Source organism: Mytilus galloprovincialis, chromosome 7 (assembly GCF_965363235.1).
Source record: "Mytilus galloprovincialis chromosome 7, xbMytGall1.hap1.1, whole genome shotgun sequence".
NCBI classification, from domain to species: Eukaryota; Metazoa; Mollusca; class Bivalvia; order Mytilida; family Mytilidae; genus Mytilus; species Mytilus galloprovincialis.
The window spans coordinates 14,646,310-14,774,542 of NC_134844.1; the positions used below are offsets into that span (position 1 = coordinate 14,646,310).

At 31.7% G+C, this 128,233-nt stretch overlaps 3 protein-coding genes and 1 long non-coding RNA gene across 8 annotated transcripts in view; 2 read left to right on the forward strand and 2 right to left on the reverse strand.

Moving 5' to 3' along the window:
• LOC143084137 (uncharacterized) overlaps nt 1–16,136 on the forward strand; it is a 16,298-nt gene extending 162 nt beyond the window's left edge. The window contains exons 2-8 of the mRNA XM_076260545.1: nt 2,522–2,758; nt 4,321–4,650; nt 7,804–8,148; nt 9,763–10,104; nt 12,670–12,739; nt 14,237–15,015; nt 16,090–16,136. Coding sequence (XP_076116660.1) covers nt 2,536–2,758; nt 4,321–4,650; nt 7,804–8,148; nt 9,763–10,104; nt 12,670–12,739; nt 14,237–15,015; nt 16,090–16,136 — 2,136 coding nt within the window. The 5' untranslated portion in view covers nt 2,522–2,535. The remainder of the gene's footprint in view (nt 1–2,521; nt 2,759–4,320; nt 4,651–7,803; nt 8,149–9,762; nt 10,105–12,669; nt 12,740–14,236; nt 15,016–16,089) is intronic.
• A 47,320-nt stretch (nt 16,137–63,456) lies between these two features.
• Nucleotides 63,457–70,379, forward strand: LOC143082382 (uncharacterized). The gene is made up of 3 exons (XR_012980374.1): nt 63,457–63,638; nt 68,345–68,432; nt 69,383–70,379. It is a non-coding gene; the product is annotated as an uncharacterized LOC143082382 (long non-coding RNA).
• Nucleotides 70,380–80,525: 10,146 nt separating this feature from the next.
• Nucleotides 80,526–82,354, reverse strand: LOC143084139 (uncharacterized). The gene is made up of 3 exons (XM_076260546.1): nt 82,178–82,354; nt 80,794–80,932; nt 80,526–80,581 (listed from the first exon to the last, which is right to left on the reverse strand). The coding sequence occupies exons 1-3, from the start codon at nt 82,352–82,354 to the stop codon at nt 80,526–80,528; spliced, it is 372 nt and encodes a 123-aa protein (XP_076116661.1).
• Nucleotides 82,355–92,489: 10,135 nt separating this feature from the next.
• LOC143082383 (histidine N-alpha-methyltransferase-like) lies at nt 92,490–116,875 on the reverse strand. 5 transcript variants are annotated; one of them, XM_076258032.1, is made up of 8 exons: nt 116,714–116,875; nt 102,951–103,142; nt 101,939–102,077; nt 101,463–101,565; nt 98,608–98,711; nt 95,425–95,508; nt 94,786–94,962; nt 92,490–92,883 (listed from the first exon to the last, which is right to left on the reverse strand). In XM_076258032.1, the coding sequence occupies exons 2-8, from the start codon at nt 103,125–103,127 to the stop codon at nt 92,702–92,704; spliced, it is 966 nt and encodes a 321-aa protein (XP_076114147.1). In that variant the 5' UTR covers nt 103,128–103,142; nt 116,714–116,875; the 3' UTR covers nt 92,490–92,701. The 5 variants fall into 5 exon arrangements, with proteins under 5 accessions (XP_076114147.1, XP_076114146.1, XP_076114148.1 ...); XM_076258031.1 differs by lacking the exon at nt 116,714–116,875 and adding an exon at nt 115,003–115,161 and having other exon boundaries at nt 92,491–92,883; XM_076258033.1 differs by lacking the exon at nt 116,714–116,875 and adding an exon at nt 105,895–106,548 and having other exon boundaries at nt 92,491–92,883; nt 102,951–103,128.
• Nucleotides 116,876–128,233: the final 11,358 nt, after the last annotated feature.

The following is a 128,233-nucleotide window of genomic DNA, read 5'->3' on the forward strand; positions in this document are numbered from 1 at the left end:
AAAAAAAAGTGGAAAATACATAAGGAATAATAGAAACAAGATAAGGTAACCTTGTTTTCAGAAGATGGAACTTAACTTTCTCAGGGGGATACATTTTGTAAGTTCTGTTTGTAAGTATAGTTTATGGGTGTTTCTCGTTTTCCATTTTCGTTTTCGAATTTGTTAAATTGGACCTATAATTCTTTACTTCTGATACATTGTGACTTGGATTGAGAGTTGTCTCATTGGCATACAAACCACATCTTCTTATCTATACATATCGTCAATCGCGGAGTCGGTGTGGTAGAATTTATACTAATCCATACAACAACACACCAATTATCGACACCGATTCCGATTATTTATTACAATTCATTTATTGGTAAAAACAAGCTGTGCATTAAAGAGAAGGAGGAACTTCAACCATTTTATGGAAGGAGTGAGCAGCTGAGACACCAAATATATGTACTTGACACTATTCATATCTTTTAGATTATAAAAAAGTATACCCTATAATTTATATTTTTCGACAAAAGAATATTCCTATCATGGATAAGCAATTTTTATGAGGCTATACATATGTTTCACAATTCTCTGATGCATTTTAATGGCATCTGTTAAAAACAAAATCGAAATCTGCTTAGTGTCATTTACTTATGATTCAACCAACAACCTTTGGCATATAGTTTATCCAAACCTTATTATATATCATAATGCTAGAATTGGTGACCTATTCCAACGATTCATTCCTACTACCTATCACATAGTAAGCCCCAATCCCACTATTCTGAGTTTTTACGTTTTGGATATTTCACTAGGGCGACACTTTTAACAAATAGAGTTAACACATTTTTTTAATTGTAATACTTTACTTATACTCAGGCAAAACTAGGTATTACAGTACTTGTAATTTAGGCGTTACTGTTTCACGTAAACTTGATCGGTGATGAATTGTTGACTAATCGATGCATGATCGGTGATCGATGACCCATATAATCCGTCAGATACGCTATGTGAGAGTTACCGTGACAACTGTCAGCGATCTATCAGTAAATTAATTATATGCACGGATTGGATGGGTAGGTATATAATAAAAAAGAATTGTGTAAAACGAACTCCACAGTATTTACAATCGATAAACGCAGACCTGTACGAAAACATCTTTACTGGTTAATTTGTAATCAACTTGGTCATGTTGGTCGCAATAACCACATAACACATAACAAATATATAAATTACATGTTCACGCATTATATGTACTTAAACTTTTGTGTGTGATGAATGAGAATGCAATAATTTCTTTATTTTGATAGAAATAATGAACTGCCATTTCTTTCAGTATTTTTTGTTTATTAGGATTTGTTGTTTTTCATAAAATGTGAATAATTCAAGGATAAATATCCATAATCTGTTGTTTTTGTTGAATAAGAATGCAATCATTTCTTTATTTTGATAGAAATAATGAACTGCCATTTCTTTCAGTATTTTTTGTTTATTAGGATTTGTTGTTTTTCATAAAATGTGAATAATTCAAGGATAAATATCCATAATCTGTTGTTTTTGTTGAATAAGAATGCAATCATTTCTTTATTTTAATTGGTATTATTGACCACCATTTTCTTTTTATACTTTTTATAGTTTAGAATTGGTTGTTTTTTTCGGAAAAGTAAAACAATATCAGAGAAAAGATACTTAAATGTTGTTCGCATTGTTTAAAATTACCAATATTTCTTATTTTTATAAAATATAAAGCAATGTTTTTTGTAATTTGTTATTTTAATGACCTCGAGATAAGAGTTTTTTAAAAGAATTTTAAGATAATAATTCTAGTTCATTATAATTAAATGAAACGAAACTACAGTTCCGAAATTTGTATTTGTTTATCATGTGACGTAGTAGAGTTCAATCCGTCAAAAAGTGCAATCAGTCCGATCAGTCAAATATTTGTACTATAAGTCTGACGGTTTGGTGACGTGAGTTTGACGCGAACTTGACTGATCGGTTACTGATCAATGACCGTTGATTGATCGCTAAAATAGTACCGCCTAAGGTTGCAAGTACTGTACGGTTATTATTAAACCTTTATTAAATACTACACATAACTACTAGTTCACTAATAGATTACGAAAAATTAATCAAATAGCATGAACACCCAGTGTAAAAGATACTAGTATTTGTGATCTACACGCAAACTATTGTTGATAAAAAAATTCTACGTTAAAGCCGTCGTAATTAATTCTTGCCACTTTAACCCCATTTGATAGTCATCTGCATCATTTTAGCAGCAATTACTTTCCAGCTAGTCTTGGTGGCCTTCGGTTGTTATCTGCTCTATGGTCGGGTTGTTGTCTCTTTGACACATTCCCCATTTCCATTCTCAATTGTATTGATGGGAAACTAAAAGCTTTAAAATACGATATAAAACCGAAAGAAAAACAGAAGACTTAGATGGCAATTGAGCAATAACGAACATTTCTTAATTGTTGATTTTATATTTTTATTGTTAGCTGAAACTGTTCCAGCAATTTATTTATTTATTTAGATGGAGGATTGAAAATGAATAAACAGAGAACCAATAAAAAAAGACAAAGGATTATTGAATTGCTCCTAGCAAATGGCGCGCGTGTAAACATTGACGAGGATGGACAAGATTCACCTTTACTGCTTGCCATACAATATGGAGATATTGAGGCAATAAATGCTCTACTCAAAGCAAGTGCAAACCTTTCTCACAGAGGACAAAATAAGCTTAATGCATTCGAAAGATGCCTAGTGCAAGGTGATTATATTTACCTTAAGTGAAAGAAATACAAAAAATAAAATATGAAATAGGGGACTCCTTTATATCTTCATGGATATATAGGACGTTTTTAACAAACTTTAATTTTCATCAAAGAACGCGTTTGAAACAACTGATTTGTGGATTTCCTACCAAAATTAGTTATATTTTGTAGTGGAACCATACTACTTTGCACTTTATTCTGTTTATAAATTTCCAATGGGAAAATCTAGTACGTTCGATTATTATATGGAAAAGAAACTATATACAAAAAGGAAAAGGGAATATGAGGGACAGTCAATCAAACGTCTACCGAATATTTCAATAAAAACCTTAAAAAAACTTACAGCTAACCAAACAGTTTTAAGAACTAATTCAAAGACATAATCAAAGTAGCATATATATCTTAATTATGGTAATAGTTCTCAAGTTTACACTAGTGAAGAAAAGAGGTATGTAATCTATGACACATCTAACTTGTGATCAAAAATAAATTTCCCAATTTGATTCACCTGATCACTGACACATTAAGGTTTGTACCAAATTTAATTAGAATTAATAGCAAATAACTGGTTGTAAGAAACATTGGTCCGTATGAACTATTTAGCCTTGCATTTTTTCGTTTTGATACCACAAAAATATTTGAAAAGAAACAAAAATTAAGATAAATTTTAACCATTTCAAACGTCCTAATGTATTGTAAATCTTTACACAACTCTAAAACTGCTGGTTAGAAATTGAAACACCGCATGCCACACTAGTGACATCTACAAAAACCATTATTAACATATAATCTTAAAATGAAATCACTAAAGGCCGTGTTTTGTATACCCACAAGTGAAGTCTTTCTAAATAAAAATCCGAGTGGTACGTGTGAAGAGCAGAATCAACTATAAAGAAATGAAGTAAAAAACATGGATCGATTAGTCGTTGCCTCCTTAACATTTATTTGCAATTATTTCATCTTTTTCAGAACGAGAAATTATTAACAATCTATAGTCTTCTAGGTTTGATAACTGCGATAAAAGGCGAAATTAAAAATTCGTTTCGAGATGAAGGTATGATGGATTATGAATATTAACTAAACTTGGCTTTGCAACAGGCCACTTATAGACCCTGAAGTGCTGCCGCAGAGTTGCATGGTCCTCTCTTTAAAAGATTCGGGTTTAATGTGCGCATTTAACTGTAGATCTTACATCCCGCACAATAAAACGGAAGCTTAACATTGGCAAGGGGTTTTTCCTGTTTCTTTGTTTTTTTCTCTCATAGATGATGTGTTTCCCTCGGTTTTAGTTTGTAACCCGGATAGTTTTCTCTCAAACGATTTATGACTTTTGAATAGCGGTATACTACTGTTGCCTTTATTTTTACTGCCGGTGACTAGGATTACCATATTTCTGTACCTTAGTCACCCTTGGAAAAGAAACGTTTTAAAGTGAATAAATGTGTTTACTGATTGTGCACCTTACATCATCTGTAAATAATGAATGCTATATTCAAGAATTGTACGTAAGTTGCTTTTTTAATACATGTGTACAAGTTTATTCTTTTCACATACTTAGAATACAGCAGTGTCTTACAGATATTTGACATTTTACTCCAGCACCAAACACCGGAGAAAGAAAGCATTGACAGTTCCTTTTACCTATTATGGGAATATTTGAAAGAAAAGGAATCAATAAGCAAACCTCTTCTTGAAAATGTTTGTGTGAAGTTATTGTCGACAGATATAACGGTTAATTTAAGCAGGCCAACTGAGGATTCCCCGCTAATCTATTTTTGTCGGTTTCAATGTTTGGAAGTTGTCAGGATGTTACTAGCAAAAAAAGCTGATGTTAATCATATTGGAACTAGAGGGAAGACTGTCTTACACACTTTGATAGATATAAAAGGTGATGATTTAACATATTGAAAACCTGTAACTTAATGCTATATGAGGGTGAAATTTCTATTTGTTCTTATGCATATTATTTGCAACTCTGTTAACTTGCAATGTACCAGACATAATTTTAAGTAGGATTATTAAATTTTTAAGACTTTTACCAGCTGATAATAATTTGACAGTTATTTTGATAAATATTGTTGACCGTATTATAAATTGTTCTGTTTCATGATTCAGGTTTATTATTTGTTCGATCATCAGGTTTGGTTTTCGTTATAAGTCTTTTGCTTAGTAAGTAAGATTACCTTAATCACATGACTCTTCAACTTTGTACTTGTTTGGCTTTATAAATATTTTGATTTGAGCGTCAACGATGAGTCTTATGTAGACTCAACGCGCGTCTGGCGTAATAAATTATAATCCTGGTACCTTTGATAACTATGACAACGTGGTAAGTATTTTCTTTTCGGCTTTAGCAAAAATGATTTATTTGCTTCATTTTTTCCAACATTTGACCTTTTATCAATACACTGCGTATGTCCTAATGCTAATTTTGTTCGTGTCCAATACATATTTAAAAACATGTACAGAGCTGTATCATTGGCACTCATACATCATCTTCTAATTAAGATACACAATATACAGTCTCTAAGCCATAAACAAGTTAATGTATGTGTTTAAAATTAAGGATAATCAGGTGTGGTATGCTTGTCAGTGAGACAACTATCTAACAGAGAACATATACATGTTGCACAAACCAATTGTAGGGCGCAAGTTTCATATCAGGAAAGTCATCAATATAATAATGTAGGTCAAATATATACGGCTATAAACAATGAACACAACCTATACCATACAGTTAGCTGCAAAATGCCTCGACTTAAAAAGGATTAAAATACAAATGAGAAAAGTAACAAAACTAGTGATGCCAAAACATTGGACGGAAAGTAATTTGACAGACAGCAATCAACGACAACAACTAAAAGTTCCTGATTTTAAGTTGGTATAACCCTTTTTAACAAACTCCATGTTGATGTACATGGTGACGGTTTCCTGTTTGATATGAGGTATTGGTTTCCTGCATTATTGTTAACCATACAGTAACTTTTTATACGCTGACTTGATTTTTTAAATATTTTAAAAAGTAGTCGACAGATACTTTTTTTAACCAAGCATTCCATTATGTATTGACTTCATTCATAAGAATTTCGGTATATTATGGAATATATTACATACTTATTAACATAAACTAATCATTGATACCAGGATTGAAATTTTATGCGCCAGACGCGCCTTTTGTCAACACAAGACTCATCAGCGACGCTACAATAAAGAAAGATATAAAGGCCAAAATAATGTACGAAGTCGAATGACAATGAGGACCCAACATTCCTAAGTGTTTTGACAAATACAGCTAAGATAATCTATTTCTGCGGTAGAAAATATTTAGTTTTTCAAAAATTCAAAGTTGTGTTTACAGTTAATTTACGATTATGACCATATCAAATTTTGAATAATTATCAATTTTTACTAATGTTGATAAGACTGAATAACGATTACCGTTGTGCAAGTGACCTTTATAAAAATATTTATTGAAATGTTGTTGGTATTAAATCTAAATTTTTTAGAAGAATCACATAAATAGGTCAGCATATTCAGTATGGTAAAAATAAGTCAAATTATGCTTTTTATTGTTAATTCTTATATGACGTCATCTATATATCGCCGAACAGAATAACCTCAATTTAATTATATCTATTTTTTAGTGAACTGCATTTTATCGCTTAGAATTAATAAAATACAATCTAAAATTGGACAATGAAAAAGGGAAATGTGTCACAGAACAACCCGACCAAAGGCTAGAAAACAGCCGAATGACATCAATAGGTCATCAACACAGCGAGAAAATCCTATACCCGATGTCGGGCTTCAGCTGGCCCCAACTGAAAAATATGTACTAGTTCATTGAAAATGAATGTCACACTAAACTTAGCAAAATGACAATGTAAAAAAACTAACAGAGGACTACTTGCAGTTACTGACATGCCAACTGCATACCTCACTTAAACTTTGTGACAAATTATGTCTTCATCATATAAAAATCAAGAACAATTTCTCTCGTTATGGGTTTAGTATCATAACATCATAAAATATATGAGAGGAACATAATCGTTATAATGCCAACAACTGGTCTGGAATAAATGTTTATTTCCAATTACCCTATGAGTGAATCAATGTAAATACCAAAATTTTAGCCATCTTTAATTACCTGACAACAGTATCGTATCTGTATCCCTTATGAATAAGTCTGTTTCAAAGGTTGGTGAGCTTTTAAGGTGAATACCGACGTTTTTGTACTTTGTATAGAATATTATCATAAACGATTATATGTAAAATAACTGACCAGATAAGATGTGTTCATGTTGATTTCAGTTTACAAATGATGTCCTAGTACCGATGGCAAACTGATAAATGTTTTGAGTAGTTTGAGATATCAAAAATTGTGGTGTGATAATTGTTTAGTAATACATGTATTGCTTTCGTTAAAATCATTTACGTTGTTACATACACGAGCAAATCGAACAAGCTTAGATATATAAATACTAAAAGATTGTCACAAGGCACCGTCACAATTTGAAAATGGATAATTAACAATAGGAAATGAAAAATCATCACTTTCATTTTACATTTTGGTATTAAGATTCATGTTAAAGATATTGATATTAAGATCAAGGAAAGGTTGTTGTTCATTATTAGTATAAAATTTATCTAACTTCAGTTCAGCAGGATAAATCTCCTTAGTGTACATACTGAAGTCGTCATTTTGAGAGTCAATATATTATCCATACATCTAAAAGTATTATTACATTTTTGTATCATATGTTGTTTCGATTGTTTTTTATTGATTTTAGTCATTCATTGTAACTCATAACAATGCAGAAACTGGTATACAATGAGTTGTTAACAGTTAGTCCCCATTGGCATTCTGATTACTTGACGATATACGAATTACCATAGCGAAGATAAAAGCCAACCCATTGGTAAATTATAAAACATCTACGATTGCAATGAGTTATTTCTTAATTGCGACTGATTAACAAATAAATCACGATTCTACATTTTAAATATAATCGTAATGTCACTGATATTTTCTATTTTACAGACAAAGATGCATTTGATTTTCAGCAAATGGTAGAAATAATATTTAGCGCAAAACCAAAATTGGATATCGAAGATGAGTGTGACAAATCACCAATAGATAAATCTTGCTACATGTATTATGACCAATATTGTCATAATTATTTAGAACTCAGAAATATTGGTCTGTTAGTACAGCATTTATTAGACGCTGGAGCTAGTCTTTCTTCCAGCAAATTAGACAAACTTTTAAAAAAGGCTGCAGAAAATGGAGACTTTAAGACAATGGAAAGTGTTTGTCGGCATGGAGCAAATAAAGACATGATAGACAAAAATAAAAACACGATTTTACACATATGCTGGTCAAAGAGTGAGTATCGTATTTAACACCATGTGTCTAACTTTGCCAATACTTGATAATAATGCTCCTTGAACAAGGAATCATATTCCATTATTTGCCGTGTAGCAGACCTCATGTTCTTCAGTGTCTATTTCTTTAAATTCCTATATAATATAATTTAGTTAAAAACAAGAAAATGAAATGATTTATTAAGTCTTGGATACATGATATTCTTTTTGTTGTTATATTGAAATGGCGAGTAGTCTCTGATTTTTATAGTTTAGGTCTTATGTTCCGTTGTTACATTGCTGTTCAACGTCGAAGGAGTGTTGAAGTGCGTGCAAACATATGTAATCCCGCCACAATCTGTATAAGCTTGTCCAAAGTTAGTAGCCTGTAATGTAGTGGTTGATGTTTGTTGCAGTATATAACATATTTGGTGTTCGTTATTTGTTTTGTACATAAATCAGGCTGTTATGTATTGTCTCGTTTGAACTGTCTTTAATTTTGTCATTTAGTGGCCGCTTTTATGTAAATATGCGGTATGAGTTTTGCTTACTTTTAGTATTGTTAAAGTCGTACAGTGACCTACTATTCCTAACTCAACATCATTTGGTCATTCGTATTTTAATGTTACGTACCCATAATGCTCTATAATTTTTGTTACCTGCTTTAAATCTCACTTATCGATATTTTGAAGGTTTTTTTTACCAACTACATTGTAAGTTAAACCTGTCAAATGACCGTTTACTTATATTCTAAGTTAAGAACTGCTGCAGAACTAATTTGATGTTAATAGCAGATCTTGGATAGTATATTTTATTTTTACAATGTGCCTTCACTCTAGTAAAAATTAACAGCTTGAAATAATTGTAGATACGTAAACATTGTTAAACACTGTACTGGACCGATAGATAACTTCCACCAATATTTGTACTGCAGGATTGCTGTTTTATTCATGTAAACTCATTACTTTTTATTTGTAAAATGCACATATTCTGAGCGATAAAAAAATATTCTGTTAAGTTATTCTATAACACATAACACAACTATTTAGAGTTCACTCTTTTGTGAGCATTTTCAGCTGCAATGTTAACATTAGGGGAAAAGGTGGATTTTTGTTGTTAACACCACTTTCAGGACTATTGGCGAAATTGTTGCAGTAATTTGTTATAAGTGGAGGAAGCTGAGGTGCCACAGTTTTTTTACATGAAATCTTGCAATCCTAGTCAATTAAAAAAGAGGGGCGAAATATACCAGAGGTACATTCAAACTTATAGATCGAAATTAACCTGACAACACTATGGCTAAAAAAAGACCAACAGACCATGTATAGTACACAAGACACAACATAGAAAACTAAAGACTAAGCAACAAGAACTCCACCAAAACTAGGGGTGATCTCAGGTGCACCTGTATCGTGCGTGTTCCAACCAAAATCTTCAGTAAGTGTAGACATACAAGTGATACTGTAGATGAAATACTTCGACCACTTATCCACCGAACCATTGGATATATTTAAAGGAAAACATGCCTTACTTTGTGAACCTATACTGTAAGAATTCGGGTGGATATTACTTTGTCATTCTTTTAGATGAACTAATTGATTGTCTTTTTTTTAATGAACTGCTTTAATAATTTTAGCTTTAGATGGAGCTCTACAGTTTCTGGAATACTACATGCAAAAAGGTGAATTTCTTAACAGTATAAATACGGATGGTAATTCACCATTGCTAGTATTATTGAAAAACCATTCAAGAATTAATGATGAACGTCAGAAAAAAGAGGTCCAAATTGCCAATATAGCAGCATATTTAATGAAAAATACCACTTCTGAGATTCTGGATAAACATGGAAATTCACCATTGCATGTGGCTGTGGAAGCTGGTATGGTCAAAACAGTAGAGGCTCTACTCGCATCTGGTGCAATTGCTAGTAAGCAGAACCATCAAGGGCGCACAGCCCTTCATTTATGCTTAGAAAAACGTAAGTTCTTTTTAAAATTGTAATTACAATAAAAATGTATATAATCTGATAATTGTCTACATTTACTTACACTGCCTTAAAAAAGACATACATCATATTTCCTTAATTATTGTCAACCGCCGCAAAGCAGAGAAGGACATAGAAATACTAGATGTCCGTGATTGTGTGCGTGCTTCTTGTCTAGTAAGATTTAGTACGAATACAAATATTGCTAGATTTAAATGAAATGTATATGAAAAGTTATAAAATATAAATTATTTTGAACATTATATTTTAAGCGATCTCTAGGATCCATTGAAATGTAAAGAAAATTTGTATATCAGCAAATCTTCGGACGAGTATAAATCATCAATCATCTTTCAGGGGTTGTCATTTAATTTGCAAAATATTTTGAATACCAATTTAATGAAATCAAGTCCAAAATCAGACATTAAATACTTGCAATTATCTATATATATAAAACCTACTAGCAAGTGAACAAGGATTTGAACTCATTGAAACATACATGTATGATCTAATCGATCCCCATCGAGAGTTCTACTCAGATAAAAAAAAAAGGATGACCGTGTAGAAAGAGAAATGTTTATCCTCTTAAGGAAGCTAGGCTTGGTGTTTTTCTTGTATCTCGAAGTTTCTTTCAAAATATAAAGCAGAAATTCAAAACAGCTGTAGGTCTGACTATTCGCCAAAAGTTTTGGTCTTTACTTTTCTATGTTGTGTTTTTGTGTACTATTGTTTGTCTTTTGGTCTTTTTCTTTTTAAGTCATGGTGTTGCAAGTTGATTTTCGACTTGGGTTTAAATATCCTTCTGGTGTCTTTCGTCTCTCTTTTTTCTCATTTGATTATTAGGAACATCTCGTTATGAACTTTCCTAGAAGTTCAGTATTTTAGTGATGTTACTTTTATTCGATAACGGTATATTGGCATTGCACAAAATCACGTTTTTCTCTGACTGCTGATGACGTCTTTACACTAAAATCATTGGATGTTGGATGTGTACTGATTGATATTTTAGTCTAAGAAGCATGATTTTTTGTAATTTGTCATTGGCTTTGAACTAGCTGTCAGTTATTGCGAATACTCTATGATAAGTACATGCTTTGTTTTTGGGTGGGTTTTTTTGTGGGGATGTGTAAATACCCTGCCACGTCCGGCCTGTTTTCTTTTCAAGATTTACATAATTATATAGTTAATTCATAATACATGTATTGATATAAAAATTTTCAATAACAGTCTAACATTAAAAAGTTTGTTATGCTAATTGTTCTAAATTTTCTACTCGATCATACACATCCTTTTTCACTCTGGATTAGGATACCTGAATATGTAAATAAGGTTAATGATGGCACCAGCCTTCTCCTCTAGCCACATGCATCACTGTCTATACAATGATGTTGAACATGAGAGGTACCAGGAGAGGCCAATAGAGATCATTAACAGATAACATGTTGGACAGAATCACATAATAAATGTCAACCTTAGTCAAGGGGAGATAATTCAAATACAATCAAACAAAAACTAATATATCAATATATATATAACAATATAACATAGATAGTACTTTTAAGATGCACACAAATCACTGTCCAGTTGTGATGTGCATCAACATATTATTAATTCTACATGAACTATTAAAAAGCCTATTACAAAATAGAAAGATCTCTCCTCAAATGTGAACTAAGTTTTTAATTAATTCCCATTTACTATCAAATTTCTCTCTTGCTTTAGGGGATCTGTAAAAGGAGGTAGATATTTTTTCTATTCGGTAGGAATTTTTAATCATAGCTATTACACCTGTAAGAGTCGGTAATGAAGTATTAAAGCGACATGTATAAATGTAATATTTAACCAAAATAATGAGTAAGTTTAGGGAAAAATCCCAAGACTCTGACCCAAGAACAATATTTTCCACATTAGGTATTAAAGTTAAATTATTTTCAACTAGAAGAAGTGCTGCAATTTCTAACCACAAATTTCTAACTAGGATACATTCCCAGAAAAGGTGACTTATAGTTTCTTTAGTTTCATTACAGAAACTACACAAGTTAGTTTCTTTTAACCCATATTTCAGCATTTGTAGCAAGAGTTCTATGTAAAATCTTAAACTGGAACATACTAAATTTGTTGTTTTTAGTGCAACAAAAGGGTAAACTATAAATGAAATCCCAATTTTCTATATGAGTGCCTAGTTCCTTACACATTTTGTCTTCTTGTTTTGTAGGACGTTCTGTATACATTGACAAGAATTTTTTATAAAAGAATTGACATGACTTTTTATTGTTTTTTATAAATTCAAATTTATCGTTTCTGCTTTTTACTGACCGGAGGAGTAAAGCCTTTTACAATGATTTATATAGTGTTTTCCTATGCTAGGGTTTGGCGCCAACAAATTAGTTAAACCCCGCCACATTCTGTATGTGCCTGTCCCAAGTCAGTAGCATGTAGTTCAGTGGTTGTCGTTTGTTGCTGTTTATCATATTCTATTCGTTCGTTCATTTTTCTTTACATAAATCAGGCCGTTGGTTTTTACATTTGAATTAATATAGCGTCTCGTCTTTTTTTCAGCAAAATCCAACATAGTAGAAATTGTATCAAAACTTGCAGAAAGTGGAAAGGCATCAATCAATCTTGAATTGTCGGGACACAATATCACACACCTATACCCCCTCCAAAAAAAAAAAAAAATTTGACCCCCAAAAAATTACCCTCATTTCAAGTAAAAGAGCCCTAAATTTTCATAAAAAAAGCAAAAAAACACCCAAAAACACCAAAATTTTCTTACTCCCAAAAAAATTTTTTTTTTACTTTGGAAAAAAAACGTTATTAAAAACACCCAAAAACAACAAAAAAATTCCAAAAAAAAAAAAATAAAAAAACCGGGATAACTGGCAGAGAAAGAATTCTGTGGGATTTAAGAGAAAAAAAAATCAATTTTTACTTTAAAAAATGAAACAACCTACAGCTCCTGATTTATATCCAGAATTACCTATAGAAGATGGACAAAATTATAGACTACAAAAAATAACAGAAATAGAAAAAACATTAATAAATGAGAGAGATAAACGTAAATCACTATACAAAAAATATAAACGCGGAGTTAATGTTACTGATGGTGTTGATACAAGTTTAATTTCGACATCTGTTGTTTTAGCTGGTATAGGAATAGCTTTTCCTATCTTACTTCCCATACAAATTGCAGCTGTTGTATGTGGAAGTTTAGGAGGTCTAGTTAAATTAATTAGAAGAAAGTTGACAGCAAAATCAAAAAAACATTATGAAATTAAAACAATGGCAGAATGCAAGTTAAACAGCATAAAAGATTTAATATCAAAATCTTTAACTGACGGACAGATAAGTGCAGATGAATTTAAACTTATTTTAGATGAATTAGAAAAATTTAATGAGATGAAAAAAAATTAAAAAAATGTAATTTTAAAAAGTTTACCAGATGATGAAAGAAAAAAACTAATTGAGGAAACAGAAAATAGAGTAAAAAACGAATTAAAAAAAAATGGAAAATCTTTGATTTTCTTTAATAAAATAATTTTAGTTGATAACGGAAATCCACCAAACTATGAATCAATTTTTAATTAAATAAATGGATGAAGAAACAAAAGAAAAATTAGTAAAAAATGTAAAAATAATGTTAAATAAAAAATTTAATTATTTTTATCTTAAGTTGTTTTTAACAGGTTCCTTTTATTGTTTATTATCTAATATTTTAGATGAATAAAATGGCTGAAGGAGGTTATGAGTTTGATAATCCTGAGTTTAAAAATAATGATTATGATGATGATTATGAAGAAGAAGAAACGTCTTTTCAAGATGATGAAGAGTTTCAAAATAATATAAATAAGGAATTTAAAAAATCAAGAGATTTATCAGAAAATGATGCTAAAATTCGTAAAAAAGAAACTACAAAAAAAATGATTAAACAATTTTATAAAAAAAATGGTGAAACTATACGTAATGAAGAGGGTTTTTTTGTTGGGGAAGAAAATGATGGAAAAATAATGTTATATGTAAAAGATGAAAAAGGTAATAATATTGCATTAACGTATTACCAAAAAGAAAAAATAAAATTTTATAAATTTAGCACTCTTAAAAGTTATTACGGTGTTAATTTTGTCAGGGATGTTTTAGGTGTAGATGATTACAAAATATCTGATAATTTAAGAGAAGGTAGAGCAGGGTTTCAGAGAATGTTAAATGAACTCGATAATATAGAAATTCCATTACAAGAAATATCTACACAACAAGAAGGACAAGAATTATTAGAAATAGCAAGTAATGAAGAAACACATGTGAAAGAAATAGAAACTTCATTTATTGAACAAGGAACATCTTTCATAAATGAAGAAACACAAACATATATGACAAAAAGAGAGATGGATGGTATAATCAGTGCAATGACATCAGTAAAAGAAGAGATTGCAAATGAATTAGCAAAACTGAATGAAACAAATAAAAACTTAGCAAAAGAAAATGCCAAATTAAAACAAGCTAAAGAAGACAATTTAAAATTTCAAATAAAAAGAATAAGTAGTCGAATGAGAGAGTTGGAATCTGAGAGAAGTGCAAGAATAGAAGTAATTAATATTAATAAAGAGAAACTACGTAGTCAAGTGAACAGATTTAAACAAACAATACATAAAATGTTAAACGAAGACAAAACATTAGGTGAAAGAATAAGAACATTATTCAGAGAACAAGGAATAACAATAGTTAGTGTTTTAACTGCTTTTGGAATGATTATTGGTGTTATTGTTGAGGCATTTACTGGTTCTCCTTCTCCTTCTCCTTCTCCTCCATCAAAAGGTGGTGGTGTACAAGATTGGATGAAAAAACAATTAAAAAATCTTGGAAAATTATTATCTTTTCTTGCAGGAAAATTAGCAGCTGCATTACCAGGTATTATAGGTTCTATTGTTTCTTGGTTATTGTCTGCAACAAAAGACGTAGTAAATTGGTTTGCAAACAACTTATGGGCATTGCTTATTTTAGTTGTTAGTTTATTGTTTACTGCTGCTAGAGATTATTTGAAAAAATAAAGTGCTGTAAATCCTATTACAATACTTACAAATATTATTGCTTGTTTATTATCTTCATGATCTTCATGTTCAATTTTTTTTATTGGATCTATTTTTGGTTCTTTAGGCTTTTCAGGTTTTATAGGTTCTTGTGGTTTTACAGGTTCTTTTGGTTTAAAATCAACATGACCAAAATTTTTATTATTTAAATCATCATTTAAACCGAGTGTTTGATTTTCTGTTGCAATTATAATTTTATTATTATAACCAACAATAGTTCCAATTTGTAAAACCATATCACTGGGAGACATATATAAACCAAGTCCATAAGCATAATCAACTTTACTTCTTGCGTATTTTAAAACATTTTGATAATTTGATATCTGAGTGGGTAAATCAATAGGACTATTAATAACATCTTGTACATTTGCTAAGAATTGTTTTTGTGCATCAAATCCTGTTCCTACTTTTAAAATTTCTGTTTTTGTTTGAGATTGTGCACCTAATAAAGCCCATACGTAAATTTTAATACTTTCATTAATACGTTCAATACCTGCTCGTGTAAAACCTTCTGATTTATCTAAAATAAATGTTGTCCAAGCCATACTTATATCTTTTTCATGATAAATTGTATCATGAATATTAAAGAATGGACCATCCTTTTTATGATTTTGTCTATATTCACCACTTGGTTTATAATATTGCTCAAAACTTCCTAATCCTTGACATGATGATTCTAGTTTTTGTCTCCAATCTGTATTTGGAGAAATATTAAATTCATCACATAATTTCTGATATGCAGCTTTGTCATATGGGTTCTTGTAATAACAGAAAGAAGAATCTGTTGGTAAAGGTGATTTAAGTTCTTTTAAAATTCTGGCAATGCAATAATATAAATGAAACATATAAAAAGACTTTGTAAGATTTGAAGTATTTTGTATATGATCATTATAAGAAACACCACATCCTGTACTTGCACACCATACTGCAAAGTTTAATTGACATTGCCACCAATCAAATGAAGAATGAATCCATGTATTCCATGGTTCGTTAGTGTGTATTGATGGGTTTTGATAGTTTTGAAATAAATCAGGAAAAGATGTTTTAAAGTTCTCTTTTTGATTTACAAATATCGTTTGATTTACAAGATTTGTTTTTAATTGATGATCTTTTTCAGAATATTTAATACCTGGATTATATGAAACATTAGGATTATATTTAAATTCTTTTGTTATCATTTTTTTATATTAAAAATGTTTCATACTATTTCAAATATTGATAATACAATAAACTTAGAACAATACATAAATAACAGAAATGGTAATAAACGTATTGGTTTGAAATTTATAAGATACAGTATATGTTGGTATAATGTTTATCATGGGTTTATAAAGAAAACCGGAGAGACACAGCAAAGGATTATGAATGGTTATTATAGTTTTCAACAAATAGTGGATGAATTTCAAAAAGAAAATATTGTATTATCCGTAAATGAAGCAAATGGTATCGCTTCATTAAACACTACTACTGAGTTAAGGATAAGTAAGGGTTTGGGAAATATGTTAGGATTTAATAATAAACGTAAATTCGAACCTAATGAATTACATTATGGAAACAAATTTGTGGATTTTGCTATCCATAAATCATTATATATCCACTTGGAACAAGTTAGCACTTCTAATAATTATCTTGATGGTAAGCCAAGTACATTATTGGCTGTTATTCCAGTTGAAAATAAAGAGTTTGGTGAAGTTATAACAGCGAGATTTGAGCATCCGGAATATAAGTGTTTAGTAAATGATGTTATAACAGAATTGAAATTAGAAATAAGAGATGAAAATAATAACAAGATAATTAATCATTTACCAATTAATTGTGTTTTAGAAGTTATATAATTTATTTAATAAAATGAGCATACTTGGTGTCAAAAAAAAAACGTAGAAAAAGAAATATTAAATATGAAGAGTGAGCTTCAAACAATGGATACTAAGGATAACGATTTACATCGGAGTGTCGCTGCCCTAACCATCAGAGTTTTAAATGTTGAAAATATAGTTAGTAATATTGAAAATAAACCAGACAGAAAAATAATAAGTATATATGCTGGAATTGATGGTCCAATACATGGAAATAAAAAATTTAATTTTGGTGATGGTGGTGGTTATTATGTAATGAACTTTCCAGGACAAATATTGGGTATTAGTTTAGTAAGTTTAAGAACAAACACAGATATTATAGCCATTAAGATGATTGTTAATGATAAGTCAACTAGTTACATAATGAGTTTGGATAATGGTGTCACACACGGTTTTAATAACTTTTATACACCTTTTGAAGTTAAGGCTGGAGATTTAATAAGTTTTATTAGTATGACTAATAATTATACATGTATCAATACTCAAGTAACAGCGGTAATTGAATTATTTTTATAACAAATTTAATCCTTAAAAATGTCGGCATACGGAAACAAATTAAATCCTTACAGAAAAATAAGAGAACCTCGTGGTGTGAAAGGTATTCGTCAAAGTGTATCAATAACAAATAATCCTTCAACTATTGATCAAAATCAACAGCTATTAGTAAGATTCCCCAATCTAAGCAATAATGATGTTATTGTTCCTGGAACAACCAGATTAGCATTTGAAATAGAACTTACATCTACAGACGACAATGCAACTATATATCAAAACATAGGAAGAGCAATAGTTAAAAAAACAACAATTCGTATAAGTGGAAATGAAATTATGTCAATTGATGATAGTGATATTTATCATTGTTATGTTGATTTATGGAAATCTACATCTGAACGTTTAAATATGGCATACCAAGGTATTGGTGAAACAAACATGTTAAAACACAGAGTTGGCGCAGATGATAAAGCATCAGACATAGGCGATGAAGCAATTGCAACTGCATATGGTGCAAGATTTTGTATCCCACTTGATTTTGAACTATTAGAAACTCATATGCCTTTTTATCAAGCAGGTCTTGGTGATAGACTTGAATATGAACTTACATTTAATAATTATAGCAATGTTATTAAATCAACAGATACATCTGCAAGTTATACAATCAAAAACATTTGTTTAGAATTTGATATGGTTACTGATGCAGAATTAGCAAGACAGATAAGACAACAAGTTGATGGTAAGATGGTTATTTTGTACGATAGAATACTAAGACATAGAAAAATAACCAAAAACAAATCTGATACATTGTGGAATATTAATTTAAATGTTCCAGCTAGAAGTATGAAAGGAATTCTAATGTTGTTCGAAGATCCTGAAAGAACAAGTACCGAAACTTATTATAATCCTAACATAACAAAAGTAGAAATGACAATAGAAGGTGTTCCAAATCAACTATACAGTCAAGGAATGAAAGCATATCAACAATGGGATGAAATAAATAAATTCTTTGCTTTAAATTCAAAAAGAAATAAAACAACAGAAGAAGTTTTAAAGGATTTAAATTTATCCTATACAACATTAGAAAAATATCTTACAACTAATTATGCATTATGGTTAGATCTACGTTCAACAGATGACAATTCGTTACACGGTTCAGGTAGAAGAATTGAAAATGCTTCTGAAGGTATTACTATCCAAATAACTAAAACAGCAGGAGCAAATAAATTAATAAATGTTTATCTGTTTGTTATACAAGATGCACAAATTAATTTTGAAGATGGAAGATTTAAAGAAGTTAATTACTAGTAAGCGAGCGAAGCGAACGGTTCCCCTTAAAAAATGGAAGAGATACACTCCGATTCCCTTTATGAATTACCAAAATATCCCCATTGTGCTATTATATGTGGACAAACAGGATGTGGAAAAACAGAGTTTGTTCTTGATTTATTAGAAGGAGAATATAGTGGAGTTTTCAAATATATAATCATTCTTTGTCCAACCATCCAATGGAACAAAATATACAAAAATCGTGAATGGATTGATGATGTTAGAAAACCAAAAACAAAAAATCTAATAATTGTTAATCCTATTGTTGAAGTGAGAGAAGCGAACGGTTCCCTTTATGAAGAAGAGAAGCTACAAGAACTACTAAGAATGTTCTTTAAAAAATATGCTGGTCATCCAACATTATATATCATTGATGACTGCAGTGCAACAAAAGAACTAACAAAGAAAAAAGATATGCTGTCCGAGCTTGCATTTTCAGGAAGACATGCGGAACAATCAGTGTGGGTCATTTCACAGAGATACAACTCTGTTTTAAAAGATTTAAGAGAACAAACAAAATGGTTATGCATGTTCTACACAAAAGATAGAGATAGTTTTGATAATTGCCTAAGAGAAAATGATCTTATTCCTACTTTGGAAGAAAGACAAAGAATAAAGGAAGAACTTAAAAAAAAGAAACATCGTAAATTAATATTAAAGACAGATCAACCTACTGATTATTGGTTACTTAATTAATTTTTTTAGCAATTCTCAAGTAATGCTTAAGTAATGCTTAAGTAATGCTTAAGTAATGCTTAAGTAATTCTTAAGTAATTTACAAAATAAGCAATAAAAAAAAGCAATGCTGTTGGAAATACTAACAATTGCAACAAACACTGCAGTCTTATCATTGGTTGGATATGTTGTATTTAATTTTTTTAAAGTTAAAAATAAATTATATCCGTTTTTTGAAACGTATAAAATGAATGCTGAAGAATTATTAAGCGAGCAAATTGTGGAAAACATAAATATTGATGATGAAGCGAGCGAAGTGAACGGTTCCCTTCAAGAAAAAAAACGCGAAAGATTATCAGCTGTTGTTGCTGGTGGGAGTAGTAAACAATATCTGGGTAAAGAAATACAACTGTCAGATATTGATAAAATGACAACAAAACAAATAAACAAACTATACTGTAAATATGAAGCAAGATTGGGAGCTAGTATGACCAAGACATTAGGAAACTCTTTTATAAATTTATATGTCATGGTTGTATCAAAGTATTTCAAAGTTGTTAATCCACCAATTTTGATACAAGACTTAGAGGAAGATCCTTTTATCAATAATGCTTTCACTAATACATGTTGTGAACTGTACTATAGATATGGAATGTATCTTGCTCCTTTTACTGCAATATTAACAACAGCAAGACATATCGAACCACTCGCTTCGCTCGATTTCCGAAAAAAGATGAAAATAATGACATAAAAAATGATGAATGAAAATCCTGAACAAATAGAAGTATTTAAAAATCCCAAACCAAAAGACCCAAAAAGAGTAGCTGCTGGTAAGAAAGGTGCAGAAGTAAGAATAAAAAATGCAGAATTGAGAAAAAAAGAAGTGGAAAAATTAAAAAAAGAAAATTCAAAAATCAAACAAATAACAAAAGATTCTGATATAGAAACAGATTATGAATCAAACGAACATATCCCTTCTGTCAAGAAACACTCCAGTTCCCTAGTTGATTACAAATTTGTACTTTTTCCTATAAGTATTGTTGGATTGGGATTGTTTTTTTACAACCAAAGTAAGAAACCAGAAAGAATGATTAGAGAAATAACAAAACCAAAAAAACAAAAGAAAGAAATTGATCCTTTTGAATTTAATTAAATTTAGTGCATTAAAATGACAACTCAAAAAGACGGAAAACAAATAGCAAATATGTTATATCATGCTGGAGTGGAAACATTGTTAACAGTTGGATATGCAGAAATAGGTAAAAAGGTATTAATGAGGCCAGCACCAAAAGTGGATTTTAACATGAATGATGTTGTAATGTTATCCATTGATATATTACTTGCAATGACAACAAAAGATATGTTGATTAAGCAAGGTATTATACCTGCTGATATTATGAAGTAATTTTTGTTTTTTATAAAATGGCAAGTGCTTTAGCAATGATGCTTGGTGGGGCAATAACAAATGCTTTTGCATTTTCAGGGAGTAATTATTTATTTTCACATATGGGTAGTTATGCAAATGAAGAAAAAATAAGACATGATAAAGCTATAGAAAAATTAGAAAAAGCACAAGCAGAATGGAATAAAAAAAGAATACAAAGATTAGATTTTATAAATGAACAATTACAAAAGGAACATCATGCGGTTCAGACTTTTGATGATGTTGACCAGGCAATGAAACTATACTATCGTGTCACGAATAAAAAATTAACTTCATTATCACCTAAACCTACATTAAGTGATTTTTATACTCCATCAGAAGACCAGAAAAATAGAGAAATTGCATTTGTTGTTGGTGGTATGGCATTAACTGGTTTTATTGTTTGGAAATTAAAATAAAAAATAAATACAATTTACGTTTGTATGAAAAATTGGAAAAATAAGAAAAAATTGATAAAAATTAAAGTCCCTAATTTCTGTACTTTTCCTGGTAAAAACAGCAAAATTGCAGAAAAAAGTATGTACTATTCCTGTACTTTTTCTGTTTTTAGGGGTATAGAGAAATAATAAAATAAAATAAAAAATTAAATTTCAGGACATGGTTTTTCAAAAACATATTCATAAACTTTATCTGGTCTAATAAAAGCATCCCAACCAGGAGGAAACTTAGATAACTTTTTACCATCAAACTTTTCCATTACTTCCATTTGTTTTGGAGTCAAAGGACATTCTCCATCATCTCTTAAACAACATATCTGATAATCTGATAACATTATTCTTCCTAATATAACTTTAGCGTCAGGATCATCTTTCTCAGTATAAGCTTCAATCATTTTTTAGTCTTTTATTTTTTAAAATAAAAATTTAAATTATATATTTTTTAATGTCCATAAGGAAAACTTCTAATTAGATTTTCATTTTCACAATATACCATTCTTTTATCAAACATATAATCATAAGCTTTAACTTGTTTAACTGTTTTAAGTTGATGATCTTTTCCTATTTTTATATTATTATATTTAACAGTTTCATATTTTTCATTTTCATCAGTAACTATTTTTATTTTTTTATCTAATGTAATCTTTTTTTCTACTTCAGCATTTAATCTAAAACCTTTACAACAGCTAACTAGTTTTTCTGTATCTAACTTCATAGAATAATCTTTTGGACCAGCAGATATAAATTGTTTTATATGATTAGCGTTATGTTTTGAAACAATTTCATCTGTTAAATCTCCTAATTTATTTCCCATCATACTTTCTATCTTTTTACAAGCTTCAGAACCATCATCATTATAAATACAAGAATCTGTATCCATGTATAAAACTCTTTCTTGTAGAATATCCAATAGTTCGTATAATTTTAATCTAGCATGTGCTGTTGTAAACAAAGCTATATAAACATTTACACTTGGATTAGGTTTAGAGTATTCTTCTTTATTTTTATATTCTGTTAAAACAATATCTTCATCTAATATCATAGTACTTATATCTTTATATTTTTCATTAAATACTATTTTAGTTATATGTTCTAAAGTAAAACAATATTCTTTTTGTGTAAAATTATCTCTCATACCAAAATGTCCCCATAAATTATTTAAACATATTTTAGCTATAAATCTTAATCCTGAATTGTACTTAACTTTGTCAATATCTAGATCATAAGCAGTATTATCTATAATGTATTGTATTTTTGTTTTACATTCTTTATCGTTTTTACAATCATTTTTACAATATTTAGGATCACATTTACATCCTGAAGCTTCTTGTTTATATTTCATAAACGTATCTACATAAAGTTTAAATATATCTGTAGATGTTTTTTCAAAATGTTCTAGTTCATATATTTTTTGTAATTTATAACCTTTTTCTATTGCTTTATCTATTTCTATTGTAGACCATGTACCTACTATAACTCTTTCCTCATCAGAATGTATACATTTTTCATTTTTAATATTTTTACATTCTTTACATCTTTTTATTTCATGTATTTTATCATGTTTATTTAAAGTAGGATCATCTATGTGTTTACATTTAAAAGATATTTTATTCATACATGTTCTACATAATCCAAAAAGTAATTTATGTGTATTATCACTAGTTAATTGTTTATAAGGTAAAACAGGGTGATACAATCCTTTAGGTGGTAATATTTTACATTTCATTATTCCGAAATAATTCTTTTTTATATAATCATCTACAGAAATATCTGTATATGTAATAGGATGTCCTATAGGATATTTACAATATTTATTTACTGATGGATACAGAGAACAAAAATCTACATATCTACCTTTTAAATCAGAAAGATTATTGTATAATTGAATAGTTTCTGTTCTTCCTCCATAAAATGCATCTCTTTTATCAATAGGTTTTAAATGTGGATCAACTTCAGGATATTTTTGTTGATCAAACTCACATTCCCATATTGTATGAATTTTTACATTTGGTTTTAGATAATCTTCAATAGTTTTAAGTCTTTCTTTAGTTTGGTCATATAACTCTTTCATAGTTTTTTTATTTCTATCTTTTTTACATATTTCTTCAGGACTATAACATTTTGTACATCCATGCCAATAACATCCAAAAAATTCATAAACATTACGCATTTTATTTTCTCTATCATAATAATAACCATCGACTTTATAACATTTATTATTAATGAATAATTTCTTTTCACCTCCTCTTTTAGCATGTTGAATCATTATATTATATTCTAAAGAAATATACTCTAACCATTGTATTGATTTTTGTGAATGTACTTCTTTAATTGTTATCTTTTTGTGAATTCCAATTGTTTCATTTGTCAACATTAATGTTTTAAATATTTTTGTACAACATTGAGCAATTGTAATATATTGAAATGGATCGATACAATTATTGGTTATATTTAAAAATAATTTTTTATACAATGTACAACCTTTTGACAAAATTAAAACATCCAATAGACAATAATAAAATATTTCTTTATAGAATTTAAATTCTTTTTCTTTAACTTTATTATACCATTCATCAAATAATTCTTTATTTTTAATTGTCATAGTATTATAACCATAATATTCTTTATCAGGATAAATTCCCTTATATTTTTGATTCTCTGTTGTATTAAAATAATGTGGAAAATAACCTTTGTTACCCACAAATCCAAATGTTTTTGGGAAAGCAGCTAATCCACATAATGTAAAATTTATAGAATCTATGAATCTTAAATTTATTCCTTTAATAAATATAGCTGTTAATTTTAGTCCAGAAGAAATTATGTTATGTTCAATTTTATTTTTTACAATGTATCCTAAAATCGGTTGCATATCATAACCTTTTCCATAATGTGAAATAAAAGTGTAGTCTTTAAATTTATCTCTTATGAAATATTTACAAAAGTTGTCTATTACAGAATTTGTTTCATATTTAATTTTTTCTACATCACTAAAACAATCATCTATGTCTAATTCTAACAAGTTTAAATCATCAATATTGAAATCACATTTAAATACTTTAACATAGTTATTTTTAAAACAATAAATATTTTCTAAATCGTAAGCTATACAAAAATTCATTATATGTATTCCTGTTTCTTGATTTGCTTCAAAATCAAAATATATATATTTATTATTTTTTACTTGTTTTGGTACTGATGGTTTCATATAACATAAGTGTTCTTCATTACTTTCCGTGTATTTTTCATAACATATTAAACATATTTTTTCACCACATTTGTGATTTTTACCTGTATATGTTTTGTTACATTTATCACAAATATGTTGTTTTCTGATAGTTGTTACTGTGTTATCTTTGCATGTATGTTGTTCAGTATAACCAATTAAACATACTTTACAAAACCTACGTTAAGCTAAAAATCGTGTTATATTTGTTATAGTGTCAAAGTGTTCATCATGATAATATAAATATATTTGTTCATTATATTCTTCATTACCATTATATACAATATATTCTGTACTATTTGATGTAAAAACAATTATCCTAATATTAAGATAATTTTCAAAATCTTTTAAATCTTCCAAATCATTTCCTTCTTTTTTTATTTCTACTTCTGATTGTTCATGTAAATCTTCAGCAACTCTTTTTTGTAATGGTCTACCCTCTTTAATGTGTTTTAATTGTGAGTTTGTAAAATTTTCTAACAACTTGTTTGAAGCTAAAGAAGTTACAATTGCCCTTGATAAACATATTGTATCATCATTTTTTATTTTGATAATACTTCTTTTATTTATGACATCTAATATTTTTAAAGCTTTACCTTTTCCTCTTTTATTGGGTATAATAGTAACTTCAAAAATAACTTCTTCTAAATTTAATTCTTCAGCACTATTTAATAATCTTTCCATTTGATCCATGAATAACTTTTTAACTGTATTATATGTTCTTATAGGCCAGCTTTTATGTTTAGTAATTATGATTTCATGAATAGGTACTATTTTAATTCTTCCATTAGGGTAATCTTTTATGGAATAGTCTACCATGTGATCAAAAGCATTTGTAAATGTTTCTTGTTTTTCATCCTTTAGACTAATTTTATAATTAAATACATAAACACTTGCTTTATGTTTATATTCTTTTGTCAAAACAAGTTTATATGAATCTCCTCGCTTGGATAAAATTTTATCCTTTTTTGCCTCCATTTTTTAAGAAATCAATTTTGGTTATATTTAAAATGGTGCTTCCAAATCTAACAAATAAATTAGCAGATGAACTACATCATAGAGTTATAAAATCTTTTCCTAAAAGACGTGTTTATGTTAATTCAATACATCAAACATGGGCAGTTGATTTGATAGATATACAACAATATTCAAAACAAAATAAACACTATAAATATTTATTAGCAGTTATAGATATTTTTAGTAAATATGGTTGGTTGATTCCATTGAAAAATAAAACAGGAGTAGCAGTAAGTGAAGCATTTAAAAAATTATTTAAAGAAAGAAAACCAATGTATATTTGGTCAGATAAAGGATCTGAATTTTATAATCGACAAGTAAAAGAATTGTTAAAAGATAATAACATAAAGTTATATTCAACTGATAATGAAGAAAAATCCAGTGTAGTGGAACGCTGGATAGGAACAATGAAACAACATATGTATAAATACTTTACTGCTAATGAAACTTTTAAATATTATGATATACTAGATAAATTAGTTAAAAATTATAATAATACAGTACATTCTTCAATTAAAATGACACCTGTTCAAGCAAGTAAATTAAAAAATGAATTAACAGTGTATAAAAATTTATATCCAGAAAAGGAAGAGAAAATTAAAAAACCTAAATTTAAAGCAGGTACTAGAGTAAGAATAACAAAAAAGAAGGGTAAATTTGAAAAGGGTTATACTACTCGTTGGACTAAAGAAATATTTGTAATTGAAAAAGTTTTAAATACAATTCCTTTTTTTTATAAAATAATTGATTTAAAAGGCGAAGAAATAACAGGTGCTTTCTATGAACAAGAATTACAAATGACTAAGTTTTAAATCTTTATTATAACACTCATTTGTAAAAACTTAAACACAAGATAAAGTATTTGCAAAATTACACATTATCATCCATGTACATATAACAGTCACTCAAGTATGTAGAAATACAAAATCCATTATCAGTTAATAGTCAACACATAATCCTTAGCAACGGCGCTCTAGCTGGAGCGCGGGGTTGAAAGGTCACTGAGAAGATTGTGTTTCAACCTGTATTATTGGTTGATTTTGAGTGAGCCAATACCGCCTAATCTCCTCACTATATAAAAACATTGTTTTCAATTCTTTTCTCATGGAATAGACTTCAATGAAAGGTAGTCCAACAGTAGAAAACCTTCTTGAGAGGAAGAAATACTGGCCGACATGAAAAACCACAACACACTAAAAAGCACACACGTTTTCTCATCACTGATAATTTAAAACGAAAAGAACGCACCAGTCTTCTATATGTTTACATGTGATGACAACATTGTCTAGGCAACATGTAAACATACTCTTGACAACCATGTAAATATTTCCAATGATCGATTTAGTCTATTTAAAAGTCATGTCCTATTAAATAGCAAATGTAAAAAGCAATTTAAGTTGTAGTCGTATTGATCCGTTTTATTACTAGACTATATTGATAAAATTAATTAAAATTCAAGGTTGGGGCACACTGGGGAAATTATTTTTCTCTTAAATCCCACAGAATTCTTTCTCTGCCAGTTATCCCGGTTTTTTTATTTTTTTTTTTTGGAATTTTTTTGTTGTTTTTGGGTGTTTTTAATAACGTTTTTTTTCCAAAGTAAAAAAAAATTTTTTTGGGGAGTAAGAAAATTTTGGTGTTTTTGGGTGTTTTTTTGCTTTTTTTATGAAAATTTAGGGCTCTTTTACTTGAAATGAGGGTAATTTTTTGGGGGTCAAATTTTTTTTTTTGGAGGGGGTATAGGTGTGTGATATTGTGTGTCGGGTTGTACTCCCCTTTTTTTGACAACAAATCTTTATAGAGAGGACTACACGTGTAAATATGAGTTGCTGAAACTACAGTCGCAAGTAGTTGAAATATTGATGGAACATGGCGCTGATCCAAACAGTCATAACAGCAGTTTAGTTCCGTTGTTATCTGCTGTACAAGCTGGAGATGTTGACACTTATCTGTTTCGTTAGAAAAGGGAGCTCTGGTAAATGTCACTAATGACGAAGGGAAATCAACACTCCATATTCTTTTCAGCGAAAGGTCAAGCATCTCCGAAGGTTTGTAATACTCATGCAAAGAATATAATTACATCTTATCGGGCCATTGGTACTTTATTTGTGTACATTCGATATAATGCAAAATTTCTAATACCATGTTTTAGTAAAAAAAAATTGAAAACAATACGTTTAATAATTTCATGCGTCCGAAGCGCTCTTCTGAAATTACCTTCAGCAGGAACGCTCAAATCCAAACGTTTGAAATCCGAGGATATAGTCAATCACCTTGTATTCACGTATTGTTATACCAGATTCAGTATCCGCAACGAGCGCAACAGGACATTAAAGGTGCCAAGTAATTTTATTATTCAATTTACCAAAAAAAGTCAGGTTGTATATCAGGCTCATAAAAGTTATACTATCACAGGAGAACGTACAAAAGGAAACTATTAAATATAATTCCCTCGTTTTTACAAAACAAAATCCTAAACATTTGAGTATTGTTTAAGAAAGTTACCGTGTGTGCAAAGAAAAAAATATAAGTTTTTTTGTAAATTGATAATCATCTCTGTTTGCAATTGTTTTCATAGGCTCTACAATAGAAATCGGAATGATTCTTCTTCAAGCAGAGGCTGATCCATCTGTAGGAAATTGTTTACAGTCAGTTTTAAAAAACTACAAGTTGCGTGAAAATGTGGAATTATTCCTCGAGCTTCTTAAAACGGGGGCTAACCCGAATATGTATTCTGGAAGTAGTTTCAATCTTATTGAAGTTACCAAGGAGGGAAATAAACAACTAGTTGAGGAACTATTGAGATATCGTGCGGACGTCAATTTTGTAGACAGCTATGGAAAAAGTGCTCTCCATCATGCATGTGACATAGGTAAATTTCCTTTATCTCAAATAAGATAAACAGGGTAAACAAACGATAAAGGAAGAGAAAGAACAAATTCGCCAACTAGTGAAACAAATATTGTTGAAAAACATGGTTTCAGTCATCAAGACAGATACACACTAATCTTATTCTTTTATAAAATCATACTGCTTGCTATTTTTATTGAAAAGCATTATTTTTTGTAACAGCATTTAATGAATTTCTTCTTAAGAACATTCAAACTTGAAATCCGAGGCATACATATATCTTTATCATTTGTTAATTATAACAACGAAAAAGAAGAGATGTAGTTGTATGTTAATATGTCATCACCAAACGACGAATATAACCAATGAAAATCTCTTGTGAATATTCTTTCATCTAGTGAGGGAGGAAACGGAATACGATTGCAAAAGTATAGCTATGACTGCGATTGTTACCTATCATTATAGAAGACATGTGCATTTAAACATAAATTGTTTATAACACAGGTCATCGGCTCGTTTTACAAAATTGCTTACGACTAAACGTGATTGTAAGTTGTACTGAAATGGTAATGACATACGAATAATTTTCCTCCTTAGATTTTTTGTGAAATGAGTCACAGAGCATTTTAAGATAGGGATAACAACTGTTGTTTTTTATCAGCAAAAAACTGTTATCCCACGCGGGAGAGAGTAAAAATTAATAACTTATTTGCTATGGTCAGAGATATTCAAATGTCTCTTTAGATATACATTACAAACAGGAAAAAACAAGCAGGGTTTTATAATTTTGTAAACAAAAAACGAACTTACAGCGATAAAAGTTTATATATAAGAATAATATCTGGTCCGGTGAAGCTGTCTTGTTTAAAAGTCTGGCCACGCTTAACTGTCCACAGGTCTGATCTGGTCAATCTAACATGTCCTAAGGTCTGGTTTGTTAAAGCTGAACCAGTCTGCACCAGTCCTTACAAGTCGGACCAATTAATGTCTTGTCTGATCAGAACAAAGATAACTGGCAGGTCTGCTGAAATTCTCTAAAATTAACATGAAGATCAGATATAAGGACTGCTCTGGTCTAACTTTTTGTACAGGATATATATTCCCTTTCAATATGCATGTGTTTTATCATTTGTCTTTCCAGAGTTATATGAACACATTTCACTTATCACACATAAACTCCAGAGTGATTGAGGTTTCCAAAACCGTTCTAAATTAGGAATAAATCATGCATATCACTTACTAGCTCTAGTTTAATTGAATTATTACACCATTAATTTATCCTGTTGCTTGGGTTTATTACAGCAGGATTGCTTTTTTATCTAAATATTGAATGGTCTGTTATTAAAAAAGTTTTTGGATTTTTAATCGGGTGTATTCAAGACATTTCATACACCACTGAATAAATTTATATAAGGAGAACTTATATTCTGTCTCTTTAGACGAATCCTTAATATTCCATTTTATACTTGTAACATTTATATTAATCACAAAACGGGAGTTTCATGCCTTCTCGGCGTTGTTTGTTGCGGAAGTCAGTTGAAGATTTAGAGTAATCACTGAGTAGTTTCTGAAACCTTCTCTACAGTTCGTCAGGGTTGTTTATTTGTATTTCATATACTTTGTTTTTATTTTTTAGAGGCACCAAGTGAGAAAAATGATATAATTCATTTGCTGATAACGAATGGGGCATACCTTAATCTAATTTCTACAAACCTCAAACGACCTTTAGATTGTTTGATATATAGCATGGTTGATGATGTCCAGGAGCTTGAAATTTGTCATGATGAAATTCACAAACACCATTATCTGAAGATAGATTTGTCTTCGTTTAATCATCTTATCCGATGTGGTTCCCATTTAGCTCCAATTGAGAATGACTATACAGAAAACAATTTTGGTGAATATTGGTAAGATATCTCAATTGATGTAGACTTAATCAAAGTGTATTAACCTAAATTTTTAAGATTTCAATCAGGAGACGAAATTTATTATTTACTTATACTAAGTCAATACCACTGTTGATGATATGGTCGACCGTGCAAGGGCTTTATAGCCAGTCAAGGTCGTTAAAACTTCGATTTGTTGTTGTTAGTGATATGTTAGTCTTGCTACTGAGATGACTTATAACATACTTATTTACAATTTACTGTTTACGAATTCAGACACAATGGTTATAACTCTATAAGACAAAGTTGACCTTAGATTAATTGAACAGTTCTTTTTGGGACCGTAGTAGTCTAATCGTATCTTTATGTATTTATACATCCTGCTTTAAATGTTTATATATTTAAGTGTTTCTAATGAAGCGAAATGCTTCAGTAGCAAGTATGTTATGTACTCCTGTTTTCATTTAAAGGAAAGCGGTTTCAATATTAGTCTTATTTACAAGAATGCATATATGTCAGCTGGAAAGTTCAAATTATGGTCCTGCATGAAAACTGACGATATCGTTGACTGTATAGGTTAATTATACATATAGTGGGGATGTATAAATAATATGACACTAATTTTGTCTTTTTGCATTCTAGCATGAGTCCAGATTTTTCTAGTAAAACATCGTCGTTTATGTTACTTATCAAAAACGGATTATTCGCTGCTGCCATTTCTTTAGTACGATGTGGATGGAACATTGAAAAGGAGAAATGGATTGACTGTTTTGATATAAGCAAACTGAATGTGTCAATGGTACAAGTGAAATTTGAAAAATGGAAAAGAATAGATGTTGAAAAAACAAAAGAAGATTTCTCGAATTTTCTGGAAACTTTCAAAAAAAGTACAGAACCACTGTCAATACTGTGCAGAAATAGCATTAGAAAACAAATGGTGTTTTCATCAGGGGGATCAGAAATTGAAACTAAAATACAGGCACTTCAACTACCAAAGACAATTAGATCATTTCTCAATTTAACTGAATGTATGCCAGACGAGGAGATTATTATGTTGGATAAAACAAGATCATTCGATTCAGCGTTATATGAATATTCTGATCCAACCGACCTGCATGCTGATGATTATTTTTATGATGAATTTGTTGATGATTTTTTATGGTGAGAATAATATATGTCAATAGAAGACATTGCTGAGCTAATTTAGTTTATAACATTTTCAAATAGACTAACATGAAAGACATTTTGTGTTCGATTACTAATTGTATTAAAATAACATTTTCTTTGTAAGTGAATAAATAATGTTGTTCTTTCCATGATTTTCTGCATAATGTGTTATAAAAGTTATGAGATTATTTATGTTGTTTTATGAGAACTTTTCTTTTGTTTCTTTTTGTTTTTATATATTGTTCCATGATGTTGTAGGTGTTTTAAATTTGGTTGTCCCTGCGGTATCACCTGTCTCCCTTTTTGGGCTGTATATATCCTCTCATGACAACATAGTTGCCTAATAAACATTTATCGTTAGATTGCAGTGTTATGATCACCAATAACACTCCTTAAAACTAGATGTGTCAAAGCGACACGAATGCCCCGTCCCAAAAAGTTGAAAAATCTGCAATGTCAATATAAACACATGTAGACACAAACATGATGGTAGTCTCACATATCAAACATCAGCTCAAAATCTGGAGGCGTATAGAAAAAAAATCTGTATAACTATGATTTTCAATAATTTATCAAAGTTCAAAGCCAGTATTTGCATCAAAAATTAGCGGAGCAGAACTAAACTTTAACTTGACCTGTAACTCATCATGGTTAACTCACATACCAAAAATCAGCGCAATATCTGAAGGCGTTCAGAAAAAAAGACCGTATAACTGTGATTTTCAACAAATTCTCAAAGTCCAAAGCCTGTAATTTCCGCAAAAATTAGTGGAGCGGAACTAATTTTCAACTTGATCTGTAACTCATCATGGTTAACTCACATACCAAAAATCAGCTCAATATCTGAAGGCGTTTAGAAAAAAACTTTGTATAATGGTTTGTTGCGGAATTACGGAATTACGGAATTACGGAATTACGGAATTTCGGACAAGGGTAAAACTATATGGCACCGACAACTTCGTTGCGAGGCCATACAAACAGACGTGTTCCTCAGTCAGGACTCGATCGCTACAAATCAGTAAAAGTCTGAAACGGCCTATGTACAGTGGAGATCACTTCTAACCTCTCATTAAATCTGTCAGGAGAACTGTTCTAGAACAGTACGTAGAACTGTCAGCCTGACACCTTTTAGTCAGTTCTAGGTTAGAACTGTTTTAGCTAGAACTGATTTGGTCAGTTCTACCTAGAACTGATTTGGACAGTTCTACCTAGAACTGATCCTGACAGTTCTACCCTAGAACTGATCCTGACAGTTCTAGCTAGAACTGACCAGATATTTGGTCAGTTCTACTTCTAGAACAGTTCTACGGTTAGAATTGATTTCTAATTCTACGGCTAGAATTGATTTTTATAAATTCTACGGCTAAAATTGATATATAAATTCTACGGCCTAAATTGATTTTTATAAATTTTACGGCCAGAATTGATTTATAAATTCTACGGCTAGAGTTGATTTGTAAGTTTTAAGAACACTTTGCCTTAATATACAGGGTTGGGTAAAAAAGCGATTTAAATTATATAGAGTTTTGCTATTTTGCCGGTTTTATTTCAGATTTATAATCGGCAAGACTTAGGCAGCAACCATTTGATTTTCGGGGGGGGGGGGCTATGTTGTTTTTTGGAAAAAAAAGGTTTGTTTCCAGTTTTTGGTGAAAAAATAGTTTGTTTTGGATCCTGAGAAAAAAAATTTGTTTGTTTCATCCTCAGCTGCCACTATATGTAATGCTAAAGTTGAAAGAAAAAAATTGTTTTCGGTTTGTCGCTAAAAAAATAGATTGTTCTTTGCCGAAGTCGGAAAAAAAAGTTTGTACAGAAAACAACCCATAGCCCCCTCCCCCAGAAAATCAAATGGTTGCTGCCTTAGAGAACATGTTTAACCTGTTAACCCCGCCATATTCTGCATGTATGTGCCTGTTCCAAGTCAGGAGCATGTAATTCAGTGATTTTCTTTTGTTGATGTGTTACATAAATTTTTGTTTTTCTCTCAATTTTTGTACATAAATTAGGCCGTTAGTATTAGAGGGGGGGCATTATTATTTGAATTGTTTTACATTTGTTATTCCGGATGTCAGGATGGCTCATTATCACATAACAAAATTATCGGACCTCAATAACCAATATAATATCTGTTTACGAGTAGTTTTCATACCTCGGACGACCTGTTTAACAAAAATCTTTTGACCGCATCAATCTAAACTGCCTTTATTTGCTTTTTCTTTCTGCAAATCTATATAGCTGCACAGTACTTCAGTTTTAATTTTAGGTCTAGAGGGACTGTAATATACTTGTAAGTAACAGCAATTTTGAAAAAAAAATGTAATTGTTCACATCAATTTATAGTGCCAGCATGCAGGGGCAGCTAGATCCAGGCTGGGGGTCCAACTATATGCTCCCATTCATATGCATTGATGTTAAAAAAAAGTGGGGTTCCAACCCCTGGACCCCTTCCCCTTGATCCTCCAATGAGCATGTCCTTGTTTTATTCAAAATATTGAATCATAAACAAATATCAGTAGTTTTTATACTTCAGACTGAGTCGTGTAATAAAATCTTTTGACTGCATCAACCAAAACTTACCATATTTGCTTTTTATTATGTAAATCTATATAGCTGCACAGCAATTCAGTTATAATTTTAGTTCGAGAGGGACTGTAGTATATAAATAACTGCAATATTGGAAATCAATGACCACAAATTTTTTTTCTCGCATTAATTGAGGGTGCCAGCATTTCCTATTTTTATTCAAAATATCGCATCAGAAACAAATATCAGTAGTTTTCATACCTCAGACTGACTCATGTTACAAAATTATTTGTCTGTATCAATCAAAACTGACCATATTTGACAGCATCAACCAAAACTGACCATATTTGACCACATCAACCAAAACTGACCATATTTGCTCTTTTTTATACAACTCTTATAGTCGCATAGTAAATCTGTAATATTTTTATGTAAGGATGGAGTGTATAATCATTATAATACAAATGATCTATATTATAGGGTTATTGCATGAATATTTGGGAATATTGTTCCGAGTAGAATTTTATATTGCACGTGCTTATATTTTTATATCAGGATGGATTGTTCAATATAAACATGATAAAGGAAAGCAACATTGGAAAACAAAATTATGCTCGCATCAGTTTAAAGTGCCAGCATGTCCTCTTTTTAATCCAAATTTTGAATCGTAAACTAATTTCAGTAGTTTTGATATCTCAGACTGACTCATGGATATAACAAAATTATTTGTCTGCATCAACCAAAACCATGAAAACTGACCATATTTGACCGCATCAACCAAAACTGACCATATGTGACAGCATCAACCAAAACTGACCATATTTACACTTTATAATGTAAATCTTAATATCTATATATATACATAGCCACATAGTAAATCACTTATACATGTAGTTACATATCACGATGGATTGTATAATTCAAATGACAGCAATATTGTAACACATTGGCTAAAAAAAATTTTCACATCAATTTAGAGTACCAGCAATTTTCTGCAAGTCCTCTTTTTATTCAAAATATTGAATTGTAAACAAATTCCAGTAGTTTCGATATACATGTATCAGACTGAGTCGTTTTAACAAAATTATTTGACCATATCAACCAAAACTGAACTTATTTACACTTATCATGTAAATATATATGGCCTCATTGTAAACCAATAATATTTCTATGTCAGGACGGATCGTATGATAAAAATGACACCAACTTTGGAACACAATACACCTATATTGATAATCCTGGCTGACCCGGCCTCTTGAACTTTTGAAGCATACAACAATCACTTTTCCATTGTGGCGTCAGATATTTTGTTTTATGATGTCAAATTTTTACGGGAACCTGTGCGATATCGAGTAATGGCAGACAAATAGCGGTAAGGTGTATTTATACCATATCTAAAAATTTAGCGCACCCTTATTTTCTCTCTGTATCCATAATAATGAACCGTCACTAAAGTGACTTTTTAAGTCAGTTAGTTTGTGATGGGTTTTTTTTAAACAAAACTATTTTACGGCATCATCCAACACTCACATGACTGATTCATATACTTTATTTTAAAATAAAAAGTACATGTATGGGAAGTTCTCTTCTTGGAATAGTATACTGTTAATATAATTTGAAGACAAATGGAAGAAGGCAAAGAAAAATGCATGATTTTGTTTGTAGCCAAACGTCCAGTGGCAAATGCTTCATTCATGTTCAGATGAGTATATTTTTCTGAGTTTCAGACTCCCAGATATCATTTATAATAGTTATGGATAAGTCTGGCTAAATTGACGAGATGGTGCAAATGTATATAGTTTTTTTACGTTATAATACAACACCTTTATCATTAATATCCCATAATTCATCCACTGTACAATTTTCGTATGAACATTTGTCAAAACAGAATCTTAAATGAATGTAAATCCAAGGCAAACAAGGTAAATTACGATTAAAATTCCATGAATTAAATGCAGAGATATATTTATGACATGTATGAAGAGACTGTTAAAAACGGGGAACGAAGAAACGTAAACAATGATGTTTCCTATGCAATCTTATAAAAATATTTCTCCGATGAGTTGGATAACCTCCTATTCACTTCGATATTTGTACATGTAACGTATGATCAGAAAGAAATATAGAAAATCTGCTATTATATAGCAAAGTAATTGGAAGTGATTTATTTCTTCTAAATTCTGAAGTGCCCTTACTGCAGTGACGTCAGTTTAGAACTGTTCTACAGTCCTGACTGATTTAGTCAGTTCTGCTGACAGTTCTACGGTTAGAACTGATTTGGACAGTTCTACCTAGAACTGATTTAGACAGTTCTACCCTAGAACTGATCCTGACAGTTCTACCTAGAACTGATTTAGTCAGTTCTACCTAGAACTGATTCTGACAGTTCTACTTAGAACAGTTCTAGGGTAGAACTGTTCTAGGTAGAACTGTTCTAGGACAGGTTAGAACAGTTCTATGACAGTTCTCCTGACAGTTCTAATGAGAGGTTAGAAGTGATCTCCACTGTATGTACTCGACTGTACTGATTTTTACTTAACCTGTCTGATTTGGTCTGAAATTTACATGAATTTCACGCCTGTAGTATGAACCATACTTGACAGTTTGAACTTGTTCTGAACCTTTACCAAACCAGAACATAACATTTTTTTACGCGTCCTCGTCTTTATCAATCTAGACCTATTTATAATCTATCTATTGTATTTCATTAATTTATTAACTGTTTCTTACCACAGCTATGCAGTTCCCCTGGCTAGAAATTTAACAACAATATAGATAAATAAAAAATGTTTGTAATATAGGATTGAATCCAACATTTCGCAAAAAACATAATATAATATAATCATCGATACCATATTCATCAACGCTTATACATATTTACTAGTATATATTGACGTGTGCACACTACGGCTTTCTAGAATGTGCATGGCCGAAAACGGGAGCTTGTGATGGATTCAACAACAAAAACCGATAACAAATCAAACATATTTCCAATAAATTTGCTAAAAAGTATACGAACCGGACGAAAGACTGACTGGAGCGTTCTGTAAACTTAAATTCCTGAAAGTATAGCATCAACAAATAGTTGGTGGGAAATAGCAACAACCAAAGAAAAAGAATTATTTAGTAAAATCAATAAAACATAAGTTAAAGAACCGGGGAAAAAATTCAACACCTTAAGGTATACGCCAAAATGTCAATATCAATAACGTACACTGGGAAAATCGTCCAAAACAGTTAGAGCGTTTTAAAATTGAATTATGAAAATACAATTGATTTCAGTTTCAATTATATTGGAACAGTCGAGATTGACAATTAATTTATTTATATATAAAGCCGACGAGGAAGAGCATTAAGTGATCTTGGCGCTAGACACAATGCGGTCAAAGTGTCAAATTATTTGTCAACTATTTATATTTTTAGAAAAGGCCATACAGATTCAGATGTATCAATTTACATATCCAATTATGTAAAAAAAACTTTCAGTGAAACGAAAACAGGAAACAGTATTTGAAAAAAGATACAAACTGAGCAACACGATACCCATAAAAACTTTGGTGATCTCGGGGAGTACAGAGGAGTAAGCATATTCTGCTCCGCATGTGAAAGTTACAGAATTGACATCACGATAAAAACGAACGAGATGTGCAATAAATCAATGTTTCTGATATAGTCATCTTAGTCTTTAAACATCTTTGTTTATGATTTCAATGTCGTCATAGAAATGAGAAGACTTGCGTGCGTCTGTTGTTCCTGAATAGTCATACTGTAAAACAAACAAAAACATTAAGTTATGAATATGTTTGTGAGCATTTACGTGTAAACTAAGGTTTGTATTCTAACTGCTGAATATGGGCTATGTTCATTATTGGAGGCCGTACGGTGACCTTTTGCCGGTAATTTTGGTGTCATTAAGTCTGTTGTGGAGAGTAGTCTCATTTGCAATCATACCACATCTTCTTTTTTATATTAGTTATTCTCTTTCTTAAATAAAACTGTTTAATTTCCAACTTTAGCCATGTATAAGGAAACAAAAATGTAAAGGTTCCAATGGCTTTATCAAGTAGTAACTTCTAAGTGTCAAATTAGACACATAAGATAGATATATAAGATCAAATGAATCAGTAGGACACAAAGATTGGTGACACTAGCAGATCAGGGCATTGTTTGTCGGAAACGGTCTATTTTATCTTAACATCACCAGAAAAGATTCACCATTTAGTTATCAAATCATTATCAGTCTTTCGGCCAATTTATGAACTATTCACCCAAATAAATGCTGTTCGGGCAATTGCGTACAGTCTATTCAGTACTGTTCAGTAATGCTATGTACCTTTTCAGACAATTCGGTAATATGTTGATATGCATAATGACAAACTTCTGCCCAGTCTAAATTCGCTGTATTTGCATACACCTGTCCTGAGACAGAAATATGATGTGCAGCAGTTTTCGTTTGTTGATGTGGTTCATACGTTTTGTTTTTTGTTTCTCGTTTTTTATATAGATTAGACTATTGGTCAAACCCGTTTAATGGGTTTACACTATTCATTTTTGGACCCGTTTTAGCTTGCTGTTCGGTGTGAGTCAAGGTTCTGTGTTGAAGACCGTAATTTGTCTCCCAAATGTTCACTTTTGTAAACTGTGACATGGATGGAGAGTTTTCTCATTGGCACTTATACATAAACCACATCTTTATACCTATTAACATAGAATTAACATATCTGAAATGACTGTAATCATATTGTCTGAATAGTACTGAAGTTACCGCAGCAGATAAGTCTAAAAATAGATGGAAAGACTGAAAAGGACATTATAGTTTATTGTTCAGTATCTAAACACTGTTCAGGTCTAAATGACTATGTCATAACAAAATTGGTTTACTTTTGCAATTTCTAAGTTTATTTGATGAGACTGTCATCAAAGTGAGAGGGTTAGCGCTATAAAACCAGGTTTAATCCACCATTTTCTACATTAGAAAATGTTTGTACCAAGTCAGGAATATGACAGTTCTTGTCCATTCGTTTTTGATGCGTTTTGTTATTTGAATTTGCCATGTGATTATGGACTTTCCGAATTGATTTTCCTCTAAGTTCAGTATTTTTGTGATTTTACTTTTTAGTACTGGCTTCTAGTTTTCCAACATTAGACATGCATTTATATTGCTTACCAAAACGATAATTTAAGATTTAGTTTACTAGTTATCATTACAAGCTTCCAATTCTACAAGTTTATCCAACCATGTTTTTAAAAATGACTAGTTCAGCTCAACATCATAATTACAGTTTACACATAAGTATAAAAAGTTTGCGTCATAAGTGCTTTTCGGGATAAACCTTCACAATTTATATACGATACCTAACAAAATATAAATAGCATTCACTCATAAAGTTGTATTTGCTATAAAACATTAAAAAATCAACGTTATTATTAACTTACGATTGCATTGTATATGCTAAGAGTTTTGTACACGTGATCTGAATCTCTATTTTCATTACACTTTCCTTCCACTGAAAACAAAAATAACAAAATATATACAAAGATCAAATGAGTAGAAAAGGGTAAAGTGTTCCAAATCAGAACAAGTATACTAAATATGTGCAAATATAACTCGTGCATATGAACATTAACATCAAATTAACTACTTCAACAATAGCTTTCGTATGTTTTTTTTTAGGTCTTTGACTTAAACGAAAATCTTTTTGATATATTAAAGTCACAAGAAACCTCAAATTAAAAAAAAAATAATGCATATGTTTTTTTTTAACTCAATGCAGTTTTCATTTTAAAACTTATGAACATATAAAATTCTTTAATTTGTTAATATTTAGAAGAAGTTTACTTTCTGTTAATTGATTCCTGCCAGGAAGCATTTCCCCGACATATTTTCCGTATGCAAAGTGACCTCAGTGTGACCCATCTCGTAAAAATCCGGTGATAGCAATACGCATGGATGTCCATAAAATGAACTATAATTATCAGATTGTACATGTTAAACACGTGCTCAGCTTTTTGTTGATTGTTGACAAACAGGTGACAATCGTTAAAACTTGGGCTTCAAAACACAAACTTTGATTACCAGCCATATTTTCATAACAACACTGACCGATTGAAAAAAAAATTGACGATTATACGAAATTTATGCGAATAAAAATGATAAAATCGTGCACAGAAGACTAAGTTTATAATGTTTGTATGCATTGGTACAAGAATTGGAATAACATTATTTTTCACCGGTCATTCGTTTCATATAACTTTAACATAAGAAGAGTAATGTAGCAGGCTACTCAAACGTGTCTTTATTACTTTTGTGTAATGAACCGGTGCAATAGTTGCTCATTTCGGTGACATTGGTCTCTTTAGGAGAGTTGTCTAATTAGCAATCTTACCACATCTTCTTTTTTGTATACTAAACCTTATCCGACTCGATCATTTTTTTCAAGTCCATGTAACCTTTCTTCTCTCACCTATCAAATATGATGACCACAAGATAAATAGTTAGTGCTTGTCAGTATAACATTAAAAGATATTTGACTATATCAAAATAAAAACCACAACTTACAAACTGTCCCTTGGCCCGATCCGTATGTATACTGTGTCTTTGCTATCTTACACAGACTGAAAATACAAACCCTATAATTAACTTGTGTTTTATATTATTTCGGTCCTGTCTAACTAGCATACACTCTTATCAGGTTGTATTTGATTAACCGTGGTATGTTAGCGACAACTGATATGATTGAGATCAATATTTGCGTGAAAACCTGTAGACTTTGTTACCAAAAATACAAAATTGCAATCCATGACTTAGATAAAATCAGATTTAGTAAAATTCAAAAATGAACACATTTAAAAAAAAATACAAAATGCTACAAATTTTGTTTTTCCATAATCAAAAGATACAGGATAAACAACAACAAAAATAGAAGATGGAACGACGAACAACAAAACAAGCAACACAAAAACAATACCCAACAGTTCACGTAAATCTTCATTAAAAAATAGCGCTTCATGTACGTGCGAGTTTAATATTGGAACAAAGGACAAAGAAGGATAATAATAACTGATTTGTAAACCACTTGTATATATTATATATCTATATGTTTCCACCCTTGTACTGTTCTGAAGTGTGCGAATAATTGAACACATAGATAGTGTGCAAGAAGATGCGATATGAGTGAAAATGAAATACATCCAAGTCACAATTTGTAAAAGATGTTTTTATTTTAAGGTGCAGTTATATGTTGATATCCTATTTTATAATCATGAAAGACTTGTTTTACTTCTATTCTGAACAAAAATAGATGTAACATACCTTTTTATGAAGCAAATGCACGCAAGAAGAAAAAGACTTAGCCCTGCAACAGTTCCAATAATGACGGGAAGTAAATCTATACTTGTCTCCTCCTTAGGCTCTGAAAAAACATTGGTAGCAAGTGTGATATCTTTTATTTCATCCTTGGTCTCTAGTTTTTCGAATTGATCGTACATTTTTCAATGGTGAAAATGTACCCAAAAGAATGCTTTGAATGCACCAAAACTGTTTTTTTTTTAAGTTCCAATAATTTTCCATTTTTCGTGTACATAGCTACTATAATGTTACTTCATTTAATTCCATATAGTCTAAAACTTTCATCGAAAATCTAGCTAATTTTTACGGGAGATAAATCAACATTTAACAACCTTCCATGACTTCGAATAATAAGTTACAAAAGAAAAGACGTTTTCATAAAGTAAAGTGACTTGTTTATAGTTCTAGCTTGTTATATTGATATATACGATCAACCTGAGTCTCGGGTCCAATATAGCTAACCTTGAATTTTAAACAGGGCCATTACAGAAACAGTCAGTTATATTATCTAGGAACATTATAATATAAGACGAATGATTCTTCAGAAAATGTAAATTTCTACAAGCTTGAATGCGATTCAAGTCCAGCTTGAAGGTTTGATTCAGTTCGAAACACGTTGAATTTATCCCCATATTATATGATAGTCTTTACATTCTTCATTACTAAAGTTGATGGTCTATATTAAAAGGTTAGACAAGGGACTTTTGTACATTTTAGATAAGATTGTTGTCTTTTTTGGTGATAAACTCATTATTTTCTTAGTAAGCTTTGCTTTTTCAAAAGTTTTGGCCTCGGGCATCTCATAAAATTCATTTATTGTCGCAAGGCACATCTGATGCAGAAACATGGATACCAATGATGTAATAATTAAGACTTATTCTGCTTATGACTTTGACAAAAATCTCTGCAGACCTTTTGCTTCAAAATTGTCAAAAAAAATTAGTATGGCAAAAATCATTAAATTTTCCTAGATAGCATTTCTATTAATCAGTCACGCTTAAAATTACGACTAAACACCTATATTTAGATTTGACTGACAATTAAAACCGCAAAAAAAAAGGGAAAAAAAGATGTAGTATGAATATAAATTTAAATGCAAAGACAATAAAAAATAAGAAAAATGTGAATACATTAAGGCGGTCAAAATTCAGCTGTATCAGAAAAACAAATGATACTAGTCAAAGCAAAGAGTAATAATAACCTAGGTGCAGGAGGGCAATATCTAAGTCTTTCGAGACTGCATAAGTCTTTGCAGCGCAAACATTCATAGGCACGAAATTAATACATTTTTTTCCTGCTAATTACACACCAGATCGTACTGGTTACCGAAATCTGGATTCACGAAACCAGCTATTTCATGTCTTAGAAACAATTTATATTTGCCTTTATTTTTAGGAATTATATTGTTTTAAACAGTAATACTTTCCACAGTATTTCTAGTTTGACCTCAAAGTTTACCCAGGCCCGATTTGGTGTTGGTACATCTAAACAAGTCTATCTGAAGTAATGCACAAAGGATTCCGTCCAAACCTGTGATAAGGGCTTACTTTGACTTGCAGCTAGGTGACAGTCCTTTTTTATCCGTATTAAAGGCCTCACTGTGATTTTGAGATAAAGAACAGTAATAAAAGCGCTGCTCTTATGATTGTATTTTATTCTCTTTATGCTGTGCATGTATTGATTTTGCGCCATATATTGATCCTTTGTGTCTTATTTAATTTGCAATGATATGTTGCATCGCCACCTGATATGACCTATCAATGGCTGCTAACAAGTGCAGCACGACATATTTCATTAATTGAAAAGGAAACTGTTTACCCTTCTGATCAAGCATTAGTGTTCGAGTTTTCTTCTTTTTCTTTTTTTTAAATAAAGTTTTATTGCACTTTTGCTGTTAACAATCTACTCAATCTACAGCTTCCATTAAGTATCCCTTAAACTAGTTATTGAATATTTAGGGGGAAATATTTATAAAGTATATCTCTAAAGTTAGTTTTTATTACGTACATTAGAGCAGTTCTATAGAGTACAATTTCATACCGGAATACGGTACGTTTCTTAACCTAAACTGTATTTGATTTATTTATTAAAGCTTCGACGTTTCAGTTGGGTTTGCGTTGCTTAATTTCTATTTTTATGTGAAGTGGTTATTAACCAGCCCCTTACCCCTTTGTTGGTTCTAACATAATATAATTGTTTTATTGATGTCTTTAAGCATTTCATAAATATCTTCTTATCACCAGTTTCTTCATAAAAATCATACCTTTTATCAAAAGCTTAATATAAGCGCTGCAGCCTACACCAATGACGTTTCCCACACAACACACGTATATACCAGTGTCATTCAGCTGGACGTTGTATATCGTCAAGTCAGGGTAAGTAGTGTTGCTCTTGCTGTACTTTTCTCTTTGAAAATCAAGATTAATTCTGGTACCATTTTTGAGCCAGTACAGAAATGTTGCTTGCGGGTTTGAATCATATGAACAGTTCAATTGTATATCATTACCGACCGTACCTTGATAGTCGGTTTCATCTCTGCTTACAAGAGGGACAACTGAAAACATATGAGAAGAAAATGAAAGTTTCATTAAGCATTGTGATAAAAAGATAACAACTCAATTGTATAAACCTTTTTTATTTAGAATGTATATATTTTGTACAATATCATTTTAAAAAAAATGTATTTTTAATCAATGTACTTAGTGATAAGCACGAAACCACTGTGCAACCGAAACGGTAATGGAATTTCACTTCTCCCTCTCCAAAATCCTAGATTATGCTCTGTATAATGACTTCTATAAATGTATTAATTTTAAAATAACAATGTTTATTCTCTAAATTGCTTTACTATTTACAGGTAGAACTTTTCTCAAGAAAATAAGGTTTCATCGTCGTTGCAATATAAATCGTGTTCATATATTTTTTTAATATTTCATTGTAAATTCTATCCAAACAACACATACATAAATTTAATACTTAATTGAAGTCAGAATCGTTATTTTTCATTACATAATATAGGTATGAACATTGCCACTATAAGTATGAATTACATAAAGTTATGTATATTGTATTGTGGAGACGACTTTATAAGTACAATGTATGTTTTATTTGTGTTTGATCCGTTTTGGTGTCAGCAAATAAAATATGTTTAAACTAATGAAGTACACGCATAAGTTGGATTCAATACTATAACAATGGTACTACCTCCTATACTAACAAATATATCTCCTACACCTTTACTGAAATCATGACTTGCAGCACACATATACAACCCTTCATCGGCCCTACGTAAATTGGTTATCGTTAGTATCGGATGAAATATTGTTCCTGATCTTCTAAATTTAATACCATTGGTAAAATCAATTACAACACTTGTATTTTGATATGCTCTCTTCCAAATTATATTTCGTATGTTTGGTTTTGATGTTATCAAACCTTCTAGATTCACCGTGCTACCTATCCCAGCTATGTTATTCCCAGACATTCGAATGAATGGTTTACCTGTAAAACACATGTGAGTTTAACAAGCTAGCAGTCGAAGGTACTCTGTGAGTTTTTAAACACCGAATAACCAACAGTCAATGTTTTTGAAGTCATATGAAACGAATGAGTTGTGAAAAATAATGTTTATCCAATTCTTGAACCAATACATGTATATATCGTAAACTTAGTCCTCTGTGCACGATTTTATCATTTTTTACTCAAATATATCGTACAATCGTCAATTTTTTTTCTCTCTGTCTGTTATGATTTAACAAATATGGCTGCTCATTAAGTGCCGTGTTATGAAGCCGAAGTTTACCGATTGTCACCTAATAGTAAACAAATAACAAAAAGCATGGGTATTGAGCATGTGTTTAACATGTATAATCAGATAATTGCTTATTTTAATGACAGATCCATGCGAATTGCGATCACCGGATTTTTACGAGGAGGGTCATGCTCAGGTCACTATGCATACGGAAAATATGTCGGTGAATTGCTTCCTGGAAGCAAGCAATCAAATATAAGTAAACTTCTTCTAAATGTGGAAAAATTAAAGAATTTTCCTCTGAAAAAAGTATATGTACATAAGTTGTTTAATGAAAACTATCCATTTAGTTATTAAAAAAAAACATATGCATATTTGTTTTTAATTTGAGGTTTCTTATGACTTTAATTTGGAAAATGGAAAATCCCTACATGGTAATGACATTTTCAGGATATATTTTCGACAAGAAGTAAAACTGAACAGAATTTAAATTGTCACTCGAGTTATTGTGAAACTACCTTGATAGCATTTAGATTTTTTGTTGTATTGTTACATTTTTTAAATGTTTCTTATGCATTTAGATATCGATCGACTGCATATAAATTTCCGAATATTAATATGTGCTGCATTTATAATTCTACTGACACAATCGTTTTAAAATAGAAAGATCCGCAAAAAACGCATAATTCCACATGCATCAACTTAATGGTTGAATGAACTTAAGGGAAAAAACGACATTTGGTAACGTAATAAAACGGATAGGAGGAGAGAAAAATATTTCATATCAACCACTAACATTCAAACGCGGAAATAAAATAATTTGTAAAGCAGAATCAACATGTGCTCGACACGTCTGATTTTTATATGACCGGAAAAATTTTGCGTTCGTATATTGGTATAACGTTGTCGTCGTCGGCGTCGTCATCGTCGTCAGCGTCGTCCGAAGACGGATGGTTTCCGGATAATAACTTTAGTATAAGTAAATAGAAATCCGTAAAATTTTAACACAATGTTTATAACCACAAACGGAAGCTTGGGATTGATTTTGAGGGTTATGGTCCCGAATGTTTAGGAATTAGGGGTCCAAAGGGCCCAAAACAAGCATTTATCTAGTGGCAGGACAATAAGTTGTGTGTAAGTATTTCAATTGTTCTGAAATTGTACAACAATGTTTAATTCCATAAGTAGAAGGTTGTGATATATTTTAAGGGTTATGGGGCAAACAGTCTAGGAATAAAGGGCCAAAAAAGGGCCAAAAACAAGCATTTTTGTACTTCAAGACAATACATTGGAGTTATCTTTCTTTGTCCAGAATGGTTGTTGAATCACCTAAAACCAATGTTTTATGAAATATTCTTTGAAAATTGAAGTTATCTTTCTTTGTCCAAAATAGAAGTTGAATCAACTTAAATCAATGCTATATACAAAATACAATGCAATATTCACTTTTACTATCAACTGATGAATTAAAATCTTTACCATTCAGTGATTACAAGAACTTTGATTACCATTCTAGGGTTATGCCCCTTTATTAATCGAAAAATTGAAGATTTTTTTCGTTTCTTTTCTCTTAGCTTAAGTTTGTCTCAACTAAATTTAATGAAATGTGTATACTTATTACTTTTAAACTTAGTTTAAGCTCAATTTTTGGCAGCTTCGCTTTTACAGTTCTCGAGTTATGTCCCATTATAACGTTATATGCTAGCGGGGGCATCATCTATGTCCCTTTGGACACATTCCCTAATTATTTTTTTTTTAAGTTACTATTAATTGAGATTTCAGAAATAAAAAGAAAATTTCCTAAACATTTTTTATTCAAAAGCAAAAGAAAAAATTAAGTACATTAGACCACATTTATTCTGTGTCATAAACCTAATATGATATGTCAACTATTTAATCACAATCCAAATTCAGAGCTGACTCCAGCTTGAATGTTGTGTGCATACTTGCCCCAACCGTTCAGGGTTCGACCTCTGCGGTCGTATAAAGCTGCGCCCTGTGCAGCATCTGGTTTTAATATATCTTGAATACAAGATGCAAGTTTGTACAAAATATAATTTGTAAAAGGTTTTTGTACTACCAAGTTAAAACAAATTTGACACATATCATTTTGCACCAGATAAAAGTTGATCTTCAAAAATTTATCAGCTTAATGTATTAAGTTCAATTTATTTATACTTAAGCCTAACATTTTGTGCCATTCTCCGTGTCCCGAAACTGGAAATAAGGACACCTAGATGGTTTAAATTCTATTACGATTATTTCCCATTTTACCAAAATAATATCCTTAAAAATTCTTTCTGTGTTCATATTATATTTTTTGTATCAATGCTCAGTATTAAAACTGTGAATGGAAATGGGGAACGTGTCAAAAAGAAAATTAAACTGAATCATGTAGTTGACAGAAATATGCAAAACAAAAGACGGTGTACTTGTATATCATCCATTTGTGTTAAGCGGTTCATAAAAAAAAAGATTGTACAAAAATTATGTACATTTTTTAATATATTATTAAAATTTGTACACAACATCTATAATGAATTGATTTTGTTTATGTTGTAATTACATAAACTACGATGGTCTTTGTCTGCTTATATCAACGCCATTAAATATAAAGTTGATATCTTATGTTTGGTACGATGTTCTATAGAGCTGTTTCTCGTTTTTTTTTCCATACTTGATGCTTGCAAGGAATTTATTGAAAAGAGTATTCTAATAGTAAAAGTGGTGTAAAGTTTCTGAATTATCTAATGAAGCAACCATAATTTCGTTGACCGTTCTGAAATATAGATCTGTATCTAATATGACAAAAAAATGTCCAATTTGTCTTAGCTTTCTTGCTATCCTCCTTTTTTCGTTTCCTACATTTTGACCAATTAACCGCATGAATGTATTAATATGAAAATAAATATACTTACTCCACGTAAACAGAAAAATATCGACATAGGAAGATCCAACTTCATTGTAAACAAAACACCGATATGTACCATCATCAGAAGCTGTAATGTTATTTATACTTAGAGAAGGTGTTTTTATGTTACCATCGGTGTATCTACTGCCAAAAAGTGTTTGGCCATTTCTTGACCAAATAACAGCTTTCAATGGAGGCACAGCTGTGACAATGTTGACCATCATTTCTGCGTTATTCCCAATTTGTACATTGACTACTGTTTCATTGGCAATTATTATTGGAATATCTGTAATTAATATAGCATTCAAAAAGAAAGAATGTGAATATTCAGTTATTAGAATATAATTGGAATGCATTGAATATTAAAATATGGAAACATAGAATGTTTACCAATTAGACAATTATCAAATGGCAGAAGATGATAATAGTTACAGGTTATTATACGACCTTCAACGATGAACAAAATCCATTACGTATATTAAGCAATAAAAAAAATACTCAATACAATACAAAACTGTATTTACAGTTGAACTGTAAGTCAGTATCAATTTAACGGTTCTTACCAGTGGTTTCACTAGTTGTTGAGTATAAACTACAACAGAGGACATATAATATCATAGATAATCCCATCACATCAGATAATTTTTGTCTGAAAGAGAAAAAAACACGACTTTTCATTAAAGAAACACAAATATGGCAGAATTATAAATATATCAAAAGTATGTTCAACGTCTTTCTAAATCATTAATGAGATATGTGTAATCTGCTGAAATTGCGTACATATATACATGTAAAACTGTTTAAAATTGTAGTTTTGTGTTTTAGAATAATTCCATTTTTTGAAAGGTAGCCGAACTACATGTAGCAAATAAATAATTACCTATTGATCAAAGGAGGTATCACTGCTTTGGTTTTAATTTCACTACTAACTTAAACGAGTTGTTTTGTATGTATTTCCTCCTTACTAATTAACAGATTTACTTTCGGTCACAAGATCAGTAACAATTTTACTTTGTGTGAAAAAGCGACAACTTGAAATATTTCCTTTTTTCTTTTATTTTTATTAAGTGATCCATTCAATCAAGACCTAATGAACGCATGACTAATTATATTCAGCTACAACATGTACAAACAAATTGACACACACTTCCTAATATTATTAGAAAAAAGGAAAAAAACAATATTCATACACTTTTCATTCAATATTCAAATATAGATATAAAAACAAGGAGATGTGGTTTGATTTCCAAAAAAACACCAATTGCACCAAATAGATATAGGAAGATGTGGTGTGAGTGCCAATGACACAACTCTTCATCCAAATAACAATTTTATAAAAGTATACCGTTATAGGTCAATGTAAGGCCTTCAACACGGAGCATTGGCTCACACCGAACAACAAGCTATAAAGGGCCCCAAAATTACTAGTGTTAACCCATTCAAACGGGAAAACCAACGGTCTAATCTATATAAAAACGAGAAACACGTATAAATTACATAAACAAACGACAACTACTGTACATCAGATTCCTGACTTAGGACAGGTGCAAATATTTGCGGCGGGATTAAACGTTTTGATGGTACCAAACCTACTCCCTTTTTCTGCAACAATAGCATAACATCACAACATAGAAAAATACACGATAAAATATATATCAATTGGAAAGCTTAACTCAATCAAAAAACGTAAATTAACACACTATGAACGAATAAATTTGATCTGCGATATCTAAATGCAAATGCACAGTTAACAAAATATTAGGGACAAACATTCAAGGCCAAAAAGCAAACAAACAAGTTCAAAAAAGCCATGACAAGACACCACCGCGAAATATTTAACCCTTCGAAAATAATCACTTTTGAAAGAAAAAAACGGTTTTAATAATATTTACAGGTAAATGAAAAAATTGTCGTTTTAGGTATACTAATTATGTGTATAAAATTCTTCCAATAATTAGGAATACCAAAAAATTTCTGTGAAGTGAATGTTAGCAATTCTGATTATCATATGGCCCTTTAGTAGCTAGAAAAAAACAAACCGAAATAAATATGAAATAATTCTTCTGAGGGAACCAATAACAGTCTCCGGGACAAGTTTGCAATTCCGCTGAGTGCAAAAGTTGTCACCTTAATTTTTGGAGTTAAGTCAAAATAAAGTTGATAACTTGGTTGGTATTAGTTCCCTGATATTTGTCCTAAATTTTTTTGGATCTAGCACCACTGTTGAAAAAGTTATGCCCCTTTTTTCAACAATTTCCTCAGAGGAAAAGTACTTTTCCTCAAGGGAAATCAAATTTCCCTGAAGGAAAAAGATTTTTCCTTAAGGGAAATTGTTTTTTCCTCAAGGGAAAAAGATTTCCCTTAGGGAATTTGCTGCATAATTATTTCCTTTGAGGAAATTCTATTTCCTTAGAGGAAATTCTTTTTCCTTAAAGGAAATTCTTTTTCCTTAAAGGAAATTCTTTTTCCTTTGAGGAAATTTGCAGCTTCAAATTTTCCTTGGAGGAAATACTTTTTCCTGTGAGGAAATTTGTAGCTTCAAATTTTCCTTGGAGGAAATACTTTTTCCTGTGAGGAAATTTTTGACAAACACTTTTCCTTGGAGGAAAATTCAAGACAACAATTTTCCTCTAAGGAAATCATTGATCTTCAAATTTCCTCTAGGGAAATTTCTGAACATCAAATTTCCCTTAAGGAAATGTTTTTCCTCTATGGAAATTTCAAAACAGTACAAACAGTATTAATATATTTTCTCCTAGACTGAATTATTGATACAAAAGATAATTAAAACTTTAATACTGTAATAAATATTTTCATGGTGAGTATTAAACATACAAAAACAAAAGGCTGACTGTTTAGCATGTTTAAGACAATACAATAATAAGCAAAACGCTATGAATATCATACCATTTGTGATGTTATTAATATTGTGCTCATATTTGCATATTAAATCAAATAAACACTTTTCATGTCAAATTAACTTGTCTTCTGTTTCAGCTGCTGTGTATTCGACCCCCTACATAACTGTTCAGTGCATAAATAATTCAATCCACAAGACATCTTCCTTCAATTGGTTCAATAAATTTTGGCAACATATGTTCTTCAAACATCTTCTTTGTATATATGATATGATGGAGCCATGTACATGAATGGATAAAGCAGGTGTTTATTTCGACAACAAACATGACAAAGATACTATTTTTTTTCTTAATTTCTCCATAATCCATCAGTTAATATGAATGTAGGTTGTTACATTTTACACAATTGTGTTCTTTGATAGTACTCCATTTTGTTTATAGCAATTTTGTAGGATTTTTTCTATTTCTTTTTCCAGAAAAACACACAGTTGAGTTCATTTCACATTAATAATCCAATTAGCACATTATGTAGAAAAGTATTAACAATTAAGTTTCCTCTTCAGTATAGACCTGCAGGACCTGTTGATGATCATAAAAACCAAGATATCTGACCTATAAATACACAAAATAAAAAAAAAATGTTATAAATGGAGACAAAAACAGCAATATAAATAAGCTTATTTTATCATGTTTTAATGAACATTTTGAGATACTTTCATTTGATATTCTTACTTGTCATGCTTATGAGTTCTCTTATTTCAGTGCTTTGTGTCCAAGATTTAATATTCGTTGTTTAGTGCCTTGCAGTGATATTTAAAGTTGAGCCACTTGCAATAGTTGTTATAGAATGTTCATATGTTGTGTTAATATTTGAACCACTGTCCTATATTATGGTCAGGTTGAGTGCTCACAGACATGAGGCCTAAATTAATATATTGTTTTTTTCCCTAATCCCTATTCTGACAAGCCAGGTGTGGGTAGTTAGGTAGGTAAATAATTATATTTTTCCCAAAAGCCTGAATATTATCGGATGATCCGGCAAGCCCGAAAATCAGAAATGAATAAAATAATATTTGGCTTAGTTTTGACAATAAAATTTTATGAGTAGGGCCATTTTTGCAGGGTCGGTCAGGATTGGAGAAACAAACAATATTTTATATTAGGCATGATTTTTTTTTATTAATTGTTATTGACTTTGAACATGTTGAACTAAATTGGATTGTTTAAATCTTTATATGTTGAGATCTTTAATGGATGACCTATAAAGGAAGTGTTTTCTCATTATTGAAGGCAGGCCCATGATTGGCCTTTAATTTCTTGCATCCGCTTCATTGAACTCTGGTGGATAAGTCACTCATTTACCATACCACATTTTCTTATTTTAATATGAGTCATCATTCAAAGGCAATTTCTTTTATTACTGTAATTCAGAAATTATCGAAACTTTTTAGTAATGCGAATAATGTGACTGGGTGAGTATCGCAAAAACAGAAACATATATATATATATATATATATCATGTAACTATATAGATCTTTATGCAGATTTTTTTTGTAATCACAATAAGTTGTCCATTCCCTGAAAAATCTGAATTTACAGTATATAGAAGTGGTCTTACCATTTAGGCCTTGTTGTATTCTGTTTATCTTGTTTTGCGCTCATTTCTATTGTAACTGTTTATATTTTTCATTATTTTTCTATATTTCTTGTCCTATAAAACATAAAAAGGGTAAAAACTATTATAAAACATCAGTTTGTGTTTTTCTTTATATTCAGTTATATTTAAAAAGAATGGAATATTTGTGCTATTTCATTTCACAAACTTTTTGCCAGTCATGACTTTCAAAGACTTTTACCCTGGTCAATAGTTTAAAAAACAAATATTCCCATACTTTTTCTTTGTGTTCGTACTAATTTTTCATTTGACAACAAAGACATGATTCAACTATTCTTCTAAAATTTGTTTCGCCTGACTACGTTAAACTCTGAAATATTGTTAACAGTATAATCTGTATGTGTCTCACTTGTCAAAATTTCAAATTAATATATAAATAACCAATAAAAATGCTATGCATGGCTCAGCTTGATACAAACGTACAGGTTGAACCCAGAACAGTTGGGGCAAGTATGGACACAACATTCAAGCTCGATAAACTCTGAATTTTAAATTTGGATTGTGATTCAATAGTTGATGCAGCATAGGTTTCTGACACAGAAATTAAGAATGAATGCGGTCCAAGTACTTAAAAAATTTAAATTAACAATTAACCTCTAAAATGGTCCAATATTCAAAATCTCAATACATGGTTAGATGCAGCATATCAACATGATCAAAGAACCCCAATAATTCATTTTTTGGTGAAATCAAATAAAGTTAAATTTTGGACCTTTTAGAACTCAATGTGGACCAATTTGATAACGGGCCAAAATATCAAAAATCTTAATGAATGGTTAGATTCAGCATATCAAAGAGCCTCATATAATCAATTTTTGTTGAAATCAAACAAAGTAAAATTTTGGACCCCGATTTGGACCAACTTGAAATTTGGGCCCATAATAAAAAAATCTAAGTATATATTCAGATTCAGCATATTAATCTGAACACCAAGAATTTAAATATTGTTAAAATCAAAATAAGTTTAATTTTGGACCCTTTGGACCTTAAGGTAGACCAATTTAAACAGGACCAAAAAACTAGGAATCTAAATACACAGTTAGATTTGGCATATCAAAGAACTCCAATAATTCAATTTTCTATAAAATCAAACAAAGTTTACTATTGGCCCCTAATTCATGTAATTCCTAAACTCTGAACAAAAACTCTGGTCACAAACCTTGTGTTTGAATTTCATAGATTTCTATTACTTGTACTAAAGTAATTAAGCGAAAACTAAATGTCCTGGGACAACGACGACTACATGATAAAATTGAGAATGGAAAAAGGGAATGTGTCAAAGAGACAACAACCTGACCATAGATTCGAGGGTTGGAATCCTTTTCTTTTACCGAGCAATGCATTTGAATGGGAGATATAGTTGGAACCCCTCTTTGCTCTTGGTTGGGACCCCCCTTTTAAAATGGCTTGATCCGCCCCTGAGAAGCATTATAGAAAAATCTATAAGCTTTAACTCAAAATAAGGATAATTTTATTTTTAAAGGGCAGGCACAGATCCAGAGAGGGGTTCAAGGAATTGGAACCCCCCTTTTTTTCGGATTATCAATGCATTTGAATAGGGACATGTAATTGGACCCCCCCTTCCCCTTTTGTCCTGGGTTAGAATCCCACCCCCACCCCTTTTTAAAATGACTGGATCCGCCCCTTAAGGGTCTATAATTAAGTTTGACAACATCAGACATACTGTGGATTCATTATTATTCGTGGGATACCAATTTTCGTTGATTTCGTTGGCACAGAAGAACCACGAAAATAAATCTTCAACGAATAACAAATTTCAAATAGGCTTGTATGCAGACTTAAGCAAAACCACGAATTTAAATATCCACGAACATGTAAGTTTTCAAAAATCCACGAAAATTGATACCCACGAAAATAAATGAATCAACAGTACTACTTTATCAAAAAAAAAATGCCACATTTCATCCAATTTAATTTCATCCCTTACTTGCTACATGTATTTCATCCATAATATTTAAAGAAATAAATTTGGGAGGAGTATGATTTTAATTTGCAAGTTATTAACTATCCAAACTAGAGACCTAATAGAGTAGATATATACTTGACTAATTTAAATCAAACTTGGGGTGACTGGGAACAAAGATTTAAGGGAATAGATGACAGTTTACCTACAATGACCTAGTTTCATAGCAATAGCATACATTAATAAAGACTACATGGTCATTCTTATGTTTAAACGTGGTTTAAACTTTGGGTGTTCATTGTTTAATGTTTAACATGTTTAAAGCTAACAGTTTCAACTACATACATGTATCAAGATTTGATCCTACATTATTTAAATATTGAAAAAATAGCTTTTTAAATTTGGATCTATATATAATTGTGAATGTCACATGGATGTATTTTAATGTAAAGCATCTGAAAAATCATTAGCCGTCTCATATTTATTTCAGTTCTTCAAAAGGCAAATTTATGTGAGCTTATGCTGAATAAGGAGAAATCCCTGCCCCCCTTTTTGTGTGAAAAATTTTGTTGATTATATGGAATCACAGAAACATGACTAAGGCAAGCATCCCCCATCTGAACCCCCCCCCCCCCAATGAAAAGTTCTGGATCCCCCCGTCAACTTTTCACTCAGGTCATTCCAACGGAACCGAACGTCCTATCACCTTGTATCTAGGATATATAGGAACCTTAAAAATATGTGAATAGGTCGGGAAAAACTCTCTTTTGACACTTAGGTATGCTTAGACACCCCTTATTTAATGGAGACATGTAGTTGGAACCCCCTATATTATGGCTGGATCCGCCCATGATTTTACATGTAAATCAAGCCCCGGGTATTTGTTGGCATAACGGTAACCACGAAAGGGGGGGCTAATTAAAAAGCACGAGGAATGATAAATATACAATTCAACAGGGGTAGAGTGCATCGAGGAATGGGAATTAAAATTGTCTCTTCACGATGATCGAAAAAAGTATCTTGCACGTTATTTTCATCATCTTGTCTGAAACACTCTGAATAATGAGCTTCAAGGCGAAAACAAGGACGCAACGTCAGATATTGCTACCATTTAGTGTAACAGAAAAATGACGTTAAATTGGAAACGCGCACTATCTAATTCTTCCTGCTGTCCTTTTTGGGTAAATGCAAAGTATAACACACAAGTATCAATTAATGCCGTGAGAATCCAATCCAATATGATTTTATAATTAACATATGATATTCAATTTTACTGCTAGTAATTATGTGTTTTTGGAGAAATATTGCTGCATTATATATTCAACCCGATTATGATTTTTTTCAAGCAGTGACATACAATAGCTTATACATGTAGCTATGATACTGAAGTTTTCTTACGTTTTGATCGTCTTATAGATGTGTATTTTTGTAATGTGTGCATCATTTCGTTTTGTTGAAACCAGGACATTTATATTTAGTGGAGGAAGGAACATGCGAATGCAGTTCATGCCGTCCCTAGCATTTTACGCTTGTGGCGACGTCAAATTACGATAACGGACAAACTTGCAAGACATTTTCATTAATCCGTATTTTTTAAAGAAAACCCTGTAATCTTAATGCTATTTGGTGTAACATCTTCAACTTTAAAAGTTCTTTTTATTGGTATAGTTATCAAAGCCGATAAAAAATCTTCACGAAATCAAATCTCTGTTTTTTTGGCCGTAAAAGTTTTGTGAAGGCATGAAAGTTTAACTCGGACATTTCCGCAAGACATTGCAAATCTATTGTTTTGAATTGAATATATAGCTCAATTTATTTTTCAATTCGAATTTTGGTAGGTTACACTTAGTACAAAACGATCGTGCTTATAATTTAATGAATTATTTGTCAAAATTTTATTTATGAACTGAAATGTTTCAAGTTTCCAAATTAAAATTAGGATGGGACATTTCCGTACATCATATTCTTTTGAAAATATGTATGCAAATTTTAAAAGGAGACAGCCATGTTAACCAATACTGAAATATATCACGTCATAGAATGTTCATGCAAAATTTCGAAGAGTTGCGTGAACATTTCGCGAATTTTTCGAGTTTTATGTTTCGAGTTTGTTACATGGGACAACGCTAAGTAAACATTTTTCGGATAATCTGTGTCTTCCTATGCCTATGAATATTATATGTTTATTCTTTATCTATCATAATGTGAAAATTTAAGAATTAATCTTTATTTTCATGTATAATTTGAAATATTTATTTCAGCATTTCTATAAAAATTTTCCCGTCAATATTTACTTAACGCTATTTTTCGTGGTAGTAGCAATATCTAACGTTGCGTCTGGGCATGTGAAATACTAATAACATACACTTCTTTTTTTATACGTTGTATGGACAAACCCATAAATCCCTCAACAAAAATTGCTTGATTCATGTCATATCAAATAAATTACAGCGCGGAAAGGTAACTTTAATTTAATATCAAATCTAAATTTTTGTTATATTTTTCAATAAATTTATAAATCTTAATTAGGCATGCGTTGCGTGAGTTCCATTTCTCGAGACCTACACAGATTTCTATAAAACAAATCAAAAATTATAAATACAGTTTTTCAATTCTTTCCGGCATAGATAAAAAAAATATGTATATAATCAAGGATTTGTATAGTAAGAAAATCCTTGATATAATCTATATACGATTTGGTTGAATTATTTCACTTCATTATAATGATAAATCCTTAAGTTCTTAAATTTTTAATTAAAATGAATTTATCATTTTGATATCTAACGATAAACTTTTTAAATTGAAGTGACATGGTCAGTAACCTAATTAGCTGCATGGCTGATTACTATCTTACAGGTGACCCAGTAATTTTCCATATAACAGTAGCGTGTACCCTCGGGGTTATATCGGGGTGTGTATAACTTATTTTCTGGGGAACATCCTGTCCACGTGTAGTACTTAGCATATATTGCAACAGATGACATTAAACAAATTACTTTGTAGCATCGGAGGCAATTTCATGTTCGACCACACAAAATATTTCACAAAAAAGATATGATAAAATCAAAAGAAAAAGATAAAGAAATATTAACAAATAAAGGTGGAATTGAGTAAACGGGGATTCGTGTTTTTATGAGCTTATTTTCAGTGGACAACAACAAATGGAAGTTTTTAACGACCTTGTGTGACCTATAGTTGTTAATGTTTGTGTCATTTTGGTCTTTTGTGGATAGTTGTCTCATTGGCAATCATACCACATCTTTTTGACTGGCTATATACATGATATAATATATATAGCACTTGCACGGTCGGTCCAGTGGACATATTTCATACTAGATAACTTATACAGTAATTATTTTTATATATATGAAAATTATTGTCCGATCTGATACACGTACCTATAATGTACAGAATTTTGAACAGCTTCAAATATATGGGGTCCGTAGAAACACCGCAAAGGACCTCCTTAGTGCACTAAGAACAAAAATGTGCACTAAGGACCTGATGGAATGATACAACTGTCACAAAGGATATGGCATATAGAAATAGACTTTGTAAAAGGAGAAGGTCCGGTAAGACACCTTTTTGGCCCCAAAATATAGCAGTTTTACAAAATTGTTAAAAGTAAACTTTTAGTTATTTTTTGGACAGTAGAATGCTTCTGCTACATAAATATGGGCTGTTTTTGACAATACATGGCACATATATCGGGTACAAGCACCATAAAGTCATGCTAAATTGCAAAAACCATCTGAAAAGTGACATTTTCCGGCATGTTTGGTGGATTTTTATATATTTAATTGAGCTTTTAATGACAAAATCAGTGAAAATCTTCCACATACACTAATAGAATCAAATAAAATAGACACTTAAGTGTTTCAAAAGTGGTCAAAATCTTTCGTCAGATGAACCTGAAATTTGAGGCCAAAATCGGTCCTTACCGGACCTACTCCTTTGAAATTCATAATTTTAAATTATATTTGTTCTAATGTTTTCTCGACACGTGCCTCAAAAAGTTGATTGTCACCTTTAGTATAATCGATAGCAATTCATGTTCGCTCAACCTTGGCCCGTGATCTACTAGTATGCTGATTAAACATGTATATGGTATTTTAAATTGTTCTCTATTTTTTTTTTTTCATTTGTTTGTTTTTGCCGTCTTTATTCTGTCTGCTATATTTTTTACTTCTAAATTAATAGCGAATTTTCAACTCTTTTCAGTTTGGGAATTTTTCATCCTTTTAATTTTAAAAAGACAAATAATTGTGAACACTTCACGGAAAAGTGAGGATTGATATTTGGTTGCTTAACGTCCAGTTGCCAATACTTCATTCATTTTTCTAATGTTAAGAACTATGCCATTTATCAATATTTCGATTTGAGCGTTACTGATGAGTCTTGTGTAGACGAAACGCGCGTCTGGCGTACTAAATTATAATCCTGGTACTTTTGATAACTATCACAGCAATGTTTTTAAACATGTTTAGGAAAGGAACATATTTCTGATTCGATGTTTATTTAAGAATTGAATGCTCTTTTTTGTAAATTTATTGGGGTGTAAAAGCGTTGACCGAAGTACATTTTGTATGAAGCGCGCAAGCGCTTCATACTAAAAATGTGCGCACGGTCAACGCTTTTACAACCCTATAAAATTACAAAAAAAAGCATTCAATACTTATAATTACATTTTTACCTATAGGATCATGAAAACACGCCTTTTATCAAGTTTTTATTTCATTTACCTGTGCACTTTATTGTGGGACCTCGTGTCATCATGAATGAAAAGTTGCATTGTGTAATGCAATTGATTAAGGAATATCTCGAGATTGCTAGTTAGCCAATCAGAATAACGTATCTTAATGAAACATACATCTAATGTAATTATATACAAATGCATTACAAGTATAAATATGTATAGGTTGATGTTTAGTCCCTTCGATGTTTTAGACTGTAAATAAATTATGACCAATTTATTTCTGACATCTTCTTCATTTTTAACTTTTGTGGATAGGTGTTTCATTGACAGCCGTACCACATCTCCTTTCGCTTATTTTTGTTGTAAATATTTTTTAATTCACTTTCCTTGTCTTTTTAAAATATATTTATTCCATTATTTTTATTTGATGCCGAAAATAAGAATACGAAGTTATTTGTTAAATGCTATAAATAAGCGAAGTAAAACAACCGTTAATAATTATGTATATGAGCATTACAGGGGCGGATTTAGGCGGGGGCGTGGCGGGCGTGCGCCCCCCCCCCCACCCCTACAATTTGCAAAGCATGGGTTGTCCGGACGTAATAAAGTAAGTATCCGACGAAAGCTAATGTCGTCGCATTCAATCTGTCGTAACATTCAAACAAGTATTACTATATAAAATAGTAATTTAACAGAATCATTTAACGTAATTACTAATCAACTGACCTTTTGTTTATTTAAGTTCTATAAACATGTTACACTTCAAAGGAAGGTGTCAAAAGCGGTACTGCGTTTGATGACAAATATCATAGGCTTTTAGCAGTTAGAATAAAAAAATTGTGACATTCTAGTTGCAGTTTTAATAAACAATTTCTTTGATAATCGAAGTTCAAAAACATCCCTACATCACTTTACCACGAAGAAGGTGGGAGCCCTACCCGCTATTTGGGTAACCGGTTGGTAATTTCATCATACCAAGAAAGCAGTGTAAGTTAGATTCTTTCTTTAGGAAAGATAAAGATTATGGTTCAAGCGAGAGGTTAGTTTGTTAATTTGACTCATTATTTAATATCTATGTGACAATACATGATTTCTCACTTGCAACATGTAAATTTTGCCGAAGCATGCATAAACGGTCAAGGCCCAAACCCGTAGGTACTACCGTATTACATTGGATCCCAAGAAAATAAGCACAATGAATTGTTTAAGGATCTCATTTTGATTTTAGTGGTTAGCGGCCATTTTTGTTTGTTTTACGGTATGTAAAAAGTCTAGCACGACCTCCGAAAATAGAACAAAAATAAAAACACGTATCATGAATTGACAAATAAATTGTACCAGTAATCATTTTCGTTTTCAATACCTTATATTGGTCAGATGAGCTATCGTCATTTGCTTCGTCTCACTTTTTTTATATGGAGAATCAGTTTGTGTACTCAGAATTGTTTCTATTCTACTTTTGTTCAGTCCCGTTTTCTGGTAAATATATAGAGGTAGTCAATGAACAGAAACTAATAGATTTTTTGTTAATTATGGTTAATGTAGATTGTCATTTAAATTATGCGGTTTTAGATTGAAACTTTAATTTCTCGCTCATTTTACCACAAATGTTTCTCGCCACACTTTGCTTGGCAAGATATCTATCTACATTGCACCTACTCTAGAAGAATATTTCAATAACTTACTTTGATAATTTTAACCTCAAAAAAATTTTCGAAATTTTATTCTGCGCCCCCTAACGTCAAATCCTGTATTCGCCCCTGCATTATATCTATTTATAAAATATTTTAAATACAAGCAGACATACCATTTATGACACCAATTTCATTTATTTCCAAATCTTAAAATCATACATTTCCGTTCTTTAGCGTTTCTTAATAATGGCAGAACGGGCTTAAGAGTCATATGATTAAGTTAACTAAATAATTTAGTTCTCCCACATCATTAGCGGATTTAGGGGGTTAAAGCGAGCCCACCCCCGGTTGAAAATCTTAAAATATTTTTTGTATTAACCATTTCTTGTTTTAATGTTATCTTTACTATAATTTGAATATCTAGCACTGAATAGAGTGACACCTGGTCGCTACACTTCTTTAAATATACACAAGTCATAATAACATTGGCCAGAGGGTAACTTGATAATAAGAGGACCAAAGGATTTAATTAAGACAATCCAAGGCTGCTATCTCTACATTTTATTATATATATCTTTATTAGCCTCCCTTAGAGTGATACAACAATTGCAAAACGGGTAGATACGATCTGTAATCAAATAATTAAACTTATAAAATTAATACTTAAAATTTTATTTAGAGTAACCATATGCCGGATGAACAAAAAGTGTGCCATTTCTTGAAAAACATATGGTTTGGTATAACATGAAAACTTCTCTAGTGTTTTAAACATTTCTCACATAACCCCTCCCCCAAACCCCCACTTCAAGCTCTGGATCCGCGCCTGCCCATAGTGCTTATTACATTATAAAATAAAATGGTATTCATCTTCAATTGTTGAAATAAAGATGAATTGTTAAAAAAAAAGCATTGACACCAGTTTAAAGTTATCGTTCATAGAAGACAGTTATGATTTATTCTATAATTCTCTTTTTAAAACGTAAAATAATTTTACCTCTTGGAGTTTTTCTATATATTACTTCTGTAATCGGACTTTGAAAAACCCCATGGACACCACATACTCTCAAATGTCTTTCAAGGAATAATGATAGTATGTAAACTCTTGTGTTGTTAGTAAGGAAATGAAATATCAAAAGCATTTGTTTCTCAATTTTAATCTCAAAATAGGGTTCTTTAAATAAAAAAAAAGCTTGCATAGCAATTTCCTTAAAAACTAAATATATATATTAACAAAGGCAAAGTTTTAAAACACAAAATTTATTTTTTATTTTTCTTTCATAAACTTGAATTTATACCACGCTAAACCGTTAGGTTAACAACCATTGATTAATCAATAAGTAACGATCAAAAGACAATTGTTTATTGGATTAGGTTGATTGAACATGATGATTCGGGAATCTGCAATAAACCGTTGGTCACGTGGCGAGTGGCAGGCGTTGATTAAAAAGTCATTTAACTTCAAAATTACAAAATCTATTGATACCTTACTTTATAGATTTGAGGTATTTAATCATATCCTCTTATATTCATGTTCGCTGTGATCTTAAAACATCGTTTTAGTGTCCTTAATGCAAAAACTTTCTTCTTAGTGCACTAAGAAGTCTTTTGCGGTATTTCTACACACCGAAATATATGGCCTTATTATTGGTAATATACCATATTAGTGTCACTAATGGCTTAACGTGTTACCAAATTAAAAAGAAGAAATAGACTCAAAACCGCATTTTTAACTTTAGATTTTTTTTTTCAATCCCAAAATAGAGAAGAGGTCCGGTATATACAGACTTATTAAAAAGTCCAGATGAGAAGTTTAACTTGCTTTTCTATTCCCGGCACTTTTAAGTCCTTTTAACTGTTTCTTGACGCATGCAAAAAGAAAAATGCAGTACCTGGTTACAGTTGCGCATTGACAAATTATAATCTTTCGATTAAATGATCTTAAATCTATATGGTCTTAATTTTAAAAGTTATAAAATCTAAATGTGAAGTGATCTAAAATGTTAATGAGTATTTTCGCTGTGAAATGAATCTAAGGTCGTCTAAAAGTATATACATGTGTATTTGACCCGACTACTGACTACATAGTAAACTATTCATTATGTACCTATAAGGGGGGTCTGAGCGGGACTCGGTATTGTCGAGGCGTATTTTTTGTAAACGTGACACATGAAAGTCAAATTATGAGGGAGGGTAGGAGGGGTACTGATCCCGAAATCCCGAGCTTAAAAACACGAAATCCCGATATCCCGGGCTTAAAAACACGAAATCCAGAGGTCCCGAAATTCGAAAAAAGAATTATCTTATCCCGAAAGGGTCAATCCCGAAATCCAGAGCTTAAAAACACCCGATCCCGCAGTCCCGATAAAGGTCCTATCCTCCCTCAAATTATTGTGCCGTGAAAACGCGAAATGAAGTTTAGCGGGACATGGGAAATTACAAAAATAGCAGAATTGTTCACTTACATGCATAGTGTAAGCGGGATGGCATCATGCGAGAATCTAAAAAAATAAGTAGTAACCAAGGATTTGTATAGTGAATACAAATCCTTGTAGTAACTAAGCGGGATCCGTGAACAAAACCCCCAATGAGACCCCCATTAGTTGTGGCTTATTTTGGTCTTTTTAGTTAGTTTCTTTCCCCTACATTACTTGACCGTTTTTGTAAAACAACAGCACTCGAGGTCTGACAGTATTTTACCAAGAAATGCACAAAATATTCAAAAAGAAGGCCTAGAAAATTTAAATATTGGTATGCACACATACTCCCCTATCAGCACAGACAATTATATTTTTGTAAAGGCGCCAAACTCGTTTCTAATATTTATAATAGAACCGAAAAGAAAATGGAAATGGAAATGGGGAATGTATCAAAGAGATAACAACATGACCAAAGAGCAGATAACAGCCATAGGTCACCAATGGGTCTTCATTGCAACGAGAAAATCCCGGAACCTGAGACTGGGGTGGATCTAGTCATATAAAGGAGGGGTTCCTCTACCAGGACAATTTTTTTTTTTGGGGGGGGGGGGGTGTCCAACTTCATGTCCCCATTCAAATGCATTGATCGTCCAATAAAGAAAGGGGGTTCCAACATGTCCAACCCTCAGCCCCCCCCCCCCCCCCCTGGATCCGTGCCTGTGAGGCATGCTTTAGCTTGCCATTAAACAAAAATGTATACTAGTTGAGTGATAATGGACGTCATACTAAACTCTTCAATATAAAAAAAAGAAACTAAAATAAAAATCATACAAAGGTCACAAAGGCCATAACTTCTGGCTCCTGGATTAGGAAAAGTGCAAAATGCAGTGAGGATAAAAGCCTTTACTGTAAATTCCTGAAATTACAATTATATATAAAATCATCTCACATCTTTGTGCATTTCTTGAAATTGGTCATATTAATAAATGCATGCAATATTTTCAGAAAATTTCAATATATAGGCTTTTAAAAGTCAATCTTGTGCATGATTATCAATGATTATACTCGCACAATTAACACATGTGGTTCTCAAAACTCAGAGGTGTCTATGCTATTTATGACAACATTTTAATCAAGTATAAATTTACAAAATGTGTTTAGAACTATATGATTTTTAGGTTTTTAAGCATAGATATAGTAGGTCAGGATCTGCGAACTCTCACTGACTGAATGAGCACATGAATTCAACACTAGTTTATTGGTGATGTTGGTGTTGCTTAGTGTTTCGTTTTGTTTTTCTTTTCTGCATCTTATGTTTTGCCTTGGCATTGTGACAGTTTCTCTTTCACTGCCTTTGTTTTTTTTTTGTTATGTTAAATAACAAGTCACAAGAGAGAAAAAACAATAAAAATATGTGAAAAAATGGCTTAGTTCAGTATATATTAAGGAAAGAGATAACAAATAGCTAAATAAGAAAAAAGAAAATTCCTTTTCTACAGTCAATTGTCTGATAATCTAGAAGATAGCCTGATTTGGTCTAATTCTCCTGAATTCTAGCAGGTACTTTATTCCAACTTTTTTAATTCAAACAAACCATGTCTTAGATAGTCTTGGAATTAGAATACATTAATCATAAAATTTTCATAATACTTTGGTGAATTATCTATTGATATAATCATGATAATTAAGCTCCTTTTTAATTTTTAGGGATTTTAAATTTTTTATTTAAAGTTAGGGATTTTATTCATAAAAGGGGGGATTTTTCCAGTACGTATACTATTAATAATGCTTTGAGCAATTTTCATGAAACTTGGTGAATTATTTTTGTATAACATAAACATGATAATTTTCCTTTTAATTTAAAAAAAAATCTGATTTATGTCATTGTACTATCATGACTTCGGATAAGGATAGTCTCAAGAATGCTTTCACAAATTTTTATGAAACTTTGGTGAATTGTTTTTATATCTTGACAAACTCCCTTTTTAGCTCACCTGACCTGAAAGGTCAAGTGAGCTTTTCTCATCACTTGGCGTCTGTCGTCCGTCGTCCGTAAACTTTTACAAAAATCTTCTCCTCTGAAACTACTGGGCCAAATTCTACCAAACTTGGCCACAATCATCCTTGGGATATCTAGATTAAAAAATGTGTGGCGTGACCCGTCAAACCAACCAAGATGGCCGCCATGGCTAAAAATAGAACATAGGGGTAAAATGCAGTTTTTGGCTTATAACTCAAAAACCAAAGCATTTAGAGCAAATCTGACTTGGGTAAAATTGTTTATCAGGTGAAGATCTATCTGCCCTGAAATTTTCAGACGAATCGGACAACCTGTTGTTGGGTTGCTGCCCCTGAAATGGTTATTTTAAGGAAATTTTGCAGTTTTTGGTTATTATCTTGAATACTATTATAGATAGAGATAAACTGTAAACAGCAATAATGTTCAGCAGAGTAAGACCTACAAATAAGTCAACAAGACCAAAATTGCCAGTCGACCCCTTAAGGAGTTATTGCCCTTTATAGTCAATTTTTAACAACTTTTCATCATTTTTTGTAACTTTTCTAAAAATCTTCTTCTCTAAAACTACTTTGACAAATTTAATCAAACTTGGCGACAATTATCATTGTGGTTTATAGTTTAAAAAATGTGTCCGATGACCCAGCCTACCAAACAAAATGGCCGACATGGCTAAAATTAGAACATAGTGGTAAAATGCAGTTTTTGCTTTATATCTTTGAAACCAAGACATTTAGGGCAAATCTTTCAAGATTTTAATGTCCATCAGAATAAGATATATCCCCTCACAAATTTTCAGTTGAATCGGACAACCTGTTGTTGGGTTGCTGCCCTTAAATTGGTTATTTTAAGAAAATTTTGCAGTTTTTGGTTATTATCTTGAATACTATTATAGATAGAGATAAACTGTAAACAGCAATAATGTTCAACAAAGTAAGATCTACAAATAAGTCAGCATGATCAAAATTGTTAGAGGACCCCCTAAGGAGTTATTGCCCTTTAGAGTCAATATTAAACAACTTTTCCTCATTTTTGTAACTTGTATAAAAATCTTTTCTAAAACTACTTGGCCAAATTTAACCAAACTTGGCCACAATCATAATACTAGGGTATCTATTTTTGTCGAGCCTTCGACTTTAGTCGAAAAAGCGAGACTAAGCGATCCTACATTCCGTCGTCGTCGGCGGCGTCAACAAATATTCACTCTGTGGTTAAAGTTTTTGAAATTTTAATAACTTTCTTAAACTATACTGGATTTCTACCAAACTTTGACAGAAGCTTGTTTATGATCATAAGATAGTATCCAGAAGTAAATTTTGTAAAAATAAAATTCCATTTTTTCCGTATTTTACTATAAATGGACTTAGTTTTTTCTGCGGGGAAACATTACATTCACTCTGTGGTTAAAGTTTTTAGAATTTTAATAACTTTCTTAAACTCTCCTGGGTTTGTACCAAACTTGGACAGAAGCTTGTTTATGATCATAAGATAGTATCCAGAAGTAAATTTTGTAAATAAATAAATCCATTTTTTCCATATTTTACTTTTAAATGGACTTAGATTTTCTGCGGGGAACCATTACATTCACTCTGTGTTTAAAGTTTTTAAAATTTTAATAACTTTCTTAAACTATCCTGGATTTGTACCAAACTTGGACAGAAGCTTATTTATGATCATAAGATTGTATCCAGAAGTAAAGTTTGTAAAAAGATTACTCCGTTTTTTCTGTAATTTACTTTTAAATGGACTTAGATTTTCTTACAATCATAAAATAGTAACAAGAGGAATATTTTATTGATTTTTTTCCTCATTGTTGTTGAGTCTGCGATTTACAGCAAAAATAGGCGAGACACTGGGTTCCGCGGAACCCTTACAAATTTTTAAAAAGAGTGTCTAATGACCCCGCCTACCAACAAAGATGGCCGACATCAGTAAACACATTAACAGGTGAGCGACACAGGCTCTTGAGAGCCTCTAGTTATTATTATGACCCAAAGTGGAGGGGGCATAATGTTTAACACTTGTCAGATCGTTTGTCCGTCTGTCCCAAAGTTGTTTTTTATTCTCTTACAGTACTTTAGTTTGCCTCAACCAAATTCAATTAAACTTTTACAAAAGCTTGTTATCACAATTCTCAGATCAAGTTTGAATTTTGGTGATGTCAGTGTTACTGTACTAGAGTATCAGAGTTTTGCCCCTTTAGAAATGGGGAAAATATGCTGAATTTTTGGTTTCCTGTTCTCTAAAATTTAGTTTGTCTCAACCAAATGTTATGAAATCAATACACAATGCTTATCATCACAAAATACAGATTAAGTTTGAATTTTGGTAGTGTCTCTTTTACTAAATTCTATAGTTATGTTCTTTAAAAATGGAAAAAATTGTTTCGGCCTTCTAACTTAAGTTTTCCTCAACCAAATTTTATTAGACTTTAAAAAAATACTTTTTATCATAATTTTAATCAGATCAATTTCAAATTTTGGTAGTAAAACTTTTACCGTTCTTCAGTTATGTTCCTTTAAAACTTTGAATAATATGCAAGCTGGAGTATCATTCCCTATTTATCATGTATATTTTTTATAAGATGCAGAGTTAAGGAACTTTAGTTGTTGCAAAGTTATTTTAAAATTGTCCATTTTCAAAAACTTTGAAAGGTTTTTAGACATGTTAGAAATTTATGTATTTGTTAAAAAAATCGCAGCCTTAAACTTATAGTCACTTGAGATATATATCTATAAATGGAGCCAAATTATATACATGTTTTATGTCAATAAATACCACTGTTTGTGCATGTTTTGTTTTTTTTGGAGGGCAGGGGTCTTATTTGCACAGTGCTCATAGTTTTTTAGTCGATCATTAAAATTCATTTAAAGCTTAAAGACCAGCTATAAGGGCAAGAAGCTTATCAAGCACTCACTGTTTAGATTTTTATTAAACACACATTAATATACATGATGTACATTAAACAGAAAAAAATATTGATGGAAGATGTCATTCAACTTTTACTCTTTTAGGTATAGGACAAGAACTATAGAAGATACAGAGAAATTATATACAGCAGAAATGATAGGCAATGTAAAATTTGCAGAAGCCAACTAAACCTAAATGGTAAGGCACCTTTTAAGATAAAAAAGTTATTGAACTTGAAAGATGATTACTAGTATCATGATTACTATAAAAATTAAAAGATGTGGTATATTAAGGTGGTACCTAACACTACAGGGAGATAAACCTTTTAATTACGTTGTGTTGTTAAGGGAATATTAAGCTTCTCAATGATCAAAATAAGTGTTTGTCAAACTGCTATATAACCAGTGTAATTTTTCTGATAAAACAGTTGGTTCAAATTTTTTGAAATTTTAATATTTTTGTAAAAGGGTCAAAGTAAATACTTTGTCAAAATTTTAAGAAAATTAAACGACCCAAATTAATTTTAGCTAAAGTGTTGGGTACCACCTTTAATATGAAAACTATCATGGCTTTGAGAAAGCAATTGTAGGCCTGTTACAACCTTCAATAATGAGAAAATCCATACCCTATACTATAGTCAAAGTAGGCAGCTATAAAAGACCTAAAGATGAAACATTGAAACAATCCAAACTGTAAAACTTATCATGGTAATTGCCTAGTTTATAACAAAATAAATTACAAAAAATAAATATGACCGGTATGAAACAACAACAACAACAACCACTAAATTTTAGTGTCAGACTAAACTGACAAAAGCTACAGGCTCTGAACTTTGGACAGGCACAATAGGAATATGGCAAGGTTATATAAAAATAAGATGTGGTATGATTGCCAATAAGACAACTCTCCACCAGACAACCAATGATGTAAATTTCCTGCAAACACGGACTTGACTTCTGTAAATCAACTAATTTTTTCGTGAATACTTTATTTGGCATTTTATACTTTCTAGTCTACATCGCAGTTATTTATTTTTCTCGAGTTCAAGTTTACTTAATGTATTTTAATAAGGAAAGATACACATGAAAAACATTTATTGCTGTTTCTCCATTTATAACATTTTATTTGTTTATTTTGTGTATTTATAGGTGATCAGACATCTTGGTTTTCATGATCAATAGGTCATTACTGAAGAGGAAACTTAAAGTTGAAATTTATTTACATAGTGCATAATTGGATTAATTTGAAATGGAATGTGTGCTTTCCTGCAAAAAAGAAATAGGAAATTTCAACATTATCACATGATAATGACCATAAACAAAATGGAGTTCTATCATAGATACACAAAAACACTATTGCATAAAAGCAACAACATATCTTAATCAAAAGAAAGGAGAATGCTGAACAAATACTATTTTGTTGTTGAAAAAAGGAACACAAGTTTTATCCACTCATTTACATCGCTCCCTCATATCAAATATACAGAAGAAGATCATTGAAGAACAATTTGCAAAAATGATTTCTCTTAGAATTGAAGGGAATTGTTTAGTGAATGGAATAATGTATTCACTGAATTCTTACGTAGTGGATTGAATAACTGTATACAAGCTGAAACAGAAGAAATTCTAATTTAAAATAACACGAAAAGTGTTTATTTTATTATTTAATCTGCAAATATATAAACAAATTCTTTAGAACACCACAAATGGTATGACATTCAAATTGGTTGCTTATTAATGTATCGCATTGAAACAATTACAAAGAAAATAGAAGCATTTGCTCCAAAAAAAAATATAAATCAAAGTTAAATTTATATAAAAAGTATAAACAATACCTAGATCTAAACAGTCAGACTGTATTATTTTCAATGTCATTAAAAGTCAAACATTTATTAAAGTTTTAAATATCATTTGCATCAATTATACAGTCTTGTAATAATTATATTCATACTGTTTGTATACATGGTGTAGTGAAGAAATGTTTAACAAGTAAAAATAAGGGAAAACATTTCCTTAAGGGAAATTTGATGTTCAGAAATTTCCTTAGAGGAAATTTGAAGAACAATGATTTCCCTAGAGGAAATTTGTTGTCTTGAATTTTCCTCCAAGGAAAAGTGTTTGTCAAAAATTTCCTCACAGGAAAAAGTATTTCCTCCAAGGAAAATTTGAAACTACAAATTTCCTCACAGGAAAAAGAATTTCCTCCAAGGAAAATTTGAAGCTGCAAATTTCCTCAAAGGAAAAAGAATTTCCTCTAAGGAAAAAGAATTTCCTCTAAGGAAAAAGAATTTCCTTTAAGGAAATAGAATTTCCTCAAAGGAAATTATTATGCAGCAAATTCCCTAAGGGAAATCTTTTTCCCTTGAGGAAAAAACAATTTCCCTTGAGGAAAAATCTTTTTCCTTCAGGGAAATTTGATTTCCCTTGAGGAAAAGTACTTTTCCTCTGAGGAAATTGTTGAAAAAAGGGGCATAACTTTTTCAACAGTGGTGCTAGATCCAAAAAAATTTAGGACAAATATCAGAGAACCAATACCAACCAAGTTATCAACTTTGATTTGACTTAACTCCAAAAATTAAGGTGACAACTTTTGCACTCAGCGGAATTGCAAACTTGTCCCGGAGACTGTTCAATGCCCTTTTTCTCAAACAAAACAATTTACGAAAAAACAAATATGACAGACAAAAAACCAACGACAACCACTTAACAACAGGCCTCTCAAGTGGGACAGGCACTTAAAGAATGGGGCGGAGTTAAATATGTTACTGGGATAGTGGTGAGGCTGAATAACTCAAAAGAAAATCGAAAAAATTCAAATTTAGTCAAGGCTAGATGTTGAAGACCGTACTTATACCTATAATGTTTTACTTTTAAAAATTGTGACTTGGATGGAGAGTTGTCTCCTTGGAACTCATATCACATCTTTTTATATCTATTAGCTGATTTGTGTAAATTATTTGATGATTTCTATATTTATTTCAAAATTTGTACAAAACTAATGTGTACATTTAATTTTCTATTGAAACCATTTCACCCATTCATAACATTAAAACTCAATAATGCTTTCGTCATATTGGGACTGATTAGTAAACGCTAAATGTAGCTTTTACTTAATCTGGTTTATTCATTATTTTAAGTTTAAATGTATAAATACACTACATGTGTTTGCTGGTTTCCAGTGTACTAAAATATAATTTCAGTCGGTCGACTTCTGAAATAGAATGAAATTACTTTCTTCTTAATTTCCTATCCATAGGTGACGTTAAGGTTATGTGTTTTATGCTATTTGAAGGTTAAATCATTCGACACGACAGGGTTTAATCGAAATCTATAACACGCCTTCTTTGTTGTCTGAATTGATATGTGGCTTTTTTTCCAAGCAGGTAAAAAAAATATCAGTGACATATTTTTGTTTAAACTAGTTCGTGTGGTTTGTATGGTTCGACGCGGCAGTATCATTATATGAAACAATGCATATGGTTCAGTTTCTCTTGTGGACATGAATATACTGTGTTCTCTTTATTGGTTGCTTGCTGTTACACACACTGTCTATCGATAAGTAGATTTTCCTTTCTTTTCTAGTTCAAAGACAATATTTTCAAAGACAGCTGGCATAATATATTAAATTGTAACAGACATTTTCATTCTGCCAATCGACATTCTGCATGATCCTTCCAACAACAGAACAAAATATATATGCCAAAGGATGTCGGGCTATATATACAATTAAAAAAGTCATGAAATTAAGAGTTCGATCAGTCATTTGTCGACGACAGTTTGGCGATCCGTATATGTCATATTTTTACAATTATTGTCATTTTGTGTAGAACTATCTTATTAACACCCAATATCTCCTTTCATTAGTATCTTTATCAGTCTTGAAATTTTTTTTTATTAATTGTGATCAACGAAAAGAAGGTTTTTTGGGGGTTTTGTTGTGCATTAACTGATTTTGTGTCATGGATAGATACTCCATATCTTTTGTTTTTCTATTATAGAAAAAAAAACTGACGACTGAGCAACACGAATCCAACCAGAAACCAGGGCTGATCTCAGATGCCCCTGAGGTAATTTTTTCTTATAAATTTCTATAAGTTGTATTTATAAACAGTTTGTATGAGAAAACTTAACGAGGTTTCAGTAAAGGTTCATTTAGATTATGATATTTGGAACATTTCTACCCTGTTTGATTTTCTCTTTGATATTTGGTATATTTCCGCCCTGTTCGATTTTCTCTTTAATATTTGGAACATGTCTACCCTGTTCGATTTTTATTATATCTGGCCAAGTTTGGATCAAAAGAGTAGGTCCGGTAAAGGCCGATTTTGGCCTCAAAATTCAGGTTCATCTGATGAAATATTTTGGACACTTTTTAAACACTGAAGTGTATACTTCAGTCGATTCAATTAGTTTATGTGAAAGATTTTTACTGATTTATTCCTTTAAACTGCTCAAATTTAGGCTGAAATATGATAAATCTATTAAATATGCCATAATATGTCACTTTTCAGATGTTTTTGTCACAAATGCGCATCCGTACGCGTGTTCATTCTCAAATTTATATATGCAATGTATTATCATCAAATACAACTTACATTTAAATATTAAGAATGAACACAAATGCGGCCACTTCCATTTCAGACGGAAACCGTCTAAAAATTAACCAAAATGCTAAAATTTCGAAGATTTCAGTAATTTAGCATGACTTAATGATGCGAGTACCCGATACATGTGCATTGTATTGTCAAAACAGCCCATATTTATGTAACAGAAGTTTTCTACTTTCCATTGAATAGCTAAAAGTTTACATTTGCAAAACTACTATAGTTTGGGGCCAAAAAGGGGTCTTGCTGGGCCTGCTCCTTTTCCACATTGTTTCAAAGGAGGAGTTTTTTCTATGTAACAGCTGACGACGGACGGCGGTTGAAGGTAGAAAACAAAAGAGGATAAAAAGCACAGAAAAACATAATAAAACACAGAACAAGTTTTAAAGCAGAAAAACAATTGTATTATTAATGACCAGCGTCGTATAATTGACCAACAGGTTAATGTATTCACATCTTGCAACATATTTATGTTTATTAATTATAACTATTGCGAGCAAAGAGTACAAAGAGTAAACAAATAAGATAACTAATGCAAATCAATATACGTTTAGTTATAATTTATTTCCGGTTCACTTTTATCACTGCCACATGCTCATTCATCCAGTATTTCTCCATTCCCAGTGACGCTTTGTTCAAGATATATTCGAATTGTTCAATAGTATATTTGCTGATAATCCCGCCTTTTTCGTGGAGATACAATCGTTCTCCTTTTTTTAAATTTCAGGGTTAAATCTAATGCTCCTATAATATAAATAAAATTAACTCAATAGAAATATTGAAATTAGAGAGGTATGTTTAAGGTTTATGTACCCTTCTGTAGCCATTTTTGTACGACCTTTTCAAACGTCAATTGTATCAAAACTACAGATATCATGAATAATAGAGATAGGCCATTTTGTACATATTCCAAGGGGAAACTTGATGCAAAGCATTATTTTTTACTGTTCCATTGCATTTAATAGAAAAAGAGGACTTTGTGACAAATAAATCAAGATTTTTATGGAAAATCCACAGCCTTTATCCTTGTACTCTCATATTTGGTAATTTGATGACTGATAGATATAGGATTATTGCATGCAGTGCTAGCATTGATTTCCTTAAAACAAGTTTATAAATGTAGTTATTGGTTAAGACAAGTATAAATATGGCCAAAATCAAGAACACCTTTTAGGGTGCGTTCGACTTTAGTGACTCAGCACGAGGTGTTTTGGAATTTACATGTTACTTAGAACTTTTTGTAAAAAATAAACACTAGCACATCATAAAAAATCAAGTGAGTAATTTATGTTTCAAATTTTATAACAAAAATCTCTGTATTTAAGGCTGTGGACTTTCTATAAAAATCTTGATTTATTTGCAACAAAGTCCTCTTTTTCTATCAAATGCAATGAAACAGTAAAAAATAATGCTTTGCATCAAGTTTCCCCTTGGAACATGTACTGAATGGCCTATCTCTATTATTTATTATATCTTTAGTTTTGATACAATTGAGGTTTGAAAAATTCGTACAAAAATGGCTACAGAAGGGTACATAAACCTTAATGCTCATAGCTCCTTGAACTGCTATAAACCTGTTGTTCAGTGTTTCTCGTTTCTCGTCTTTTATATAGATTAGACCGTTGTTTTTTGTGGTTTTTTTTTTTTTTTTTTGTGTTGGAATGGTTTTACACTAGTCATTTTTGAGGCCCTTTATAGCTTGCTGTTCAGTGTGAGCCAAGGCTCCGTGTTGAAGGCCGTATTTTAACCTATAATTGTTTGAGAGTTGTCTCATTGGCACTCATACCACATCTTCTTATATCTATATAATAGAATAATTCACCAACCTTTAAAAAAGCAATTTAAACTTTTGATACAAATGTAATTGTATAATATATATATATATATATATATATGTATATGATACAGTTAAGACACTTTACTGCAGACACCACAGATATGTTACTATATAATTTCTGATGTTAAAGCATACATATCATCGACATATTTGACACATTTGACACAAATATATATAATCATCTAAAGATCTCAACATGTGGCAATTTGGGCAGTTTTTGAAGTTTTGCTTAAAAAGAAAGAAGTTGTAAGACCTTAAACACACCTTCGTTCTCATCCCATAGGGAATTTGTGTTTTGTTTTTCTGTGTAGCGTACGTATGCTTTTTACACCAGGTTAATATGTCATCCGTGTGTTCAATGTTGTCATATGCTGAAAGGTTTTACAAAATAACCTTATCTTATTATCTAGAAATATAAGGATTTTTTACTAAAGCTATGCAATTGTGTTAAATCCTACTACAAAAATAAAGTGCATTCATATAATAGATTAAAGCATAGATTGTATAAAATGGTTAAACATTTAGCAAGGTTCGTGGTATATAATAAATAAACTCATCATAGATCCAGCATTTAAATTCTGCAAGCGATGTTGCGTCTAAAATAGACTCATCAGTGACGCTCAAATTAAAAAAGTAAAATAAGGTCAAACAAAGTACGAATTAAAAGAGCATTGAAGACCCGAAATTTCTAAACGTTTTGGCAAATACAGCTAGGGTAATCTATTATGCGGTAGAAAATTTTTAGTATTTCAAAAATTTCTAAGTTTCGTAATACTTTATAATGGCGATCAATTGAAGACACTGAATTTGAACGAACCAGTGACACACGACAATGATGTTTAGTTCCTTTTTTACGAGGTTTAACTTGAAAGTGAGCAACTTATTTCATAAGTTCAGGGAAAAATTGTAAATTATCGAAAATGTTACATAGAAGATGAAAATAAAAGGTTTGATATCTATATATGTAAGTATGAGCATAACAAAAGTTTGTGTACTATCAAACAAATGGACACTTATATTTACCTTCAGCATCAAGGTAAGCAAGCTCTATACTCTCTTTATGAGATATGATAAAGTTTGTGTACTATCAAACGTATGGAGACTTCTATTAACCTTCAGGATCAAGGTAAGCAAGCTCTATACTCTCTTTATGAGATATGATAAAGTTTGTGTACTATCAAACGTATGGAGACTTCTATTAACCTTCAGGATCAAGGTAAGCAAGCTCTAAAGTCTCTTTATGAGATATGATAAAGTTTGTGTACTATCAAACGTATGGAGACTTCTATTAACCTTCAGGATCAAGGTAAACAAGCTCTATACTCTCTTTATGAGATATGATAAAGTTTGTGTACTATCAAACGTATGGAGACTTCTATTAACCTTCAGGATCAAGGTAAGCAAGCTCTATACTCTCTTTATGAGATATGATAAAGTTTGTGTACTATCAAACGTATGGAGACTTCTATTAACCTTCAGGATCAAGGTAAGCAAGCTCTAAAGTCTCTTTATGAGATATGATAAAGTTTGTGTACTATCAAACGTATGGAGACTTATATTTACCTTCAGGATTAAGGTAAGCAAGCTCTATACTCTCTTTATGAGATATGATAAAGTTTGTGTACTATCAAACGTATGGAGACTTCTATTAACCTTCAGGATCAAGGTAAGCAAGCTCTATACTCTCTTTATGAGATATGATAAAGTTTGTGTACTATCAAACGTATGGAGACTTCTATTAACCTTCAGGATCAAGGTAAGCAAGCTCTAAAGTCTCTTTATGAGATATGATAAAGTTTGTGTACTATCAAACGTATGGAGACTTCTATTAACCTTCAGGATCAAGGTAAGCAAGCTCTAAAGTCTCTTTATGAGATATGATAAAGTTTGTGTACTATCAAACGTATGGAGACTTCTATTAACCTTCAGGATCAAGGTAAGCAAGCTCTATACTCTCTTTATGAGATATGATAAAGTTTGTGTACTATCAAACGTATGGAGACTTCTATTAACCTTCAGGATCAAGGTAAGCAAGCTCTAAAGTCTCTTTATGAGATATGATAAAGTTTGTGTACTATCAAACGTATGGAGACTTCTATTAACCTTCAGGATCAAGGTAAGCAAACTCTATACTCTCTTTATGAGATATGATAAAGTTTGTGTACTATCAAACGTATGGAGACTTCTATTAACCTTCAGGATCAAGGTAAGCAAGCTCTAAAGTCTCTTTATGAGATATGATAAAGTTTGTGTACTATCAAACGTATGGAGACTTCTATTAACCTTCAGGATCAAGGTAAGCAAGCTCTATACTCTCTTTATGAGATATGATAAAGTTTGTGTACTATCAAACGTATGGAGACTTCTATTAACCTTCAGGATCAAGGTAAGCAAGCTCTATACTCTCTTTATGAGATATGATAAAGTTTGTGTACTATCAAACGTATGGAGACTTCTATTAACCTTCAGGATCAAGGTAAGCAAGCTCTAAAGTCTCTTTATGAGATATGATAAAGTTTGTGTACTATCAAACGTATGGAGACTTCTATTAACCTTCAGGATCAAGGTAAGCAAGCTCTAAAGTCTCTTTATGAGATATGATAAAGTTTGTGTACTATCAAACGTATGGAGACTTCTATTAACCTTCAGGATCAAGGTAAGCAAGCTCTAAAGTCTCTTTATGAGATATGATAAAGTTTGTGTACTATCAAACGTATGGAGACTTCTATTAACCTTCAGGATCAAGGTAAGCAAGCTCTAAAGTCTCTTTATGAGATATGATAAAGTTTGTGTACTATCAAACGTATGGAGACTTCTATTAACCTTCAGGATCAAGGTAAGCAAGCTCTATACTCTCTTTATGAGATATGATAAAGTTTGTGTACTATCAAACGTATGGAGACTTCTATTAACCTTCAGGATCAAGGTAAGCAAGCTCTATACTCTCTTTACGAGATATAATAAAGGGTGTGTACTATCAAACGTATGGAGACTTATATTTACCTTCAGGATCAAGGTAAGCAAGCTCTATACTTTGTTTACGAGATATGATAAAGTTTGTGTACTATCAAACGTATGGAGACTTATATTTACCTAAAATCCTGAATCTTTGTTAAAAATTAATTATTTCCAAAGAATTGTTGTAAATATTAAGAGCATATTTATTTAAAGAAGATTTTTATAATGTATTTACAAAAATCCGCTTGTGTTTATCTGTTTAAATAAAAAAGTGTTAGATGTGTCTCTCCAAAGGATAGAAATGTCAAAAAGCCGAAAGTTTAGTAAATGCCTAAAATTTTACCCCTTTTATCTTTTAAAGTAGCACATGAAGCTATATTTTTTATTACATATTTGAATTGCTTAGGTGAAAAATTGCTTGTATGCAAATTTTCGTACAAAATTCATCGTGGGATCGAAACTGTATCGTATGCTCTTAAGGACACGGTTTGTAAATGTGAACAGTCTTTCGGTTGACAATGCAATTTTCGACATTCTGGCTAGATCAACTCGATGCTGTTGTTTTATGGAGGTTAAAGCAACGCGTAGATCATCATCAGCAGCAACATTATATACATCAGCAGCAAATGATTTTATTATCAAATATAAGACGAATGACCTGATTCCGTTATATGTTACAAATGTATGTATAAGGAACCCCAAACACAATTAGTGCCTAATCACTTGAAATAACTTATCAACATATTTTATTGCAGTAACATGACGGGATTTGCATGTGGAACATGATCTGTTTACCTTTTCGGAGCACTTTAAATAACACCTTTTATTATTGATGGAGTTCGTTTTTCTCAGTCTTTCAACATAAACATGTGAGTAACTTGATTGTTAGAACTTCAAAGACCTGTAAATATGAGATCTAGAATTGAATGCTTTATTTTATTTATTTGAGATGGCAGCAAGTGACGATCACACTTTGACATTTTGTACTCATTTCACATCTATCGGTCTGTTCAGTTTCGTAATAGTCACGTATATCTGCATCTTCGCTAGCCAAGGATTACGATCCAGTGGAGAGGAGGGTACTGGATCGTAACCCTTGGCTAGCGAAGATGGTTTATCTGAAACTGGTTTTTGCACATTGCAATAAAGAAATAAACAAATCTACAATTGACAAATATTATCTTCTACTGTTTGGACGATTTAGCAACTGCCTATAGATATATGAAGATGTGGTATGAGTGCCCATGAGACAACTCTCCATCCAAGTAACAATTTATAAAAGTAAACCATTATAGGTCAAGGTACGGCCTTCAACACGAAGCCTTGGCTCACACAGAACAGCAAGCTATAAAGGGCCCCAAAAATTACTAGTGTAAAACCATTCAAACGGGAAAACCAACGGTCTAATCTATATAAAAACGAGAAACGAGAAACACGTATATATATGAACTACATAAACAGACGACAACTACTGTACATCAGATTCCTGACTTAGGACAGATGCAAACATTTGCATCGGGATTAAACGTTTTAATGGTACCAAACCTTCTCCCTTTTCTGAAACAATAGTATAACATCACAACATAGAAAAATAACACATCTCAGGGAGTAGAGACATATCTTCATATCTAAAACTTCACGACAAATATTTTTGAGGATTTTTTTTTTTTTTTACAATTTTCACATATCTGAACCTTGCATGGTGTTTCGTATTTCCAATAGATAATCTAACTGCTTTCCATACGATAGATTCTGCAAACTTCCAAACCATACAATTATTTTTCTATCTGTTATTGTTCTGTTAATGAAAATGATGGGTTGAAAATACCTATCAACCAAATACAACTAAATACATTGGTATCATTCAAAATGGTTTTGGAAATATATATACAAAAATTGTAACTCTGTCTAAAAAAATGACTGTAATGAAACGTATTATTCAAAGAAAAAAAATTCAATAACAAACGATGAATTTTTACTCTTGTTTTTTTAATAATTAAAAAAAACCAAAATATTTTTTATTATCCTTCTGATACTTTTTTAAAGATAGATGAATAGTCGGTACCTGTAAAAGTTTTCAATGGCAGCAATATTATTCTTATATCATTTGCATAGTTATGAATCCTTTACAATCATGGTTACATGCGCTCCGGTCAGGGTTTTTGTGGAAGGCTATATTTAGTAGACCGCGTTTACCGCACTTCTTTCGTAAATAATACAAACAGCACGGCGGCTTGAGTATAAATATATCCATTCGCATTCTGTATTGTCTGCATTGTCTTTGGGTGATAATCAGCGTATCAGAAAACGATAGATAAATGTAGAAAGAGGACTACCATGATGTTATAACAGCCAAACGACAGTCTTCAGTTGACAAATTTCCTATTTAAATAAATATACCATATAAGATGATAGTTCAAACTTTATTCAACTATTTTTTTCATTCGTAGATTTTCCACTGAGACATTAAAGCAGATAGGGATGTTACATGTTTAAACCAATTAAGATTGTCTCCCTACTGAACACAGACCAAAACTACCCGGTTTACGAACTCATTTTCTTACACATAAAACAAGATCATATAAAATACGTATCTCTGATAGACAAAATATTATTTTTTTCAGCACTCTTTTCAGTGCTATTCATAGACATTTTTATAAGTATATAATATACAGATGACTTACTTTATTTTTCTCAGTGCTACCATGTATTCCTCTCCGATTGGTTGGATTTTTCGTTTATTACCATAAATCATTTTCAGGTTGTCAGCGGTTTTGTTGAGAAATTCTATGAAATATAGTTTCATAATGTAAAGAATCTTGTGTACATTACATTGAATGTAAGAATAAAAGAAAAAAAAGTACATGGTACACAGACAATCCGAGCAGTCATATTAAATATTTATTTCTTCAGCTATAAAATTATAAGTCAAACAAGTGTACCTTTGTGCTGTGGAATAAATCACAAGAAAAATAAATGTAAAGGCAGTTGTGATACTTTGATTCTAAGTATCTGGCCTAAAATGGAGTAACAATATTGATCAAGAAATGTTTCAGCATAAAAAATAGCCTTCTTTTTAAATATTTCTCAATTTTGGAATCCCGAAAATAAAAGAAGATACATATGCTTTTTTATATGAGAAATGCAATTTGTATACCAACCTGTAGAAGTATCTACTGGGACGTAAATTAGAGAGTCATGCTTCTCTAAAAGTTTATCTAAGATCAAATTTGTCCTGCTGGCATTTCCACTACCAAGGTCAACAAGCATTCTCGAATCCTTTAAGTATTCCACTAATTCCTTCAAAATACAACTAAACTAAATAATGAAAATTCTTTTCGAAGAAATAATTATATTTTTCTAATCCCTACACAATTTAATCATCTTCAAACTAGATATGTTTTATCAATTTGAAATGTGCCCTCTGTTTTCTTTTCACTCACATGACAAGATTTAATGTTGGAACGTTGATGAATTCAACATGATGGAATTTAAATGAAAGAAATTTTAATTTATGAAACATTTAAAACATTTAAAACAGAATCCAATTATTGCAAATATTATTCAGCCCTACGCCTTACATGTGATGACGGAACTGGTAAGGATAGGATGGCAATCTTCAAAATTATTTTTGCAAGGCAATAGTCTTTTTCCTTTGGATTACATGAGTTTGTTTTTTACAAATTGTTTATATTACTTCGTAACATCACCGTCTCATGTGCTTAGGAGTGATGAGCGCGTATAAACCTGTTAAAACCTGCTACATTTAATGAATGGCTATTATTTATTTTGAATTTATTGAACCATAAAATTATTTTTTGACTCTTCACATTGAATAATCCGCGAAGCAGATTATGTAAAATGTGAAGAGTCAAAAATTCATTTTACGGTTCAATTAATTCAAAATAAATCATTGCCATTCATCATAAATAAATTTTATCAAAAATAAGGCTCAAAGAACTTTTTATATTTTCTATATTAACAATAACACCGTACACACATGTTGACGTATGAATACACAACGTCAGAGTGGGCGTGTCGCCATACAAATTGACAACATTGAAAATAAAAGTAATACTTTTAACCAATCAGACATACAGTAAATGCATCAGATTTATTCATTTGTTGCTGTCTCCAATACTTGTGTTTCATGTAATATTTTAGTTTTATTTTAGTATCACAATTGTTTCAAATTTTCTTTTCTCAGACCTCCGATATCTTATGTATTTGTTTTGCTTACTGTTGAAGACCGTACAATGCCCAATCGTGTTCATATATGTGTTCGTAAGTCTGTAACAAGTTCTGTATCATGGGATGATAGTGTCGTTAGAATTATACTGCATTATCCTTTCTTGTCTAGATTTGTCTTGTAGAACAACTATTTCTTGTAGAACAACTATTTCTTGTAGAACAACTATGTTTACAATAACTAAGAATGTTTAATTAGGAATTAATATTATCTATAATAACTTCCATATATCGTATATCTATATTTCTATTCAAACAATGTGTGTTTTACCCAAAAACAAACATATGAGTACGAACTGTTAAAATGTCGCTCAGAATTTTCATTTCAAAACGATGAAAGTAGTACCATTTGCACTGCTCCATACAAATATCATTTAACCGAGATCCTTCTTCGTCATAACGGTACCATGCTGGGATATGCATTGGATTTGCTGAAAGTCCTTTAAGTAGTTCTGCCTTATTCAGGCTATCCATGCTTCAATTTAACTACTTTAATAATAACTAGAGGCTCTAAAGAGCCTGTGTCGCTCACCTTGGTCTATGTGAATATTAAACAAAGGACGCAGATGGATTCATGACAAAATTGTGTTTTGGTGATGGTGATGTGTTTGTAAATCTTACTTTACTGAACATTCTTGCTGCTTACAATTATCTCTATCTATAATGAACTTGGCCCAGTAGTTTCAGAGGAGAAGATTTTTGTAAAAGATAACTTAAGGTTTACGAAAAATGGTTCAAAATTGACTATAAAGGGCAATAACTCCTAAAGGGGTCAACTGACCATTTCAGTTATGTTGACTTATTTGTAAATCTTACTTTACTGAACATTATTGCTGTTTACAGTTTATCTCTATCTATAATAATATTCAAGATAATAACCAAAAACAGCAAAATTTCCTTAAAATTACCAATTCAAGGGCAGCAACCCAACAACAGGTTGTCCGATTCATCTGAAAATTTCAGGGCAGATAGATCTTGACCTGATAATCAATTTTACTTCTGTCAGATTTGCTCTGAATGCTTTGGTTTTTGAGTTAAAAGCCAAAAACTGAATTTTACCCCTATGTTCTATTTTTAACTGTGGCGGCCATCTTGGTTGGTTGGCCGGGTCACGCCACACATTTTTTAAACTAGATACCCCAATGATGATTGTGGCCAAGTTTGGTTTATTTTGGCCCAGTAGTTTCAGAGGGGAAGATTTTTGTAAAAGATAACTAAGATTTACGAAAAATGGTTAAAAGTTGACTGTAAAGGGCAATAACTCCTAAAGGGGTCAACTGACCATTTCGGTCATGTTGACTTATTTGTAAATCTTAATTTGCTGAACATTATTGCTGTTTACAGTTTATCTCTATCTATAATAATATTCAAGATAATAACCAAAAACAGCAAAATTTCCTTAAAATTACCAATTCAGGGGCAGCAACCCATCAACGGGTTGTTCGATTCATCTGAAAATTGCAGGGCAGATAGATCTTGACCTGATAAACAATTTTACCCCGTGTCAGATTTGCTCTAAATGGTTTGGTTTTTGAGTTATAAGTCAAAAACTGCATTTTACCCCTATGTTCTATTTTTAGCCATGGCGGCCATCTTGGTTGGTTGGCCGGGTCACGCCACACATTTTTTAAACTAGATACCCCAATGATGATTGTGGCCAAGTTTGGTTTAATTTGGCCCAGTAGTTTCAGAGGAGAAGATTTTTGTAAAAGTTAACGACGACGGACGCCGGACGCCAAGTGATGGGAAAAGCTCACTTGGCCCTTCGGGCCAGGTGAGCTAAAAATAAACATCTTGTTCAACTGGTCTACAGTGCATATGTATATCTGAAATAATTTTATTCCTTCATAAACATGCACTTTACAATAATTGTATTTCTGATGTATCTAATTTGTTTTTCTTCTTCTTGTTTCCACTACATTGTTATATGTTTCGTTTGTTTTCCATCTAGTTTATTAATAAGATTATTTGAGTGTTACACAAATGAAATGTTCATATTTGATTAAGGAAACGGATTTATATAAGTTAACATCTTGTTTCAGGATCCTATTAATAAATCATTTGTATTATTATGTTAATGCCAAATTGTTTACATTATTACACTTGATTTTGATAAACAAAATATGTAAACTTTAATGATAATTAAAAATGTTGAAGAAAAACAATGCTTGCATACATGTATATCATACATCTAGAAAATATGTTTTATGTTAACGAGATATTAAATTTTAATGGCATTTTTGGTATGAACATATACACTAATAGTGCATTGTCTTGACATATCAACGATATAAGGATGAGTCTTAGAAACGGGGAAATGCGAGGCTGTGCCGAGCTATTTCCCCGTTTCGGGCCGAATCCTTGTATCGTTGATATGTCAAGTCAATGCACTATAATTGTCTTTATATTGCAATATTAAAAAACATTTTCAATTGTTGTTAAATGCGTTAAGGTTATTTATTTGATTTAATTATTGGGGGAAATCCCGTTTAAAAGGGCCTAATTGCATGCTCGCGGAGAAATATACAACACAATAAAATGTACATTTACGTTGAAACCCACACTCGATGGTGAACGAAATCGTTTGAGAATGGACTAAAATATCAACCATAAGCATAAAATATAATGATTTATAGGTTGCAAACAAAAAATATAAACAAATGAATTATATTTTTTTCCAATAATTGCAAAAGAAACAAGGTTGAGTCGTTCCACGCATCGTTGTATGCATTGGAAACAAGAACAGGTTGAAGAGGTCATATGAATAATTAATATTATTTCGGCAACTTCTATTTAAATATTCATGAGGAAAAATGATATCGGGTCAGTGACTGTATATGACATAGAAATATACAGTTAACGCATTTTGACTGCTCAAATAGAACGAGTGCAGTATAAAATTATTAAATTGTGTTGTTTGACTTATTCAAACCATTGAAATAGTAAATCACTGTATTTATTTCTAATCATATATATGATTAATGTTTGGTATTTAAAGACATTTTATACGAGCTTTGTAATTTTAATGTTATCGAAATGATTGTACAATGCATGCGTATACCAAACTTACCCCTGTATTAAAATTTTTTATATTTATTCATATTATGAATCTATAACGTATTATCGACAAATAAAATTTCCTTCAGTGCATGATTGATGATCGCAAGCTAATTGAGTTTCAAGTTTTATTGCCAAAGTCTACCGGATCGTGACATTGATAAACAATCAACACAGAGCACGTGAAAATCGTGACAAATAAGTGAATTGAAAGAGCTAAGATATTTTTTTATGTTTTCCATGCGTTCCCACTTGTCAATTCAACTTTTCCTAAACAGTTTAAATAAAGGCAATAATTTAAAGGACTTGTATGAAATGTGTTCTGTGAGAATCAGTTATTACTTTTTACCTTCCAGTGCACCTTCTTTGAATATAACACATATAAAATGTGCTTATTTGAATTAGGAAACAAATCAATAGGGTCAACAGCTTGTTTCCGGAACCTATAAATCACTCAATCGTATTAATATGTTAATCTCAAATTATGTTTATTATTTAACTTGAATCTTATAGATAAGATAATATTTATGTTTACCCTAATGATAATTGAAAATGTATAAAAAGATTATGCTTGCATACTTGTATATCATAAATCTAGCAAATTTTATTGAACGACCTCATAAAGCAGGACTACCGGAAATGTTCGAATAAGGATATTGGTGCTCCGTGATACGGTTCACTAGGCGTTGTGAAGATATCTGAGGGCTGTTGTTCAACAAGTCTTTAATGTCACGATCCGGTAAACTTCGTAAATAAACTCAAAATTTAATTAGCTTGTGATCAAATATCACTGAATGAAGTCGGAAAACGGACAGAAAGTCACAGGACAAAGAGTCAAAGGATAGAAAATCACAACTTTCATAGAACGAAATGTCACAGATCAAAATTTATTTGTATGTATTTGTTTGATTTATAATAGGAAGTTCTTGGCACGATTTCTTTTTCATTACATATATTCATTTTATTGTTTAGGAAGGTGTTCATAAACCTTGACTAATGAATATTTATCAATTTTTGTCGATACTACGTTGTGTCAAAGAACGTCTGGTCATTTTTCTTAGACCAAAATCTTAAAGTGTTCTTTTATTTGCCGTTGGCCTTGGTGAATATCACATCTCTGGGGTTGAACAAATTATTGTATCAACCTTATCAATTGTCAATAATTGTATATAATTAACCTTTACTGTTTTGTCGTGGCTAGGTAATTATACATCCTGCCATTGTGTTATAATTCTTTGGTCATTTTCAGTAATCTTGTCTTTCATTTTCGGTTATGTGCTTTGTCTATATGGCATTTTGTTTTTCTATGTTGACATATTTGTTTGTTTTATGTTGATTAAGATTATAACACACTGTGTACTACTGTATCCATATTTTTAACATTTTTGCCTATTACGTCTGTTTGCTTTATTCACACATTGTTGTCAATATAATGGAATTTAAAGCGACTGTAATTCAAGTCAGAGGTTAAGCTGTTTATTAAACCAGGTTTTATCCAGCAAATTCTACATAAGATCTAGTCAGGAATATGACAGTTGTTTTCCATTTGCTTGGTGTGTTTGAGCGTTTGATTTTGCCATTTGATAATTAAGGTCTTTCCTTTTACTAAAGGGAAAGACCTTACTGTATTTCTTCTGATTATTATTATTATTATTAAGGTCTTTCCTTTTACTAAAGGGAAAGACCTTACTGTATTTCTTCTGATTATTATTATTATTATTATTATTCTTCTTGTTCCGCCAAACTTTGACAAAATTTCCCTCCGTAACCGTAAAACGTGTCGCTTTCATGTTCACACTTTGTATCGGTGTCATGAATACCTATCCGGAACTCACCCTGTGAGTCGAAATATTTTGTCGGTTCGGAGTAATCCCTCCGAAACCCAAAAACCTTGTTATCGTTCCAACACCGTAACCGTAATAGGTAGAAAAAAAATGATGGGTGAAATTTGTTCAGGACCAGACCCCGGTTCTTCGTTACATTTGGATCGAAAAGATTCAACGACTCATTGGTAGGGTTATGCCCCTATGAAAATTAACCGGTGTCGGTTGGCCACCAAAACTCAGAAACCGTAAGTCGTAGACACATAGGATCTTCACCAATCATCATCATTTCATGTATCTTTAAAAAATACCTCAAGGTCAAATTTGTATGTTGACCTTGACCTTTGACCTAACACCTTGTTATGGGATAATCTCAGAAACCATTATACTTACAGAAGTTTTAAATGGTGGAAAATGTTTGGGTCATTATGGCGCAACTTTGTTACATTTTGACCAAAGAGATTTAACCATTTTTTAAGGGGCATAACCCCTGTTTTAGGTTTCTGGAAAGACAAAATCAGCTTTTACTATATAACCAAAGATCCTAGACCCATGGGGTCTTCAGCAATGACATTGGGGACTAATGACCTTGACAAAGGTCAAAAGGTCAAAGGTCAAGGTCATGTCCCAGATAGCGAATTTAGTGTTTTTAACCTCATATAATGGATTTTAAGTGTGTTTTCAAGCTTTGTACGGTTGACCTTGACCTTTTCAATAGATTCTACATCTATAAGAACATGTATTTTACATTACAAAAGGAAAGACCTCTCAATTGTTCAAGAACAATTGACAGTTTAATTATTATTCTTCTTGTTCCGCCAAACTTTGACAAAATTTCCCTCCGTAACCGTAAGACGTGTCGCTTTCATGTTCACACTTTGTATCGGTGTCATGAATACCTATCCGGAACTCACCCTGTGAGTCGAAATATTTTGTCGGTTCGGAGTAATCCCTCCGAAACCCAAAAACCTTGTTATCGTTCCAACAACGTAACCGTAATAGGTAGAAAAAAAACAAAGGGTGAAATTTGTTCAGGACCAGACCCTGGTTCTTCGTTACATTTGGATCGAAAAGATTCAACGACTCATTGGCAGGGTTATGCCCCTATAAAAATTACCCGGTGTCGGTTGACCACCATAACTCAGAAACCGTAAGTCGTAGACACCTAGGATCTTCACCAATCATCATCAATTTATGTATCTTTGAAAAATACCTCAAGGTCAAATTTGTATGTTGACCTTGACCTTTGACCTTAAAACTTTTAAGTCGATATCTCAAAAACGATTGTACTTACAGAAATAGTAAATAGTGAAAAACGCGTTGAGGTGGATGAGGCGCAACTTTTTGACATTTGACCGAAGAGATTTGACCTTTCTATAAGGGGCATAACCCTTGTTTTAGATTTCTGAAAAGGCAAAATCAGCTTTTACTGTATAACCAAAGGTCCTAGACCCATGGGGTCTTCAGCAATGACATTGGGGACTAATGACCTTGACAAAGGTCAAAAGGTCAAAGGTCAAGGTCATGTCCCATATAGCAAATTATATGTTTTTTTTACCTTATTTAAAAGATATTCAGTGTGTTTTAAAGCTTTTCAATACATTCTACGTCTATTGGAACATGTATTTTACATTACAAAAGGAAAGACCTCTCAATTGTTCAAGAACAATTGACATTTTAATTAAGGTCTTTCCTTTTACTAAAGGGAAAGACCTTACTGTATTTCTTCTGATTATTATTAAGGTCTTTCCTTTTACTAAAGGGAAAGACCTTACTGTATTTCTTCTGATTATTATTATTATTCTTCTTGTTCCGCCAAACTTTGACAAAATTTCCCTCCGTAACCGTAAGACGTGTCGCTTTCATGTTCACACTTTGTATCGGTGTCATGAATACCTATCCGGAACTCACCCTGTGAGTCGAAATATTTTGTCGGTTCGGAGTAATCCCTCCGAAACCCAAAAACCTTGTTATCGTTCCAACACTGTAACCGTAATAGGTAGAAAAAAAATGAAGGGTGAAATTTGTTCAGGACCAGACCCCGGTTCTTCGTTATATTTGGATCGAAAAGATTCAACGACTCATTGGTAGGGTTATGCCCCTATGAAAATTAACCGGTGTCGGTTGGCCACCAAAACTCAGAAACCGTAAGTCGTAGACACATAGGATCTTCACCAATCATCATCATTTCATGTATTTTTAAAAAATACCTCAAGGTCAAATTTGTATGTTGACCTTGACCTTTGACCTAACACCTTGTTATGGGATAATCTCAGAAACCATTATACTTACAGAAGTTTTAAATGGTTGAAAATGTTTGGGTCATTATGGCGCAACTTTGTTACATTTTGACCAAAGAGATTTGACCTTTCTATAAGGGGCATAACCCCTGTTTTAGGTTTTTGAAAAGACAAAATCAGCTTTTACTATATAACCAAAGGTCCTAGACCCTTGGGGTCTTCAGTAATGGCATTGGGGACCAATGACCTTGACAAAGGTCAAAAGGTCAAAGGTCAAGGTCATGTCCCAGATAGCGAATTTAGTGTTTTTAACCTTATTTAAAGGATTTTTAGTGTGTTTTCGAGCTTTTTAAGGTTGACCTTGACCTTTTCAATACATTCTACGTCTGTTGGAACATGTATTTTACATTAAAAAAGGAAAGACCTCTCAATTGTTCAAGAACAATTGACAGTTTAATTATTATTCTTTTTGTTCCGCCAAACTTTGACGAAGTTTCCCTCCGTAACCGTAAGACGTGTCGCTTTCATGTTCACACTTTGTATCGGTGTCATGAATACCTATCTGGAACTCACCCTGTTAGTCGAAATATTTTGTCGGTTCGGAGTAATCCCTCCGAAACCCAAAAACCTTGTTATCGTTCCAACACCGTAACCGTAATAGGTAGAAAAAAAACAAAGGGTGAAATTTGTTCAGGACCAGACACCGGTTCTTCGTTACATTTGGATCGAAAAGATTCAACGACTCATTGGTAGGGTTATGCCCCTATGAAAATTAACCGGTGTCGGTTGACCACCAAAACTCAGAAACCGTAAGTTGTAGACACCTAGGATCTTCACCATTCATCATCAATTCATGTATCTTTGTAAAATACCTTAAGGTCAAATGTGTATGTTGACCTTGACCTTTGACCTAACACCTTGTTATGGGATAATCTCAGAAACCATTATACTTACAGTAGTTTTAGATAGTGGAAAATGTTTGGGTCATTATGGCGCAACTTTGTTACATTTTGACCAAAGAGATTTGACCTTTCTATAAGGGGCATAACCCCTGTTTTAGGTTTCTGAAAAGACAAAATCAGCTTTTACTATATAACCAAAGGTCCATGACCCTTGGGGTCTTCAGTAATGGCATTGGGGACTAATGACCTTGACAAAGGTCAAAAGGTCAAAGGTCAAGGTCATGTCCCAGATAGCGAATTTAGTGTGTTTAACCTTATATAAAGGATTTTTAGTGTGTTTTCAAGCTTTTTAAGTTTGACCTTGACCTTTGACCTTTCACTTTTTATTGGATATCTTAAAAACTATTATACTTACAGAAATAGTAAATAGTGCAAAATGTTCAGGACATTAGGGACTATTGACCTTGATAAAGGCCAAAAGGTCAAAGGTCAAGGTCATGTCCCAAATAGCGGATAATGTGTTTTTGACCTTATTTAAAGGGTTTTTAGTGTGTTTTAAAGCTTTTCAATACACTCTACGTCTATTGGAACATGTATTGTACATTTCAAAAGGAAAGACCTCTCAATTGTTCAAGAACAATTGACAGTTTAATTGACTTTGCGTTTCGAATTTTCCTTGGAGTTTGGTATTTTTTATTTTACTTTTTGTTTACATTCTATGATCACGGTATTCCCCTAGCATTTTCGCTATATGCGGTTGCCGAACTTCTAACGATAGGTCACTGCATACTGGAACATATACAAGAAATTTACAAGTTCACGCACACTTGTGTTATAGTAAAACTTACCCATTCAAGTACATAAAACATACTTTTTTTTCATTTTCTTTTTAAGTTTCATATAACTGCAACAGGTGTTTCGCTCATTGTAAATGTAAATAATGGCCTTTTATACTTTTTTAGTTTTCAAATATGACATTTTTTATACTAGAGTTTTGGTGCAATATTTGATTGAAAAATTTTATTTTCAAACGTCGTTATATTCTTATATAGAAGCAAATTTATTATTTGATAAATTAGAATTGTCTGTTTGAGGAGTTTTAAAAAAGTGCAAAAAGTAAAAGTGTTGAAAGGGAAACAAGTGCAAGTGAATGCGGAATTTAAAGCATTCTATTGACTGTATACATTTCATCCGTGCCCAAGACCAGAATTTATTTTATTTACTGATGTTTTTTATTCTGAAATGATGGAGTCGGTCGGTTGTCCAAGAAGAAGAAGGGGCAGAAGAATAAACACAAATTGCATTGAATAAGTGAAATTTTGTTTCTAAAACTAGTTTGAACATGCAACATGTGTCTGTTCCAGGTCGGAAATCATGTCAGTGTTTGTTTTCGGAATTCTCTTTATGTTTTATGTGCAATAAAGACTGAGAAACACGAACCTAATGAGTAACTGTTATAAGTTGTATTAATAAACATTTTGTACAAAGGAAACCAAACGAGGATATCAAGATATCAGCAAATGATAGATCTTGTTAAATCAACTCAATTTCAATAAAAATAGGAAATTGAATAGACCATTTGTACATTTATAATATTACAGTTTGGAATCTTTCATTTTATTTTTGTCTATTGATCTGTACTTATTACAATTTATGTCATCTTCTATTGTAACTTATCTCCTTATTTGATATAGGATCTTTCTTTACATTTGTTTTCTTTTGTTCTGTATATTATGGTATATATATCCTAAGTTGAGAGTGCCAGTTTTCTCTTCGGTTAATCCCTTTGCTTTTCTGATGGTTTTTTTTTTTCTCTAAGGTTTAAAATTTTTATTTCTGATATAGATTCACGACCATTCATGCTCAATTATTTCATTCAAACGATAATTTAATCAGTTCTAAAGCATATGAAGTCGGGATCAGTTCTTACCTCTTTTGAGAGAATAATGTGTCATAGATCTGTTCTAGGGTAAAAATGTCAGAAACTTCAAGGGCAATACCTCATATAAGGAGTCGACTGACGATTTCGACCGTGCAAATATATTTGTAGATCTTTAAGCCTGCAGGCAAGATTTGCCAAATTCAGTTTTTATGGATCTATAATAAATGATAGTTTGAATGGTAATTATTCATAGACCATCGGTGACCTATAGTTGTTAATTTCTGTGTCATTTGGTCTCTTGTGAAGAGTTGTCTCATTAGCAATCATACCACATCTTCTTTTTTATAAAATCTCAAAAAATTGGATATTATGGTAATTTAAGGGATATAGTGCTTTAAGGGGTCGTCTACTAGGATTGGTCGAAATGGACAGTATAGGTTCGTGTAGATTTTGATATTGAACATGTTTGCCCTGTTAGATTTTCTCTTTCTAGAATATTTGGGGAAGTTTGGCTCCAGCTTGCCAAGTGGTTTCAGAGGAGGAAATTTTTGTAAACTTGAACAGACGACGGACGGCAGGCGATGGTAGTAAACTAAAAAGAAAAACAACATTGAAAAACAGAATAAAACCCAGAAAAAGTTTTAAAGCAGAAAAACAATTGTATAAATAGAGAGACTTAAAGACAGCCAAAACGATATAAATGGTTTGGGATTTTAACTATTAATACCAGCTTCGTATAATTGACCAAATGTTTTATGTATTCACATCTAATAACTAATATTCTGTTTACTAATTACACTGCACAACAATAGGAGTCATACACATCTTATAACTAATATTCTTGTTACAAGTTACAATGCACACAAAGAGTAAAAAAAAAGATAACTAATGCAAACCAATAAACAGTCATTGATAATTTATAATCGGTTCACTACTAGCACTAGCACGTGCTCATTCATCCAGTATTTCTCCATTCCTAGTGATGCTTTATTCAAAATATATTCTAATTGATCAATAGTATATTTGCAGCTTATCCCGCCCTCTTCGTGGAGATACAATCTTTCTCCTTTTTGAAACTTCCGGTTTAAATTTAATTTTCCTACAATATTAATAAAATGAACTCAATCGAAATATTCAAATGAGAGAGGTATGCTAAGAGCTCATAGCTCCTGAAACTGCTGAAATAAAACAATTTATCGGCCTTCAAATAAGAACTTTAAACTTTTGATGCAAATGTAATTGGATGATAATATTTAAACACTATAATTCAGACATCACAAATATGTCACTAAATAATTTCTGATGTTAAAGATATATAACATCGACATATATGACACAGAATTACCTTTTTGTATTTTGGCAAAATTTATAGGTCATTGTCTCCCTATTAGACTATTAGATTCTTTACTAAATATAAGTATACTTCAAATGTTTTGAACATGCTTTCGATATGGAGCTCACTTCAAAATTATCCCTTTCTCGTGAGATCAAATCCCGTTGAATGATTAATATAGTTGCGTAAGTGCAAACAAGCAGTTTTTGCATTATTTGTAATTTCAGAGATACAAATTATACTTTTATCTTATTGTACAGTCAATTGACCCTTTATAAATGAATGCTTTATTTATGTAAAATGATATCCGTGTCAAGAATCTTGGGACAAGTTTGGGCTTTCTTGAATCCTGATTATCTTCTTTTTTTTTCTTTTGTACTAAGTGTTTGTGATACAATGTATGCAAAGTTTCAAGTAGCAACTTTGATATACACGTTACTGTAGAATTCAAGCTGTGTTCCCATAAATATAAAACACCTGTATCCTCTATGGAGCACTCGTTACACTATTCAATCATTTAAAATATAGCTGTTAGAAAGACGAAAACATCTTTGTCTACAAAAACATTACTGTTTGATTTTGAGACAAAATAGCTGTTGCTTCCTTTATAAGATGTTATGATAGAGATTGTCATTTCACTTAAAAATAAACTTTGAATATCTAATAATTTACAAATGAAAAGAAATGGACTTATATTTTCCACGCACAAAAACGTCATAGAACATTGGTCCAAAAAATATTGCCAACGGCTCTAGGTTCTAGCTGCCTTTGTATACGCATCGATTTCTTTTTAATTAATCTATATTTCACATGAATATAGATTAAGTTACTCAGAAAGATATTTTGTGAATGAATTTGCCGGAACTGCTGACCCTTACCGAGCACACGATCTCACAACCGGTTTTTAGTGGGGTTTGTATTGCTTAATGCTTTTTTTTTCTGTGAAGTGGACGTATGTTTTTTTACCCCAGGTTGAAAGTCGTTTGTGTGTACAATGTTGTCATATGCTTACAGGTTTTGCAAAAAAACGTTGTTCTTCTTAAATAGAAATATAAGGATTTTTACTAACGCTTTGCAATTGTGTTATTTCCTACTACAAAAACAAAATGCATTCATATAAAAGGTTGAAGCATAGACAAAATCGTTAATATTTTAACAAGGCTCATGGTATATACCAATACATTATAATAGCGATCAGTTGACGATACTGAATTGCCAACAGTAAATAATTACATTCGGCCAGAAATTTACAATCATTGCACGTTCTGATATATCTACTAAATCTTGTCAAATTAACCAGAGCAGATTTTGACCCAACCTAAGTGATAATTCGCTAGAATCAGCAATGCAGTGGTTGTCGTTGGTTGCTGTCTGTCACATTTTTTGTTTTCTAATTGTTCTGTCATAAATGAGGCCGTATGTTTGTTTGTTTGATTTTTTTCACATTTTATCATATTTGGGTCTTTTATAGCTGACTTTACGGTATCGGTCAAGCTCTTTTTTCAAAATATATGGTGATTATAATACACATCATTTAGACAAAACATTCAAGCATAAATAAGGACAAGAGCATGTCAAAAATAGCCTAAGACATGTACTAAAAACGATTGAAAACAAAATTCGTACAGACATGCACAAAAACTTAAGTCATATTTATTTTATACAAACCTATGTGAACATCACAATTCTCGATTGCCTCTATCCACACATTCACGTAGCTACAATTATTTGACATTGAATTCACAACCAATTCATTCTTAATTTTGAACTTTGATATATCAATATTAGCATGCATTTCCCTGTTCAAACGATGGATGGAATTCAGATGAAAATTTTCGCAGTATCCTACAAAAAGAATATTAATCGCAATTTATTTTGAGAAGATAACCAAAGACTAATACAAAAGTACATTTTACGATATAACAACTTTTTATACAGTTATTTTGTTCTAATATGACAGATTTCATACTAGTAGTAGATTGTAGTATGTTGTCATTATAAACTGGGCAGTGTTGCCAGTCAAATAGGGGAAATATTCAACAAATCAGTGGCATGCAGCAAAGCTGTATTGTTCCTTTTTAACGAGATTTAAATTAAAAGTGAGCAACTTATTTTATAAGTTCAGGGGAAAATTGTACTATATCAAAAATGTTACATGGAAAATAAAAATCAAAGATTTGACATTTATATATGTAAGTTTAAACATAATGGTACGTTACGTTAAAGGTAAGTAAAAAAATCGAAAGAGGTTGGAAATGAGATGTGGTACGTTTGTGTACTGTCACACGCATGGAGACTTATATTTACCTTCCGGATCTAAGTAAGCAAGCTCTATCGTCTGCTTACAAGAAGTGTCTGTGACATCTAATGTAATCAATAATCTGTCTTCGACTGCAACAAAATGCAAACAATTAATAAATAAGTTGTTTGGTATACGTGAATGAAACACAATTCCAATATTACCAAGTACGGATTTAGGCGAGGTGCAAACGGCAGCCGCCCTCTCCCCTCCCCCCTCCCCTTCCCCTTCTTAAAAAAGAAAAAGAATATATATTAAAGGTAGAAATACAGCCAATTTTGTGTCAAAATAATGTCCTCTAATTCCTAATTCTCAGGAGCACCCCCTCTAACATCAAATCCTGGATCTGCGGCTGAATACGAATAACAAATGATAAATAGAGAACTAAACTGAGTGCAGGTGTTTATATATTATGTCAACCTCAAAATTGTCCATAGTATGAATTAAAACAGTTGTGACTAAATTAAACAGAAATTATTAAATATTTGCCATGAAAAAGAAATTTTCAAAATAACAAAACAAAAATGTATTATAAGACCCCACTGGCGAGGTAAATTATGCAGGGCAGGTACATGCACACATGCCCGCTTCCGGGTGCAGGATTATTTCGCTGCGTTGAAAACCCATTTGTTATCCTAAGCTGTATTCTGCTCTTTGGTCGGGTTGTTGTCTCTTTGACACATTCCCTGTTTCCATTCTCAATTACATATATATGTATGTGTCTCTAGGGTAAATATATGTTAACAAATATTGATGAAAATGTTACACCAAGATTAATTTAGAAAACGGTGGTTTGTTATTGGTTGCAAGACGAATGACCTGATTCCGTTATATGTTACCAATTTATTTAAGGAACCCCAAACAAATCACAGCCTAATCACTTGAAATAATTTATGAACGTATTGTATAGGAGTAACACGACGGTTGTCGCATGTGGAACAGGATCTGCTTACCCTTTCGGAGGACCTGATAGAACACCTTTTTTGTGGTGTTGCTTAGTCTTAAGCTTCCTATGCTGTGTTTAATGTGCTGTTATTTGTCTTTTGTTCGTTTTTTGTTTTTTGCAATGGCATAGTCAGTTAGTATTCGCCTTATTTTATAAGCTGTATTAACCTAATTAATCAATATAAAAATAAGGAGATGTGGTTTGATTGCCAATGAGACAACTATCCACTGTTCAAATGACTTGGATACAAGCAATATTAGTCACCACACGGCCTGTTAAAATGAAAAAAAAACCTATACCGTATAGGCAGCTATAAAAGGCCCCGACATGAAAAATGTGAAACAGTCCTAACGAGAAAACAGCCTTATTTATAAAAACACAATTTACGAAAAAAAATATTTCGGAAATAAGTCAACAACAACCACTGAATAACAGGCACTCGACTCGGGTTATGCAGATAAAAGAGTGATGGTGTTAAAATAACGCTTACAGCTTTTACATTAATGCTAGCAAGACAAATCTTTGTCTGGCTTGCTTGCTTTATTTGTATCAGTGTTTGCTCAAGCATGGTAATTAAGATAGGCGGTGCTTCAGCTTGTATACATCATACTTAGATTGTATTGGACGTTATGTCTGAGGTTAAGGACACTTAATTTTAAAACATCACATGACAAATATTCTCACATGTTTTCTCACCCGTAAAAATACAATAATTTGTCAATGAAAGAAAAATATAAACTTTTTTCTTGTATGAGGCTGAGAAAATGGCCTTCAACATTTATTGACCTAATATTGTTTTTATAACATATCAATCTATTAGTTCAGTCAGTTATTTCCATGTCTGTCCTTCGACTATGCAACTCAAGAAAATATTCAAAAAAATGGGAAACAATTGTATCTAAAAGAGAAAATCGAGTGCACCTTTTTTATGTTAGGGTGTGTTTGAGATGAATATTTTGTCTTGAAAATGTACAAAACAAGAGTATTTGATACATCATCTCGCTTCAGACTCTATCATTTCATATAGCAAAACTACAGGTTGACTTTATAACATAAAAAATCACAGTACTAAAAGATGAAATATAGGGATCAAGTGAAATATCTATCCAATGGATCACAAAATCAGAGTAGGTGTGGTCGAATAGCTATTTTACTAAAAGTGCTTGACGACATTCTTTAAGTTGGATCTCTGAAAAAAAATTGTCTTCCGTTTCTACGATTGTGAAAATGAACTGGCGTAATAGAAAGATAATTTCGACGAAGTAGAAACCTGTCTGTATTGTATATTTACAGGTAAGGAAACATGTGAGAATATGTATCATGTGATGTTTTAAAATCTAGTGTCCTTAACCTCCAACATAACGTCCAATAAATTTTAAGTATGATGTATACAAGCTGAAGCCCCGCCTATCTTAATTACCATGCTTGAGCAAACATTAATACAAACAAAGCAAGCAAGCCAAACAAAGATTTGCCTTGCTAGCATTAATGTAAAAGCTGTAACCCTCATGCTAACCTGGGACTCTATTGTCAAATTGTTCATGTGCTTGTAACAAAAGTTTAATGTTTTCTTATCATAGCAAGTATGAGAACGGCTATAAGTCGCATTCGGTTTGTCACATTTGATGACAAGAGATGACTTGATTGTGAATACGACAATTAGAACATATTCTTTGTCATTTTTAACACAAATGTTTCTATACGGTCTACCGTATCATGATGGCGTCCTTAAAATTCGAAGGGATTGTTTCAACTTTACCATTTAAAACCCTTGATACAATAGCTTCATCGGAGCAGTGCATAAAGAAGTAAGTAACTTGTTTGTTTTAATTTCAAAGACCTATTAATATAAGATCTAAAATTGAATGCTGTATTTTGAACATTTATTCGAGATGAAAGCAAGTGACGATCACACTTTTACATTTGTGTACTCATTTCACGTTTATCTGTCTGTTTAATTCGGAATGTTCACGTTCACCTTAATCTGGTTTTTGCATTTTGCAATAAAGAATTCATTTATTCTATTGAACAAAAAAAATCGTTACATGACAAATATCTTCTACTTTTGATATATTAAGCAAATGTCTCCAACACAATTGCAAGTGGACACATTTCAGTGGTAGATAAAGGCAACAGTAGTATACCGCTGTTCAAACTCATAAATCAATGGACAAAAAACATATGCTCATTTCTAAAACTTATATCTACGACATAGAATTGTGAGGTTTTTTACACATGTCTGTACCTTGCATGGTGTTTCGTATTTCCAATAGATAATCTAACTGCTTTTCTAACGATAAACTCTGCAAACTTCCAAACCATACAATTATTTTTCTATCTGTCATTGTTCTGTGAATGAAAATAGTGCGGTGAAAATTCCTTACAACTAAATACATTTATGTTATGTTAATTGGAATTCGAACATCAACCAACACATTGAAAAGATAAAATAAAATTCTAACTCTGTCTGAAACAGTTGTCTATAATAAAACGTATTATTTCAAGACAAATTAAATTTTCAATAACAAAGAGAAACAAGATTTCTTTTTTTTTTAAATCGATGTATTTTTTTATTCTTAATAATTTAAAAAAAAATGTATTATACTTTTGATATATTTATTTACAATAATAAAGTAAATTTAGATACCATCCCTCCCCGCACACTGAAAAAGATGAACGGTCGATTTGTAAAATTTTCATTGGCAGAATTGTTATTGTTATATTATTTGCAAAATTGTGAATTTTTTATATAATTACCATCATTGGTTACAAGCGCTTTGGTCATAGTTTTTGTAGAGGATTATTTTTGGTAGACCGCGTTCTTCGGACATTTTTGGTCAACAATACGGCGTCTTGAGTATATATCTAATCACGATTTTACATTGTCTGCATTGTCTCTGTGTTAAAACAATGAATTACAAAAATTTGGAAAGATGGCTTCTGTGAGGTCATGAGAGCCAAGCGACGGTCTCCATTTGATAAACTTACTTTCTTTAATCAAAGTACTGAAATACTGATCATCTGATGACCGCAAGTTCTGGAGGATGATCACAGGCACTTATCTCAGAAAAAAAATCATATCTCTATACCTGAAAGTTAGGATAAGGTACATCGATATGTATTTTTTTCTGAGACAAGTATCTGTGTGGATGATTAATAAATGACAGGGAATTCAACCTCACTGTAATAATTATTATATTGTTGTGATATAATCATTTGTAATCAGTATAATTTGGCTTGTTGTTATATTATATTACTATGTGTATAACAGTTATATATATAACAGATCATCTTAATAACTCTATAGGCAAACTTTCATCTATGTATACCATCATTCTATTTTACTATTCTAATGATAGTGCAGTGCAAGTGCATTGTTGAGACCCTGCTGTAATAATTCGTTTTTCTTATAGGTTGGATTTGAGTAAGCATTCATATTTCTATACTTTAATCAGCTCTTTAAAACCTTCTGCATTTTTTTGGACATATAACATATATTGACTATGCAAGTTATTGGAAAAAATGGTTTGTTTAAAATGTGTTGATCCATGTATATTAGATTAATTGTTTTTATTGTAGGTTTCAGTTTATGATTAGGATGTGGTATAAGGGTTGGGTAATGTATATGTATTTTTGCTTTAATCCTCTAACAAGGCAAATCATTGGTCCATCCTACGTTATTTTGGTGGCAATATACTACTGTTATTATTTCTTTATTATTGGATTTGTTGAAGATGTGACAAAATAAAATTTGTACCCAGTCTTTTTTTAATTTATTGAATTTCATATCTACATCGGGATATATTTTTTAATTGAGTTTTATAGTTTGTTCTGATTTTGTACTATAACACCACTTTCTCATGTAAGGGGAGGATTTGGCGCCATCAAAACATGTTAAACACAACCATGTTATGAACATGTCTGTCACAAGTATGGAGCCTGTAAAACAGGGATTGTTTTTCGTTGCTGTATAACTTGTTTTTTGTTTATTTTGTACATTAATGTTGCCATTTGTTTTCTTGTTTTTATTGGTTTACATTTGTCATTACATATTGCCGTTTATACATAACTATGGGATGTGTTTTGTTCATTGTTGAAGGCTGTATGGTGACCTATTGTTAACTTTTTCGTCATTTTGTTTCTTGTGGAGAGGTGTCTTCTCATACCACCTTTTCTATAGACTCCAAATATTTTACACAATACATGTAGTAAAATACTTTAACTAAATAATATACACAGCAGTAAGCATTTCATTATTGTATTCAACATATTTTCTATGCTTTCCATATTTTAATCTTAATGCATAGCATACAGTTCTATAGTCTCCTAAACTTCTAAAAACAGTAAAAATATCATGACTTAAAATCATACATTGGGCTGAACATTACATATCTTTAAAATAACAGTCAATAAATGTAATAACTAGAATATATATATACATTAGGACTGAGCTTTGCATATTTCATGCATTTAACAAACTTGTCTTTATTTCCAAACTGTAGTGCATAGCATACAGTTCTATATATAGACTTCATAATATGGTTCACCTCTCAATTTCTTTCAATCCCGCTGTTGTTGCAAAACATCCTCGAGATATTCTTCCGCATGCGTTAACACAAATTTTCGGTATTAATGATTTGTTAATGAAATATATATTTCTCACGACAAAACATTTTCATATCATTTATCTATGTTCTTAAAAATTATTTTCATGAATACTTATTGATGAAATTAATATATAACAAGCGATAAGGAATGTTTTTTTGGACTCGATAATTTCCTGGTATTTATACGATTTACATGAAGTGGATGGTGCCCCAGAATAACACTCTCAAGGTCATCCGCTGTAAAAATAGGTCAAACTTTATTCAACTATTTGTCTCATCGTAGATTTTTAACTAAAACATTAGAGCAAATAAAGATGCAACATGTATAAACCAATTAAGATTGTTTCCTAACACTAAACAGACAGAATCTAACCAGGTTCTTTTTTCATTATCATATAAAAATAAGTATCTCTGGAAGACCAATTTTAATCAATACTCTTTTCAGTGCTATCCATAGACATTTTTATAAGTATAGAATATACAGAAAACTTACTTTATTTTTCTTAGTGCTACCAAGTATTCCTCTCCGATCGGCTTGATTTCTAATTTATTTCCATAAATTGTTTTCAGGTTGGCAGCGGTTTTGTTGAGAAATTCTATGAAATATTGATTCATAATGTTAATTGTATATAATCTGACGTACATTAAATTGAATATAAGAAAATTATCTTCAATTAAAAGCAATATGATAAATCCGTTTTATCCCAATTTTATTTTAGAATTATACATCAAAGAAGTGTACCTTTGACTTTGTGCTGTTGAATAAATCACAAGACAAATAAATGTAAAGGCATTTGTGATACTTTGATTCTAAGTACATGGCCTAAAATGGAGTAGCAATATTGATCAAGAAATGTTTCAGCATAAAAAAAATAGCCTTTCTTTTTAAATATTTCTCAAGTTTGGAATCCCTCAAATAAAGGAGAAGAATATGCTTTTTATATAAAATATGCTAATTAGTATACCAACCTGTAGAAATATCTACTGGGACGTAAGTTAGAGAGTCATGTGTCTTTAAAAGATTATCTAAGATCAACATCGTCTTGGTTGCATTTCCACTACCAAGGTCAACAACCATTCTCGAATCTTTCAAATATTCTATTAATTCCTTCAAAATACAACTAAACTAAATAATGAAATTATTATGTTTTTTTCTTATTTCTACTTCGTATTTTATATCCCTTACACAATTTTATCATATACCAACTAGATAGGTTTTATAAATTTGAAATTTGGCCTCTGTTTTCTTTTCACTCACATGACAAGATTCAATGTTGGGAGGTTGATGAATTCAACGTGATGGAATTTGAATGCAAGAATTTTTTAATTGATGAAACATTTTTCAACATTTGAAAAAAAATCCTATTTATGCAAATTTTATTTAGCCTTACGCCATACATGTGATGACGGAACTGGTAGGGATAGGATGGCGATCTACAAAATTATTTTTGCAGGGCAATGTTCGGTTTAAATAAGGCTGTTTTTTTTACAAATTGTTATATTATTTTATAACATCACTGTCTCATGTGGTTAGGAGTGATGAACGCCCGTATACCTGTTAAACCCTGTCACATTGGTTGCTGTCTGTAATATTTGTTCATCGTTCATCGTTTATTGTCCAATTATAATTCAGACCATTTGTTTTAGTATCTATATTGTTTCAAATTGTCTTTTCCCAGACCTTTGATATCTTATGTATTCGTTTTACTTACTGATGAAGACCGTACAATGCTCAATCCTCACGTCTGTGTTCTTGAGTCTCTCACAAGTTCTGCATCATCGGATGCATTAGAATTATACTACATCATCCTTTCTTGTCTTGATTTGTTTTTGTAGAACAACTATGTTTACAGATCTTTACAATAACTAAGAATGTTTAGTTAGGAATCAATGTTATTATATAATAACTTCCATATATTATATATCTAATTCTATTCAAACAACGTGTTTTTTTACCCAACAAAATCATATGAGTACGTACTGTTGAAATGTCATTCAGAATTTTCATTTCAAAACGATGAAAGTAGTACCATTTGCACTGCTCCATACACATATCATTTAACCTAGAACCTTCTTCGTCATAACGGTACCATGCTGGGATATGCACTGGATTTCCTGCAAGTCCTTTAAGTAGTTCTGCCTTAATCATGTTGTCCATGCTTCAATTTAACTACTTCAATAATAATTCAATAAACATCTAAACAGGTCTAAGTGAATATTTATATCTAAAATAATTGTTTCCGTTCAGAAACATGCACTTTACTATAATTGTATTTCTGATCTGATTAAAAATCATTTTTTTCTTCTTGTGTCCACAACATTGTTTTATAATATGTTTGTTTTCCGTCTAGTTTAAGATATTTAATTTTATACTTACTTAATTTCTACTACTTAAGTATTACGCATATGAAATGTTGTTATTTGAATTAGGAAACGGATTAACAGTCAGGAGTCTACTTCATCAAAATTATCTCCCCATTACGCCAGTTCATTTTCACAATAGTAGAAATGGAAGCCATTGTAGGGATGACGCGCTACCAATATTGCTCTTGGAAACCGATAAATTTATCCACATTGCACCATTACGATCCTTATATGTTAGTTGTATTTTAAAAGACAAATGTATCAACTAGCTAATGAGCATCAGTTAATAATCTTGTCTGCATTGATTCAACTTAAAACTATTGTCTGATCGGTTGTCAGGTGGAATTTTCAAAAATTCATAAACATTTAAAAAAATTCTAATTAAATATTTCGTGGAAGGGCAGACTAGATTTTTTTAGTGTATGAAGACTATAAACCCTAGTAATCACACACACAAAATTAGAATTTTTCGAAGATATGCATTTTCATCATCCAACTTGAAAGACTGTCGTCAAGAACTTTCAGTAAAAAAAATAGCTTTTCGAACACACCTTCTCTGTTTTTGTGACTCATTAGATAGGTATTTCACTTGACCCATATATTTCATCTTTTAGTACTGTGATTCTTTTGTGTTATAAAGTCAACCTGTAGCTTTAATATATAAAAATGATAGAATCTGAAGCGAGACGATGTATGAAATATTCTTACTTTGTACGATATCAAGACAAAATACTCAACTCAAACACGCCCTAACATAAAAAGGTGCATTCGATTTTCTCTTTTTGTTACCCATTTTTTGGAATTTTTTCTTCAGTCACATAATGGAAGGGCAGACACGAAAATTACTGAACTAATAGATTGATATGTTTTCCGTCCGTGGTAATTTTTCCATAAAAATCGGAGGTTATGCATTTTCTTCATCCAACTTGAAAGATACCCATGTCGTCGACTTGATATCTAATTGTTCTGCTTAACTATGTACTAGATAAATTGAAAACTTATGCAAATGGTGTTTTTAAAATAAAACACCTCGTAATTGAGAAGAAAACTGCAATTTTGTTTGTTTCTATTAACTTTTAAAAATTTGGTCACTATAGTAAACAATACAGTAAACATTTATCGCCTTCTCTAACAAAGAGCTTCGATTCTTTTGTTCTATTTCAACCTGGTTTCCGACTGTAATATAAGTTAACATCTTGTTTCCGAATCCTATTAATAATTCAGTTGTATTAATATGTTAATGCCAAATTGTGTACATTATTTAAATTGAATTTAATAAATAAAGCTTGCATGCATTTATATCATAAATCTAGCAAGTTGTATTGGACTTTGTCAGAACAGCAGGACAACCGGAAATGTCCGAAAAGGATATTGGTGCTCAGTGATACGGTTCACTAGACTTTGTGAATATATCTGGGACTTGTTGTTCAACTCGTCTTTGTTTTATTTAAACGAGTCATTAAATTTTAATGGCATTTTTGGTATGTACAATGATTAAATTGTGTTGTTAGACTTATTCAAACCATTGCACTAGTCAATCAATGTATTCATTTCTAATCATATATATGATTAATTTCTGGTTTTTACAGACATATGAAACGAGTTTCTTGTAATTTAATTGTTATCGAAATGACAGAAAGTCACAATTTTGATAGGATGAAAAGTCACAGTCAAGACAAAATTTATTTGTATGTATTTGTTTGAATATATTAGAGGAAGTTCTTGATACAATTTCTTGTTTACTACATATATTCATTTTATAGTTTAGGATAGTGTTCATAAGCATTGATAAAGATTTATCATTTTTTGTCGATAATACGTTATGTCAAAAAACATCTTGTCCTTTTTCTAAAAACAGTTCATCAGAGGATACCAAGGCCTTGTTGATAAATATTCCGTATCAACTTCTCAAAGAATATATGATGATCTTGAAATATAGATTCTATGTACTGACGATGTTTAGCATCTTAATTACGCTTTAAAGCGTTCCTTTATTTGCCGTTGGCATTGGTAAGTATCACATTTCAGGGGTTGATAAATCATTGTACCAACCTCATCAAAGGTCAGTAATTGTATATTATTAACCTTTACTGTTTAGTCCATTTTTGATAATATCTTTTTAGCGTGGCTCGGTACTTATACATCCCGCAATTGTGTTATAATGCTATGGTCATTTTCAGTAATCTTGTCTTTCATTTTCGCTTATGTGCTTTGTCTATATGGCATTTTTTTCTTTGCTAACATATTTGTTTGTTTTTATAGTGATAAAAACATAAGATGATAACACGATGTTTACTCCTGTACCCCTGTTTTTGACATTTTGGCCTATTATGTTTGTTTGCTTTTTTTTATTGTTGTCAATATTATGGAATTTTGTGCGACTGCCATACAAGTGAGAGGTTAAGCTAGCTATAAAACCAGGTTTAATAACCTATTTCAAGTCAGGAATATGAGAGTTGTTTTCCATTCGTTTGATGTGTTTGAGCTTTTGATTTTGCCATTTGATAAGTGACTTTCCGTTTTGAATTTTCCTTGGTGTTCGTATTTTTTCTTAATTTTACCTTTTGTTTTCATTATTTCATCACGGTTTTTCCCTCGCACTTGCGCTGTGTGGTTGTCGAACTTCTTACGAGAGGTCTCGTAGTTACGGTCACTGCATTCGGGAAAATATCAGCGATACTAGTGTACGGGAAGACAATAATTCAATTGCAGTACATTTATGAAGGTTTTGATTATACTAAGTAAAGGCAACAGTAGTATACCGCTGTTCAACGATGAATTTTCTTTTACAAGAAAGTTCACGCACTCTTGTTAAAACATATTCAACTTTTTTTTTAAATTTGAAGTTTCATATAACTTTAACAGGTGTTTCCCACATGGTAAATGTAAAAAAGGGCCTATTAATTCTCTTTTTTCTTTTTTCTTTTCAAATATGACCTTTTGTTTTTAAAGTAGAGTTATGGTGCAATATATGATTGAAAAATGATAATTTTAAACATCTTTATATTCTTATATAGAAACAAATGTATTTTTCGATAAATTAGAATTGTCTGTTTGAGGAGATTAAAACGCAAAAGTGCTTGAAAGGGAAAATAATGTCAGTAAATGGGGAAATTTATGCGTTATTTTGACCATATACATTTCATCCGTGACAAGGAACAGAGATTTTTTTATTTATAGATTTTTTCATTCTGAAATGATCGGTCGGTCGGTCGTCGACGGTCGGTCGGTCGTCGACGAAGAAGAAATACAAAAAAAGTAATTGCATTGAATGTCTGAAATTTTGATTCTAAAAGTGGTTAACAAAATTGTTCAAACTAGTTTGAACATGCAACATGTGTCTGTTCCAAGTCTGATATCCTGTCAGTGTTTGTTTTCGGACTTCTCTTTATTTTTTTTGGTTCATTATGGAATTTGATATTGATGAAAAATCATTGGTCACCGGTCTAAAGTACCACGACAAAAAATATTTTGACTCGATAGTCCAGTACGATGACGGACCAGTTACAGCCATAGAAACGGTAGGATTTCTGTTGATCTAGCTCTTATTCTATATTTGATTGTGAACTGTTATATTTTCTTCATCCGTTTTAGAAGTAAAACTACACGGCAAAAAAATAAATCGAGTGAAACTTTTACCGACTTTGTTTTTTATTTATCATTAAATTGTGCACATTGTATTAAAATTAAACGTACGAAAAGAAAGATATGTACATGGAGATTGCAAGATTAGTCACTGTTTGCACCTCAAATATTTGTATTTCTATTCATGGAACGATAGACATTAGTCATGTCGAAATGAAAGGACCTGGTTTTGAATATATATGTCAACATCCCAGTTTTATCTTTCTTTCCTTAAGTTCTTGCTCTATTTAATGAGAATACTTTTTGAAAAATCAATGAAAGGTTCACTCTATCTTTTTGCCGTGTATCTTTACTTTTTTCTCCATTAATCTAGAACGGATGTAGGAAATATAACATATCATAAATCGAAAATTGTTATATTTATATTTATACTTTACAATTTCATACAAATAAGAAAAAGATAAACAAAAATCTTACGGTGTCTATATATAGCTATGTCTGTAGGTCGTCCATCATCGTACTGGTTATTATATACTACATTTTTTGCCGAAGTACTTCGTACACAGTGTTGGTAGTCTCTGTTATCATGTGTATCATGCATTTGAATTTGAAGACAGCTAGTCGAAACAAAGTTTTTATTATCTCTCCGTAGAAACACAAGTGTTTGAAGCCTTTCGTCCTGAATACGCATGTAATATGAGCCACTTGACATTAGCGAATACTGAAATATCAATGACTGAAACACATGAGATTTGTTTCATTGAAGAACACAATGAAGCATATTAAAACAGGCTGCTGTTTACAATGAATGCACCCGTTACATGCATATGCGCTTATTCTAAGAATCAAATTATAAATATTATGTTTATCATTGGAAAGTTCACTTCTTAACTTCAGATGTGTATTTTCAACAGTGTATATCTGGTAAACATGCAGTAAGTTGGGAGTCAGCACAGCCAACTACTAACGTATGAACGGCCATCGTAGTGACTATGAATATAAGCCTGACCTTCCTGTCAGTCAACATTTGAGAACCCCTGTCCTCACTAAAGCAGATCTAAATCGACTGACTATTTCCATCATTTACCACATCGTTGCTTAGTCTAGGGAGGAAAGTATCATGCGGGAAAGATTTAAGATTCGCAAATTTAAAACGTTGGTACCATATGGGATTAATAAAAAGGCGTAGTTCAAATCGCGCAATGCCAACCATTTCGGATGCAAATCTACGCAGCCTCTGTTGCTAATACCAAATCTGCATTTTAGAATTATACAAGCGTGGTTTGGTTTTTAATTGAATGACGTTCAAAACTTTTATACTAGGAGGCTTCAGACCACAATTAATTTCCTTTGTTCGTGGTAGAATATAGTTCCCAATTATTATATGGGGTATTTCTTCCTGAGTATTCTGACTACTGTTTACTTTGAAATGTTTACTCTTTAAATGGTCCTATCAGTTGAATTTACATTGAAATAAGTGAAACATGTGGAAAAAGTGAAAGTAGTGATTTGGCCAAAATGAAAGTAGGGTAGAAATTAGTCTTCGTCATTTATTCAAAACTCAAATCCTACCATTCGCATGTTAACAGGGCTCTCAAAAGAAAAAGTATTGATGGATTGTCCTTGTACAAGCATGTTTTATTAGAATAATAATGGTCTATAAGCAGATAAATTTATTTCATGTTTGAAGCAATGCGAATTTTTTAATTCAATTTGACTTTTACAAAAAAATGCGCATTGTAACCAATGGGAAGAATAATTGTGTTCTGATGCCAGGAAAACCAGCATATATTGATCAGATTTATTTTACATATAATGATGAGGGATATCGGTCAACCGAAACATTAATTTATTGATACTTTTATTAAAAATTAAAAAAAAACAATTGTTGTTGTGTTCACAATGCGAATATATATATGGTAGATTATAAATTTGTTTTACAATAAATGTGTCACGTGAAACACAAGTTGAATCACAGTCTTAGTAATTGCTCCTTGGTGCAACAGCTTTTAAAACTTATTTTCAAAACACTGTTAATATAAGTTATGCCTCCAAGTAAAAAACGGAATGCGACGAAACGGAAATCCCGTTTTCAGCCTTATTATACCGAAATTGTTGTTACAAAAACTAATTCTGAGAAAACAAAAACCGAAATGGTGGACGAACTGTCTAAAATTGGTTTCAAAGTGCCTACGAATCTAACTTTAAACGTGGTTCAATCTCTGTATACAGAAAACATTGTAAACAAAAGTGATGATCGCTTAGAAACCATCGAAAATACTTTAAGTGCAACAGACAGTTTTTCATCTGATAATCAAACTGCTTCAACAGAGACTCAAAACCGTGAAAGCATTGAACATACTTCTGCTACGGAAAATGTCAACACTAATATATTGGTGGTTGCTTTTAACACTATGTCACAATGTGTAAACGGCATTCAGAAATCCGTCGATACCCTGATGACAGAGAAGTTGTACGATAATAGTAAACCATATAATCTACATCAATGTTACAATTCCAGCAATACGGCACCGTCGTTACAAAACACACCGGATGCGTTACATCATGGATTAAATAGAACAGGAGTTCGTTCTGATGATTTTCCCAATGTAGACATAGTTTATACAGGATTACAGAAACAAATAATGCAGGGTTAGGACATTAACATAGCTCCTCTCCTTATTTCTAGTTTCGAGAGTCCCCAGTCACATACCATTTTGGCAGACGGTATGGAAATTAACGTGGGGAATAAGCCAGACCCACGCTTAAATCGACAGCTACCAATTCAGGAATTCATAAAGGCTTTCGGAAAATTCAAGCGTGTAATGACTTCTGCTTTTACAGTTAGGAGATTTGAATTAGACGCATATGAGGAGGATATCATCGAGATCAGTAACTTTTACGGTAATAAGTTCTACGATTACCATAAATTGTTTTCTGCTAAAGCCTCGACCCTACTTCAAGAGAAACAAATTAAAGTCGATTGGAGCAAAAGGGATCGCGACCTGATGATCTTGATAGGTGCGGGCGTTGAAATAAATATGTGCAAGCTTTTTCACATTGTTGACCATGACACGAAGTTCTGTCCTTTGCAATTATCAGACCCCACATCTAACCAAAAATACCGGAAATTCTGATATTCGTGGTAGGAAGCGTTTTTATCACAACGGGATAGAAATATGCAATAACTTCAATAGCTTGTCTGGCTGTAATAAAGACGGTCGATGCCTTTTCTTACACATGTGCTCCAATTGTCGTAACTATGATCATAGTGTAACCACCTGTCATCGTCAATCTACGCATAAAGATAGCGAGAAAAATAGAAAGAATCACGCTTTTAAAAACACAGCTGCTAAGACTAGTACTCCTGCACCAAAGCCAAGCTTCGGTTCCGAAAAATGACTGTCAAATATTAACTTCCCCCTACATGCTACTACTCCTATTAATGTAGAAGTATTACAAAAGGAACTTAGTGACACAGTGACAAATCTTTTGTTTATTATTTATGCAATGGTTAAAAATATGGTTTTGACACTAAAGTGTCTGTAACTAGTTTACTAACCCTTGAATGTTGTAATAATTTGTCTGCACGATCGCAACCGAACGTAGTAAATGAGTTGTGAAGGAAGGAGTGTGAAAATGGTTTTATGTACGGGCCTTTTGATACACCTCATTTTCAAGTTACCGTGTCAATCCGTTGGGAGTTGCGGAAGGAAAATATTTAAAGAAAAAAACAAGTTATATTGGATTTATCGGCACCTCATCAAAGTGATATTCATTTTAGCATCAATGAATTAATTGACAAAGACACCTGCTCTATGTCGTACGTCAAGATCGACAACAGTATAGATATAATCCTAAAATACGGGAGACATTCCTGGTTATGTAAATACGATATTTCCAATGCATTCAAAAATTGGCCTATTTTACCTTCACAATGGCCTTTGTTTTGCATTAAATTGGAAGATAAATATTATTTCTATGTGCAATTAACTTTCGGCTGCCGATCTAGTCCTATCATATTCGATAATTTATCACAAGCAATATTGCTACAAACAACTACAAGGTCAATAACATTTTACACCTGTTAGATGATTTCTTAACTATAAATCCGCCACACGCTGACGGAGAGCGATCTCTGGCATTAATGATGATGATTTTTAAACGCTTAAATGTTCCAATAGCAATGCATAAAACTGTTGGCCCTGTAACTTGTCTTGACTATCTTGGCATCATTCTCGATTCAGACAAATGGAAGCCAGTCTCCGCAGGAGAAGGCTGATCGAATTTATGTGATGCATGTTCAGAAGAAGAGAAGGATTGATGGCTGTTTGGCGTCCAGCAACAAATAAAGTGCACATTCGGGACGAGAACATGATGGTGTGACATGAATATGGTCACTGTTTTGTACTGGACCTGCACACTGGGCGCTGGTTCACAATATGCTGGTCCACATGAGGACCCGTGCACATTCTCTTACTGCTAAGTACTGTGTGTTGAGCGGTGAAAACAGCAAATACACGTTTTCAAGTCTTGTGGTTTGGCTCTGCCGGATATTGAGCTGGCAGCCTCGTGGACTCGAGCCGGATATGGGACAACCAAGGCCGTTGTGTAGGAAAGAGGTGTGGCGTGTAATATTGTTTGGAATACCATTGAGGAATATTATCAAACACTTTTGTACAGATATGTGCTTGTGCCTGCTGGCGGGTGTTTACCATAGCTTGATGGTAGCAGGTATTCGAAAAAATATTGAATAATTTCAGACAAGATACAACGATTCAGAACCCTGGCACCAGATGCAGACCCTATTCCGGAACCGTGTCCCAAAATCACAGATGTAATATGGTGTTAAAACAAACTGTCGAAAAACTATGGACAACATCGATATCGAAAAGGACCAAGGATGCGTATGATATTGGTTTCATGCATTTCAAGAGATATTTACTGTTAAAAATGTGACATTTACAAATAACTTGGCCCCAGTTTCAGAAGAAATCCTCATATATTTTGTTGCTCATTGTCAAACAGTTCTGAAACTTCATTATTCTACTAAACTTTATCTATGTGGAATCAGGTACAATTATTTGAAGGAAAATTGTAGTGATCCATTAGAATTATATAACGGCAAACCATTGCCAAGGCTTACATTGATCTTAAATTCTGTTAAACGATCTCAAAATCGAAACAAAAGAATAAGGCTACCAATCACTATTTATATTCTTGAACAAATTATAAAGAGATTACGAAAGGGAGTTTTTTTCAAAGTTCATTGACCTCATGATTGAAACAGCTAGCGTGCTTTCTTTCTTTGGCTTTCTCCGATGCGGAGAAATAACTGTTATCAAATCCGAACATTTTGAACCTGCAATTAATTTATGTATATCAGACATTTCATTCACAGACAATGTTGCTAACCTGCACCTGCACCTAACCTGCTAAACAGTTCTAAACTGATCCATTCCGTAAGGGTATATATATTCAGTTACACAAAATTAATAGTCATATTTGTCCTTATCGTGTGTTAAAAAGATATTTAGAAATCAGGAAAACGTTTATATCGTCTTATCAAAACAGTGACCCTCTTTTTGTATCAATTGGCAATTTAGCTATGGAAAGATATTTCTTTATAACTAAAATCAGACATGTTCTAGAGTTATGCGGTTATAATCCTAAAAACTTTTCAGGTCATTCATTTAGAATAGGTGCTGGCACCGCAGTTGGTGAAGCTAACATAAAAGATCACATGATTAAAACGATAGGTCGTTGGTCTTCAGATTACTATGTGCGTTATATTCGAACTCAACCAATTTCTTTAAAGCATGCACAACAGCAGCTTGCTGAATCTATTAATCATTGATTATAGTATAGTCAACTTCGAATTTATTGACAGTAGAACTGCATGCTTCCTTAATATGTATATTTTGTTTCTTTTATTTACCTTATTATTGTGTAATTCGTTTACTCTTTGAAGGTGATCCCGGGGGATTCCTTATTCTAAATACTTGGGAGTCACTCAGACTCATCTGATTTCTAATCATTATTTCGTCAGAGTTTCTTGGCACCTTTTCAAATATTTCACTTATCATTCATATTTTTCATTCATTTTACAAGCATTTTTCATTTAACATCTCCAACCTCAACTCAACACCTTAAAGCATTGTAGCCCACCGTCACGCGGGGGCTGGTCCACTGCCACGCATTGGCCGTCAGATGAAGCTTCGATTTGTCATTCTTTTGTCAGTTGTGTTGTTCAAGTTGAGCGTAGTGGCTTGTCAGCTGGTGTTCTTTCCACGAAAGAATCGCTTCCTGACAAAGTCCTGGAGCAAAATTATTTGTCAGATAGTTGAGTGATTTCACAAGGCCAAACAATTTGATATGTTTTATATGTTTAGTACAGGAAATACTTTTTCATTTTATTTAGTGTAATTTTCATAATAAATATATTACATTAAAACCTTTTCGTTTAGTAGCCGTGACAAAGTTATTATTGATTCTACAATATACTGACACTACACTAAGATAACATTCACCAAACAGGAACCTTTAACACATTTGACCTCAGATTTTTAACAGATGTTAAAGTTTAAAACACAGAAGCTAATGAGCATATCGACACACAATAATTTCACAGTTTGATGTCCTGGGAAGATACTCGTACTAACTTATTGATTGATAAGGCCACAGACCACAATTAATTCCTCTATCAGATCTTTATAACGTTTTCCATCATTAAAAAAATTGCACCATGCACTTTTGTCAGATTTTGTGTGTGTGTAATGTATAGTCCTAGTCCAAATATATATCTAAAATTCAGAAAGATTGAAGCAATCACTTTTACAAATTTAGCCAATACACATCCATACCCCTATTGACAAGTCAAGAGATGTTCCGAAAACTGTAAATATTACCTTTTTGCACTTGGCCTAATCACTCATTCCATATCAAAATCAGTTTAAATACAACATCCAAAAATTTATTTCACCTCTCTTCTTTCATTTCCACCCAAAAAAATCTAAGAAATGACTGAGGAAGGAAAAGAAAAAAAAATAAGGAAAAATACACTCTAATTAAAAGAACTGGACCCCTGTTGTGTTCACTTATCGCTACACTGATGCGGTGCGAAGCTATAGATAGAACGGCGGACCAGTTTATCATTAATTGTGGTCTTGGGCCATAATGGAAATAAAATGATTATTACAGAGTCTGCAATGTCAAATTCCTCACAAATCATATTGTGCTATTACACGTGTATAGCAAACTGCATATCATGAGACGTATGGTTTAAGCGACATTGAAACCAGCATCACAGTTGGATACAACATTTAATATACTAAATTGTACATGATTTCACTTCGACTTTTGAACTATAATTAGATACACAGATTATCATGTGGGGAACTCGTGTCATTTTCGGATATAAAGTTATATATTGGTTAATTGGATTGGATGCTTACATGGTTGATCGGTTGTTGGTGTAGTTCAGTGGCAAATATTACATGCAAATACACGACGGAAAAAACTTAAAACATATTTAGAAACAGAATGTCGACTGTCAGTTTTACACAAATACACACAGGAAAAACGAGTATATAAATTATATAAATTAGTTTCAATTGGACAACTATTCTGGCACAATAAATGCATTTCTGCAGTGTTAATGACTCTTTCAAATGTTATTTATTTATACTTTTGAAGTATTAAGATTTTGTTAAAATGAACGGCATACTTTTCGATTTATTTTAAAACTGATCACGTTGTGAAACACAAAAAACTAGAAAGAATATGTCTTAAAATAAAAATAATCAAACAAAATAATCAAACAAATATCTTACTTTAACACCTATTGTAGAATCATGATACGCATACTAATATGTGAAAACTGTTGTTTCTTATTTGTGTTTGTAACTTTGTGTTGTTTATTATATTTGTAAAAGAATATTATATTACAATGATATTATATTATGCTCCTTGTGAGCCCATTTTTTTTCATCTTCTTCTTCTATACAAGTAAACTTTCATTTACAATGTATTAGACATGTTCCGAAACTAGACATGTTATGAAATTAATTAATACAGACACTTACTGTATGCTTATGTTGACAGGTATAAATTTTTAAAAAGAGGCATGTCCGTAAATTATCCTTGAAAAATTGTTTACTAGTATTTTAATATATTTCACAAAACTTTCCATACAGATTTCATTGATATTCAACGCAAAATAATTATCTGAGATTCCCGAAACGATCTTATGATATATAAGTTCTTTCTTTTAACTTGCTATACCGTGAACATAATGAAATGGAGTAGACTTTTAAATGGAAGTTCTATTTACTAAACTTTAACCCGACATAATTATTTAAACACGCCCACACAAAACCAGGGGCTCCATTAAAAGATAAAGACACAACGACAAACACAATTTTCTAATTTACTAATTCAAAGATATAAAACCAGAAAGAACTCGTCAAGTATACATGTATACAAACATTTTGTTATAATAAAAAATAATTTTGACTTAGTCTATATTCTTAGTTTTTGTGCAATATCCACCTGTGTAGTTATTATTTCCGGAGTATCATCACAAACTAACATTTTGTTGACTTAAGAGTTTTTATAACGAAGAAACATTAGCCGTATATAAAAGTGTGACGTTCTTTGTCTTAATTACGAACTATCCTAGCTGTTTGTTTGCTGCCAGTTTCTAGATTTAGTGCCATCCTAGTTTTTCATTTGCGGACCAGTTTTCTAATCTACCATGCCAAGAGGGAATTCAAAGAAAGGGACTCCAGCTAGAGGGCAGGGGGTCAAACGGCAAAGAATGGCCGACCCTAAGGAGAAGGAACAACCTAAAGCTAGTGTAGTTAATCCAAGATCATCTGTGGTCCCGTTTCCGGAACCTAGCACCAAATGCATCTCTGACACCAACTCCAATTCCGAACCAAGTATGGATTCTATAACAGAGGAATCAGCTAGACTTTTTTCCGATTCGTTAGCCGGAAATACATGGAAAAGCTATTCAAGAGCGAGATCTGTTCTTGATTCATTCCAACTACTATATACACTGGATAAAGTATGGCCAGTTCCTGTTGAACAGTTAGTACAATTCATCGCTTATTTATCATTGAAGCATTTTTCTCCAGCTACAGTTCGATTATATATAAGTGGCATTTCTTTTTCTCACAAGGAACGTAATTTAGAGGATACTACTAAGAATTTTGTGGTATCAAAAATGCTTGAAGGTTTACACAGAAATCACCCACAGAAAGACAATAGGGCCCCGGTAACATTACCATTATTACGACAGATTACAGACGCTCTCCCTAGTATTTGTTCATCTACTTATGAATCTTTATTATTTAAATCTTCATTTATTTTGGCATTTTTCGCTATGTTACGTGTAAGTGAATTTACGACAAAAAATAAATCTGATTCTAGTACCGAGGTACTGCAATTGTCGGATGTGGTAGTGTCAGATTGTCAATTAAAAATTAACATTAAGAAAAGTAAAAAAGTACATACCAGGGGCAGATCCAGCCTTTTTTAAAAGGTGTTTCAGCCAAAGATTTAAAAAATGTATGGGAGGGGGATCCAACTGTTTGTGCTCATTCAAAAGCATTTTCAACATAGTTTTAGTTTTTACGTGAATTTAAAAAATGTTTTCAAGAAGTTAAAGCTTTCTTTCACTGCAATTTAATAATTGTCTGCTCTTGTTCAATTTATTTTGTCATCTTACCATGTAAATAAGTACATGACTTGTATAGTAAAACACCGCTTTATATCAATAAACATACTTACACCAGCAGCTACCTAGCTTCTTTTCATTCTAAAGTCAAGGGTCTGTTGAAATCCCATTTTTACAATGATATTAGTGAGTAGATTTACAAAACTACGTTAATGAGCTACATCTAGTCAGCGAAAACATGTCAATTACACTAATTACAGGATTACTCAAGTTGTAAATATGTGCTAAATTGGATATTGTATAGAAAGGTATATAATATGAAACTAAGAGCTCGGGGCAAGCCCCTCGCTCTAAGTTTCATATTATATACCTTTCTATACAATAACCGACACCAGTTACAGTAAATATTTTTATTGTGTATTGATAATATTTTTTAAAAGGTTTATATATAGATTCATTAGTGAGTTTTATTTCACATTCTAAATGAGCCGTAGGGCGTATTAAAACCTGAACGCATTAGAAAGGAATATCCCACTTTAGTGTTGTCGGTAAAATAGGATACTAAATTTTGCAAATCTTTATAAAAAATAATATTTTTTTGACGGTATATAAATCAGATAATGCATATTTGAAGGCTTTTCTTGTCGTAGAACACACCTCGGGGTGTCAGGATTGCTCAAAGAAAGACCTCCCCACGGTCGGTCTTTCATTTGACCAATCCTGACACCCCTCGGTGTGTTCTACGACAAGAAAACCCTTAAAATATGCATTATCTATAACTTATTCATGTAAGATCTTGAAATATTTGTTTAACTAGATTATTAAAGGATTGTGTACAATATTCGAATCGTGTACCTGCCCTTTTTAAGGGCATGTAAAAGTAGTTGATAAAACCCCTTATTTTTTTTACAACACACCACTATCACAAATTTTGAAAGTGTATCTTTGATTGTTTCGAAGAGATTCCAATTAATTTATTTTATAAAAATGAAGCATGGTCCTATTAAGTAGCTCGGGATCACATAATATTTGTTTATATATCTGCAGATGCGGATACGTCAACGTATACGATACGGTTGATACGTTTGTAAATGACCGACCTCTAATAATCGCCATGGTATACTTTTAAAATTTTTAAATTGAGTGAATTTCAAAGTTTTATTGATAACAGAGTTCCCTAAAAAGTTATTAACTAGTGTTCAGACGACAAGTATTATCAGAACGAAAACAAAAGCAAAAAGTGATGAAAAAAACGTATTGATTCATTGATTGATTTGCGTTAAATAAACACCATTAGCTTTATGCTGCAATACTTTGTATGTTAAGCACAATCGGATATATGAATAAAAGGAAAGATTAGGACAACTATCATTTTCGTTTTTATATTTCTATATTATTATTTGATTATTTTTCTATTTATTTAGATCTTTAAAGTTCTGCATATGTATCTATATAAAAAGAAAAGAAATATTTGTATATCATTTGATTTGCATTTAACCTAATATTACTTTATTAATTTCAAGTTGGGGGGATTGCAAATAATAATATGATAGAAATGGTACAGATTCAGTTTTTAAAGCGATAAAACAAGACTTTCAATCTTTTGGTCGATTTTGTTTTCTTAATAATAAAAAATTGTGTGGTATGATGTATCAAATATTGAGTTATTGACATTAACGGAAGTTATGTTTATTAAGTCTTTCCACTTTTCTGTGGAAAGACTTATTGTATTTGTTCTGATTATTATTAGGTCTTTCCACTTTTCTGTGGAAAGACCTATTGTATTTCTTCTGATTATTATTATTTTTTTTTTTTTTTTTTTTTTCTTCCGCCTAATTTTGATATTGCGACAAATGTTTGTTTCGCAATATGTCGCTTAGATATTTCTCATATTGTATCGTACAGTTTATGCGCTTTTACATTTAACCCTGCTAAGCCGACCACTTTTCTTTGTAAGAGTTATCTCCCTATTCACTGTTTATCATCAGAGTGCATCTCCTTTGTAACAAAAAAAGATAGCGACAAAATTCTTTTTACAAATTGTTCGTTACATCCTAAGGAAAATTTGGCTTATTTGGATCGAAGCGATTCGATGAAATTTTATAGGAGTTATCTACCTTTACAAAATTATTTTCTCAATATGTGTTATTAACTAATAAACCGTCAATCGTAAAACCCTGGAATGTATTTATTTGAGATCCCTAGGCCCTTTATTAGAAAATGGGGTCAAGGTCAAAGGTCAAGGTCAAGTTCTAAATTCGGAATTTTCCATGTTTTTGCATCTTCTCCAACCCTTGAAAAGGTACATATTAAAGAACAAGTGCAAAATGATTGCTATATAGTTATGAAGATATGTTACATTTGGTCTGATACAATTAAATAGCATCTAATAGGAGTTAGTGCCCCTGAAATGTCTTGATATGAGGTTATTTGATTATAACTTCAACTAAGTGCATTTTAATGGCATTTGACCTTGTGCAAAAGGTTGGATGACAAATGACCTTGAAAAATGACTACCGGAAGTGACCTTTAGAAAACCGGAAGTAACCTTTTTTTGCAATTTTTTCGTATAAAAGTACTCAGAATCCATATATTTTGTCATATAGATACATAAACTGATTACTGAAGACTAAAAATGACTTCCAACAAACCGGAAGTGACCATGTATCTCCCATTCTAAATACAAAAGTATATAGAAACTATATATTTTTGGAATCAGTGTGAAAGAAGCTATCATATTAGACCGGAAGTCACATTCATTTCACCGGAAGTAGCATATTATCTCCTTTATATCACTTAAAATATGATTAAACCATTATTTATCGTATCAGTATGAACAACTATCTTCTTATCAAAATTTCTTTGATATGGAAAGACCTTCAATTGTTCTCTGAACAATTGGTTTTTAATTATTATTATTATTATTATTATTATTATTATTATTATTATTAAGTCTTTCCACTTTTCTGTGGAAAGACTTATTGTATTTCTTCTGATTATTATTATTATTATTATTATTATTTTTTTTTTTTTTTTCCGCCAAATTTTGTTCTTGCGATAAATGTTTGTTTCGCAATATGTCGCTTAGATATTTTTCATATTGTATCGTATAGTTTATGCGCTTTTAAATTTCACCCTGCTAAGACAAACCATTTTCTTTGTAAGAGTTATCTCCCTATTCACTGTTTATCATCAGAGTGTATCTCCTTCGTAACAAAAAAAGATAGCGACAAAATTCTTTTTACAAATTGTTCGTTACATCCTCAGTAATTTTTGGCGTATTTGGATCGAAGCGATTCGATGAAATTTTATAGGAGTTATCTACCTTTACGGAATAAATTTGTCGGTATGTTTTTTTAACTCATAAACCGTTAACCGTATAACCCTGGAATGTTTTTATTTGAGTCCCCTGGGTCCTAACTTAGAAAATTAGGTCAAGGTCAAAGGTCAAGGTCATATTTTAGATTTTTATAAGTTTTTCATTTCCCTATAATTCTTGAACGGTTATAGATACAAAAAAATTAAGCAGTGAAAAATGCTTGGTACTTTAAGGGGCAACTTTTTTCCATTATGACTATATTAATTTTACCATCATATAAGGGACATTACTCCCATCGATGGTTTTTAAAAAGCCATTTTTAGGCAAAACTCTTAAACAAAAGGTCCTTGACCCATAGGGTCTTTTGCAATGACCTTGTGGAGCAATGACCTTGACGAAGGTCACAAGGTCAAAGGTCAAGGTCATCAAATTATGTGGTTTTGGCACTATTTAAACAGTTTTATGAGTGTTTGAATTTCAACCAACCAACCAACCAACCAATCAATCAATCAATCAATCAATCAATCAATCAATCAATCAATCAATCAATCAATGTTTCCGTTTCATGTGTTTGATACGGGATTCAAGGTTTCTTTTTTTCCGCTTGTTTTAATTGAGCCTATCAAACGTGTTTAACCAACATGTTTAACCAACGTGTTTAACCAACGTGTTTAACCAACCAACCAACCAACCAACCAACCAACCAACCAACCAATCAATCAATCAATCAATCAATGCATGTTTCCGTTTCATGTGTTAAATACGGGATCCAAGATGTTTTTTTTCGCTCGTTTAAATTGAGCCTATCTAACGTGTTTAACCAGCCAACGTGTTTAACCAACGTGTTTAACCAACATGTTTAACCAACGTGTTTAACCAACCAACCAACCAACCAACCAACCAACCAATCAATCAATCAATGCATGTTTCCGTTTCATGTGTTAAATACGGGATCCAAGATGTTTTTTTTCGCTTGTTTAAATTGAGCCTATCTAACGTGTTTAACCAGCGAACGTGTTTAACCAACATGTTTAACCAACATGTTTAACCAACGTGTTTAACCAACCAACCAACCAACCAACCAACCAACCAATCAACCAATCAATGCATGTTTCCGTTTCATGTGTTAAATACGGGATCCAAGATGGTTTTTTTTCGCTTGTTAAAATTGAGCCTATCAAACGTGTTTAAACTACGTGTTTAACCAGCATGTTTAACCAACGTGTTTAATCAACCAACCAACCAACCAACCAATAAATCAATGCACGTTTCCGTTTCATGTGTTAAATACGGGATCCAAGATGGTTTTTTTTCGCTTGTTTAAATTGAGCCTATCAAACGTGTTTAACCAGCCAACGTGTTTAACCAACGTGTTTAACCAACATGTTTAACCAACGTGTTTAACCAACCAACCAACCAACCAATCAACCAATCAATGCATGTTTCCGTTTCATGTGTTAAATACGGGATCCAAGATGTTTTTTTTCGCTTGTTTAAATTGAGCCTCTCCAACGTGTTTAACCAGCCAACGTGTTTAACCAACGTGTTCAATCAACATGTTTAACTAACGTGTTTAACCAACCAACCAACCAATCAATCACTTAATGTATGTTTCCGTGTCATGCGTTTAATACGGGATGCAAGGTCTCTTGAGGTCTTTTCCCCTTGTTCTAAGTGACCCTATCAAACGTGTTTAATCAACCAACCAACAAACCAACCAACCAACCAATCAATCAACCAACTAATCAATCAATCAATATGTATGACTGTTTATTTATGACAGTTTATTGAAGGAACAAACTCTCAATTATTCAAGAAAATTTTTATTTTATTATTGTTCTTACGTCTCTTCTGAAAAAAAATCCACATATTCTCTGAAACTACAAGTCCAATCGACCTGAAAATTTGCAGTCAGCAGGGCATACATGTACTGAAGGTTCATAAAAAAACTTTTTGCAGATATCTCTCAAGACTTTTCCTAGAAAAAAGAAATGGCAATGCCGTAAAAATCGCTTGCTAGGTCCGTAAATCTCAGTAAAAACCTACAATAAAATGTCCGCTCCGAGATTGAAATACTAATCTGTGTTACAAACAGGTGCTGAAAAATGGACATTATCAAAAAATAATCATTAAATGTGTTTTAAAGTTACACCGGATCGATTAAATCCAAAACATGCACTGCTGGTGAACTGTGATCAAAATGTCAATTTCCTACAATGACAAAAGAAATTACATTGTGTACATTCCATCTCTAGACTTGTTGTCTGTTCAAGGTCCCGACCTAAAAAGAAATTAAAAGACAAAGTTTTTCTTAATATAAACCCGCGTCACGTGATGTCTCCTCAATCTTGCGCGCGCGCTGTATCTAAAATAAAAGAAAAACTTTCCAAACTAAACATGACACTTCTCCGGTAACATAATAATATAGACCCCATACCAAAGCAAACAAACAAACAAATAAACAAATACCCCCCCCCCTTTTTCCAAATCAATCAATAAAAAAAAAATCAATTATCCATTCATCAGAGGGGAAAGACTGCCTAACAATTGTTTTCAAAACAATTGCTTTATATTTATTATTATTTTTTTTTTCCGCCAACTTTTGTTCTTGCGATAAATGTTTGTTTCGCAATATGTCGCTTAGATATTTTTCATATTGTATCATATAGTTTATGCGCTTTTAAATTTCACCCTGCTAAGACAAACCATTTTCTTTGTAAGAGTTATCTCCCTATTCACTGTTTATCATCAGAGTGTATCTCCTTCGTAACAAAAAAAGATATCGACAAAATTCTTTTTACAAATTGTTCGTTACATCCTCAGTAATTTTTGGCGTATTTGGATCGAAGCGATTCGATGAAATTTTATAGGAGTTATCTACCTTTACGGAATAAATTTGTTCGTATGTTTTTTTAACTCATAAACCGTTAACCGTATAACCCTGGAATGTTTTTATTTGAGTCCCCTGGGTCCTTACTTAGAAAATGAGGTCAAGGTCAAAGGTCAAGGTCAAGTTCTCAATAGTGACTTTTGCTTGTTTTTGCATTTTCTCCGACACTTTGAGAGATACATATAAAAGAACAAGTGCAAAATGTCTGCTTTATTGTAATGAAGATATGCTACATTTAGTCTTATACAATTAAATGGCATCTTATAGGAGTTGGTGCCCCTGGAATGTCTTGATATGAGGTTATTTGATTATAACTTCAATTAAGTTCATTATAAAGACATTTGACCTTATACAAAAGGTTAAGTGACAAATGACCTTGAAAAATGGCTACCGGAAGTGACCTTTAGAAAACCGGAAAAAGCTTTTTTTGCAATTTTTTCACATAAAAGTACCCAGAATCCATATATTTTGTCATATAGATACATGAACAGATTACTGAAGACTAAAAATGACTTCCAACAAACCGGAAGTGGCCAATTATCTCCTATTCTACATACAAAAGTATATAGAAACTATATATTTTTGGAATCAGTGTGAAAGAGGCTATCATATGAGACCGAATGTGACATTCATTTGACCGGAAGTAGCATATTATCTCCCTTATATCACTCAAAAAGATAATTAAACCATCATTTATCGCATCAGTATGAAGAAACTACCTTCTTATCCAAATTTCTTTGGTGTGGAAAGACTTTCAATTGTTCTCTGAACAATTGGTTTTTAATTCTAAATGGATCGGTTGTACACGTCACTTTTAGATAATGATGGTTTAAGCTATGTATGGAAGATTCAAAACCCTTTGACAGTTTTAGATACAACCATTTTTTGGGGAAACTTTTGAGTGATCAGTTTATTCAGAAACGGAATAGCGAGATAGAAGGTTCATATAGCGATCAATTTTACATTTCAAAAAGAATTTATGTTATGAAAACTAATAGAATAAGAAAAAAGTATTTTAAATAATGATGTTCGGCTATGAAATTTCTTACGTAAACTAGTAGATGGATAAACATTAATAAGGGTTAGTGATATTGCTCGTAATGTAATAACAGTTCATTTGTCAACACCAAGATATCAAAATAGATATAATATATTATGTTTCAGAAAATCAAAATATGATCAAATGAAAGGAATGATAATACAATCATAAAAATTGCCAAAGTTTACCGGACTTTGATAAACAATAAAATTAAAGCACGTTGAAAACGTGACAAATAAGGGAATTGAAATAGGCATGACATTTGGTTTTTTTTTTAATATTTTCCACGAGTAAAATTGAGAATGGAAATGGGGAATATGTCAAAGAGACAACAACCCGACCAAAGAGCAGACAACAGCCGAAGGGTCTTCAACGCAGCGAGAAAATCCTGCACCCAGTGGTAGGCCTCAGCTGGCCCCTATATAAAATGTGTGTACTAGTTCAGAAAAACCGGACGACATACTAAACTCCAAAACATATAAATGAACTAAAATTTAAAAAAAAAACATACAAGACTAACAAAGGCCAGAGGCTCCTGACTTGGAACAGGTGCAAAAATGCTGCGGGGTTAAACTTGTTTTGTGAGATCTCAACCATTCCCCTATACCTCTAGCCAATGTAGAATTAAGAAACACACATCAATATGCACAGTAAAACTCAGTTTAAAAGAAGTCCGAGTCCGATGTCAGAATAAGTAACAAAAGAAACTAAGCAAAATGACAATGATGCATAAATTAACAACGGACTACTAGCAGTTACTGACATGCCAGCTCCAGACCTCAATTAAACTGAAAATCAAGCACAATCCCTTCCGTTAGAGGTTTAGTATCATAAAAAAAATTATGAGAAGAACACTACCCGTATCATGCCAACAACTGGTTTAGAATAAATCAGTTTATTTCCGATGCAAAGACCCTATGAGTGAATCAATATTAATACCAACATATGCCATTCTTAATGACCTGACAACCGTATCGTAACTGTATCCCTTCTGAATAAGTCTGTTTATAGGTTTGGTGAGCTTTTGAGATGAATGCAGACATTTTTGTGCTTTGTAAAGAATATTACCATAAAAGATTGCATGTTGATCTATATTTACGAATGGTGTCCTTGTACCGATGAAAACATTAAGTAAATGTTTTGACTAGTTTGTAATATCAAAAACCCTGGTGTAATAATTTTTCAGAAAGACAGAGATTTCTTTCTTTAAAATCAAATACGTTGTTACATACACGAGCAAATCGAACAAGTTGAGATATATAAACACCATCAGATGGTGACAAGGGAACGTCACTATCTAAAAATAGTTCCCATTTGTTAATCAAACTTTTCCAAATTTGTTGTATTAAATTTGTTCTTTAAGAATCAGTCATTCCTATTTACCTTCCAGAGCACGTTTGTTACATTTTAGCTGTCATCACGGTTTTCCCATTGCACTTGCGCTGTGTGTTGGTCGAAAATATAAGGAAAGGCCTCGTAGTTAAGGTCACTGCCTATCAAATGATTATACATCGAGAACACAGGAAATATATGTTCACAAATCAAAACGACTTATACCTATTTGTTTCAATAGTCATATGTAAAATTCAGACGACAGTAGTTCACCGATGTTCAAATCTCGTAAACTGATTAAGAGCAGACAAATCAAGGTAAACAACAAAAACTGAGAAAATCGCACGAAATCTAAAAGGAGGAGGACCGAGAGTGTCTCCTGCTAGGCATGCATCACCGACCATGCGAATCCACACTCAGTCTAAATGCAACAATCAGGAATAAGACTAAATCGGTGAATGTATAGATCAGACGTCTGTACTGATATCTCAAGATCCATTTCCTTAGTAAGTTGAGACACCAATACATCTTAGCGGTCAACTAAATTCGTGATGGTAACCGTACTATTTATGTAGGGTTGATTTCAGTAGTTCTTCTTCAAAACTCAGTTGCAGCAGGTTTTGTGTCAAATGCACATCCCTATGAACGAAGTCCACATAATGTGTACATGCACGATCGTATTGTATTCACTCAACAACTGAGTTATGTAAATCCATTACGGCGGTGCCGAGGGTATTTTATATATACTGTTGACAATAGGAAAGTTGAAATTATCACGTTTGTAATTAATTCAGGTTTGACAATCTTGTCAATTTGGATTTCGAGATGTCTTTTTTGTGTATTTTATTTTTGAAGGTCTCAATGACATGTAACCAACTTCTACTTTTCTTCATTTTATTCATAATAGAATGTGGTGTGAATTAAGAAATAACTCATGGAAGCCATAGATATGTTGGAAATGTACACATGGCCTTTTCGTTATATTCGCATTTTATCCTGGACGAATATCACAGCCCAGGCCATGTGTAAATTTACATTTATATTGCATTAATCCTTTTTGTTATGCATCAGAATAAGAATAAAGGTTCTGCATTTGTTGGGGGGTTCACGATGTTGTTCACAAAGCGAAACAAGCACGCCATAATAGAATGAAGCTTTAACTTGCGTACATATCGTCTTCTTTAATCTTTATTTTTTGTGTTTTCTTTGTGCATTTGTGTATTATCTTAGATGTGTTCATGTACTAGTTTTATCTGTTTGTGACTTGTGCCAGTAAATATGAAATTGGATGTTTATATGGATATACGATGAGTTTTTATGTAGCTATGGTAAATATGTACTTCTACGAAGGACATGGTAAACCGTATGGTCTTTAAGTGTTTAAAATAAAAATACTTTTGTATATATCTTTCTATTGTTTTATATAACAGAAGATTGAAAATAGTAAAATAACAAAAATACCGAAATCCGAGAATAATTCAAAAACAAAAATGTCTCCATTCAAATGGCCAAATCAAAAGCTCAAACATACCAAATGATCGAATGGATATCAACTGTCATATGCCTGACTTGGTACAGGCATTTTCTTATGTAGAAAATGGTGGATTAAACCTGGTTTTATAGCTAGCTAGACCTCTTAATGTATGACAGTCGCATAAAATTTCATTATATTGACAACAATGTGTGAACAAAACAAAAAGACATAATTGGTAAAAATGTCAAAAATAGGGATACAGCAGTCAACATTGTATTATAATCTTAATCACTATAAAAGCAAACAAATGGGTCAACAAAGAAAACCAAAAAGGCATATAGACAAAGCACAAAAGCAAAAACGAAAAACAAGAATACAAAAATTTACTATAGCACAATAACGCAATGATGGGAAAAGCTACGTCAATTTGGATAATTACCAAAAAGAGACTAAATCGCAAAAGTAATGATTTACAAAGACAAAATTAAGAACACTGTAATACGTAATTAAGATGATAAACAACGCCTAGAATATTTACTTCAAGACAACCATGTATTATTTGTGAAGTTGATCCGGAATATTTATCAACAACATGGTCTAGGTATTTCCGATGAACATTTGACATAACCCTGGTTCATCAACTTTCTGCTCAGACACCGGAGCCGTTTTATTAAGTCGGAGTAGCAGCTGGAAGCTCTTGAATACCGAATGAGTTTAGAAATGTTTTTCTCATATGCAGGTGAAGTTGGTATATTGCTACTCAGGTGGGGGGGAATTGATAATTCCAAAATTAAAATCGTCTTGTTTGTCATGGACTCTGGTAGTGAGATGACCGTGTATGTCAAATTCGATGTATAAGTCTAATGATGATGCGTAGCCGTGTCTGCATATATGTATTGTAAAATATCAACATGAAGACAACCTGATAATCGGTACTAATGTATTTAATTATAGGGATCCTAAACAAGGTGTTTATACCATACTTAAATACATTAATTCTATTATTGTTCATTACCAAAACTGAATCTGTTTACGAGTAAGAACTTGTTTTTCTCATATGCACTTTTTTCCAATAGGAAAACATGTAGTGCCTCTCATAGATAATCATTTTCATCAAGGCTTATACCTTAAAAAGACTAGATGTTCTGGTCGCCCTCATTAACATGGCAGACAACAGATATTAACTTTCAAAATTCAAAGTCAGTTTGTAATTACAAATTATAGTGAACGACATGAGTAGAGAAATGATCGTTAATAAATATTTTCTTTTTTCGGCATTCATCCGAAGATGTTTAGTAAAGCATCCAGAAGACAGATTGACAATTGGCTGTATGACCTTGAAGACTTGGTTGTAGCGAAGAAGGTAATGGATGTACGAGAATCTTTTCTAAACTAAACAAATATAAAAGAGTGATATATGCAGACACATGGATGTTTTCAAGAGATCTTCAAGTTTCAGTCGACAAAGAGAAAAGAGCTCAAAGTAACAGTGCATTGACGAATGGGATATAAGAGAGGATAGTACATATGACAAAGTTATAGAAAAGTTACAAAAAGTGTTACCCACAGACCATCAAAC

What these genes read in the sequence shown, in the direction of transcription:
- LOC143084139 (XM_076260546.1), bottom strand. Translation starts at nt 82,354, where the DNA reads ATGGATAGCCTGAATAAGGCAGAACTACTTAAAGGACTTTCAGCAAAT. An exon ending in TTCTGAGCGACATTTTAACA is followed by an intron (nt 80,933 to 82,177) that starts GTTCGTACTCAT and finishes TGTATTTTGAAG; the next exon opens with GAATTAGTGGAATACTTAAA. An exon ending in CCCAGTAGATACTTCTACAG is followed by an intron (nt 80,582 to 80,793) that starts GTTGGTATACAA and finishes TTTATTCCACAG; the next exon opens with CACAAAGGTACACTTGTTTG.
- LOC143082383 (XM_076258032.1), bottom strand. Translation starts at nt 103,127, where the DNA reads ATGGACAACATGATTAAGGCAGAACTACTTAAAGGACTTGCAGGAAAT. An exon ending in AATACGAAACACCATGCAAG is followed by an intron (nt 95,509 to 98,607) that starts GTACAGACATGT and finishes ATTTTGTTGCAG; the next exon opens with TCGAAGACAGATTATTGATT. An exon ending in GAATTGTGATGTTCACATAG is followed by an intron (nt 92,884 to 94,785) that starts GTTTGTATAAAA and finishes TTAATATTGTAG; the next exon opens with GAAAATTAAATTTAAACCGG.